Source organism: Trachurus trachurus, assembly GCF_905171665.1.
Source record: "Trachurus trachurus genome assembly, chromosome: 8".
In the NCBI taxonomy this organism is placed as follows: Eukaryota; Metazoa; Chordata; class Actinopteri; order Carangiformes; family Carangidae; genus Trachurus; species Trachurus trachurus.
The window spans coordinates 9,933,029-10,054,924 of NC_139905.1; the positions used below are offsets into that span (position 1 = coordinate 9,933,029).

Consider the following 121,896-nt stretch of genomic DNA (forward strand, 5'->3'; position numbering starts at 1 on the left):
TTTTCTAATCAGCAATAAATCTTATTAATAATTCTAATTAATTAATATTATGCTCAATTCCCTACTGACTTGCTGATTTATTAATTTTATATTGTAGTATATTATGGTATATGTAAGGGATAATGTATAGTTCGGAGGTTGTTATGGAGAAATAAACCCCGACAGGTTGTATGGAACCCCGACGCGAAGCGGAGGGGTTTCATACAAAAAACAAAAACGATTACAAGAAAGTAGCACTGTTGCCTCGGTCCGACTCCTTCTGGTGCCTTTGATGACTGGAAGATTCGCCATTAAGACAAAACCACATTCATAAGGAAAAAAAGCAAACTGATGTTGTTTTATATGGTGATAAATGAGATATTAGCTACTCACGTCAGCCAACAGGAAGAGGGCATCTACTTTTTCTTGGAAGTAGGCAACCATGATGAGTATTGCAGCAAGTCCAAGATCCACCTCTTCCTCCTGTCTCTCAAGGCTGGAGAGGACCATCTTCACATCTTTCTTCCATCTCAAAAGTTGACTTTTGAAGTACATTAATATTCTCTCTTCCTTTCCGCTAAGTGATTCTCGTAGTCTTGGTTCAAGTTCAATTCCAGTCAATGAGCAAAAATGCTTGAGTAGAAACTTTTGCATGAAGAGGAATGGCCACTCCTTCTGTAATTGTGACATACTTGGTGAGGGAGTCCCATTCAGGTCTCGACGCTGTGGCTCATATGTTACCGTCATGAGGTCATCGACTCGTCTCTGGTCTGCAGCTCTTTGTCCCTCCTGGGAATAGATAGTCTGTAGCTCTCTTTTCTTCTCAGAAAGGGATTCTCTGTTTTCACCTTCGGGTAGCTGTGAAGGCTGCCAGTTGACACAGCCATAACTATCTGTTTTGGCACTGTTTGACGGTCCTGGCTGGTCATCTTCTGTGGGAGGAGCCAATCTTTTAGGCTTTCTAAGTCGGGCGAGGGTATTATCTCGGTTTAAAAACTGAATCCTTTCTCTTAACTGTTGTTATGGAGAAATAAACCCCGACAGGTTGTATGGGTTTCATACAACCTGAAGGGGTTTATTTCTCCATAACAACCGACCAACTATACATTATCCCGCTTAGAACACGGCCTACAACTAAATCATTCAATAATGTAACACAAAATAATGATAAAAAAAGATTTTATTCATGTAAAATTAGACCGTTGCTCGGGACGCCGCTCTGACCAGCGCAGCACAGAAAAGAAAGTGCAGGATATTTACTTTGTTTCATTTTTACCGTCATTAAACAGCTTCGGACTAATTGTGATGTTAGATAAACGACTTGTAACCTGTTACAGGGAGAGTGGAGGCTCCTTATTTCCACATCGTGGCTGAAAAGTAAACTTGCATCAGAACCTCTGACCGTGTCACAGCTCCTCTCCTCTCTGTAGCTCCGCGACACAAACGCACCCCATAATCTCTTGTTTATGACAGATACAACTACACAAAACACATCGTAACGTGTGTGGTAATCCATCTGATTGATTATCAAAGGCTTCAAATGCACGAACGGGAGGAGGCTCAGCAAAACAGCGGCCGTGACCGGACATGCAGAGTCGGCCGTTGCTATGGAGTTCCTAGCAACGGCCCGCTCAGCGGTGGTCTATCGAGAAATAAACACCGCAGAATATTGGTGATTGACCAATCAGAATCGAGTATTCAAGAGAGCCGTGTTCTAAGTAAGGGATAATGTATAGTTCGGAGGTTGTTATGGAGAAATAAACCCCGACAGGTTGTATGGATTTCATTCAACATGAAGGGGTTTATTTCTCCATAACAACCGACCAACTGTACATTATCCCGCTTATTACACGGTTTACGAGTGAAATAATTAATTTGAAACATAATGTTGATCAAAATACGACTTTCATCGATTTAAAATTGCATTTAGCGAATCTGCAAGACTGGTCACTTCCGCTGTTTTGCCGAGCCTCCTCCCGTTCGTGCATTTGATAATCAATCAGTGGATCGATAGATTACCATACACGTGTTAAGATGTGTATATTGTGTGTAGTCGTATCTGTCATAAACAAGAGATTAACTTTACTGTTTACGGGGTGCGTTTGTGTCGCGGAGTCGCTGTGCCACCGAGACGAGAGGAGAGCTGTGACACCGGGTCAGAGGCTCTGATGCAGGTTTCCAGCAGCGGTGTGGAAGGAGCCTCCACTCTACTTGTAACAAGTTACCAGTCATTTATCTAACATCGCTATTAGTCCGAAGCTGTTTAATGACGGTAAAAATGAAACACAAGGTAAATATCCTGCATAGTTTCTCTTTTCTGTGCTGCGCTGATCAGAGCGGCTTCCCTAGCAACGGTCTGTTATACATGACGACGGTCTGTTATACAGAAATAACAGACCGCAGAATGCAGCGCTGGACCAATCAGAGAGCAGCATTTATATATTCCATTGATGTCAGTGACATCACCAGAATACATGGGCATTTCAGAAGACCCTGCATGGTATTGCCTGCTGTTATTTCTTAAAATCTGTCTGAAACCTGAGTCCAGTGCAGTGAAATGTTTTAAACTGAACTTTTATTGTGTCAACCTAATTTTCAGGAGACTCCATTCTGAGAGCCAGGAGGTGGATGCTCTCCATTGAGGGTGGTGTCGTCCTCAAACTCAGTGAGACATCCAACTTCACAGCGGCCCTGGCTGTCCTCTTTGCATCGTACTACGTCTTCAATATAGAATATCCAGCCGAGGCAGCCACATCTTTGGAGTTCATCCAGAGGTAAGTTTTTATTGTTCTTCCTGTTTCTCTAAAATCACAGTCAATGTAGCTGTTCTCTGTAGACATGGAGAATATACTACACCTGATTAACCCTCATACCTGATGTGGACATTTCTGTCCACTAGGGTATGTATTTTCTCCACTAATTTGGAAATAGTGATCCTCATCACATTTGGACCAGTTCTGTATTTTTGACTATTTTATACTGTTCTGCATTTTTTCCATTGTGAAGTGAAAAAAAAACCCTTATTTTTGGTAAAGTGGACATTTTTGTCCACTTGTAAAAAAAAAACTTAGAAACAACATACATTAATATTTTTTTCATAAATGTTTTTTCCACTTCAGCTCTGCTCTTAACTACCACGTTTTCAATCACAGTATTTAAAAGATTTAACCCTTTAGATGCCAATCTGAATCTTTTGAGTGCAAATTTAGGTGCCAGTATCTTCAATATATGCTATGTGAGGTGAAATATTTTAGGTTGAGTTATTGCTGGGATGTCATCTGCTGTGGCAGATTAAAGAAACAGCTCAACAGACATCCATTAAAATGAATTTGCATCAGAATGTATGGGAGATTAGCGCACATACACATGCACGCGCACTCTCACACATACACACGCTCACGTTAGTCTATACATCTTCAAAATGGGATGCAATGGGACGGGGTGGAGTGCGGGATAGCCGGAGTATTAGACTGAAGCCTCTACCTACACAGTGGAGTGGGTGGAGTCTGTGGTGTGATCCAGATTAGTGCTGGGATGTAACGACTGGGGTTTGGTATTTGTATTTCTAGATTCCTCGTCAGGATAAATCCAGAACACAGCAAATGTACAGCAAAGATGCAGGTGAGCCGAAGGACAGGAAAGACGGTCCAGAGGAAGAATGAGTCCCTCAACCCACACGTTGCTTCCTTCATAAGGGAGTTCATCGATTATGATTGGAAGAACTGATACCAGGTGAGACAATTCACTTATTTTATGTTAATGTAATGGCATCGCTATTTCTCATTTTTAAAAATATTTTCATGAAATGCACACATTGTACAAACATGTTGTTTATCGGTGACATCCCCTGGTGACAAAATACCATCATTCTTGTCTATAATGAATTTTTATTTTTTCAACCCACTGCCAGGAAGAAGACTTCCACCCTAGCAAGTGAGAGACCAGCCCACTACCCTGATGTGTACAGTACCTGGAGCTCAGAATCAGGCCCCCAGGTTTGATGGCTTTTCTAATGGAAAATTGGAGGGGTCCAACTGCCTTCAAAAAAATCATTATCATTTGTAAAATTAAGCAAAAGAGATGCTGGCTCAGAGCTACCGGAACAGGGATGTTTTTCTTTCTTATTTTGCTCTTATTTACTTGAGATTACAAACAAATATTATTTTACCTGTGTTAATATCCACCTGAAGAGTTGTGCAAGAAGTATGCACAATGCTCCAAATGTTCAGTATACTTTGCTCTTTGGTTCAGGCTGTTTTATGAAATTGTTCTTAAAGCAGATATCAGTGGAATGTTTTTGTTAATATAAGTCCTAAATAGTCCTATTTTCCGTCAGCAATCACTTACATGAAGTATTTCAGCCTAAACACGAGTCTCTCCGTCACTCTGCTCTGCTGTAACCCGAGGAGAAAATTTTCCTTGTGGGATACAAGTGTTATCCAATGAGGAGAGAGAACGGCATGAAGGGCTGTGTGTGCAGCCAAGGGATGCGCGTGAATGTGGTGACGTAGCACGAGGACCAATTGATGCCTGACAAGGGCGGGGGCTGCTAACTCATGGTGCGTTCAAAGAAACTCGTACTTTGTGTTTTTCCTTCCTGTGAAGTCATACCAGTTCGATCTGGTACGAGTTCACGGGTCGGAAGTTACGAGTGGCCGTTATAGGGAACTTTCACAGACAACAGGATGGTAAAAACACGAGCTACGGGTTACCTGGAACGCTACCAAGTCGTAGTTGTGACTTGAAGCTGTAACTTACGGTTTCAAAAGCCTGCCTTGAACGCAGCATTAGCCGAAACGGCCGTGAAGCTGATATCTGCTTTAACTGCTTACAAATGAAAAAAATCTTATTGAATATGTATAATGAGGGTGTGTTCGGATCAGATTCAACCCGTAAAACATATTGTGTTCACATGTTTCATTCATTATATTGTTTCCCTTTTCATGCTGGGAAGTCCCAACCAATGTTTCATGAATTTAAAATGTCTTGTTGACAAATAAACATGTTTTTTAAAAGTTCATGTTTTTGCATCTTGAATTTACAGTAGGCAATTTTTTAAATTATTGATTCACAGTATTCAAAATTAATGCAGTAATCATTATTATGGTAATCTTATATTAGCTGTAATAAATACAGTAACGGGATACAGCACAGCATTGTTACTGTAAGGAGAATTACAGTACTGTTACAACTACTGTGAATAATAATACAGTACTTACTAATATTACTGTATGATTATTTACAGTAAGCATACTGTAGAATATGCTACAGCAACTTACTTGCCATTTGCTGCCAGTAAGTTGCTGTAGATTCTACAGTTAAAATTTAACAGTGTACTGTGAGTTGAATATGTGCAACATATCGCTTCAGGGCCGTTGCTTCACCACCAACAACAACAACAACAACAAGACAGAGTGCAGCAAGATTAAGGGTGTAGGATTCGATTTGGATTGTAAAGCAGATGAAGCAGAATGATCATATTTACTCTGTGGGCTGTGCAGGGAGGAAATGGAGGATTTTAATCAAATGCAATGAAACTGTTTTTATGGCCTCTGGTGAGGAGAGAACAAACCGGCCAACTCAAGGAATGTCAATAGTGTGAACCACTCTGCACCATGGCGGCTCCCTCCATCCAGAAGGAGCGTTTTCTTTAATAAAAACCAACCAGTTCCTCTGTTGAAGTTAATTAAACCCCTGAAAACTCGCGGACTACATGAAATTATCTGAGCTGTTGCTACTTTTCTCAGCTGTTCAATTATCCAACAGACCAGACCTGTTGCTTTAACACACTAAACACACAAGCTGCGTCCAAATTCAGCGGCTGCATCCTTCAGAGGCTGATTACATTACAACGCCGTGACAAGGCCTGTCTCGATTTCCAAGGCTCCTCCAAATGTGGTGGACAAATCCAGCCTTCTCTTGCCTGTTATAGGAGGACACACTGCATCTATCCTTCGTGGCCAAGACTTTTTTATCTCTATCTCTATTGTAATGTTGAGGCGGTGTGTCTGGTGTAACTACGTTGGTGGCGTGGTTGGATATCAGCACTGATTGGATGTTGTGGCACAGCGTCACACGATGTTGCTTGAAAAGCTAAAATTTTTCAACTTCAAACGACACACACGATGATGGACACTTCATTTTGTCGCGTTTATCGCCCACAACGCATTGCTCAAAGCAACACCGTGTGTCATCGCGTCATTTACATTGATTTTGAATGGAAGCTTGTGGCATTCATCGCCTCCATCGCGTTTGGTGTGAACGCACGGTTAAGCTTCCTGAATATTACATGTCTTATTTCTATGATAATGATCTGGACATGTGATCACTGAAATCCATCATCCAGTTGAAAAACAACCGAGTTTAAAACTGGGTTAAAGTCATTTTTGAGCTTCTAGCAGACACATAAAAAGAAGAGATAAAATGTCATTGATGGTTAAATCACAGTTTTTTGAGAATTGATAAAGACATTTGAGGTAATTTAACTGCATAAGTCGTCAAAATATCCAGGGCATGGCAGCGGGAAACCAATGTAGTCATGGTTATAAGTCTCCCTCCTGACAGTAGATTGATTGTTTTATTTCAAAACTGAGGAAAAGTTTTCAGATTCACCCGTTATAAGAAGAAGAGAGGTTGATTTTCAATAAAAACAAGTCTTAAATTGTTGATTTTTTTCTGCCAAAGTGTCAAACACACTGAGAAACTTGTTAACCCGACTACACAAGGCAGTAAAGTGAGGTTTTTTTTTCCTTTTCCCTGGTTATTAATTTTATACATATGGATCTTTTTCAAGGGGGTCAAGACAGAGCGCAGAGTGGCTTTTGGAGTTCGTCATTTGCTCCGGGGCACTTGGAGATACTGCATGCAGGTGTAATAACCAGCCGCCCTGCAGCTATGTACCCGCAGCAGAAACACAGCTGCCAGTCAGTCAGCACTCAGCACCAAAGACCTCTTCACTCTCCCTGTGGACTGCAGCTGGAGGTGGTCCCCGCAGCACCCGGCAGATTAGAGCCAAATCAACCAATTTATACAATCGAGCACCTCTGAAGATCGAGCGAATGTGCACACCTGGTGTAAAGCGTGAGCACTCGTAGGCCATGTGTCGATGCACTCCTCTGATACATGCTGAAAACCCTCTGAGAGAGTAAAGATATAGAAGTAAATAACACCCACCCCAAAAGAACTGCCTCCAGTTACCTGATTATCCACATCCACCTGTTTAACCTGTTTAACATTTGCTAATCAGCCCAACAGCATCTAAACCACGGCTCCACTTTCCCCTCAGTCTTTCCAGAGGTGTCGATCATGCTCTACCTTGCCTTTATACCCAAATCTTTAATTTTTGTACCAGTTGTCAGCTTCAGCTCATCCACAGCCGGCTTCACCCCTCACCCTTCTGCTTATTTCTTTGAATTGAATCCAGAGTTATCCTCAAGCCAAAACACCACTGAGAATGTCAAACCTTTTTTCCATATGAAATGAAAATCCCCTGTGTCTAAAAACTTTATCAACTCCACAGGACACATTGGACACTGCTCTGGGTTGTGTCTGTAGCCCGATCGGAGAGGTCTGAAACACGTTTTTCTCCTCCTGTTTTGTTAACCGTTTTGGGTTTTTTGTTTTGTTTTATCTGACACCTGTGGAAAGGTTTTTGGATGTGCACTCTCAGCATACGTATTATCAGACCCAGCTCTGGGTCTGGCCTGTGTCCTTGTCCCCTTAAAAAAAACTTTGAAGGACATAATCTATGAAATTGTGGCCATTGTAGATGGGAAGGATTGAACCAGAATGAGACATTTGGGTCTATGCTGTAAATTCTTCACTAAAACTTTAAGTTTTGAGCCCGTTGGTTTTAAACAGTTACACCGAAAGGGGAACTATGAAAGTCCCGTTGCTTTTCTAACCCTCCTCTCGGCCATGTGCATTTTTTTTCAACAAAGCCGGTGAGAAATCAATCAATAGAGCAGCACATAACGTTATTTATCATATACAATGTTACCACATGCATGTTTGTGTAGTCTTATCTGTCATAAACAAGAGATTACAGGTTAAGAGCTGGGACACCGGGTTGGAGGCTCTGATCTTACAAGGTTGGTTTTTAGCCAAGAGGCGCTAGGTGGAAGGCAGAGAGCCTCTATTCTCCCTGGAACTAGTTACAAGTCATTTATTTAGTCAGCACTATTACTCTGAAGCTGTTTAATTAATGTAAAAAATTTAGCATAGTTAAGGAAAAAACCCTTTATAGTTCCTCTTTAAAAGAGTAGCTCTCAGACTCACTGTCAGTGTGCTGTCATTACTGGTGTGCGGTGACTTGGTATCCATCCACCTGATGGATCTGTCGTTTCTTTTCTTGGCCACCACTGAAAGAGCCATTTTATACTGAGTGGTTGTTGAGACTAGAAATGCAAGTCCATTTTACTGTCCACTGAAGGCTGCGTCACAATGACTAGACTCTCACTAAGTGCTTTCTTTACACACAGCTAGCCATTTTGGCATTTTCAGTACCTTGCCCAAGGACACTTCAACATGTGGTCTGGAGGAATTAAACCATTGATCTTCTGATTAGGGAACGACCTGCTCTACCTCCTAAGCCATAACCACTCTCCAATTGGGAAAAAGCTACTGTCTTATCAGGATACATCACCATGGTGACTTGTGCTTGCAAACCCAACCTGCTCCAGGAGGAAGGTGTGTTCAAGATGACAGATCGCTTAAAAGCGCTGCCACACTGACCTCCATTCATATGCAGCAAATACTGCCTCTTTTAAGGGAGTGTGCTTTGGGGAAAACCTGGCTTGACTTACCGAGTCCATTGTGTGACTGCTGCTGCTGCTGTGAATCTCAGTGAAGCCACACAACAAAAAGATCCTTGATATGTTCTTGCTTCATCGCTGTGATTGAGTTTTGACTTCAATTGCTTTCTTTTTTCTCTCGGCACAAACTTTCTCGAGCGTCCGTCCACAGCAAAAAAAAAAAAAAAAAAAACTGATTCCCAGTTTCCTATTTTTCAGTTAATGTGGTCTCCTCCCCTCCCTGAGCCGCGACGTGACTATACAATATCTCACATTGTTCTGCAAGGAAATGCTCAGTCACTGAGAAATTATTGGTTATTTTCTAAAGTCCATCTCGTGAATGGAAACAAGCTGAACTGTGCACTCTCTCACCACATGGCTCAGTATAAACGGAAACACAAGAAGAGGAGAAAAAGAAGAAGACAAATCCCCCGGTGGCGGCATTCAGATCACTTTTTCTTTAAGTGAATACAAACAGCGTAGCTTGCTGTTTATGTGTCTGCTGAATGAGAAATGTCAGCTCACAGTGTAAAATGAATGAAACCAGTCAAATGTTTCTGAAAAGACACAACGGATCCACAGGGAAGCCAATTGTTTCTAAGCTGGGGGAAGTTTTCATTTATCATGAGGAAGAATCAGGGCTGGGGTGGGGGGTGGAGGGGCGGCGGGATGTGAGACTGTTTCTATTGAGGAGAAATGAATGGAGACTTTAGCTGAGGTAAGGGTTCCTTGCTGTGGTGATGAATTGGTGGAGGGTTATTATCATCGTACAGTGTGGTGATATAATCTCAGTCTTTCCATAAATTCCCGCCTGTGTCCTTGGTTTAAATTTACTACATGCTACAAAACTTTTTAGTGTGAGTGTGAATGTGTGTGTGTGTGTGTGTGTGTGTGTGTGTGTGTGTGTACTGTACGAAGGGGCGACAAGGGTCAGAGAAGACAAGACGCACCTACAAACAATCAAAGGATACCAGGAGTGTGTAAACTGGGAAAAAAAAAACCAAATAGGTTGCAGTGCGGGCGACAAGAAGAGACTTGAAAATCATTCGACAATGTAAATGAAAATGACGACAAGTGACAAAACATAAGGGATGATGAGAATTAGAAACAAGTACGAGAATGAGTGACACTGAAAACAACGCCCACAGTGAGTGACAGCAATGATGCAAATGTAAGAGAACAGCAAACCCTTTGTTTTCGGTTTTCTTTGGCCAATTTTCTCCTTTACAACAATGACAATGATGACAACAATGTGAACAACAACAACAAAGCAGATGACGTCAGCATCTTTTAGTTTTTTAAAACGTATTTTCTTCATGACAATAAAATTCAGACAAAACAATTATGACGACAGCCATGTTTTAGGTCTCTGAGGCACATTTTCACCTTCAGCTGTGGAGGGAATTCATTTTTTATATATATTTTACCTGTTTTACATTGTATTGGTTATAACTGGGTAACTGAGAACGGGGCTTCTTTGAGTGACAGGTGTGTGTTTGTACAGTATATAAGCTTCAAAACCACTAAAATGAAGCTACACATGTCTTCATTTACTGTACATCTTTATTTATTCTATTATTGATCTGAACAACTAATCGATGGCAAAACCTTTTCCTCATAACTGTATACTGTATTTATAGCATAATAACAAAAGTCCTGTTTTTTTAGATGAGCATTTTCCGTCTCAGTCCCTGACGTTTCCTTCTATGATAAAAGTAAATCATGTCTTACAGTGAATTCATGTTTCAATTCTGCGGAAAAAATGCAACTTCTCGGTCGTAAGATAAAACCTTCCCAAACTTCACTATCTGCACTGTGAAGCGGGACACAATCATTTATCATTATGCTCTTTGGTTGTCTCTAAAGCCCTGTGGTAATCTCTCTTTTTGTCTGACGACGGCACCGGATCGCAGCCTTTTATTTTGAAATGGTGTGTCAGATCACATTTGTAAACACCTTTAAGCACAGTTTGTGTTTGTGTTTGTTTGTGTTTGTTTGTGTGCAGCAGTGGAGAGACTGATCCACGACACGCTGCTCCACATGAAATGGAAATGAAATGTGTTTTGAATTGTGTGAATAGTCAAGGCTTCAGGTATCTCCTCTGTATAATGTCCTGTCAGTGTGAAAGAGGGCTGAGGTCTTAATTATCTCAGGACTTGTTCTTAAATCAACCTTTTTTTTCTTTTTTTTCCACGTATGTTGCTGTTTTAAGAAGATAAAACAAATCTGTCTGTCTCTGCCCACCTTCCCCTGAGGGGGCTGTGTTTATCTCCTCGCAGCATCTCCACACAGAAGCCACTGCAGAGTGTGATTATCCTTTTTTCTTCTCTGCTCAGCAGTAAAGAAATGTTGTCACTTTCTTTCCTCCGGCTTCAACCGGCTGCTCACTTCAACGCTGATTAGCATTTGTGAGATGGAGGAGAAGAAAAAAAAATGGCGGAGGGAAATTCTCCCATTCCTCATCTGGAGAGCTTTATTACTGAAGGACAGCTTTTCATTGTGATTCATTAAAACGGAGGAATTGAAGATCACAACCCTCTTATTTCCAGAAATGGAGCAACTTAGAAACAATAAAGACACAGTATGATGAAGGTTTTTGTTTTTTTGTTTTTTTCCTCCTTCCCCTTATTACAGGTGTGAGGCGACGTAGAGAGTGAGGGAAGCCAGTGTCTGAAGCGTGAATGCGGCAGGACTGCACGCTGGCCTGCAGGGAAATCAAAGCTTGCGGAGGTGGATGAGGAAGCTCGAGGCCAGCAAGCTTGAAAACACTGAGATTTGACACAAGGAGATGTGTGGAGTCGGACCAGCAGGGGTAACTGGAGCTCCTTAACAACATGCTGGAGGAGAGACGGCAACGTTGGCCTGATGGTACCAGCAGGGCCTCGTCTCAGGATTAGTATGATATAATTATTATTTTTTTGAAAAGATGAATCAGATCCCTTGCGGTCTTCACCTCAGCATGTTCAAACAGGAGTGCTCTCTTTCATCAGGCTGCATGTGAGGGGCCCGAAACCCCACCATGAAAAAAATATAAAACAATTTTTTTTATCTGCACAGGTAAAAGAAATGGTCTCTAAACCGGTTTCATCTGTTTCTGGATGAGGTGGTGATATGGGCGAAGGGAGTGGCATAAAACGAGATGAAGAATATGAGGAGTCCATTTTTTTCAGTAGGCTATATGAATCTTTTATCGTCTTATTATAGAAGCTTAAATGTTTCATTTTACTCTTCCCCTGTGTTTCGCTTGATGTATTGATCCATAAGAAGATATATATGATTCTAAGAACCAAAAAGTATTTCAGTGTAGTTTTACATCTCCTCTCTCTGGCTTCTCTCTGGAGCTCTAGTAACAGCAGTTCAGTCAGCCAATCAGAAGAAAGGAAGCTCTGAGCCCCTCTTCTGATTGGTTAACTGTTTTCTGCAAATAAAAAAAATATATAGCACACATTAGGGAAACCCTCAGAGAAACATGGGTGGATGTGGGCGGGACTTGAGAGGATGGCTGAGGGCGGTGACTTGTGACATCACAACGTTACACAATTACTGATGGCTTGTATTAAGGCTCAGTTCCTGCTCCTGTATACAGCCTTACATGTATGTGTGCATTTGGCTTTGATAGTTTTGATATTTACACAGTGTTCATATACAATCTAGACCTGATCCATAATCAAAGAAGACATTTGAAATCTACCTTTTTATACAATACGGGACCTTTAACCTTGAAACAGGTGTAAAAGAAAATGTAATAGGTGTCGTCTTTCCCCTAAAATGAGAAACTGAACTGAGATTTAATAGCAAAGTCACACTTTTCTGACTTTAACTTCATCGTGACAGCAACAGTGAAAGGAGCCAAGTCCTGACTAAACAGGCCACAGTACACTAATACTGTAAATAATACCAGATGGGCTGTGATGGGCTGCACATCCCAGATTCACAAAGAGCAACACAACACACATGGACACAGTCCGTCACCTCTAGTGTTTGAGTTTCTCTACGTATCCACTCACTGGATGTTTATTATGTGTGGTGGTAGATGAATAGACAGAAGCTGCAGGTGATCACTCTGTTTCCCCTGTTTCTGTTTCTGCTTTTCCCTGTTGGTCTGTTCTCTTCACCAGATTAACTCCAACAATAGCTTTACACATTTCATTTATTCAGAGGCATAGAAACAGAGGATTCCTCCCATATGACTCATTATTGTCTGAGCCGACACACAACGTCAGGTGTTTCATAATGAGAACAACAGAAAACCAGCTCAGCTATTTGTCAGGGTAATAACATACAAGGAACCAACAGAGGCTGCTGGGACAAATCTGTCACAAAGCATTCAGTCTGGTTAACGCTGATGGTAAAAAAAAAAGAATGAAAAAAGTTTGTTGTTAAATATTATTTCACATTTCCTCACTTTAAAGCTGCTTAAGTTCCACAGTACAATTTCTAATCTTGTTCTCTTAACTCAAAACAACAGGATAAAATCTACTCCTGTGTCTCAATTTTATATCTCAATTTGTGCACTAACTGAAAATGGGGGGAAAGATGTAAAAAATTAGAAACAATTTCAAGTCAATGCAAAATTAGGAAATGGCCTCAGGTGCAGGATGACTCATTACATGTTTAAAAAGGGGTTACAGTAAGGGAATACTTTCATTTTCACATTGTCATCATCATGAATTTGGAGATAAATAACAATTATCATGGTGTTTACCAGATTAAAGATGGGAAAATCCATTTTTCATTTCATGAAACCTTTAAAATATGTTGCTGGTTGGCGACTGTTGCTACAGAGTCAATGCAAAAAGCTGCAAATGGAGGATGTGACTTGACCCACAGTGTTCGCCAAAGCAGGATGAGTTAAATTGGTTTAATGCACACATTCATGAAGCTGCCTGAGAATATTCACATCTGGAAAATTACCTTATTTTATCAAAAGTAATTTTTTTATTCAATTTTTTAAGAATGTTTCCAGCTGTTTTGTAAAAGTCTTCTCAGTGTATGTAGGACAGACACGATGAGCAGGTGGACGCAGTGACATCAGTGCGAGCAGTCGAGCAGCTTGAAGCTGCAGGTACAGCAGGTATCCACCTGGAGAAGCCGCCACAGCTGAGAGTAGAGAGTAGAAGACGAAGAAGTGACAGTGATTTGGAGCAGCAGCAGCTGGTGGATCTGTGGCGTCAGAACAAGACTTTCAGAGACAGCGGAGGCTCGTTGTCAGCTAAAACAAAAGGCACTTACAAACACGGCTGTGTCTCGTTCATGCTTTTGTATGCAACACTAATGTGACGGTGGTTAGCAGGCCTGTAATTTGAAACTTGTAGAGTCTGGGCTGATGGGATGTGAAGACAGTAATTTGTGTGCAAGAGCTTCCAACAAATCCAAACAGGAGCTCAGTTCCTGCACCACGACCTCCTCCTCTGAATCAAAGTTTAACATCCAACCAGTTATAGCACACATTTTCTGTTTTTATTCATCTATTATAACAAGAAGAAAATGACATTGGCTGTGGTCAGTGTAGGGACACTGACAAATGCCGTATAGTCTACATTAACTACCACAGAAATAATACAGAAACGTTTACCCTGCACATATTTTTGGTCCGGTTGCAGCTTCAGTCGTCTCAGGAAGCCAACGAGCACAATGACACCTTGTAAATGAAATACATGTCATTGTTACACTTCTCACTTACACCTGTGCTTTTCCCACTGAGCCAAGTCAACATGTCGTCCGCTGTGGGAAATAAAGCTCCTTTCTCACATGACGGTGGCTTTCTCCCTGCAGACGTGTTCTGTGCAGTGAAAGGATGGACTGACAGCGTCTCTGTTCACAACACCTGGATCCACTGCAGACTGACTTGACTGTTTTGATGAGCAATTTGCCATTATTCTCCTCCTGTCTGATTTCAGTTCACGGACATACATCCACAATGCTCCCAGTTAATTGCTACAAGCCAGTCAGCAGTCAGGCACCGGCAGCAGCTGCTTTCTTGCAGCAGGCAGCGTCTTCATCACGGCGGACTGTCAGAGTCCCAAAGCAAAAAAGGAAGATTTGCAACAAAACGCAAAATCTTTTTGTGTGTTGCTCGTTTTACATTCACCTTACTGTAAGTTCCCACAGGCAGCGACAAAAGCTCATAGGAATCTTTTTTTTTTCTTCTTTTTTGGAAAGTTAGTGTTTTATTTTTCTACCACCTCTGTCAAATATCGGTACAGCTCAGCTCAAAGCCAACAGGGTGTGAAGAAGTTGTCACACATGATGCTACGACCTTCACACTTACACAAACACACACTTCCTCTGATTCTTCACTGATGCTCCTGCAGTCCCCCTGCAGTGTCATTTAAGTAGTATTTCTACTTTTTATTGCAAATATTTTCTATATTTAAGCTATTTCATTTGATAACTTAAGTTATTTTTAGCAGATTCCAATTAATAACATTATGTATTTTTAGAGATTGTCTGTTTTCTCGACTTTTCCAGCACGACCAATAAGCCACTTCCTGCAGGTTATTTAGAAATCCAATGTCGCACATTATCTGGTTGTATTTACATTGAAATTAGGACTGGTGCAGAACTACCTGGATGTTTATTCAGGGGGATTAAAAATGATTTCATGAGTCACTGTGAAGAGAGTTATAATTGTTTTTTCCCGGATACAGAAGCAGGATTAAACAGGAAAATAATCACAGTTACAAGGTTTTCCTGCAGCAGCAGCAGCAGCAGCAGCAGCAGCCATGATATAGGAGTGAGTCATCGTGGCCTGATTCAGGCTTAAATGACATTTCGCAGCACTTTCTTTATGAGTTACTGTCTGACTGTGGACCAGAGGTCAGAAACGGTTTTTAAACCCATGTCAGTGGTTCAATAACTGGATCATCAGAGTGATTCATGTCCCGTGCGGGAGTTTGTTGTGACTTTAATTGTAAATCAGTTCATGTGCTTTAACAGGATGAAAATGTCAGCACCGTAAGGCCTGCAGTGGATTACACAGGGAGCCGCTAAAATAAAAGTCTGAGTTAATGAGGGGTGTAAAATCAGTTGAAAATGGGGTTTCCAACAGCTCAGTGCCAATAATATAATATAATGTAAAATAATATAACATAATGATCACTTATATCCTGTTAAATTATTCCTGCCCTGTCAGGAGTGGCCTCTTCTCCTCTACCTGCAGGGCAGGAGAGCTCTCAGACAGCTTCATCATTACATTAAAGAAGTTAAAACGCACCTTCAAATTAAATCAGAAACAACGTTATCATGTTGTTTTTGTATCATGTAGAGCTATAAGAGCAGCAGTTATCTCTCTACACTTGAAAAATGAAGCGGTGCTTCACCTTCATGCCACCTCTGGAGATGTGCATGAGGCTGTTACATCCTGTTCTTTGTCATTTTCTCTGATGTTACACGCTTCTTCTTCTTTTTCTTCTCTTTTTTTTCTCCTTCTCCTCCTCCCAAAGCTGAAATTCATCAGTATTCCCCAAAGCATAAGCTACAAACCACATCTGTGTCAGTCACCAGCTCTCAGACACTAAACTGAGTCAGTGAGGAGCAGCAGCTATGATGTTTTCCTACACGAACAAAGCATAAAAAAAAAAAAAAAATGAGAAGCTTGACCCAAAAAAAAAAAAAGCTGCTTCATAATCCTCAGCTTGAGTGATATTTTGAGGAGAATCTCCCTGATCCACACGTTGCACACAAACTCTCATGGCAACTTTATTTCAGAAGTTAGGAATAATGCATGTAAAGCGTTTCTTTGCTGTTTATTTTTTTTCTTTCTTTTTTTTTTTTTTTCACCGCAGGCTCCTCTGTGAGTCTTTATCTGAATCATCAAAAACAATGAAAAATCAATGTTGGTATTTCCAGCTCAACATGTTTTGAAAAACAAGAACTTTTGCAGCAGCTGTGTGGTGGTGGATGGTGGAGGTTGTGGTGGTTTGTGTGGCGACCACTTGTGAATATCAGAGCGTCTGATTTGTTTTCTCTGCTCTGGAGGGTTGGGGGGCGATGGGGGGTGTTGGGATTGGGATGGAGGGTGGGTAGGTGTGGGGTGTGGGAGTGGATCTTCACTTTATTCACATGCAGGGCCAGGTGAGAGCCAGTGCTTTTCCTCCCATGCAGCCTCCTGAGGTTTGTCTCTCTCAGTCTTTTAATGCAGAGCAGCCATGCTGAGGTGAGGTGAGGCAGCGGTGGTGCTGGAGATGCTGGTGGTGGTGGTGGTGGTGGGGCAAGTGTGAGGATTGAGGAGTGGGGTGGTGTGGTGGGCAAACCTAGGAAGACATACATGGAATATTAATGGCCTGTGTCGGTCGGTCGCCCCCTCCTCTCCTTTACCCGCACAAAGGCTGCTTCAAAAAGCCATTTTCGGAGTGTCTGAAAGTTATCAGAGGTGCCTTGGATCTCTTGGTTTCAGGTTTGTCAGTTCTTTTCATGCTGGCGTGCAGGGAAGGGAAGGGAGGGGTAAATCTTTGGATTTGCCCCCCACCCCCGCCCCCCTCTGGCTTTATCCATCAGCTGTAGGCTAACGCACTCTGCAAAGCCCCCCACCCTGCCCTGGAAGAGCGTTATACTGAATGAAGATCCAGATGTGAGGTGACAGCTGACGGACAGTAATGCAGGAGTAGCCGGTCAGATCAGAGGATGGGATGGATCGTCTGCCCACAATTACCGACCTGTCTGTGTGACAGTGCTGCGCCTGACCAGGAGTGTGACCTCCAATCTGTGAGAGGCTCCGGTCCCCCCCCCCCCCCCCCCCCCCCCCCACTCCTACCACCCTCTTTTTTTCCCCCACACACACACAGTCCCCTCAGATTACCTCACACTTTGATTCCTGCCAGAGCAGAACGGTGGGCCCGGCCGCTCTCTGAATCAGCAGCCAGGCAGAAAATGTGAAGAGAGGCGAGCGGGCTGCATAATTGACTTTGGATTGAAGCGGAGGATTCAGGTGGAGGAGGTGTATCTGATTAGTGGTGTCCCGCTCTGTTCAGATCTGTCTCCCTTCATTCCACACCAAACAAACAATGACAAACATGAATAGGGAAGGTGTCTGTTAGTTTGATGATGTTATATTTTAATGACTAACCCCCCCCCCGCCAACTCTCATCCGTGGTTATTTTTGGTCTTCAGTCTGACGGCTGGAGCAGGAAGTTTCTTCTCTATACTTCGTTTAAAAAAAGAATTCCCTCCAGGAATAAAAAAAAACAACAGAGGCGATGGTAGCTACTGTAGTACAGCATCTGATGATGAGTCAGTGTTGATTTCTTTTATTTTTGCTGAAAGTTACGGTGCCTGAGAGGGCTCAGATGAAATACAAGAGAAGTGTAAGATGTGTGTTTAAGTTGCAGTGAGTGGAAGAGTTGATCCATGAGAAGATACTTTATATTTTTGGTTTTAAAACCCAACAACTAGACGCAATTAGGGGAAAAACGGTAACTGCGACTGCTTTGTTGTGACATCACAAACAGCTCATTTTAATGATCCATTTATGAATACAGGTTGCTTCTCTGTGGACTGAGGCCTTAATACTTTCACAGTGATAATATACTGTAACATCAACAACTTTAAAACCAAACAACACATGGACGTTTGCCTTTATACAACATGGGACCTTTAAAAAAAATCCAAGAAAATCAACATGCAGTGCATTGAACCCTTTCAGCCACCGTACCTTTCAGCAGTCTGCTAAACCAAAAAGTCATATCAGAGTTATACTGGGACATTATTTCTGGGATGAAATATCAATGTTGGATTATCTAAAAATGTTTATAAATGAAATTTTATTACTCTGAGTATCAGAAACAAGATCTCATTTGTCTCCATTGTACTGGGGCGGGGACAGATATCTCAAAAAACCTGTGAACAAATGGAAACAAATATTTTCATAATTTACAGTGAACCACGTAATTAACCATCCAGAGCTGCCGTTTAAAAACAACTTTAAACATTCAACCAAATAAACTGTGGATCGCAGCTGGTAGACGAAACAAACTTCTGACCGAGCAACATCATTGATAAACGAACGACTAATGAGCCGGAGAAGCACGAACTGCCGGCACTTTCTCCCAGACTGAGTTCTGGTCTCACACGGCCGCCATTGTAGGGGAAACCTTTCATGCCAAAAGGCTTCATTAGTCACCAACAGACTCGACACTAACAAGAAAAAAAAAAAATAGAAAAAAGAGCCTTGATGATGTGGATCCTCAGCACTGACGATAATGAAGTGAAGTGTTAAAATCTGGGAACATGGTGACCGATGACCAGAAGAGGTTTCAAACAAACCCCCAAGTTAGAGGACAAAATACTAAGGCGGGCGTTCAACTAATGACCCAAACTGCTCTGGTTCATTTGACCCACCAGTAGAAATTATGTCCGAAGCTACAACGAATCCAGCAACAGAGCTTTTACTATGATGCATTTCGACTTGAGGTCTTTGTTAGGGTCAACACAAGGAACATTTAAAACGGATAAGGCCATGTAAACATATCGACCCATGGGTTGGACCTACAGTCCTGTGGCTTTTTCAGGCCATTTTTTGTCCAAAAGTGAACAGTGCACCTGAAGACTGGTGCAACCCTTAAAGGGATAGTTCAATATTTTGGCAAATTGGCCTATTGCCATAATCCCTATAGTGTTGGGAGTAGGTTCGTTACCTTTAATTGTCGGTGCAAGCTATTTTTAGAACAGCAGAGCAGAGCCGCAAGCTGCTCAGACAGAGGCTAATGGGATTTCTTGGTTACCCTCAAATACACAATCCAACAAATCCAAAACGCTCTCGGGGACAAGTTGTGGCCTGCACATTCACCACACTATGAGATAATAACATAACATTACGAGACAGTTGTTTTTGAGGCAAATGCAGAGACTGCTTGCCGAAAAACTGCCCCCGATGGGAACGCACATCAGCGGTTTTGCATGAATTTACCTCGAAAACAACTCTGTCTGGTAACATTCTGTTATTATCTCATAGCGTGGTGAATGTGCAGGTCACAACTTGTCCACAAGAGTGTTTTGGAGTTGTTGGATTGTGTATTTGATGAGTTTGATGAGGGAAACCAAGAAATCCCATGTGCCTTTGTAGCGTAGCTCTGAGCAGCTCTGCTCCGCCGTTCTAAAAATAGCTTGCACCGACAATTAAAGGTAAGAAACTTACTCTTAAACTTACCTCTTTGACTTATTTTGGATTTTGGTTGGTTTTACACATAAGAAGTGGAGGAAGTGGCTCCAAACCTGCAAAAAATATATGGAAATTATGAGGCAATCTTACTCATCAGCCACAAGTCTCATCAACATGTTGATGCCCTGATCAATGAGTCAGACCTGCAGGCTCATTTAAGCGACACCTTTAAAGTTGCATGACTGTATCTTGTTTCATTGCAGCGTTTGACAAAAACAACCGCCCAAATGCTAAAACCTCCTCTGTGGTTGTTCTCTCTACTAGGACCAACACACATACATATCCTCTTGCCTTAAGTCTAAGTATGCTTGACCCCAAAAATAGGCTTCAAAAAAGACCCTCAGGTGGTTTCTCTTAAATGCAGCGTGATAAATACGTTGGAATTGTGCCTTCAATATTCATTTGCAGTGGTCCACCGCTGGTCAAGTGATGATTAGGTCTATCAATCCACCATTCTGACTCTGCAATGCGTATGTCAAAACCCATTTCTGCTCCCTTCCTGCTTATCATCCATGCCTCTTCTGATAGAGGCGGCCTCGGCAGCAGCAGCAGCAGCAGCAGCAAGAAGAAAAAAAAAGACCCCTAAATGGACTTCGGGCTCAGGAGCAATGCATCTTCATCTCACTGCTTCACACTCCAGAAAATAGGCTAATCGCTGGCCCACCGCTCCACCCACCGCTCAGCCCACTAATCTCTGAAAATTCACATTTACTTCAGAGTCCTGGCACCTGTCTTATCTGAAGGGAGAGGGGGATCCTCTCTGTCAGCTCCACATTTGGCCTTGAATTAGAGTTGAACTATCACTGACCGTTGGAACAGATGGCTTAAAAGAAAGAAAGGGAAAAAAAATCCAGATGCAAGTAAGTATAGTGAAGGGCTGGAAAACAAGGCGGTGATAGATCTTTTTCTCTCGGAGCACCACTTCTTCTATAATTGAAAGGTCAAGCATCTGAAATCAAAGTGCATTCATGCCTGCAGACTGTATACTGTATATGCGGATGGCACATAGTGTCACATGTCAAATCAAAACAGGGCTGCAAACACAAAACCAAACCAAACTAAACCGTATCTCAGAAGCTTCTGATCCTGAACACAACAAGCAAAAATCTGGAGTAACTCCTGATGGCTGCAACGACTCACCGAACCCTCTCCCTGTTGCCAGGAGCTGGGGGAGATTCCTGCAGCCACCGCTCCCTCCAGTGGCAGGAGATAATAAGTGATTCCTCATGAGCTTATTACCATGTTGGCAGATGTTTGTTTTTTTTTACCCTCTAGGCTTCAGTCAGTGGTTGGTCTGAGCTCTGATGGCTCACTGAAGCCCCCATGTGGACTGAAGTGGAAGTGTCCGCCGTGTCGCTGTGGTCCCCATGCAGCCTCGATGTGCTGCAGCTCAGAGATTAACTTTTCCATTATGTTGAATTTGTGAGGAGGATCTGATGCTGTGGAGAGCGACACAAAAAGTCTCAAAATCAAATCACAGCAGGAGATTTTGGTCAAGAATAAACCAATTTCCCTCCTTTTTATGAATTTGAAATGTAAGTGATTTAAGTGCCCAAGGGTATATGAGGATATCGTGAAGAAGCTATAACCATGACATAAGCATTTCATTAATGGTTTTATAACATACTGTATTGTGTTTGTAAACAGTGACGCAGTTTTTTTTACCAATGCAAAGTCAACAATTATAACCTTTTATAAAAATGTATTATGTTTGTTTTACTGTGTTATACTGACTCAATGTGTAGATTAGGCCTATACATTATAGCATGCATTAGTCATTACATTTCTTATATATACTTTTATCATTGTGTTGATAAATGATGAACAGAACAGAAGAGGAGCTTAATTTAAAATGTTTACGTTGATGTGAGGCTGATTCCTTATTAGGATCTTAATTGTCAGAATCACCAACAGTGATAGAAGTACACCTGTATAACCTGAACACACCTGAACAAGCCTGCAAGACTGTAGTTATTTAAATTAGCAGGAAGGCTAAAGTGGCTTAGTACTGAAAGAGCAATTGATAACCTAAAGGATGATGGTGGTTCGGTCAGTCTGTTCTGTTGTGGTGGTGCTTAGCGGATCTGTTTACCATGTCCAGCATCTTACAGCTGGGATCATTAGTTTCACAGACACTTTAATGTGTTTAGCTTGAATTCATTTGGTCCAATGCTTAATTTATTAAACCTAAATGTAAAGGTCTAAGCTCAGCTAATGCTTTAAAGACAAATTAACATGTTAGTCCAGATTGATCACCAAAGTTATTAATGAATCATCTGGGGACCATAGCTGCCCATCAAACAGCTTGTTTGGTTTCAGTCTGGGCCACAATTTTGGATGAATCAGTGTTTTTATAGAGCCAGAAGAAGTTAGAGGCAAAACACCTAAATAAAAAAACACACCGTGTCTCACATCCTAAAATATCCTACTGAAATTTGTCTTGATGAAGCCTGGATTACTTTTAACCAAAAGAATAAAGTAGGGAATCAATGATTGAGATCCAACTGCATTACGTCACATCCGGTTCAGCCTCGGCTCCACTGGGTTCACCAACGGTAAAAGTTACTTCTCAATAAATTAGACGCGCTCTTATGATGTTTTTCCAATATCCTGCAACAATTGAGCTTTACAGCCGCTGCTGCTATTAGAAATTTATACTTTTTATGATTCTCATGAAGATAAACAATCACTGTGAGAGGGAAACTTCACAATTTTTTGCTAATTAGGTTTCATCCATAACCATAAAACTCACCGAAGCTTATTTCTCCAATTTTGAGTTTGTAATCTCTGCTGGTTAAAACTTTCTTTAAATCAGTTAGTCCTCTCCATCCAGATGTTATTACAGGCACATCTGGGCTGACAATGGCCCCTTGACTCACTCACGCCCTCCACAGACATATGAACATTGACATATGTTGAGAGGATGGGTTTTTACTAATTAGTGCAGCTACACATTTTGGCTCTATTGCAAAAAAAAAAGATTAGACATAAGTGTTTGAAGCTCCAGATTGAGTGGTATTGCTTTATTCTGTTTAATGAAAAACAAACAAAAAGAAAACTCACTGTAGCTCAGATTTGTTCACGTCAGTGCAGGAAGTAGAAATGTTTCTCAATCAAACCACACAAGCCAAATAAAACTCTCTTCATTTAAATTAAATAAGTCTAGATCGGTTTAAGTCTTTTTCTCTGAGCTCAGTTGCTGAAAGAGGTTTTTTGTCTCTTCGTGTCTACGTTGTGTGTTGCTGCCTCCTCCTGGTCTCGTTTGGCAGCTCGACCCGCTGTCGCCGCCGTCGCCGCCGGCACTCCAGTCGTCTTCTGCTCACTGTTCCCCTCAGAGCTGCTGCCTCTCGGGTGTTTCAGCTCCCTCAGCTCTCTCCTCTCTCTTCTCTCCTCCATCTCTTCAATTTCATCGGCAAATAGGGCTTTCAGTGCTGGAATGAGCCTGGGGATGATTTTAAAGTCTCCACAGCGAATCTGAGAAAAGAGGAAATGGAGAAAATGGTCAAGAGACCGTTCTCGGTCTAAATGTTCACTCTTGAAAGAGTGAGGCTCAGAGATACTGAGGCAGAGGACCGAGGAGTCACATCTGTCAGTCTACTTCTATACAGCCCTAAATCTAAACTAAAGCAACAGAAAAACTTTTAAATGTAGCTGTTCAGGCAAACACACCTGACTCCAGGTCATTTTAGACACAGCAAAGAACAATATGTAGCTTTGTCACAGATTAAATGTTTATTTCTGTACATTTTAACCGTAAATGTCACAACTTGGAAATCGTGAAAAGTCTAAATGTAATGGAACAATTTACACAGGCCTCAATCAGAAGATTCACCGTTAAGTCAAAGGGAGAAAAACTCTACACTTGCTGTAGATAAAATCATATTTTGATGTTAAACTGTCAGCAAATCCATATCTGTGACAACCAACATGATATGACATAACAATAACTTTTTATTATAAGTGGACTTTTAGTTGGAATTACTTATTCTGATAAAGAATTAACGTTAGGGGACATTTGGTTTATTATCTGATATGTCCCATGAATAATTAAACAGTGCGATCCCTTTGAACCATGAGACTGTTAATTCTGCTGTTAAATAGCAAAAATGAAATGGACGTGCTCTAAAACTTTTCAAATTTTCATATTCTAGGTCAGAAAACATCTGATCAAACATTTTATAATAAACAAATCTGTAAGAATCTAACCAAGTATTTGAAGCTCGTTTTAAATACGCAACAGTTTTCAATACTGATTTCAGTCAAAATAGTTGCATTCATGTAATCAGCCAATCACGTGGCAGCAGTGCTGTGCATGTACAGTATATCTGAGGTCTGAGTAGATAAACTGTCTGGACAGAGGATGTTTTGCAGACATCTGAGTGTTTGTGAAACCCTCAGATTGCTGAATCATCTGCAGACACCACACACGTCTGCTGGATGACTGAGCACAGCTACATGAAGTTCCCGAAGCGTCCGCGCTTCTTACTCACTCTCATGTGGTCGAACGATATTCCCACTCTGTCGGTGAAGTCTTCGCTGAAGAGCGGGATCTTGGCGTAGCGCTGGCTGAAGTGGTTCAGCATGATGAAGTCGGCGTTCATCTTCATGCCGATGTCGATGGCCTGGGAGGTCGTGCTTTCAGAAACAACAAGAGGCGTAAAAAAGTCGGAGGTTTACGTTACGCTGCTTTCAGACCGAGGTTGTATTTCAGCGAGGGAACGTTTCAGTGGGAGTATTGTTTTTCTGCAGACATAAAAGACGCTTTTGTGGAGACTGATGCTCATTCTACCACCACAAGAAGCTGCACACAAAAAAAATCAATGGCAATTGTCTATGGAGGGTTAGGAAATTTAACAAGCTACTCAAAAAGATAACTGCAACCTCCAACAGCCAGTAAAGTACCTTTCTTTTATAGGCTGACACGGAGCTGTAACTGCTGCAATCTTCCTTTTTTTTTCAACCACTTTATTCATTTACATAAATTACATTAAAGCCCTGCAGAGCTACTTGGTTAACATTTTTACTCACCTGTGCCTCTTCTCCACAGCTTCCTCCTCCATCCCGTCCTCCAGCGTGGCCTCGTGTATTAGTAAGGTTGCGTTCTTTCCTGCAGGAAGAGAGAGAGAAAGAGAGAGAGAGAGAGAGAGAGAGGCTTGAATCACAATCCAGCACTTACAGTCTCCTTCCGTCCCGCAGGAAATCAATCAGGTGGTCGACGTAATCAAGAACTGGCACGCCCTGTTTGTCTGCTGAGCCGAACCATCTATAATGAACAGGCATGGGATACACTCGCTGCCTGTGCGGAGGCTCTGCTTGGACCGAATCCAGTCAAGCAATTTAAGAGGAGTCAATGAAGTGGGATCCCACAGGAGCCATTAGAAGAGGCTGGCAGCTGCGAGAGTGATCGAAAGCATTAAGAAATATCCGATAAATTATTCAGAACAACCCCGCGTAGTGGAGCTCCGGTAAAGATGACCTTTATATGAATCTCAGAGATATTGAAAGCACATGCTCAATTTGCTATTACCTACAGTGTGTCTGTGTAGATAGATACACCTCAGTGAGAAATGGACTAGTAATCACTCGGAGCGCTACTAACCGATGTGTACCAATCCATCGCATGGCATGGTGTCACCGGAGAAAGCCATTTTCCAGCCCGACTGGTGAGTGAAGCTGCAGGCGAAGGCGTTCTTACAGTGACGCACGGTGCACGTCTGGAACTGATGCACAAACAAACAAAATGATGAGTATCTTTAAAAATAAATCAGTGATATTGACGGACGTCACGCTCAAACAGCTGCAGACCTTCTTCAGATCATTCTTCTCCAGCAGCGCTCTGATGAGGGACATCGTCCACTGTTTGGGCGGCTCGGCGTCATCGGTCAGAGATCGGTTCGGGACGAGACTGAGAAGCAGAACAGACGACATTAAAGATGATGAAGAGATAAAATAAAAGTGTGGGGTCGAGGGCGGAAGAGATTGATGGCAAACTTTAATAAGAGAAGCAGAGGAAAGATCGTGAGGTTAACGACATTTATGGTGGCCACTGTAGGACAAATTTCATCAGTCTAAGCTGGACGTGTCATTGTGCTTTAAAGTTAAAGGTCTCGTATAGTAAAAAAAAAAAAAGTCCAGGTCTGGGTTCTCCTGTATTAATACTGTGAAAGTACCAAAGCCTCAGTCCAGAGAAATAAAAAGAGTTAGAGTCTGTATTCAGAGACTGAGCTTTAAAACCGCCCACCTGGACCTACTATCTCATCTTCAAGGATTTGGTTTCTCTGAGTGTTTAAGTTGAAATCTGCTTTGTTTGTAATAGATAATTCAGAAAACCGTCAGCCAATCAGAAGAGAGGACCAATGTTTCTTTTTATGGACAAGTGGAGTGTTTCTTTCGACATCTGTGTCCACCTACTTGATATGCTTCAGGATCTCCTCACAGTGGTCGTGATACTGGTTGAGCCACATCATGATCTGACCCGGAGCGATCAGGTAGATGGGGCTGAACGTCTTTCCTAAAGTTGCCTAGAGACATAAATACGACACAGTTAGTCAAACTTCACACGTAGGATGTTGTACAACAAATACTTTTAGCTGTTTGATACATTAACTTCCAAACAAACCTGAGCAACATGAGTAAAATAAGTACGATTTCAACCCTAATTTTGATGCAATTTTTAGAAGAATATATTCATTTTTACCAGAGCTCGTTCCCTTTGATACAGTAAATTCAGCAGCCCCTGAGACAAAAGTGGTGAAAGTGAAAGTGGATTAGAAGTTGTGTAGAGCAGATGTGGTTTGTATTGGTCAGTTCAACGTGGTGCACAGCTGCTTACTGTGTGGTGATCAGCGTGCATGTGAGAGATGAAGACGGTCGATATTTTGCAGAGAGCGTCGTCCACATTGTCCCCGTAGTGTCTGCAGAGCTGACCGAAGGTTCCCTCTCCGCAGTCCAACAGCAACGACTGAGTCGGACTACAGACAGGTACAGACACGACCAACAGGCCAGAGAGGAGGGAATCCATTTAGGACACATGCAGATAAAAATGGTGATTTTTAAACTGTATAAACTGATCAAAATGAAACAGATCCATACCTGATGTTGATCAAAGTGCCGCTGACGTTTCTGATCTTCATTGGCAGAGCCGATCCTGTTCCCAGGAAAACCACCTCTGGGTATTTTTCTCCTCGCCCTGCAGCAGAAAACTTGTGCGATTATTAAAAATGCAAAGAAAAAAAAATTTAAAGTTTAATTTAAAAAGGAGTGAAAAATATACTTTTCCCATTTTAGGAGTAGGTTTGTTACCGTTAATTGTCGGTGCAAGCTATTTTTAGAACGGCGGAGCAGAGCCGTGAGCTGCTCAGAGCTACGCTACGGAGGCTCATGGGATTTCTTGGTTTCCCTCATCAAACTCATCAATTACACAATTCAACAACTCCAAAACGCTCAGTTGTGACCTGCACATTCACCACGCTATTAGCCTCCGTAGCGTAGCTCTGAGCAGCTTGCGGCTCTGCTCCACCGTTCTAAAAATAGCTTGCACCGACAATTAAAGGTAACAAACCTACTCCTAAAACTATAGGAATTATGGCAATGGACCAATTTGCCAAATTGTTGAACTATCCCTTTAAAAACTGAGCCCACCACACTCCCTAACCCCTCTCTACATTATTTCCGGAGGAGAACTGACCGGCGAGCGCTGCTGCTGCATCAGTGGAGCAGATCTTCCTGCACTTGTCCACTTCTTCCAGAAAGTTTGGGACCTCTGAAGCTTCTTTCACAAACTCCTCGGCGTTGCAGGAGGGGATGGCGTCTCTAATGAATGAGATACAGAGTCAAGAAGACACACACCGCTGCCCGCAAAAAAAAACACGAGGCGAGGAAAACAAGGATTCGTTTCACATCTGACCTTGATGTGCCTCTACAGTACTTGACAGAAACAGTGCAGAGGGGGGGAAGAAAAAAAAAAAAAGAGAGAAACACTGACACTTGTAAGACGAGTTTTAAAAAAGAAGAAAGAGGCCGAGTGCAATGGTCCATTCCAGATTGTTTTCTGTGACAAGGCAGCGCTCGGAGCTGCAGAGTAATGTCGGCTAAATTGGGGGGATTGAAGGACAAACTAACCTTTGCCACTCCATTACGGGCCTGAGCTGGAACTTGAGCAGACACTCGGCTCTGACGCTGGGGACCTGCAGGGCAGCCGGAGGATCCTGAGGGGGGGAAGGAAACATGTTTTTGATGTTTTCTTTATGTACCGCACCTGATTTATGACTTTGTGAACTCCCGTCGTTAAGGCAGAAGTAGAAATCTACGCTCGCCAGCCAAGGACTTTGTTAAGAACAGGCAGACCAACAGTGGACAGAAACCTCCCTTTGTTCTCAGGGGAAACAACGTGATCTCAGTGACTTTGACCGTGATGTGATTGTCGGTGTCAGACTGGTCTCCTGGGACGTTAACACAAAAAACAACAACAGTCTCTAGGTTTTTTTGTTTTTTTTTTACTCCAAAACATCCAGAGAGCAGCAACAGCAGCAGCTCTGAGGAGGTTTTCAGGACGAAAAACATGTCCACAGCCTTGTTGTGTCCATTAGAGGACAACGCCAGGTTCCTGTCGGCCAGGATCAGAAACCTGAGTGGACACAGACTCACCAACACTGGACATTATATTATAAAGCTGTCGGACGGCTTGGCCAAAGCAATAAAATATATTCTAACTGCTATAATAACTGCAAGGAGATCAGGTAAAGATGCCCACAGCAAGTGCTTGTTAGTACGGTGGCCCTGAGGGCTCAGTGCACTGCTGCAACATAAGAAAAAACTGCTGAAAACATCTTCATTAACTTGACAACACTTGTGTTGCAAATACACATGAATGTATTATAACACATCCAAGTGCATCCTAGTGTTTTTCTGTTTTATTTAGATAGTTAAAATGAAAAAGTGGCAGAAAATCATGCACCCACTAATCATGTGAACCACATTATGCTTCGTCATGTCTGTCACTGTCTTATATACATGTCCTGTTTTCCAATGCTTGTTATTGTTCGTGCTGTTTCCTTATGTTTGCCATTGCATGTCCTGCTTTTTAATGTCTGTTACTGTTTGTGCTAATGTCATAGCTCTATGTGCTATCTACATTTTTTCCCCCCCTTGTCTGCATGTTATGTCTGCATGCCAGTGTTTTGCTATGTGTCACCTGCCATCATGAGCTGTTGTTATGTACATGTTTTATTTGTTATTATGAGCTTTTACTAGCTAAATTGATTGCTCCTTGTCACAAAGTAAAAGTCGCCTCAAACTGGTTTCATCTGCATCCAGAAAAAAAAAACATCTTTAGGATGTGGTCAAACAGTAAATTGGCAGCATGAACACGCAGCCATCATGATGTGATGCAGTCACATCAACATGGAGCTGAAACACTGAATGAGGCTCAAAGGGAGGAACTATCCAGAGTTAATACTGTATGGTGTTCCTAATAAAGTGCTTAGCGGATATGTAGATTTTTTACAAATTAAATATCATGATTCATGTGTGTGTTGGTTGTTACAGGCTCTGTGTGTTACCTTTGCTTTGTAAGACGTGAGCTGTGGAAAGATCTCGGGGTGAATCATGTTGAGCTGAGCTTGAATCTTGTGACTTCTGATGTTGTGAACCGTTCGTGCCTGTTCGTTAAGGATCAGGTGCTGCGTCGTGGATGGAAACCTGAAAAAAAAAACACAGAGAGAAACTTCAGCCTCGCTCTTTCTCTGTCAAACTGAACTGCCAAAGTAAAAAAGAAGCAGCAGCAGAGTCTCTGACTGACGAGTTGAGTTTCAAAGTAGAGAGAAGAAGTCAAACCTCTCCATCCACTGTTTGTATCGATCTGTTTCCAGAACAGACTCTGGAGTCATGTGGACGACCAGAGCTGCAGCGTCCTCCGTCCCGCCCGTCTGGTGACTAGATGGTGACGACACAGGAAAGTCAGACACATGTTTTCACACATACAGCGGGGAAATAAGTATTTTCTTTTGACTCTGTCAGAAATCTTGCGAAGAGAGCACCTGGCCGTGGCCAGTTTATGGTAAAATGTTGTTCTTTTCAGTTCCAGATAACGGCATTAACGGATAAAACGGTGCATTCAGCCACATCTGTATCAGTATCATCAGTATGTTCTACAAAATAAGTTTCTGAAGGTCTTGAGAAGCTCTTTGCTTTTCCCCATCATGAGATGCCTCTTGTGTGACACATTGGTGATGAGAAACCTTTTCATAGGCGTCAACTGGACTAAACCAGCTGATATTACTTTGATAGGGGACAGGATTACTCTCTATATAATGACAGACTCCAGCTGCTTTCTTGATTTTCCAAACCTTTTCATGTGTTCAATACTTATTCCCTGTGTCATCTCACTTTATTACACATTACTTAATTTATGGACATACGGTAAATGTTTGGATTTCTTTGTATATGTGCATTACTTGGTTTGTTGCTGACATCTGGTGAAAATGTCATGTCAATAGCTCCATTAGAAATATATTTTCTGAGAAAAATGTTGACGCGTTCAATACTTATTTTCCCCGCCTTATATATTTAATGAGATCTGAACATATGCAGCTCTGATGATCAACGTCACCTTCCCAGAAGCTGATTGGAGCAGACGGCCTCGACAAACTCCTCAGACGGACACTCGACGATCACAAAGACTGGCCCCGGGTCAGTGGGAGTGCAGACCTGCTCGGGCCGGATCTACGAGGGAAAGGGAGATCTAGGATCAGATACTGATTCAGTCAGGAGCTGCAGTGAGAACCACTGAGAGTCCATCTTCATACTGAACCTCTTTCCCTTCGAATGTGATGCTTTTCCCCGACTTCAGAGCTGCGATGAGCGGCCCGATGGCTGCGGTGCCTCTGAGAGGGGAGGAGGTATGAGAGAGAGAGAGAAGAAACATTTATTTATTTTATCTTGATTGATATCCATCTATATCTTGATTTTATTTAATTAAACAAAGAAGAAAAAATATTGTTTGTAATTTGAACCTATTTGTGTTTTGTGCTGCTGGTTAACCAGAGATTTTCATTTGATTAAAAGTCTGTTAAGTCGTTATCTGTCATTGAATGAGGTAACAATATGATGAATGAGCCAATAACCCACTAATTAATATGTAACAGTATTTGCAGAAATGACATGATTGCTGTTGATACAAATTGAACAACTCCTTCTGCAGCTTCACATTAAAACCATTCAAATAGTGAGACACGACTTGACTTTTATTCTGAAGGAGTGACAGGAAATGCAACGGGTTTGTCAGTCAGTGAGCTCAGCACTGAACTGTTGTCTTCAAAATAAGACAATCATCTTTTACTCAGACTGACAGGCGATCAGTTTGAAATGAAAGGAAGAAATGAAAAATATATATACATCATATATATGGAGAATAGAACAATAAACTGTAATAATTTCATTCCATGATTTCAATGCAATACAACTGAACTGTATATCATTTTCTTTCAGTAAAACCACAACAATGTCCCCTCATGTTAACCAAAATCTTATTACATTGAAAGAAGAAGCACTCACACAGGTAGACCCAGTTCCCGAGCTTCAGCCACTAAGAAATTTCCTTTCTTGGGATGAAGCTGTAAAAGAGTTTAAAGAATAAAAAAAAATAATATAAGAGGAAGAAAGTCAGATACAAAGTTTGTGAGTTTGCACGTCACACACCGAGGATCCACATCATCTTTACTGTGTCCTCCTACCTTACATATAAAGGCGACCACCAAGGACGTGTCTGCAGCTGTTATTCTTCTTTCACCTTCAAAGAAACACACAAGAATAATGAACACACACATTTCTGCACCGGGCTCTTTAGTTTCTACTGTGTCACATCAAGACAGAAACATTAAACATTGAACATTATTACAACTGGATCTAACTGGCTGATTGACAGGTTGAGGATCAGTCAGGTGGTGAGAGTGAATCTATGAACTCCTTGAGGTACTGTACCAGACAGAGTTCGTAAACTGTACATATAAGGAACTTTTAATTTCTCAAGAACTAACATCCAGGTTGTTGCAACAGAAACTAAGGAGGTGAAACTTGGATCAGGATTTCAGATTCAGCTTGTGCACACTGCAAAAACTCAAAATCTTTCCAAGAATATCTGTCCTATTTCTTGTCAAAATGTTTCATTTCTAGTCGAAACAAATCTCTTTCCACTTAAAATAAGACTCATCACCTAAAAATGAACTTGTTTTTAGATAATTTTACTTGTTTCAAACTAATTTCCACTTGAAATAAGTAGAAAAATCTGCCAGTGAAAGCAAGTTTTTTGTGCTTGTAATAAGAAAGAAAAACTTCACTGTCAGATTTTTCTACTTATTTCAAGTGAAAATATGCTTGAAAACAGTATAAAGTGTCTAAAAACAAGCTACTTTTTAATGTGAGGAGTCTTATTTTAGGTATAACTAGATTTGTTTTGACTGGAAATGACATTTTGCCTAGAAATAGGCAAAATATTCTTGGTAAGATTTTGAGTTTTTGCAAATCCTCAAAGTTCCGCGGATGACAGATAAGAGACAGGTCCTGGACTCACCTGGACTTCCAGGATTGTCTCTGCTGCTGCTGTTGTTGTTGTGAACGTTGTCCTTCGTTGGAGAAGCCGGTCTCTGGGATGGGCTGCCTGACGACTGGGCTGCAGAGAGAGAGAGAGAGAGATAAAGATTCAGCTGATGATCAACACACACACTGAGAAGTTGAGTGACTGACTTTGTGACATCTGAACTCACCAAATATTGGCACTTGACAAACCGTCATTGTGTCGTCTGTGTACGTCTCTGAAGTGTACGGTCGAACCGCTGCAGGAACACAACACAGTAAATAACCACACTGATATGATGTAAACAATTCAATTCAGTTCAGAGAAGTCGACTCACACAGCTTGATGTCTTCCAGCGGTCCAGAAAATGACTTGATGGCGTTCACATAGTTCTCCTTTGATTAAAAAGAAAAAAAAGGCAAAGAATAAGAATAAACAGCAGTATTGTTCATGTGTGTTGTCAGTTTGTACTGTGGGATCCAGTTGCTCACCAGCTTTGGAGGTCCAGAGAGGACGCACTCAGGAACACCAGTGTCCTTCAGAGTTAAAATCATCCCTGCAGAAAAACAAAAAACAGAAAACATCTTCATACTTTGCTGCAGCTCTACCTGCATAAATAAACTAATCTGTATAGTATAACGTGCACAAAAGTTTTTATTTGTTACACATCTAAAGTGACGGAATCTACCATTGTCTTGCAAAGCCAAGAGAGCCTCCATTTTACCTCGTAACAAGTAACATGTCATTTGTTAAACCATCACAGTTACTCCAAAGCTGTTTAATTATGGAAAAAATGTAGCATAGTTATTAGTTAAGATAAAAAAAATCTTGCCTCTGCCTCTCTTCTTTAATAAAAACAATTATGATCACATTTCCTTGCACCTGTAGTAACTAATTTTGGCCACTTTGGGGCAGCAAAAAACTGTGACCAACATTGACCTACTGTACTAGTACAGTACCACCTTTAGGGTTCTTCAGATTCAGCTGTTAAATCTCTGTAAATTCACATTGATTGAACACTGGTGATATCTACTTCAATACAGAGTAGGTAGTCAGTGTGTTATTATTGACCACTATAGTCAATAATATGGATTATTTAATCTTGCAGGTGATCAGATGTGACTGACCTGATAAACCTCCCACGTTCTCCCAGCTCAGTCTGGTCAGGAAGATGTTGTCCAGTTGAGAAGCTTTCAGTCTGTCGGAGGAAAGTAAAATAAAATAAACCTTCATATTATTAACCCTCTGGTTCTTTGACATCATCTCTGTTCGTGTTCACACGGTGATGGACGATGGGTCAGCTTACTTGTGCTCTTGCATCAGTCTCTGTGTTCCCTCGCCACAGTTGAACAGGTACCTGCAGCAGAGAGGAGGAAAGTGTTTGTGATGCAGATGGTAAAATGAAGACTACTGGGGAATAAAACATCTGTTACATCTGCGTTAGGCTTTCAGGGATCCTACAGTAGATATCTGTAGGTTTATTTATAATGTGCCTTTGCTGTTGCAGCTCCAAAACTATGCAACGATCTGCCTCAACACATCAGACAGGCCTCGTCTCTGCTTGTTTCTTGTATATCTTCTTAAAACCCACCTCTTAATTTAATTTTTATCTTATTTTATTGTACAGCTATTGTGTTTACCCATGTTGTATGCCTTTACTTTAAAATTTATTTCATTTTATTTTATACGGTATGTAATTGTATGCCTTATGTAAGCAGGTATGTCATTTATTTCTGATGCTTTTTGTTTATTATTCTGTGCAGCACTTTGGTCCACTGTGGATGCTTTAAAGAGCTCAACAAATAAAGTTGGATTAGACTGGATTGGATTGGATGTAATGTCCACTCCTTGTGTAAATCAGTTGTCAGTTTAGTAAAGTAGAGCTACACAGTGGCCTCATATGAAAATTACTACAGTAAAATGTAAGTTGCTCTAATTGTTTCCAGTCAAAGATGTGACACGTGGGTGAAAGGTGGTTTTAGGAGGTGTGCACGTGTGTCTGTAAACAGTAACGTTACCTGTTGTATTCAGAAAAGACGTAAAGTGACGCAGCATTATCTCTGCTCCCGGCACCGACCACCTGCAGGTAAACCGTGGACGGTCCGTGAACGTCCCCTCGTTTGTTCCTGCTCTCCTTGGCTTTCAGCCTCCGCAGCGGCTCCTTCTGTTTGGCCTTCTTCTGCTGTCTCGTTCCCGGGTTATTATCACTGATATTAAAATTATTGTTGTTATTTCTATTAATATTATTATTATTAGTCGCCATTGTTCGGAAAAAGTGGAGAACAGTGCGGGTATCCCAGCGTGCCAGCGGCGGAGCAGCAGCAGCAGCAGGAGGAAGAGCGCTGCCTTTAACCAACAGTAACGTAAAGCACCTCAGCTTTAAATGCACCGTATTCATAATAAAAACGTCAGACGACGTTTAAAACAGTGAGTCACGCGTGATAACACTCAGTAACCGCTCGTACGTTCATCTCTACACTTTGTTTACTGCATTATTTACCTAAAAAAGAAGAAAAAACGCTGTTCGTACTTCCAACAGGAGCTCAGAGGTTGGTTGACACATGTGACACTTTCGTCCGGCTTCTAATGATGACGTTTCCACACGTTGTCGCTGATTGGCCTGTTGGATTGTTAAGCAGGTGAGTGGACCAATCACAGCAGCTCTTGGAGAGAGGAAGGCGGGACTTCTTTTCAACGTAAACAAACCATGGATCATCTACATCGATCTACATCCATGAAACAAACTACTACAAAATAAAATAGTGTATTTTACAAGTTCGGCTGCTCTCATAGAGGATTTTAATTATGAAAAAAAAAAATGTATATACCCTGTCCAGAATAAAATACAAAATACAGCATAAATAGGAATACATTTATTTCTAACACATAACTCATTGGTTAGTGTTTTATTTTTTTTTATCATTACATAATTAACCATACTGTACTAAACATACAATTTATGCACTAAAATAGTAGTTTCTGTAATGTAAACATTAATGATATACTGTATTAAATTATATTGTCAACATATCCTGTTCAGCAGTGAAAAACTACAGTACATACACAAGGTTTTCAGTCTGTCCATTTTCCAGTTTGGGGTTGTATTATAAGCTTACATATAGATTGTATAGTCTTAGCATCAAAGCAGTAGTCAGATATACAAACTCACATTTATGTTTATTATTATCAACCCATTTGAAAGAAAAAAAAAGACACAAGACACAAATCCCTTCTCTTTCTCTCTCTTTATTCATATATCAGCATATAGTCCATTGCACAGTGAGCACTAACTGGACTGCAGGTCTAACATGATTCTGGCCACCAACACTTTAACCTTTTTAACAGCTTTATACCCAGAGAAGCAAAGTTCCATTAACATACCAAACACAATGCTTTCATTTACGTACATGGAAGAGGTGGTACAATTCACAAAGAGCATGATTCCAGTATGTTGAAGAATCTCCAATCAGATACTCCACATTATTTTGGTTCTATAAATACAAGTTCCAGGTTATTTACTTTTTTTTCTTTTTTTTTTTTAATCACTACTAATCACTGAGATGAGTCCTCATAAAGATGAGTCAAGACCATGATTGATTGATTTCAGCTGCTATATACTTACGTGACTGTGCGTCAGTGTGTGTTTGTGAACAAGAGAGAAACAGAAGTGTGTTAACGTTTATATATTATACAGACATGACTGAAATAAACACCAATTTTATTGCAAATGGTGTTAAGTTTTTGTTTTTTGTTTTGTTTTTTTGTGTGTTTTTTTTTTTAGTTTTTGTGTTTTTAGGCTTTACAACTCTCTTTTAACACTGCAATAAGGGGACCAAGCAAAATTTACATGAGGATTTGTTTTCTTTACTTTATTGTTTTTTTTCCCCCCACCATCTTAATTGGTGCAGAGTGGTGAATATCTATTGGTGTATTTTTGTTTTTTGTTTTTGTTCTGCTTTCAGTCCATATACATGGGGGAGCTGGGGGACGCTGGCATCTGATCCATGAGCCTGCAGACGTAACCGGCTACATCGACCGAGCGCTCCTCATACATCTGAATGAACGGGTCTCTCTGCAAAGGCAAAAAAAAAAAAAAAGAAAGAAAGAATTTTCAACAACTTATTCAAACTCCTACAAAATGTCAAATGTCAAGAAACAAACCCTAATGACTGGGTTTGAGTTTGAAGTCTTAATTTTGTATTTATCATGATGACTCAAACTTACCAGCAGCTCTTTGTACTTTGGCCTCTTCGATTCGTCCTTTGTAAGGCTTGAGAAAAGAGAAAAAAAGAAATGGGAGAGGCATTAAAACATTGGAGGATGCATTTCAATGATGTGTCCACCAGGAGGAGACAGGAGCTAAGCTAGCAGCATCACACCACAGAAATGCTCCAGTAGAAATGACTGATTGCAGAAATTTAAAGCAGCTTTTTGTTTGCCCATTATTACTGTACAACTTCACGGTGGTGTTTCCTTACCACACGTTGACAAAGGCGATGAACATGGGGGAGAAGCGCCTCTCCTCCGAGTTGCTGAGCTGGGGAGGGTCTCCTCTCACCACCTGGGTCAACTGGTCAAACACGCTGTTCCACTTTGGGTAGGGAAACCGTCCTGTGGCCAGCTCATACTGAAACACATCATATAAACAAGGTGAATAAATGTTTAGCATTTAATATTTGTGAATGTCAAGGTCAAGGTCAAGGTTTCTTTATTAATACCAGCTGGTAAATTAGTCGTGCAGACAGGCACTCAGCAATCCCAGTATAAAAAACGGCCACACACAGACGTCATGACACACAAATCACAAATAGAAAAAGACAATATAATCAAAATACATGGTCAAAGTCATAGGAATAGAAATAGAAAAGTGCTTCTACATAGAAAAGTGCTTCTACATGTCCCTAGGGTCAGCTAAGTTCAATATGAACAAGATCACCTTGTGGCTTTACTATTCAGCATTACAATTGCTCTGGGTATGGATGTGTCACAAAGGATGTGAGCAGTCATTACGAATAGCGCTGGCTTTATGCTGCAGCTGTGTGTCATAGAGGGCTGCCATGGTGAGTTGAGGCTCACCAATTATCCTACCAGCCCATTTGATAATCTGGTTCAGGGAATTTTTGTCCTGTAGTGACAGATTACCAAACCAGGACACCAGGGCAAAAGATAACACAGACTCAATAAAAGCTCGATAAAATAGCCTGAGCATAGTTTTGGGCTATTTGGGAATGTTGGAGCTATTTGTTATTTTTGTAATATTTAATCACTTATTGTTTAGTTATTTTTTGTTTTTTAATTTGAGGAATACACCTTTAGTTTTCTTATGATATTTAGTATTGTTTGAGTTAATTTAGGTATGTATCAATGCTTTTATTTTGAAGGTACTGGGTAGCTGGGGAAAATAAACGGAAAATAAACCCATGAGAAACTTTATTTTTGCCTGGACAATGGACTCGTGCGTAAATTTACTCCCTATAGGTAGCTCAGTGGTCGTTTGATTTGATTTTGTTTTATTATAGTTTTTGATATTTTTGATCATTGACATTAAGGACAAATAGCCACTACAGTGAATATACATTGACTATACATTGACATGACTGACTCTGATCATTTTAAAATAAGTTGCACTGCATATATGAAGCCATAATACATGTAAATGAGTTCTTCCTGATTTCCTAAATCGGTTTGAACGATCAAAATTTAAATGTCAAATGGCTATTATGTGCAAATAAGTTACTAGGAAACATCTGTGGTGCCAATCAAGGGCTATTAAATTTGCAAAAAGGAAGTAAGGATATTAAGACAATGATACTGTTAACTAATTGCTATTTCCCTCCCATCACCCACAAAGACTCACCAGTGTGATTCCCAAACTCCAAACATCCGAGCGAACGTCGTAGCCTTGCCTGGATGCACTGGGGTCTATTCTCTCAGGCTGAAAATTAGACAGGAAAATCAGATTAAATTTGGATCCATATATATCCTGAATCAAAAATAAAACAGTTCATAAGAAAATTGCAACAAAAGGTGGTTTTGGTATCTTGACAAACCGGTGTGTGCTCTCTGGTTAACTAGGACACAATGACAGCAGGAAACGAGTCCACCCACATCAACAAACAACAAAATATTTACTATTCAAAAATACGTTTTGACTTCTACTAAACGTCTGTCATTACCAGAGTAAATCACTTCCTAGATGAGGTTTTAATAAAAACTGGCAGAAGACACTGAAGCAGTAAGGCGTGTTTCACTTTCTCAAATGAGAAATCATCATCACTGGTGTTTTGGAAAGAGATTCAGTCAGTTTTTCAAGTTTTTTTTTTGTGTAAATCTATTTTTTCTGCATCTAAACAAGAGTATTATACAGTAGATGGAGCTAATAAAGCTTCTTGGGCCTTTTTTTTATAGGACACAATGTTGAAACGATCAGATCAGTTGGAGGCTGTGAATTGTTCAAACCACCAGATGTCACTGTGCTTGTTCAGTTTGAATCCTCAAAAGATTCAAATCTTCTGCAGTGTGCTCGTCACTAAGAAAACGCTACATGTAAACACCATATCTGGAATTTAACTAGAGTTTTATGGTGTCAAAGACTTTAATTCTGCAGCCGGTTAAGGGAGCCTGAGATGTTTTGTTATGACCTTCTTAACTCTGAGCTGCAGCTTAGATCATCAGACAGAAACAGGTGTTCATGCCCAAACTGGGCCAAATAAATATCCGATTGCTAGATGAGCCCTCTCCCCCCCCCCCCCTGAGAACACCGAGCCAGCTCATCACCTCTGGGCATGTTTTCACCTGCACAACAAGATGCCATCAGCTCCGGAGCTCACGCACTATACACAACACAACATGCAGCACGCTCAGTCAGGTCTGCAGTGAGGCTCTGCCCGCCTGCGTTACAAGACTGGCTCGTCGTGCCATTCACATTCACAATCACACAACCTTCCCCTCTTCAAGTTCATCACTATGCACAGTGGCAGACAACGGTAATAATGAGGTGTGTGTGTGCACCAAAGGGGGGCTGCAGATATCTCTCCCGCTGCTGTGCGGAGAGGAAGGGAGCACCTCGCTGGCCCATTTACAGGCCTGAATTAGATGCTGACGTCACCCCGGCGGCGGAGTGGGACAGTCTGTGCTGCAGCACTGATGGGTTTTATAGAAGAGCAGCTGACTACTGCAGAGACAGAGAGAGAGAGAGAGGGAGAGAGAGGCTGCTCACATCTGCCAACACTGGCAGTGTTTAGTCTCTGCAGTCACAGCATGTAAACGCTCTCAAACATAAACAGCATTAGTGGGGAAGTGATTAGACAACAATGTTAACGTCTCTAAGATCCACCTTCTCCTCTCTCGTGTCTCTTTATAAACCGATTCCTATTCGGTTTTTTCAACCTCCTGATGGAAACGACAACCATCACAGATGTGTTGGCCTGTCATCACGCCCAGTAGCTTTTGTCTCAGAAGAGAAAAAAAACACATAATAATAACTGTGACCGCAGAGAGTTGACTAGAAGAGCTACTGCTTCTATAAAATCCACATACCGGTACCCACACAGTAAGTCAGGCCCTCCAGCTGTACTGAGGTCAGTTTTTTTTTTAATTCTTTTTTTTCTTCTTCTTACGTCATTGAGCCTGCAGTAACCAGCAGTGTGGTGATCAAACACCTGGCGAGCAAGCCAGCTGGAAACAAGAAACTGGAGCTGAGATTCCTGAACCCTGAGTTCACGGCCGCGGGAAAGATCCTGAGGCGGCTTCGCTCAGACCGGAGTCATGAATGAAGCGACCCGCCCCGGTGCTCGTGGTGGTGGTGTAAGTTGCGATGCTGCTGCTGTTGCTGCTGCTGTTGCTGCTGCTGCTGCGGTCCTGATAGTGCCGCACCAAATTTAGAATGGAAACTGTTGTGGAGTGACTGGAAGGAGGTGGAGGAGGAGGTAGTGGAGGTGGAGGGGTGTGTAGGGGGGGGGTTGCCCCCCAGCTGACGTAACCCCGGAGACAGAAAATAACCTCAGAGTGGTGACGACACAGTGAGATCACCTCTCTGCACTGCCAGAGATTTGTTGCACACACACACGCTGACACGAGGTGATCACTGAAAACATTTTACACATAACAAGCAGCAGATTTACTGATAACTAACTGATTATTGATCGATTGATCATACGAAGCAGCAATGTTTTAACATGCAGCTTCTAAACAAATGTGAGACTTTGCTGCTTGTTACTATTTTATATACTATTCCTTTAAATTTAGGTAACACTTTATAAAAAGTACACACTATTAAGCATTAGTTAAGCATTAAATACTGAACCATCATTTAATTATAACTCATTAGTATGTAGTCTATAAACAGAGTTAAAAATGCATTGATAAGCACTAACTGTATTTATAAACTACATACTAATGAGTATTAATGCGTTATAAATGAAGAATTCAGTATTTATTAATGCTTAACTAATGCTTAATAGTGTGTACCTATTATAAAGTGTTACCTACATTTTGAGACTTTCGACACAATCAATCTGGAAACATCAACGTAGGCTCCAGGAAATTCCCGATCATTTAATCCATTTATCTATTGATAATCTCTCTCTTTGATACTCTATGCATCTGTGTCTGAGCAGCTTATAAAATGTAAAACAGCAGCTGCACTTCCAGGCAGGTGAACTGCACATCAGGCTGCGCCGCGGGGCACGCGTTACACAACACGCAGCGTACCTGCAACAATGATCCTACACCGTGGGTATAGAAGGTATTTAGAGATTAACGTGTCATTCAACATCAGCTCCGTGACATTTTTTCCTCTCGTCACTGTCAGATTCTCCGTGTGAGTGAGTGAGTGAGTGAGTGAGTGAGTGACCGTGTAGTACGAGTGTTACTGTATCTACAGGATGTTGATTTGTGTGGTTTCTGTTCTGAGACTCACTTTCTGGGTCAGACCTCCAAACCTTCACCGAGAGAGGGGTCGCATTTCAAGATTCCTGCACACAGCAGCGATTCCCATCAGCGAGTCACGGCGACCACCACACCACCACAGACTGAACCTCGCATGACTTGTTGACCTTTCCTCTCACAAGTCAGAACGAGGTCACTCTGTTTCGTTTAGCGTCACGGCTACCGGCTCCGTCAACAGCAGCAGCTGCACTGATTCATCTTGAATCACTTTAACAACAGTAAAAGATGTAACTGCTGCAGATGAGTCAATCACCTGCGCTGATTCATTATCTACGTCGCTTTCTCACTGAATTCTTGGAAACGACAGGTGGAAATGTTTCTCTTTTGTAATCTCTTGACTCTCTGAAGTCATCGTTTATAGTCACAGGATGAAGTTTGAGCAGGAAGGTCTTTTGTTTTGGAGACCCATGATGTTCTTTAAACAGCAGATTTCGATCGACTCTTGTGTTACTCACCGCCATGTACGGTCTGCAGCCTGCATCTCTGGTTTTAGCGATGGAGTCCACCAGCTGACCGCTGATGCCGAAGTCGCACAGCTTTATGTTGCCGTTCCTGTCCAGGAGGATGTTCGACGGCTTAATGTCTGGCGGAGAAAGAAAAGATGACACAATGAGAAATGAAGCTTGAAGTTCGACATATAAGACATTAGCTGTTCCGGTGTTGTCTTACCTCTGTGTATTATTTTCAAGTTTTCTTTTAAGTGGTTAAGTGCTTTCACAGTCTGCAAAATAACAGAATAACAACTCTTTTAAGCAACAGCAGCTGATTATTAGGTTTGTTTATTCATTTATCTATTTATTTTTTTAAATAATCTTCTGAATTACTTACAGCTAATGTTATTTTTCCTAATATTTCTTCTGGAATCACGTCGTCTAATGAGCAATATACAAATTTGTAAAATTTGTCTAAGGAGGTAGCCATAAGTTCCATACAAATCCAACAGTCGCCCTGAAACACAAGAAAAAAGGAGTTATTTCCTGTCAACCAGATTTCAAAATAAAACCATAAGATTTAAAGAGATAGTTTAACATTTTGGCAAATTGGCCCATTGCCATAATCCCTATAGTATTAGGAGTAGGTTTGTTACCTTTAATTGTCGGTGCAAGCTATTTTTATATCGGCGTAGCAGAGCTTTTACTGTGAATCTGCTGCTAACATTCTGTTTTTTTCTTATGTTTTCTTATTTCTTATCTTTTACTGATATAAATGCTGCTAGTACTTTGTCCTCTCTTATATTTATGCAGGTTGCTATCCGTTTTCTTATTGTTGTAACTGCTGCTAATACTATGCTTTTTCATACTTATGCAGGTAGCTTCCTACTGTTATCTTTTTGTATGGTATGTCTGTCCGTCTTTAATGTGAGGACTACGGATGGAAATTAGCTTCGAGCTAAATCCGGCACTTTTACATGACATGATGTGCGTGTCACAAATTGTCCATTAAGGTGCACTGGCCTTGCCAAATACACAATAAATTAAAATGAAAATGAAGCTGCAAGCTGCTCAAAGCTAACCTGCACATTCACCACGCCATGAGATAATAACATAATAATAAAGAGCGTTACAAGTCGGAGTTCTTTTCAAGGGAAATGCAGAGACTGCTTGCCGAAAAACTGACCCTGAAGGCAACGCACATCAGCGGTTTTGCATGAGTTTACCTTGAAAACAACTCTGTCTTGTAACGTTCTGCTATTATCTCATAGTGTGGTGAATGTGCAGGTCACAACTTGTCCATGAGAGCGTTTTGGGGTTGTTGGATTGTGTATTTGATGAGTTTGATGAGGGAAACCAAGAAATCCCATTAGCCTCCGTAGCGTAGCTCTGAGCAGCTCACAGCTCTGCTCCGCCGTTCTAAAAATAGCTTGCACCGACAATTAAAGGTAACAAACCTACTGCTATGACTATAGGGATTATGGCAATGGGCGAATTTGCCAAAATATTAAACTAACCCCTTTAAATATATCAATGGAATAATAAATGTTTCAGATACTGTATAAGATACAGTCTTAATCTCACCTCTCTGAACAGAGCACCATAAAACTGCACGATGTAAGGACAATCACTACTTCTCATGACCACGTCCAAGTCCATCAGCAGCTGCTTCTGCTCCTTCTCATCAACCGTGGACCGGATCCTCTGTTGGGAGACACGAAACAAAACAAAAGACATGTGTAAAACAGTGAGGGTGCAGATACCTGGGTTATGTGGGAGGCAGAAAGAAGTACAGTAGTAGATGGTCACCTTGACGGCCATGATCTGGTTGCTCGGCTTGTGCACCATCTTGTTGACGGAGCCATAAGCCCCTCGGCCGATCTCACCCAAGTCTTTGAGATCCTCGGCCGTGAAATCCCAGTGCTGCTCCGGGGAGATCTTCAGCTTTCCTGACGACTCGATGCTGTGTGTCCTCAGCCTCTCTCTAAAAATAAGAAATAAATAATGCATAAATGTACAGTGTACGTGTGTGTGTGTGTGTGTGTGTGTGTAGGAAGAAAGAAGAAAATTATACTGGTTTTCTTTAAGGCTTCACTCACATGTGCGGGTTTTGAAATGGCGGCGCCGTGTTCAGTGTGAACCTAGTTGTGGGTTTGATTGGAGGGTTGGCAAAGTTCAGCTTCAGGGCTTTGCGTTTACCTGACCAGGAGAACAAACAGGGATGTGATCAGACTTTAAAATGAAGCAACGGAGGCTGAGGATTGAGTAAGGAAACAAAAAAAAACCCACAAGACTCATCCCACATGAGAGGTCAGGAATGATCAGTGAGTGAAAACAGCACAAACCATAAACATGAGGTAAAAGGAAAGATGACGGGACATTTATCCAAATGCACTTAAATCCATGGATCTCATGCTTTCCACACAACTTCTGCATCACCATATATGGACATTTTACAGAGTACAGTCAATCTATGCTGTCACATAATATTTTCGTAGATATACTCTCTGTGATATTTGAATTTTCTTACTGTCAACAAATCCCATGAATAGACCCAAACCAACAATGAGCACCTCCCACTAACAAGTGATGGGTGCGTGTGTGCATCAGAAGCCAAATATGTTTCTCCTCTGAACCACAGAGCTCCACTCTTTCCAAAAATGATTAACAACACATCACTGTTGCAATGGCTACCATACAAACAATGTATTTAGACTCATTTGACCCATACAAACCGTCCTGCTGCACCGGAGCAAAACTGAAAATAGTCCCAAATAAATGCAGTATTTCCTCCAGTATCAGTAAAGATTGACAAAAAAACATACATTTTCACTAAAGAACAGACTTGAAGCTGAAAACTACATAAGCTTTGGAAGTCATGAAGTATTTTTCATGGGCAATGTTGACAGTAAGTAAAAACCCCGTCCTCACCTGCAGCATCATCATAAGTGTATCATATGTTAACTTTCTGTTTGCATTATGACTACAATAAACCCACTGACCACTTAATCTGCTACACCCGTACAATCTGATTTAAATTAATAAAATAAGTTCACAAAGCTGATTATGATTCGTCACATTAAATCTCACTGAAATGTTAACTGAACTATAGTTACTGTTAAATTAACTTTGTAAAGGTCAATATTTACAGCTGAGCTGGTGTATTGGGTTGCAATGCACACCGAGGACACTGTAGCACTAATATACAGTAGATGACACTGGATTGTCTTTGTAAGAGTGGGCGGTTCCCTTTCACTAAATATTTTTTTTAGTATTGATAATTCAATACTAGTTTATATGATAATGTTGTTCATTTTCTGGCATTAAACAAACAGAAAAATTATCTTGTTTCTGTGTCCAGTTAGTAAGTAGCTCCAGCTAGCTTGGATAACAGGGTTAGACAAAACAATAGAAACACCTGTCAATTTAACTCCCATTTTTCATATTTTGGTGCTTTTTATAGTACAAACCTGATATATATCAGAATAAATCTTATTTTAATATCAGAATATTTCTTCATCCTGTTAGTCAGAGGTGTTTCTGTTATTCAGTCTACTAATTTGACATGAATGAGAAAGAAATAAGACATTAAAACCTATATGGAGGTGTTACATGGTCTTGTGATTGGGGAAAACTAATACACTGTAACTGAGTGTAAAATTATGTGGAAAGACCTCTGACAAATTTATATCATCTCACTGAATGTATCATCACATTGCCCAACCCTGAGTTACATCGGTGTCATCTGTTCAACAGCTGCCTGACACATTCATCGATTTATCAGAGGAGCCTATCAACACCCACTTCATTTTCTTACCACTTTCCTTGCAGTGCTGCGTTATTTTACACTTTAAGAAGTCTGGGGTTTGATGCAGAAACGGAAATGGAAGCATGCTGCTAAAAAAAATCCCACCACACTACATTCACAATGCAAACACAAACCCACCACAGGTCAAACAAAAAAACCAAAAACAAACAAAAACCAAAACAGAAAACAGGGTAAGAGGAAAACACTAATGATATACATCTCACACATGCTTCTCAAGGCCAACTGCTTTGATTACACCTTGAATCACAGGACCGTGTTCCCAGCTCACTCCGCCCCAAAATACCACAAGAATGCGTGTTTGAATTCCAGTAAGCAACATCGCTTGAAATGACAACTTCTGAGTGTGTGTGTACCTTGTCTCGACAAGCAAGTGCTATGCTGAGGTGCACCCATGCCAAAAAAAAGACAAACCAGTTGGGTAAAAAAAAAAACAGTAATGTAACAACACTACAGGCACTAACTACTGTTGCTTGTTAGTGACACACTGTAAACCAGTGATTAGAGCTTCCATTACAATATTTAAAAGTAGGAAACTGAGTCTTTCTCAAGCTTAGAGGGCTCCTCCATCACACCGAGGCGTTCAAATCAGTTTGAGCCCAAAATATCAATGGAAGCTCTGAAGGTTAGGCTTGTGCCGATGAGTGCGAAGGAATACACCTCGCCAAAGTGTTTTTGTCAAGAAATAACTGTCTTTCCCTGCAGCACAGATTTCTAACGTCGGTATCGTCTCTGAAGAAAAAAAAAAAAAAACGTTGTGATGTATTAAAAAAGTTGCAGCTTTCTCACTATTCACTATTATCTGAGCTACCGGCACAAGCCTAGTCAAATCCGTCAGAAGTCTTGACTTGGATTAGTTGAGAACAGCAGGACAGACTCCCCCATACCAGACTGTCAGGCGGAAACAAAGGAATGAGAACTGTTGGTGCTGAAGCAAAAGAGGGTTGGCTTACTTGGGGGAGCTCCAGACAGGTTTATCTGAAACCCTAGAGGTGAGAAGACAGCTTTTATTTTCTTCATAGTTCACCCTTCAATTGTTACGTCTCTTCCTCCAGGCACTGCTGTGTTAGTAGACTTCCAAGATTTATTGTGACACCCCCCATTGCATAAATAGACACTAAAACAACCTCTTCCTGGAATTATAAAAAAAAAAAAGGTGTCCGAAATCCTGCGGTTTTAGTGTTGACTAATAATAATAATCACAGAAATTGGCCTTGTTCTGCTGAGTCTATCACAGTTAAATGCATCATCTGGAGGGTAATGCATTAGCATGCACACGCATTTTATGAAACAGCTACAAGCACTTGGGTATGGTGAATTATGTCATGTGTCAGTCAGTGGAAACAGCAAATGAAAAAAGGGCAAAATGACCTGTAGATACAACCACAACAAAATGAAAAGGGTCTGGGAATGAGTATGAGTTACCATCGTGAAATGGTTTTGTAGGGGAAACACATTACAGTTTAATCAACTTTTCTTTTTTTTTTGTCTCGTGGGACAGCTCACCATTATTCAGCACCATGTCAGAGGATTAGGAATCATTAGTTAGCAGCATTAAGATAAAAAGGTGAAATATGGTCAGGTAAAAGGTGAATGAAAACACATTACATAACCGGGAGAAATGTCAGATACCTAATTATTTATAATTATTAGAAAAACAACACTGAATAATTTACTACAGTTAGACTTAATTATGGTAACATCTCATTTACTGTATAAAGCGTGGTGCTATGAATTTAAAGTTACATGCAAATCAGATATAAATCCATGAAAAAAATCAAATCAAATCAACCAAACTGTACATTATAGTAAAAACATCATTATTTAGTGGCTAAACAAAAAAAAACTGTACAAAAATCACTGTGGGTTTGAACAAATCCACTAAAATCTTGCAACTCAAATTGGATTTCTAATTAAAACTGATTGGCCTACTCTACTAAGTCAAATGAAGTGTGTAGCTACCTGTTTCACTCTGACATCTCCAGCAGGTGTTGGACTCTGAAAAGTTAAAACGAGACATTGTTTGTACAAAAGATACAGCATTGTAATGAGCAGTCAGTTGGTTTAGAGCTGGTGTGAATAAAGAGACTGGTGTCAATGTTTGTGTTGTCAAGAAGAAGAGCCTTAATAGAGGCAGCAGGGCGGCCTCAGGTTTCACTGGGCTGAGGATCAAGCTGCAATACTACAAACAAACACTCACTCACTTTAAATGATTAGGCTTTCAAGAATGTATAGATAAGCAAAATGTGGTTTTGCATATAGTCAATACAATGTAAAAAGGGTTCAAACGATTTCTTAATTGTAAAGGTGTTCAGACATATTTTATGTGAACATATTTAGATCCAAAGAGGTGAAATTCATTTTTATCATTGCAAAAGGACGAATGAAGCCTGAATTAGGGAGTAAAGGGAGTAAATACGTCATACATTAAATGAGACAGCTGTAATACAAAATACTGCTGATCCAAAAGCTGAATGTGCATTTTTAATCATTCTCCAAATTAATAAAAAAGAAAATGTTTTCTATCTAGTTTTTAAATTGCCCCATTCATTTTATATTTTTCACCGCATACATGACAAGAAGAGGACAGCATGTAACCTAACGGGGCTGCAGAATATAGCCTAAGGCTACAAAATGGTAACGAGGATTTAAAATACAAATTTTAAAGATATAAGCACATCATTATTTTTGCAATTGTAACGTAAACATATATACTATACATATATAAATATAAATACTAGCCCATTTTCCCTGAGGATCCTTTTTCCCAGCCCAGGGAGTAGCCTCGATCAGCCTCCCCCGGCTAGCAGCAGCTCTGCTAACGTTAACCTTCACTGCAGCAGAAACAGTGCAGCTCGTATTTATCCCCCTCCTTTCCTCTCATCTCCTCTTCTCTCCTCTCCTCCCTTCCTTTCTTTCTTTCTCTCCTTCGCCTCCTCCATCCTTTTCCTCCTGCACTTACCCTGCATGCTGCTCATGGTGGTGATGTGCTGCGTCTGGGACTGGTGGTGGTGTTGTTGGTGGAGGTATTGGTGGTGCGCTGCTGCTGCTGCAGAGCCTGCTGCGTTGTTGCTGCTGCCGCTGCTGCTGCTGCTGCTGCTGTTGTGGCTGCTCGCTGTTGTCGAGTTGTTCGGACTGGGAGTCGCCATTGTTGTGTGTTTGAATTCCATCAGCAGCTCCGCCGGGGCTGCAATGCAGACACACACACACACACACACACGGAGGAGCAACTTCAGCTCTTCACAGACCCGTCTTCTTCCCCCTCCTCCCCGGCCTCGGTAATCTCTCTCCGCCTCGCTAACGGAAACTTAACCGTAGGATGGCCTGCTGCTGCGAAATGCTGTTAATTGTTCGGGGATTTAAGAAAAAGGGGTGAAAAAGAAAACTTCTGGGATATGTTAAAAGCGACCTGTGTGTGGTAACGTTAACAAAAACAAACACCCAGCTAGGCTAAGCTAACTATAAACTGGCTAGTCAAAAGGGGCTTTACGACCCGCAGCAATCAGCTGACCAAGTGACACTGACATGTCAACACCCACAGCTGCTACATGCTATTGGCTACCGCGAGACCGGATGTTCCTTTCAAAATAAAACGACAACATGTCTCAGTGCAAGATATTGCATCAAAGATTCATAGTAAAACAACATGTCTCAGTGCAAGATATTGCATCAAAGATTAACTTAATTTGATTACCGGTATATTTACTGTGAAATAGGTCAAAGTTGGTAGCAGAAACTGAGGCATTCTCGAGGTTGAAATAATAAAAAGCCTTTATCAGGGCTCCAAACTGCCCCTAAATGGGGTCATTTTGCCCCCCAAACACGGGTCCTCAACGTTTTTCAGGCCAAGGACCCCCAAACTGATGAGATGAAGCAGAGACCCCCTACTTTAAATATTTATAAAATTGTTTATTATATAAGATACACAGTAGGCCTAGTAGCCTACTGTGTACCCTGCCTGGATGCACTCAGCTATTTGATTAATACACAGGTTTGTATATTCATGGTCGTGCTCGTGCCACTGCCATTTATAAACAGACCTGATACCAATGCCAATATCAACAATGTTTTTCAACTGAATGATAATCATGCACACAAGGCAAGCTATTCAAATTGACGTTTTTATTCTAAGCATAAATGTGGAAACAAACAAAATTGCATCAACCAAAGGTTTTATGACCCCCCTGCAGGACCTCTGCAGACCCCCTGTTGAAGACCTCTGCCCTAAAATGTAAGACAGTGCAAGTAAATGTTTCATCTACTTCACTGTTTTTTTTGCTTTTGGTTTTTTTTTTATCACTCAACACAATCTGTAATCTGTTATTACAGGGGGCAGGCCAAGGTGTATGAGGATCATGAATAAAAAAAGAAATGTGAATATTTGCTTCGCAAGTTGATTTGTGCCCATAAACTTTCTGTTTGTGCTCCCAAAATTTTAAGTTAGGGGTCTCTGTGCAAAAAAATAAGCCTGGAGATCTGTTTATTTCTTGTTTCATATCTAAAGCCATGCTGAAATAAAGGCTTTTATTATTTCAACCTCAGCTTCTGCTCCCACCTTTTGCAGGTGGGATCCCCACACTGAAGAGCACCAGAAGTAGCACTCCATGCATGTGTTTTTTGACGTAAGTTAAAGTAACGCTAGATAGCCCCTTATAGATTATATCTTACATAGAGGTGATACAGTATGAAGGACCTTGTGGTAAATCTCAAAGTCTATTACACATCTGACAAAAGACATATTATGTGTGTAGACCCATTCGTTATGGAGTCAACCTTGGGATCCATAGGAAGTAATCCACTTTGTCTGCATGGTTGGTTAAAACATTAAGTGTGTGTCCTCCAGAAGATATGGCATTAAATGTTGAATATTTTATAAAATTCATTTGCACTATTTACAGTATATTGTCATTATAGTGTGTATGTTTCAAACTATGGTATTTTTCAAATTTATAGCTAAATATTAAACTTGTGATCACTGATCTGGAGGTCTTTGTAAACTTGTAATCCAGTCTTTATTTCAAAAATTAACATATGATCAAGTTTTTTTTCATGTTGAGGTTATAAAAGTTGTTTTAAACCAAGTGTTGTTATATTTAACAAACATAAGTGTTGATCATGTTGGTTAAAATGTTGTGCATCCTACTCATGTCTCCTACTGTCATTGTCCTTCTTGATGAGACATTAATCAGTTCCCTGCCTTCATTATATATTTTTCTGCTGCCTTGTTTTCCAAGCTGTATTTGTAATTTGTTTGAATTAACATTTAATTTGTGATTTTATTTTGTAAACAGATACCAGAAGTAGTATTTCTTCATTGTTGGTGCGTTGACGTCACTGCGGTCTTAGCGAGTATGTGCTCGTTTTGTTGTACGTGGCAGCCCTGAAAGAAAGAAGTCAGCATTTAATTTGATGTTTTAAAATAAGCATATACCTGTATGCAGTATTTTTTCACACCTTTTGTACATCTTGCGATCTCTAGCTATAGCTCTGTAAAATAAAATGGGTAAAATTATTTTTGCAATTACACGAGGATGGGTGCAGCGCTGACAGTTATGCAACCCTAAATCATAAAAAAAAAAAAAAAATCTTTGTAAATCCGTCTGTAATATTGGTCTGGTATTTTAAATCAAACTGTACAGGATGTTATATGTGATTCACTGGGGGAGAAAAAAATTGTAGTGAATAATTTATACCCGTAGCTCGTGTCCAAACAGTGCACTTTCGTGTTGGCGCAGTTAACATCAAACAAACCCCCACTCTCTTTCACAAGACCAGCCAGGCACCAGCGACACGCAGGTCGGTCGGTGCGTCAGCTTTCTGACGTCGGTACGTCCCGCTGACCCGGGCGGAGACGTCGTGGAAGCAACAATGGGAGAAGTTAGTAAAGCGCAAGGCAACGGCGGGACATGGCTTTTTGTTGTTTGGCAAGTCTGCAACGTTTTCATGTCTCTATTCTTCGCTCTTGCCACATACGTACAGGTGAGGGTCGTACCCGCCCACCCCACACACAAACCTGTCCCCGTGTTTTTTTCCCTGCTGTATCATAGCCTAATCAAATATTCAACTGTTGTCTCCTCCTCGCCTTAGATCAATGATCCAGATGCAGGGTTGTGGATGGTGAGATTACAACCATGACTCATTGTATTGCCATGTCATTTGGTATTTTTTATTATAGCCTATATTCTTTTTTAATATATTAGTTATTCACTCCACGTTTGTGTTGTAGGTTGGCTATGGGGTTCCTGCAGTCCTGTGTGCGTTTATTGGCTTCAAACCTCACGTGACAGGTAGAGACACACAGGTTTCAAGAATCAAGTTGTGATTATTTGTTGTCACTTTGGTAAATAAATCCATTGTCTGTAGAGAATGAAAACCTCATTTAAACTATCACAGATGAAGCTGCTTGCAGAGTTTCCTTCTCTGTGACACTGACCGTGTTGCCTTTTCCTGTTTTCTTTCCACATTTCACCTCAGGCAGTCTATGGTTAAAACTCTTCTTCAGTGCAGCTTTCCAGTGCTGAAAGCTCCACCAAGTGGCTGTATAATGTCTGTGCACCTCAGTGAGGCATTGCATCTACAGTATGATGTCTTCATTTGGATTTTTTTATGCACTGTTGTCATTGCAGAGACCTTACCCTGGAGGCGTGTTGCTGATCTGCATGTGATGATATCCACTGCTGTAACTGCCATGTTAGGATGGACACTGTATAAGGAGCGAGTCACACACATCTTCCACCAGGAGGAGGGCAGGTGTGCATGATACAACACAAGGATTTTATATCTAATAACAAACAATCCAGTTTTAAAATGTTTGAAATATATAGAGTTACCTGAAAGGATATATATTATGCATGGTCAGAAAGTCACATTATCAGAGTATTTTGGGTTCTTGATATAAAACTGGATTAGAATATTTATATATTTTTGCCCTTTAGGGAATTTTCTGGTCTCATGCTGACGCTTGTTTGGCTTCTTCTGTGTCGCCACTCTGGGAGGTAACGTTAACACGTAATCTTCATTTCTAATACAAAAGTATTGCATATTAGTGTTGAAACTTTGATGCCAGTCCACTCTTCTCTGTCAGGGCTCCAGTCGGGATGCTCAGAGTCTCCACAGCTGTTGCCATCACCGTCTTCCCTTTCGTGGCCTGGCTTTACTACTACATCAATAAGGAGCTGAGACTGAACTGGCCTTCACATTGTAAAACTGCAATTTAGACATTGACTTCTTCCTCTATGTCACCTGATTAAATATTAATTTTGTTATATTATGACTGAAAATCCTGGACCAAGTATGCTGCTTAGTTAATAAAGACACCAGCCGAGGTAAAATGAAATGTTATTTTCCAAAAAATATACATATATTTTTTTAATTTAATGTTTACCTAAACAATGTATTGCATCAATATCACAAATATTACAAAATGTCTTTGTCTTTGAGTTAGATTTACTAACATTTCCAAATGAAGTGCACTGTGTACTGTAAATAATATTGAATGTAATAATAATAAAAAAGAATGAATCTTAAGTTGTAAATGGTACGTTTCATTCACACAAACATTAAGACAGGGAGACAGATGACATTAACTTTATTATACTCATTTGAGCACTAGATAGATAGGAAAATACACTTCATGACGGGTGGTACACACTTGACATCTGGCAGTGGAAAATAGATAGTGTTGCAATGATCAAGAGCAGATTGTAGTTGGAAAGTGATGAATTTGTAGCATTGCCTCTTGCCTCTGCTTTTGACAGCAGAGAATAAATTTATTTATCATGCCAGGATTTTAAATGGTGACGATATTCTTACACTGTCATGAAAGTGTATAATTACAGTTGATTTATTTTGTTGTTTTGTACTGTGCTGATGAGTGGAGAACACAGACAATATAATATTTATATATTTGTATGTGAGTAACTGCAAACTGTGAATCAAGTAAGTAATTTACCAATAGAATAAAATAAAACATTTTTTTTCTAATTATTCATTCAGGCATTTCACCCCCTTTGGAAGCTTAGTAAGGATATCTTATGTTGTAGTACAATGTGTGTTTATGTATATAATCAGGTATATATGTGTATCAGTGTGTAAATTATTTATTTATTTATTTATTGTTATTAAAGATGTATGCACTAAGAAGTTCCTCAAACACATAATTAAAAGTGGATGTTTCAGACTCTAGGGGGCAGCAGAGCGCAGAGAGACTGAGAGGACCATAGAGAAAAAGACGTCATGACGTAATTTCCTGTGTTTAATAACACTTTCCTGGATTCTGATCTCAGACCAGCCGTTAAACTTTTGACGCGGGCACTCTGAGCTACCGCGAGTGTTGAGAACTGACCTGAGAGCAGCAGTTTGTATGCGGCCGTGCCTCTTCACGTTTATCACGTTTTGTAAACTAGAAACCGCTTCCTCGTCTGAAGAAGCAGCGGCAGCAGCAGCAGCGGTTCTGTCAAGGTCCGAACATGGCGTTTCAGAGCGTTTTATATCACAGGCTGTTGTTGAACAGTAACGTTAAAGTCGTCTTACACAAATGTCCCGTCAGACTCGCACACAGCGTTTTAAGGAGAGAAACGGGACTGAAAGACAAACTGTCACCGAGGAGAGTCCGGTGCTGCCTGGTAGGTCACAGCCACAGTCACAGCTAGCTAGTTACTGTACCTGCATCAAACTCCATTAGGAAATGTGATGATTTAACGTCCGCATCGTCGCCACTGTTGAAGTCACGAGTTTTCAACTTTAAAATGATTCAGCACATAAACAACCCATTATGTAACACTAATTTCAGTTGGATTAAGCATTTGTCAAGACATGTTTAATGATAAAGTTAACAAGTTATTGTAACTCTGCTGCCTGGCAGGTGTTTTCATAATGTAGTTGTTGTACCATAGTGTAGATGTTTCTCACCAAAATATACCTACGGTACATATTTTTTATTTGATGTACCTACACACTGTATTGCATCATTATCACAAACTTTATGTCTTAAAAATACACATATAAATTTAAACCTTTTGACTTATAGATTTACTAACATTTCCAAATGAAGTACACTGGATAAATAATATTAAATGTAATAATAAAAACAAGTTTTACATAAATGGTACATTTCATTCACACAAACATTAAGACAGGAAGACAGATGACATGAACTTTATTATACTCATTTGAGCACTAGATTGGAAACTATGCTTCATGACTGGTGGAACATACTTGACATCAGGCAGTGGAAAATAGATAGTGTTGCAATGATCAAGAGCAGATTGTAGTTAGAAAGTGATAGAACTGTATAGTCATTCAATCACTTCACTAAAAAAACACACATTTTGAAAAGATCTAGTTAGTTTCTAGTCTGTGTTTCTACCTCTGAGAGGTATTTTTTATAATACAAATCTGTCCGAAATGAATATACAAAAACATAATTAAAATACCAGCAAATGCTCTGAAGGTGTCCAACTTAAAAAAGTGCTAAATAATTAATTAAAGATCTCCAGTTACTCCATCAGTCTTCTCATGAAACAGCACCACCTTATTATTCTCTAACCACATCTCCTTTTCCTCTGTTTACTCACTAACAGGTGAATGCCAGTCAGTGGTACAACAGCAGAACAACACAGTGGCTGAACCTGCACTGCTCAAGAGCACTGTCGTCACTGCCTCCACCTCCCTCGTCTAAGGGTGAGAAGAAATTTGGGGTGAGTGATGAAAGGTTATAAATCCTCAGTTTTGACAAGTCTGTAGTATAAACTGTGTAATTAACTAGCAAGTGGTCAGTTTAGTGTGAAGCTGCTTGATTATTGGATGAGCTGATTGGCCTCCTAATCTACGGCATATAATGACTCTCTTTTCTTATCAAAGCTTTTGTCTGTGACCTCATTATTTCAGCATCTGTTTCAGGTAGTCCAGTAGAAACAAAATAATCATTTAGATTAGTTACTAAATGTAGATTTTCTTCTATTTTTTGTCTCCTCTGTGAAGCCTGTGACGTGGAAGTCTTTGGCCATAACATTTGCTATTGGAGGAGCTCTGCTGGGAGGGATGAAGTATTTCAAAAAAGAAAAGGAAGAGAGTGAGTATTTACCGGTAATGGGCAATATCCTGGACACATTCAGGTCAAGTTCACATGTAATACCAGCTTTAACTCTGTTTGTTTCACTGTTGAATTGTGCAGTGATTGAAAAAGAGAGGAACAAATCAATAGGAAGACCGGCGCTGGGTGGTCCGTTCTCGCTCATTGATCACAACAACAAGCCCGCCAAGAGTGAGGACTTCCTGGGCCAGTGGGTCCTCATCTATTTTGGGTTCACTCACTGCCCGGACATCTGCCCGGATGAAATAGAGAAAATGATCGAAGTAGTGGACGAAATAGGTAATAAACAGTTTTCATCAATGCCTATGAGACACAGGAGGAAATGTAACTCACCAAACATCCTGTTGTGTTCGTGTCCGACTCCCCATAGATAAAATAAAGTCTCTACCGAATCTGACGCCTCTCCTCATCACCATCGATCCTGACAGAGACACAGCAGAGGCCATGGCTGCGTATGTGAAAGGTACAAGAACCATTTAACCTGACCGATTTCTTAACCCTATTCTGGACTTTCAGTACATGTATTTCTGGATATTAAAGTTTTATTTTCTATTTTTTTATCTTGCCCACTTTGTTGTGTCTAATTGACGCATGATTCCCTTTTTCAGAGTTTTCCCCAAAGCTGATCGGCCTGACAGGGGAAACAGCAGAGATTGAGCAGGTATCCAGAGCCTACAGAGTCTATTACAGTCAGGGACCAAAGGACGAAGACAACGACTACATTGTGAGTGATATTGTTTTGCTCTGTCTCATTAATGGAAGGATAATGTACTGTAGGACAAGAGAAAGAAATATCTGTCTGAATTCTTGCATCCTGTTCTTTTAAGGTTGATCACACGATCATCATGTACCTCGTGGGACCAGACGGGGAGTTTGTGGAGTATTTTGGACAGAACAAAAGAAGCTCAGAGATCTCCACATCGATAGCATCACACATGAGGAAGTACAAGAAGGGGAAGTGAGCTGCAGCCTGTTGAAACCCATTATGGACTGACGCACTGCCCTCAGGTGTTTGTTTAACTCGGTTGACTTGAATCATCACTACTATCTTATTTATTTTGGATACATCATCGTATAAAGTTAATCTCTCTGCAGTTACTTTACTTTCCCTGGGTGGTGTGCAGAAGAAAACAGGTTTGCAGCCTGGTGCTGTCGTACAGTTCGCCATCATGATCCATAACACACTTGACACTGCTGCTGCCTTCGCCTGATCTGGAAAACACAAACACTGCAGGTGCCTCCTGCTTAAAAAAAAACACATGTACTCATGAGCTCCAGCTCTTCAATATATCTGATTTCTGATGTCAAATAAGACAGAATTACATGAAGACAAATGTAGGAACTGAAATAAATACTTGATTTTGTGATAAAAATCTAAATTACAACTTTTTCTTTCTTGATTTGCTTTATTTTTTGTGCTTTAATATATATTTTTTGTGAACCACTGCGAGTGAGACGTACAGTAGCATCCATACAATATAATCCCCTCCCAGAAGCATCCCTCTCTCCCCTCCCGCCCGAGTCTCCCCTGCTTTAATATAATTAAGTTTAGTTGTCATTTAGTCAGATGCACATGCAGATGTTGGAAAATGTTGATCAGGTATAACTTAAAGCCTACATGTGTAATGACTTCCCGGAACAAAATGGAAAATAGAGCTAGAATGATATGAGCTTATCACAAATATACTGATATCTTTGTATGTATTGGTAAGCAAGCACATTTTTGACCAAGGAACAATCTCAAGGCCCAGCACTAGAGGTCGCTGTTCACACTGCTGCACCAGAGTCAAGATAAGTGTCGTGAAAACAGGACAATGAAAGCCCACAGGCAGTTGCTCCCCTACATTTACTGCTTTTACCCAAAGAAGCTTTCAAATGAGGATAATCACTAAAGTTTCAACTGTAACTTACAGAGTCAAAGTAAGAGTAGGTAGACATCCTGATGTGATGAGTTCACCAGAGAAGTGAAAAAAAGGCTGAAGGATCAACATGACGTTTAGTGTCATATAATGAATAGTGACGTTGAAGAGTGAGCTATTGTTCTTGTAAGCTCTTTACTCCACTGATTGCATTATCCACTCTGGGTTTCACAGTTTGTTTCATATTTCATCCATCGTCAACAAAACACAAAATAAGATTTGCAAGAACCACTTTGTGTTAGACATCAATAACATATCTTTTAGTTTATTTGCTGTCACTATAAGGAATAATTGCTCTCAGATGACCTCCAGTGACAATCTCATTCAACATCCCTGCCTCTGGACAAATGCTTCAATAGATTAATAATTCATAATCAAAAATAGAAGATCAGTTTATGTTCAGAAAGTGTTATTTCAGACCTGATGTTCCCACCAGACAGCGCGGACATATTAATATCTTCTGCGGCTGCACACCTGTCGTGTTCCTCCTTTAGAAATCGGATTAGAAAAGCAAACACAGCAGTCGTTCGTCTCTCCACAGCCAGACGCTGCACTTATTACTGGAGGAGAGAGGCCGTCCAGCTCAGACCGCCGCCACATGGAGCACTCAGAATGGATTGCATTGATTTTAGGATTGATAAGTTATTTTAAAAACATACTGTACTCAGTGTTTTCTGCCAAGACTTTATCCTGCCCATTTGCCAAGCATCCCACCCAAACCAACACAACAACAACAACAGTCACAAAAAAGTGTTGCTGGAACAATGAAAAGCAACTCTCAACAAAAATATTGTCTGAGAAACATTTTGTTTTCATAACTGAAATAATCATGAAAAAAGAACAACCGAACCGAACCCCGCTCATTAAAACTTGACATTTCACAAAAACGTGTTCCTATAGAAAGTACTGTATGTTCCTATGCAGTACAACTCCTGGGAAGTTTTAAGCAGTTCATAAATGTACCTCCACTCACAAATGGAGACTAAATTTAATGGACTTTTAATGTACTGTTGATGGTTCTGCAATAGATATTTAAAAAAAAATCCAACTGTCTCAATAACTTCAGACAATATTTAGACCTTGTGACACACTTCACTATGTTGTAAGTTTAATTTAAAATGAATAAAATTGTCATTATTGTCATCAGTCTACACTCAATATCCTAATTTTTGCAACTGAATTAAACCTCTAAATCTGAAATCTCACATTTCCAAAGTCTTCAGACCCTTTAATCAGTACTTGAAGTGAACTAATGTAGCCTCTTTGGCTGCAGTTAGCCTAGGACTTCTCCCATTCTTGGTGGCAGATCCTGTCAAACTCAAACATGAGACTGAATGACAACCGCCATCTTCAGACGTTCTGCAGGATTTAAGTCTAAGGATTTAAGTTTATGGACTGCTATAAGGACAGTCAGTGATTTGTCCTGAAGCCAGTTCACTCTTGTCTTGGCTGTTTGGTTCTGGTCATTGTTGAGCTGAAAGATCTCTTGGTGGTGATAGAGATTCAACACCAGAGAAGTCTTTTCCTTATGTTCTCGGAGTCAAACTCAAACCAGGCTTATGTCTTTCAATCAGAGTGGTTCCCATCTATCGTCTCTACCATAAAGTCCTGATTGATGGAGAGCTGTCGAGATGGTCGACCTTCCAGCAGATTCTGTCAGAGTGATCGTTGGGGTTCTTGGTCACCTCGCTGAACAACACCCCCGGTTACTCGCTTTGGCCGGACGCCCAACTCTTAGCGGCGCCCTGGTATTTTGATGCTTCTTCCATTTCAACCTTATTGAGGCCACTGTGCTCCTGGGAAATTCCCAGCTGTAGAAATGGTTTTTATACCTTTCCCCAGATTTATGCCTCGCCACAAAAACTTTATTGCAGAGGTTTACAGAGAGTTCCTTGGGTTTCATGGCCGGGTTTACTGTTTCCACTTCACAAGCCAGGCCATTTAAATGGTGTATGGTGCTGAAATGAAGTCTAAGAAATTTACCAGATGAATAACACAAAATAAATATAGTTTATTTCAATGAGTACCAGTAGTGGACATAATGAATTTGACTACAGTTTTAATTTCCTGGCTCGTAAATGACTATTACAAAGAAAACTGGTTCGTGGTTGAGCCCTATTGTGTGCAGTGTATAGAGATGGGACACAGCTCATCATGTTGTTGTGTCAGAATAAAAAAAAAAACAGACAAAACAACGGAAACTGAACAAAAGAACACAACACCAAAAACCATAAAGTGATCAGCCAACCCTACACAAACAACAGTTCATTTGTAGCACATGTTCAACTTCTCTGATTAAGATGCCATCCAGCAACATTTTGTGTTTGTTTGTGGTCCTGAACTGCACCAACGGTGGAACGCATAGGAGCTAAACTGGATTTGGATTGACAGTGTGATTGATGTGTGAGGGCTCACGGCTCTGCCAACACCTCCCACAATCAGCCCACTTCTGGGTGGATCAGTGGTGCTGTCAGTCCAAGTGCAGTTTACTGCATTGCTTTCATGGTTGCTGCAGCGTAGGCTCACACATGACACAGATCAGTGAAGAAGCTGTGTGTGCTTTGAGTGCTGGGTTTAATCCCTGTCCAGGAAGGCGGTCTGTGAGTGACAAACCGCCTCCGGTGCAACATGTAAATCTTGCTTTTGAAAAAGCTGCTTCTTTCTGAATCAAAGAAAACACTTGTGTTTTTCTACATGTAGTTTGCAGTAGCTTTGCTCTGAAGTAGATCCTTGTCTCTCCCTTTGACCCCCCCTAATCCTGTACAGATGCACCCATCGTCAGATCTATTTTCTACCACCGTCTCTCCCCCCCATCACAACCAGCTGATGGGGATTTTCTCCCGGCTTCTTCTCTGTCTTGTACCGTGACCCCTTGAATTCGCGGCCTCCTCGCAGTCGAACTTCCTCGTACAAACTCCCTGCCGTGTCGAGACATGACACAGGGGTAGGTCGGCGCACCGTTGGTTCCTACTCTGGTCTGCCTGTCCGAGCCATGCTTGTCTACACCGAGCCAATTATAATCGCAGCTGTTGCCAGACCTTCAAATGACATTAAGGGGCTATTAAATCAGCAACCAATTAGGCTGTCTGTGATGCACTGCCAGACAAAATGCCCACATCATACAGCTCTTCTCCCTCTGGAGCAGCACATCATTTCCTTCGCTATGAGGAGGAGAACAAATTGCGAGAGTGGAGTTTTGAGGTTCAGACTGAAATGTCTGTATTTTGCTTGGAAAACAGGAAGGCGAGATGGTGTTTTGTGCCACAAGAAAAGATGAAGCAATTGATCAAACATCAGGCTGTAACTAATGAACGGTTTCATGATGGATTGATCAGATCATTATTGCTTCAGTCGATACATCATATTGCCACAAGTCCAGCATGGCTGAAACATATCCAAACAGGGCAGCAGTCGGATGAATGCACTGCTAAAAGTGAATCAAAAACATACGTAATGACAAATACCAGGAGAAACATTTTTAATAAATGTGGTTAACAGAGGCCGGCCTCTGTCTGGAATGTGCTAAATGTTGCCCGTCAACCCCCGGCTGCTCCAAACACTTGTGTGTGATCAGCTCTGCTCTCCAGACAGCCAATGCCAGAATTTCAGCGATGCCCTAACAGACCTAATCTTCCCTGATCCCATAAAATTAGGCTTTCCGTGTCGGGACCGTAAGCCCCCTAAGCTGTCGTCCTTAGCATTCATTGCTTTTTAATGGACAGTCTGCAGGATCACAATTGAAACCGTTTAAAAGTGACACAATACAGCTATACATAGACAGTTTGAAATACAAAATGGACATACTTGACTTTTCCAAAGTGGCGTTGAAACCATCTCCAAATATAGGAGAAGGAGCAGCGATGAAAAAGGCTCAACCATCGCGTATAAAAAGCTGTCAAAGTCTAGTTAGGGTGAGTGATGTGCGTGGTGCACTGTTGGAACAATTAACAACAGCACAGAGTGGGGAGTCTTACCTAAAGGCTCTGAAACACTTGTTGAACCTTGTTGGGAATCGAACATCTTTTGGTAGTTCTGACGCACTCAGGTACGTACGATGGCACATTACACTGTACTATTTTGTTTTAAACTCTGTCCAACATCTGTTTAGTCTCATTAAGCTCCAGTACATTTGATTGTTCTTATGCAGCTGGACAAAATGAGTGACGCCGAGATGGAAATATTTGGGGTGGCGGCCCCGTACCTCAGGAAATCAGAGCGGGAGAGGATCGCGGCCCAGAATATGCCGTTTGATGCTAAAACTGCCGTCTTTGTGCCCGACCCGAAGCAAGAGTACGTCAAGGGAAAAGTCAAAAGCCAAGACGGCACCAAGGTCACTGTGGAGACTGAGGATGGAAAGGTGGGTGTAGATAGTAACATTTTTACTACAGTGTTAAAGCAGTCAGAGATTTTTTTTTTTTAGCAGAATTAAAGGAAACAACCCCGTATCACATATTTCTGTGAACTTTTGAATCCACATCTCAGGTTGTCTCGGTGCACTTGGACGACATTCGGCCCATGAACCCTCCTAAATTTGACAAGATTGAGGACATGGCCCTGCTGACGCATCTGCACGAACCAGCTGTGCTGTTCAACCTCAAGGAGCGCTACGCTGCTTGGATGATATATGTAAGAACAATGTTATATCAATAAGTAGAAATTCTGTTTCCCTAAGGACAGATTCGTTCTTGTATATAATTATATTTGTTTAATAATTTTTATTCTTTTATCTCCTAGACCTACTCTGGACTCTTCTGTGTGACTGTGAACCCCTACAAGCGGCTTCCAGTCTACAACCCAGAGGTGGTGGCCGGGTACCGGGGGAAGAAACGTCAGGAGTCCCCCCCACATATCTTCTCCATCTCTGACAATGCCTATCAATACATGCTCACAGGTGTGACATGATGAAATAATGTCTTTTTCCCCCATACTACATGCTGACATTTAAGCAAGTTTGTTACAACTTCAACAAATTGTCTAAAAATAGAAAATAGACAAATAACAAAGTGACTAATAATAACATCATATTCACTGACTAAATTTAAACCACGTTTGACTAAAAGGATAAATGGCCTCTAATATAACTGAACTAATTAAAATGTATTAAAATATCAAAGTTAAATGCCGTTATTAATGAAGATTTAAACTTCAAATGGAGATGAATCATAGCGTCCACCTAATTTCTTTCCTCTCCACAGATCGTGAGAACCAGTCAATCCTGATCACGTAAGTACAACATCCCTCTTTTCATGTGCTTTCATTGCTTTATTTACCGTCACGCATTTAAGTATTGTATTTCTGTCAGTGGAGAATCTGGTGCCGGGAAGACGGTCAATACAAAACGGGTCATCCAGTATTTTGCAACAATTGCATCATTTGGAGACTCGAGCAAGAAAGAGCAACCAGCTGGAAAAATGCAGGTTCAGTAACTTTGTCTTCTCATTCAACAACAACAACAACAACTGGTTGTAAGAAAACTTTGCAAATTAGTTTTACTGTATTATTGTTAATTTTCTCCTACAGGGAACTCTGGAGGATCAAATCATCCAGGCTAACCCTCTGCTCGAAGCCTTTGGCAATGCCAAGACTGTGAGAAATGACAACTCCTCTCGATTTGTGAGTTCAAACTTAATCCATGAGGAAGCCAAAAACACATATAATAAAAATTGTTATATTCTTAACCCTGTTATCATCTGTCATTATATGAAAACAAACCTTTGATGATATCAGATAACAAACTTTAGATTTCCAGATAGTATGCAATGTATCTGTTATATATACTGTAACTCAGACGCCAAACTTAAATAACAATCTAGTAACTATTCCAGGGAAAATTCATCCGCATCCACTTTGGAACAAAGGGGAAACTGGCATCAGCCGACATTGAAACTTGTAAGTTTAACTTATATTATCCAGCTGCACAGATGTTTCATTATTTAAATTAAATGCCTGATATTGTTGATGTTGATGTTTATATTTTTTCTCAGACCTTTTGGAGAAATCCAGGGTGACATTTCAGCTGCTGGCAGAGAGGAGCTATCACATCTTCTATCAGATCTTGTCAAACAAGAAGCCTGAAATAATTGGTGAATATACTATTAATTTGATGTGAATTTAATGAGCCCTGAACAATTATGAGAATGCTAACGCTGTAATTAAATCTGCATCGACACATTTACTGCAGCTGCTGATCCTGCACAGAAATTATCAATATTGTCTGTGCGTCTTTTCAGAGATGCTGCTGATAACCACCAATCCATACGACTATCCCTTCATCAGCCACGGTGAAATCACTGTGCTGAGCATCAACGACACAGAGGAGCTGATGGCCACGGATGTGAGTGAATGTTACATACAGAAATATTCAATCAGGACTCTTTATTTTGGGTTGAAGAGACAGCGTATGTTGGTTTAGGATGTTTTTTTTATATTGGTGTGTCTTCTTGACAAAACCTAAAATTGCAACAAATGTTATAAGTTTTAGTTTATTCAAATTTAGTTGGAAGCATTTGAAATATTTAAATTGAGATTTTATTTTTGTCTGTAAATTATCACAACAAAAATATCTGGGAAAATATCACAATAAATGACCACAATAAACCAGAACTGTACATTTGTACATTGTGTAGCACAGTATTATACAAATATGGACTTTTATACATTCACAGTATTGATGTAGACCTGCTTGATAATTATCTACCTTTATACAATATGAGACCTTTCAAAATAACATAAAACAATAACAGGATTGACTTTATATCATCAAAACTTTATTTAACAGAGAGTTGATTAATGACAATATTGCATAGCTGGCAGCAGCAGTCTGACACCGACTGTATTAATGTATTAATCACAATAGTTCAGCATGCTGTACTGTATGTGTCTGTACTGTACCACAGAGTGCCATCGACATCCTGGGCTTCAACATGGAGGAAAAGATTGGTATCTACAAGCTGACTGGAGCTGTGATGCACAACGGGAACATGAAGTTCAAGCAGAAGCAGCGAGAGGAGCAGGCGGAGCCCGACGGCACCGAGGGTGACGCCTCTCAGATGTTTCACTGACTTGAAGAATTCAAAATTAGGCATCAGTGTCATCGTTTTATGTTTGTTGTACTGTATATGCTTTATGATTTGACCTGTACCTCCACAGTGGCAGACAAAGTCGCCTACCTCATGGGTCTGAACTCTGCTGACCTGCTGAAAGCTCTGTGTTACCCTCGGGTTAAGGTGGGGAACGAGTATGTTACCAAAGGGCAGACTCCTCAGCAGGTACTGTGTGTTTCAACGTCTGAAAACATCTTCGCTACGTTCAGTCGGATCAGAAATCCAATGAGAAGATCATGCTTGATTACAGGTGAACAACGCCATGGGTGCTCTGTCTAAGGCCGTGTATGAGAAGCTGTTCCTGTGGATGGTCCAGAGGATCAACCAGCAGCTGGACACCAAACTGCCAAGACAGCATTTTATCGGCGTCCTGGATATCGCAGGGTTTGAGATATTCGAGGTAACCGGGATTCATGCTCATGTGAAATCAAATAAACAATTCTGAAACTGTCTGTATTTTAGTTCTTGTATGATCTTGTGGTTGTTGAATTCAGATGAACAGCCTGGAGCAGCTGTGCATCAACTTCACCAATGAGAAGCTGCAACAGTTTTTCAACCACCACATGTTTGTGCTGGAGCAAGAAGAATACAAGAAGGAAGGGATTGAGTGGGAGTTCATTGACTTTGGCATGGACTTGGCAGCCTGCATCGAGCTCATTGAGAAGGTGCGTTCTCCTAAATATAAACCCAGATACTCATATCAACAGTAGATGCATGTGCTCCAACGCTAAACATCTTTCTGTCCCGCAGCCGATGGGTATTTTCTCCATTCTGGAGGAGGAGTGCATGTTTCCAAAGGCGACAGATGGCTCCTTTAAGAACAAGCTGTATGACCAACACCTGGGGAAGAACAGCATCTTTCAGAAGCCCAAACCCTCCAAAGGAAAGGCCGATGCCCATTTCTCTCTGATGCACTACGCCGGCACCGTGGACTACAACATCAGCGGCTGGCTGGAGAAGAACAAAGACCCGCTGAACGACACCGTGGTGCAGCTTTACCAAAAAGCTTCCCTCAAACTGCTCTCTCATCTTTTCGCCACGTACGCATCAGCTGACGGTCAGTTCGCTTTTAACGGCAGATATACCATAAAGGTTAATGTTACAGTGAGAATCTACTGTGTTGTGTTGGTTACAGTCATTCTCTTCTGCTTCTGTAGCTGATGGAAGTAAAAAAAGTGCCAAGAAGAAAGGATCTTCTTTCCAGACAGTTTCTGCACTTTTCAGGGTAAATCATCAATAATAAGACTTTAACAGAAACAATTACATTGATTACATGCAGTTTTGCTGGTCATGGTATTAATGCATGGACCTAGTGGACACAGACAAAGTAATTTTTTTTGTAATTTGCATTTTCAAACATCCACTATGTGCACCTTTAAATTATTGAATGTAAACTGCACATCATGTCTCCAAATTCCCCCCAAAAATTCATGTACAGACAATTGAGATTTGCTGGGAATGGGGAAAACAGCCAGTCTTCCTCCTGACATAGGATCAGCATTCATTCCCTTTTGTTTTTGTACTGAGAATAGTGGCATAATGTGTTTGGTTTCTTATTTGATAATTCTGTTACCCTCAGATAGAGTCCGGCTAGCTTTAAACGGATAGTTCAACATTTTGGCAAACTGGCCCATTTCCCTAATCCCTGTAGTCATAGCAGTAGGTTCGTTACCTTTAATTGTTGGTGCAAGCTTTTTTTAGAACGGTGGAGCAGAGCCGTGAGCTGCTCAGAGCTACACTACGGAGGCTAATGGGATTTCTTGGTTTCCCTCATCAAACTCATCAAATACACAATCCAACAACTCCAAAACGCTCTGGTGGACAAGTTGTGACCTGCACATTCACCACATTATGAGATAATAACGGAACGTTACGAGACAGAGTTGTTTTAGAGGCAAATTCATGCAAAACCGCTGATGGCAAGCAGTCTCTGCATTTGCCTTGAAAACAACTCTGTCTAGTCTTAATGCTAAAACGAGCTAACCCATACATATTCATCTTATATATCTCATACTAATCTTATATTATCTTCTCATCTGACACTTGGCAAAATGTCACAGATGGTAACCTGTTGTTCTCCTGCAGGAGAACCTGAACAAACTGATGGCCAACCTCCGCTCCACTCATCCACACTTTGTAAGATGCCTCATCCCAAATGAGACCAAGATACCAGGTAAAAACCACAAAGAAACAACAACAACAGAAGACCACGATTAGTCTTCGATGTGATGTTTAACCTGCTCTGTCCGTGAAGGGTCGATGGATCACCACCTGGTCCTGCACCAGCTGCGGTGCAACGGGGTGTTGGAGGGCATCAGGATCTGCAGGAAGGGATTCCCCAGCAGGATCCTGTACGGAGACTTCAGGCAGAGGTAACACAGCTCGGCTTTGTGACCGTTGAACAAACAGAAGAGCTCACTACAGCTGTCTGAAGATGAACCTCCTGATGTCTCTCTTGTGTGTGTGTGTGTGTGACAGGTACAGGATCCTGAACGCCAGTGCGATCCCCGAGGGCCAGTTTATTGACAGCAAGAAGGCTTCAGAGAAACTGCTCTCCTCCATTGATGTGGACCACGCTCAGTATAGATTTGGATACACAAAGGTACTTTACAGAAACATCTGAGGTGATGTTTTACTTTACTGATCCAGTTTTCTCCAGCTGCTTCTTCCCAAGAAACTTTCCTCAAAATGTCCTAAAAGTTTGCTCAAACATTTAGCTGTTAATTACTGTAATATCTCTGAGATAGGAAAAGATGGATATGAACTGAAAAGAGTTTAGTTTTGTCTTTCAAACTGATGACGATCAACAAATAAAACACAATCTATGTGATGAAATACCACAGTCAGCTGTTAGACTTACAAACATCACTCTTCCTAATGTCCACAGACCAAACCTGTGAAATAAAGTCACTTAGTGCGGCAATTTGTCTCTCCAAACCTCAATTAAGAAGTTTTGTTAAGTCTTAGTTGGACACAGACATCTTTCTATGAATGATTCTTATAATAAGGCCCCATTTTCTTAATTTCCACATTCATAATGTGTATCAAATTGAGTCTGTCGTTCTCGGAAATCTCCTTGTAATTAACAGCTAAATGACTGATAATGTTTTTGGAAAGTTTCCAGGAAATTAGCTGGAAAACACACGACCTGTGAAATAAAATGTGGTCATATTCTTAAATGGGGGAACAGTTATTTGAATGATGGGGTCTTCAGAGTTATCACACAGCACCAGCCTTCTCCAACATGGTCCAACTACTTGATGATGATATTACTATAATATTACAAACTGCATTGTTCCATGGTGTGACATTCAGTCATTCATTCATTTAAGAGCCTAATAAAGTCCGGAGATTATCCTCCATAAATCTGCTGCTAAACCACCTGAAAGAACTGCATGGATCAGTCTGACCTTCAGTGCAGCTGAACTTTGGTACAGAGTACACCGCAGTGTCTATGTCAGTCTAAAGGAATCTATAAAATGTAACTATGTAGTGTTCAATATGAAATTCAGTTGCTCTGAAATCTTTACGACATGCAGGTGTTTTTCAAAGCCGGTCTCCTGGGTCTCCTGGAGGAGATGAGGGACGAACGTCTGACTGTGCTGATGACGCGAATCCAGGCGGTGGCGCGAGGTTACGTCACAAGGCTGAGGCTGAAGGAGATGACGAAGAAAAGGTTTCTGAAAGAACTCATTTAACTCTGAATTGAATGTTGATAAATGTATGTGAAAGGAAACGGGGAACTGGAGGAGAAATATTTATGTGAATGAGGCAGCTTTTATTTTCTGTTTTCTTTTGTTTTCTTGATCATGTCAGGAGAGGCAGTGAAAGTTGTAAAGTTATAGGTTTCTGAACAGGTTCTTTGTCGTTTTCCTTCAGAGAGTCCATTTTTGTCATTCAGTACAACATACGCTCCTTCATGAATGTGAAGAACTGGCCTTGGATGAGGCTTTTCTTCAAGATAAAGCCTCTGTTACGAAGCGCAGAGGCCGAGAAAGAGATGCAGACAATGAAGGAGGAATTCGCCCGACTCAAAGAGGAGTTCGCAAAGTCGGAGGCCAGGAGGAAGGAGCTGGAGGAGAAGATGGTGATGCTCGTCCAGGAGAAGAACGACCTTTACCTGCAAATCCAAGCAGTATGTAAACACCCAACCCCCAAACACAACAACAAAGTGCTCTGTGCTTAAATCGATTTGGTTTTCTCAGGTAAAGACATCCGGAGGGAGAGAACCAATTTTTTCTTTTTCTTTTTGCAATTCAGAAACCAGAAGATCAATAATGAGGCAAGATAAGAGTAAATGTCACTGATGCCTGCAGAGAAAATTCATTTAAAATAAAATCCAAAATCTAAACACAAACAGAGCAGACACAACACAGCTTTACCCTCCCTCTTTCTTCAGACTTTCTTCCTTCAGGACATGTAAAAATATATGAAATGGGCATAAATACATAATATTAAAACGTGTATAGATGTGTTCTGTAGCTCAAACAAAACAAGTTGATAAGTTGATTTGAAAAACTAACTTTATACTTTCAAAAATCAAGAAAAATCAGGGGGAAAAAAGTGTAAATGTTTAAAATAATGAATAAATGAATAACAAATACAGAGTGAAGAAGGCCCTGTCATAAAAAAATATATAATGAAATCTGTAATATAGAATAATAATGTTCTTGGAAGATGAAAAAAACAAGTAGAAGAACTATAGTTTAATCCTGAATAACCCACCTTCACTGCTCTGTTGTGTCCCTGCACTTTAGGAGAGGGAGAACTTGTGCGATGCCGAGGAGCGGTGCGAAGGCTTGATAAAGAGCAAGATCCACCTGGAGGCCAAAGTGAAGGAGTTCTCTGAGCGGATGGAGGAGGAGGAGGAGATCAATGCCGAGATCACGGCCAAGAAGAGGAAGCTGGAGGACGAGTGTTCGGAGCTCAAGAGAGACATAGACGACCTGGAGCTCACCATCGCCAAGGTGGAGAAGGAGAAGTACGCCACCGAGAACAAGGTGCAGCGCGTTGCGTCTCTCTTCAACAGGGTTTGGTTTTGAATAAATAAACATAATGCAAACATGAACGTCAACATGCTTCTGTCCTCAGGTTAAGAATCTGGTGGAGGAGCTTACGACTCTGGAGGAAAATCTGCTGAAGTCCTCAAAGGAGATCAAAGCTCTGCAGGAGGTGCACCAGCAGACTCTAGACGACCTGCAGGCTGAGGAGGACAAAGTCAACTCTCTAATGAAGATAAAGATCAAGTTGGAGCAACAGGTTGATGATGTAAGTGCAGAAAGACAAAGTCATTAGTCAAGAATTGATGAAAGATTTGCATGGTTTGGTTTCCTTGGTTTTCCCTGGCTGACGTGAGCGTCTCTCGCAGCTGGAGGGCTCTCTGGAGCAGGAGAAGAAGGTGCGAGCGGACTTGGAACGATGCAGAAGAAAACTGGAGGGCGATCTGAAGCTGTCCCAGGAAACCATCATGGACCTGGAGAATGAACGACAGCAGATGGAAGAAAGACTGAAAAAGTATTTTGTCAATTTTTTTTCATATTTTGGACCATAACATGTGTCAGAAACACAAATGATAATGATGATGAGTTTAATGACTGATTGTTCACTCACTCCAAATCATAGTTTAGATATTACTTCAACATCTGGAACAATTCTAACACACACACACACAGGAGATCACAGCCCAGATGTGCAACTGTGTGGGCCAGACTGTGGTTGAGAACACAGGCGAATTGGGCAAGATGTTTAGTTTTGCTGTCTGGGCATTATCACTGTGAACTGCAATGACTGAAAAGCATAGAAAGAGAAACAAAGAGGAGCAAGTAGTTTAAGTTTAAGTTTAATGTATTTATATAGCACCTTAAAAGCAAAGAGCATTTGCACCAAAGTGCTTCACGGTCAACAAATCACATAGGCATAAACCAACATCAATACAGTGCAACAACATCATACACTTCAGTTAATCAAAAGAAGAGATAGAGAAGAAAAGTTGTGTCGTGTGTTGTATGTTGTGTGTTGTGTGCACTTATACCGATAACTCAACTCTTTACAGAAAAGACTTTGAGTTCAGCAGCCTGCAGTGCAAAATTGATGATGAGCAAGCCCTCGGCACTCAGCTACAAAAGAAGATTAAAGAGCTTCAGGTATAATTTACAACAAGAGAGCTGCAGAGTTTCAACTCCTCTTCTGTTTTGTGTCTTAAGAGCCCAGTAGTGAATATAATTTCCCCGCAGGCTCGCACCGAGGAGCTGGAGGAGGAAATCGAGGCCGAGCGCTCGGCACGGGCCAAAGTGGAGAAGCAGAGGTCGGATCTGTCCAGAGAACTGGAGGAGATCAGCGAGAGGCTGGAGGAGGCCGGAGGAGCCACGGCCGCTCAGGCCGAGCTGAACAAGAAGCGCGATGCCGAGTTCCAGAGGCTGCGTCGGGATCTGGAGGAGTCCACGCTGCAGCACGAGTCCATCGCCGCCACTTTACGCAAGAAGCAGGCGGACAGCGTCGCCGAGCTGAGCGAGCAGATGGAAAATCTCCAGAGAGTGAAACAGAAACTGGAGAAAGAGAAGAGCGAGCTGAAGATGGAGGTCGACGACTTGGCGAGCAGCGTGGAGAGCGTCCTGAAGAGCAAGGTGAAAAAATAAATCTCTGTAGGGAGGGTATTTATGTTTTGTTTTGTTTATTCCACAATCCCCTGATGCTAAACCAGTGCTCCATATCTCAGGCTAATCTGGAGAAACTGTGCAGGAGCCTCGAAGATCAAATTACCGAGTACAAGACCAAAGCAGAAGAAGCCCAGCGGTCTCTGAGCGACTACACCACGCTCAGTGCTCGTCTGCAAACAGAAAATGGTAAGAAAAAAAACAATGCAAAACAACTGTTAAGATGTGTAGAAAAGTCAGCTCACGTCTTCTGTTTCCTGAACAGGTGAACTCACTCGTCTGCTGGAGGAGAGGGAGGTCACTCTGTCCCAGCTGAGCAGAGGCAAATCTGTGGGGAGTCAACAAATCGAAGAACTGAAGAGACTCTTGGATGAAGAAGTCAAGGTCTGTAACATCGTATTGCAAAGTGGCCAATGCATTTAAACATAATGAAATGTTGAAAATATGTAACTATTAGGAAAATGTAAACATTTAGATGATGTTTTAAAACTGTAATGAGCCACCGTGGAGCTTCCTGCTTGGTTTCTCTGGAATAAACCACTTTGTTGTGTTTGCTGTTCTCAGGCTAAAAACGCTCTGGCTCACGGTTTGCAGTCGTCGCGTCACGACTGCGAGCTGCTCCGAGAGCAGTACGAGGAGGAGCAGGAGGCCAAGGCTGAGCTGCAGCGCTGCCTCTCCAAGGCCAACACCGACGTGGCTCAGTGGAGAACCAAGTACGAGACGGACGCCATCCAGCGCACCGAAGAGCTGGAGGAGGCAAAGTACGAGCGGCTTTGTATTTTTCAAATTGGCGATTGATTTGTTTCTTATGCTTCAACAACACAACTGATCTGTGGTTTGAAGGAAGAAGCTGGCCGTGCGGCTGCAGGAGTCGGAGGAGATGACAGAAGCAGCGAATGTCAAATGCGCATCCCTGGAGAAAACCAAGCAGAGGCTGCAGTCTGAGGTGGAGGATCTCATGGTGGAGCTGGAGAGGTCGAACGCAGCCAACGCCTGCCTGGACAAGAAGCAGAGGAACTTCGACAAGGTAATTCCTCTTCCTGTCTTTCCCACAAACAAGCTGCACTGGTTACACATGCTCATATTCTCCTCCTCCTCTGTCAGGTTCTGGCTGAGTGGAAACAGAAACACGAGGAGGGTCAGTCAGATCTGGAAGTCTCCCAGAGAGAGTCCAGACTGCTCAGCACCGAACTTTTCAAGCTGAAGAACTCGTACGAAGAAGCTCTGGATCATCTGGAGAACATGAAGAGAGAGAATAAAAATCTTCAACGTGAGAGCTCTGCTGGACACAAATCATTTTTGTCATGTCACGTATTTACGGTTATGTTTTATTTATTATAAACATCTTTATCTGTATATTCCACAGAGGAGATCACAGATATCACAGAGCAGGTTGGACAGTCTGCTAAAACCATCCATGAGCTGGAGAAAGCTGCAAAGCAAACAGAGCAGGAGAAGAGAGACACCCAGGCAGCTCTGGAGGAAGTGGAGGTTTGTATTATTTTGTCAAACAATAAACTTATAATATCAACAAAGTGACCACAGCCTTAAAGGGATAGTTAGCAAATCGGCCCATTGCCATAATCCCTATAGTCATAGCAGTAGGTTTGTTACTTTTAATTGTTGGTGCAAGCTGTTTTTAGAACAGCGGAGCAGAGCCGCGAGCTGCTCAGAGCTATGCTACGCTACGGAAGCTAATGGGATTTCTTGGTTTCCCTCATCAAACTCATCAAATACACAATCCAACAACTCCAAAACTCTCTGGTGGACAAGTTGTGACCTGGACATTCACCACACTATGAGATAATAACGGAACGTTACAAGACAGAGTTGTTTTCTAGGTAAATTCATGCAAAACCGCTGATACGCGTTCCCGTCGGGGGCAGTTTTTCGGCAAGCAGTCTCTGCATTTGCCTCGAAAACAACAAGTAATGTTCTGTTATTATCTCATAGTGTGGTGAATGTGCAGGTCACAACTTGTCCATCAGAGCGTTTTGGAGTTGTTGGATTGTGTTTTTGATGAGTTTGATGAGGGAAACCAAGAAATCCCATTAGCCTCCGTAGCGTAGCTCTGAGCAGCTCGCGGCTCTGCTCCGCCGTTCTGAAAATAGCTTGCACCAACAATTAAAGGTAACAAACCTACTGCTATGACTATAGGGATTATCTCAATTTTGCCAAAATGTTGAACTATCCCTTTAAGTGGTTATTTCTCTCCCTGTAGTCGTCTCTGGAACACGAGGAAGCCAAAATCCTGCACCTCCAGCTGGAGCTGAACCAGATCAAGTCAGAGGTGGACAGGAAGGTGGCGGAGAAGGACGAGGAGATCGACCACCTGAAGAGGAACCACCAGAGGACGGTGGACACCCTGCAGAGCACGCTGGACGCCGAGACGCGCAGCAGGAACGACGCCATCCGGGTGAAGAAGAAGATGGAGGGCGACCTGAACGAGATGGAGATCCAGCTGGGCCACGCCAACCGGCAGGCGGCCGAGGCCACCAAGCAGCAGAGGAACCTGCAGACTCAGCTGAAGGTTTGTGAAACTGTTGAGGAGAAAGACCGAAGTGATGTTGGTGCTTTTATAAATCCTCACACCTGTTGCTTTCTCTCCCAGGACACGCAGGTCCATCTGGACGAGGCCCTCCACTGCCAGGAGGACCTGAAGGAGCAGCTGGCCATCGTGGAGCGACGCAACAACCTGATGATGGCGGAGAACGAGGAGATCAGAGAGGCACTGGAGCAATCGGAGAGAAGCCGCAAGCTGGCCGAGCAGGAGCTGATCGACGCCAGCGAGAGGATCCAGCTGCTGCACTCTCAGGTCAGGAGACGAGATTTAAAGACGGGGTAGGAAAGGATGGGACGGTAGGAGAGAGTCCGAAAAGTCCGAAAAAAGTGCCAGAAGTTATGATCAGACAGTTTAAGTTTATAAAATCCCTTAAATCTCTCATAACTTGCCTACAAACACTCTAACACCATGAATGTCTTTAATGTCTGAAAATATAAAACATTATCCCCACATACAAACTTCTACACCTCTTCTAAATGACATCTACATCAACTACTGAGCAAACTCAGAAAGAGACACTGCGACTTAATATGGGAGGTGTAAGATCCAGTGTTTTGAAGGACTCAAACTCAGGACATTATTGTCATTCTTTTAATTCTTCAAACTTTCTGAAAGACCCCGTGGAGAAACTTAGGTCTTGATCCCATTCTATCGAACTCAGATACACGGTGAGAAAACACTCTGTCATGTTTATTCATGACATGAGGGATCTGTTTGGTGACCTACTTCTTTCCAGACACACCTGGATATCTTAGATACAGTGCAGAGGAAATGTACTGCGACTCCCTCATCCATTCACTCACTCATGTATTGATAACCATTGACACTTGGACATGTGGGCTGGAGAAGCCTGTGATTGAACCACTGACCTTTTGATCGGTAAATGACCAGTTTTACCTTCTGAACCAAAGTGGACTGTGACTAATAATTAACAACGCTGGTTTACACTCAGAAAGGCTTCGTAGAGTCGACACTTGCCCATCAATTGATTTGGACCAGTGGTTCCCAACCTTTTCTGGCTCCTGACCCCATTTTGACATCACAAATTTCAAGCGACCCCAGCGATCGTGGCCGTCAATCAAGATGCGCCAGCTCAGATATTTTCATATGCTGCGTTTTATTTGACCTTGATTTATATTTTAGTATATTTTAGTGTTTTTAATCATAATTTTAAAAAGAATAGTAATTGGTTATTTTTTATCAGTAATTTTTATCAATTACTAGACATGTCAGGCGACCCCATTTGAATTCCAGGCGACCCCACGTGGGGTCCCGACCCCAAGGTTGAAAAACACTGATATAGACTCACATGCATTTTATTTTACAACACAGTGCAGATTATTGCACAATTTCAATTTAAAAATTGGGTTTTGTTTTCTAATTACCATGTTAAATACACCTGACTACATAGTTTACATGTTATTTGTTCAACTTCTTAAACACTATAATTGGGTCTCTTGGGTACCAGCAGCATGTAACAACGGCTTATGAGATTTGTTCTTTACATTGAATTTTATCTGTAAGAAAATAATCAGAAACATTAATATTTGAGCTTTGTATTAATCTTCTTCAACTTTAAATTAACATGTCATATCTAAATGTTATGTACGGATCAGAACACCAGCCTCCTCAACTCCAAGAAGAAGATGGACTCTGATTTAGCTCAGCTTCAGTCGGAGATGGAGGACACTGTCCAGGAGGCGAGGAACGCAGATGAGAAGGCCAAGAAAGCCATCATGGACGTAAGTTTTAAAAATGAACAAAAGGCAGGGCTGGGAAGTTTATGTAGATCAAATTAACGTTCCCGTTTGTGTGCAGGCTGCGATGATGGCCGAGGAGCTGAAGAAAGAGCAGGACACCAGCGCTCACCTGGAGAGGATGAAGAAGAACCTGGAGGTGACGGTGAAAGACCTGCAGCAGCGCCTGGATGAGGCCGAGCAGATAGCGCTGAAGGGAGGGAAGAAGGAGCTGCAGAAGCTGGAAAACAGGGTACGAATCAAGATTTCTGTTGAGTCAAAGACGAATAAAAAGTGATTTTTCAACTAAATATATATTTTTTTTAGGTTCGAGATCTCGAAAATGAACTTGAGGCTGAGCAGAAACGCAGCGGCGAGGCCATGAAAGGTGTGAGGAAGTATGAAAGAAAAATCAAAGAGCTCACTTATCAGGTAACCGGCGTATGATCCCGTTATATAACTGTGCATTTTGTAAAGTTGTGTTCACTGAATACAAATTATGCAAAGTGAGACGTGAGCGTAAAAATCTTGAACATTTTTATTTTAGGGTGAGGAGGAGAAGAAAAACGTGGCCCGACTCCAGGATCTGGTCAACAAACTGCAGCTGAAAGTGAAAGCATATAAGAGGCAGTGTGAGGAGGCGGTGAGTAAAAATACCTGAATACTGTGTGAACCATTGGCTTGATGTGTGTAGAAAAAAGGAAAAAAAAGTCTTCTATATTGTTTCCTGTGACGTGCAGGAGGAACAAACCAGCATCCACTTGGCTAAATTTCGGAAGGTGCAGCATGAGCTGGAGGAAGCTGAGGAGCGAGCTGATATCGCTGAGTCCCAGCTGAATAAATTACGGGCCAAGAGCCGAGATGTTGTTGGAAAAGGGGAATAGAAAAAAACACACACACTCCATTAGATTCTGTTGTAGCTGTCTGATGAAAACCATGTATCTCCTAAATGTCACTTTCATCCAGCAGGGAGGAAATTATGTTTACAGGTTGAGCATCTGTTCATACTTTGGTCCCATTGTCAGCTAGTCTTGATGAATTTTACTCAAGGATTAGATTTTGATGGAAAAAAAGGGTCAAGGTCACAAAACATGGTTTCTTGAATGTGATATCTCATGAACGCCTTAAGGGCATTTCTTCAAATTTGGTACAAACATCCACTTGGAAGGTCACGTTATTTTATGTATAACATGTTTTTAAAAGAATTAAAACACTGGTAGGCAGAGGTGGTGATTCTATTCTAGAGGTTTTTGTCATTTAATTCTGTTAATTTGTAAAAATCGGAATCACCAAATATGGAAATACATGGTTTTCTTTGGACAGCATTAAGGATTTGAACAAAAGAGTTTCATATTAATATATTATCACATTATGTTGTGTGATTATGGGATGGCAATGAAATAAAACATAGTAAAGAGAAGTAATAAACAAGACAAACACAAAGGTAAAGTATCAATTAAATGAAGTCACAGTATCATGTTGTGACACTGAATTTATAAATGTGGTGTCCTGTAGAGTTCAGCTCAGCCTGTGAAGAGAGTTGTTTTATTGTCTGTGGACATGTTCAGAGATCCTGGTTATAAACTGGGAGGGAAGAGTCAGTAAAGGTCTGAGGAAAAGGTGACTAAGTTACAGGAAATGCAGGAAGTTGTGTTTTTCAGAACCACCTCCTTCATAAAGTCATTAATTTAGCTGTCTCTCATATAATATACAAAAAGGAAAAACAAAAAAAAGCTCATTAGTGGGGAGGAATTTGGGCCGATCTCAAGTTTTCTAACTAATTTATATAATAAATAATTCATGATTGTGTTGAACGATCGCAGTAGGAGTTTTAATCCCTCCATTTCTAAAATCTTGTTTTATGTCTGAATTAAAGAGGAAACCTGCTTTACAGAGGTTTTATACTCTCTGACCTAACACTGATCTGTTATAAAGACACACAAACCAACACGTGAAAGCAGCTTGCAAACCATGATAAATGATAAAAACCAATCATGCAATCAATCATGTAACAGGGTTTATTTATTAAGCAGGAGCTGCACATATATGACAAGATAGATTTAGATTTGGTGTCATTTATTCGTCATTGGAAATGCTCATTTCTTGCTTAAATATTATTTTTCTAATGAGTTTGGCCTTTTCTTTATAGTAGAGGCAGGATTTTATAATCAATGGACATTTATTTCACATTTGATGAGTTTACTAAAGATTTTAAAATGAAATCAGAGGAATATCTCACATATAAACGGGGTCTGGTCGCCGTTCTGTGCGGTTAATCCTGGGATCAGTGTGGACCGAGCTAAGTAAACACTGATGGCTCAACATGTTCCAGGAATAGTGTCAACGCTGCAGTTCCTCATCCACTGACCTGAACTAAAATTGCATTCTCACGAGCACAAAGAAAAATTGCATTTGGTGAAAGTCTGTAACTGAAGCACGGTGAAATCTGACTGAACTCCGTATTTAATGATTAATCTCTCACTGATTCTCCCTGCAGTGCAAAAACACTTAATCCTAAACAGGACCCAGACTTCAATTAGTGGTAACGAAAAGAAAAAAAAAGGACTCAAGAAACAAAAAAAACCCCTCAATTTCTTCCTTGTTAGTCTGATACAAATCCTTCAGAGGCTGAGATGGATAAGAAATGACTCACCACTCTTATTACCTGCAGTAGAAATTGATCGCCAAAAGATGGAGACACTCTATTCACATTCAACATTATTCATTGGCTGTTGTTTACTCCTTGCTACCAATAAAGACCATAACAACTGATGTTATTTCCCACAGGAGGCTGTTTTTATTCGCTCACCCACATTCACATCCTGAATCTGTCAAGTTTATTTATTTTGTCTTCTAAGAACAAGGATACCTGCACAAAATGTGTCTGAGGTAATGCTACTCCAGCTGTGAGACATGCATTTTTTATATAAAAGTTGAAATGCCAAAGTGGGAGTATAAGAAATACATATAGTAAGTGTTGTGCAACAAAAGTGTGTTTTTATCACTTACAAGTTGATATAAGAGATTTTTTATAATCTAGTTCTGAATATGAAGCCAGATTTCAATATTTATTATGCTGGTTTTAACTAGCATTTATGCTCCATCATGAAATAAAAGCATAATATTATCTCTTGAAGACAGTTTGTAAGTACAGTATTTGAATAAATGTTCCCAGATGTGCAATCTAATAATAAAAAAGACCAGAAAAAGAAAAAAAGAAAAAGCACAGTATAAAAAGGAAGCCCCAAAAGATAAAATGAGGAAAAATTAATGCATTAAAACAAGCATCGTTACATTGCTGCTGCTGCTTTAACTATAATCTGCAGGACACAGCTGATAATGAAAATCTGCTCGTTAACAGTGCAGTCACTCACCAGTTCATCTGTAAAAATCACATTATCATCGGTTCACAGCCACAGCTGAAAACCAAGGACATGAGATAATGACCTGAAAAAAACAACAGCAAAAAAAAACACAGGAGTAACATTTGGCTGCAGCTGAAGAGCCTGCAGGTTAAAATGGACCTCATGAAAATCCACTTTTTCCCCGTCCTGTCAGCAATGCAGTGATCAGCAGCAGCTGGTATGTTCATGACATTTGTAGAAAATCCCCATGAAGCAGGGTTAGAGTTACTGTGGTGCTTGTTTGACTTTGAACAAGTTGGGGTTATGCAAGCACTGAAGGTAACCTCCAAGAAGGGAGTCAGTGCAGAGAGGAGAAAGAGGAGGAGGAGGACCTGAGGAGCGACAGGTCGTTGTTTGCACAAACAGAAACAAGACACTAAGTGGACAGACACAGGGCCCAACACTGTCCACCAGCTCAGCTCGTCAGTGCTTTCAGTCAGGTTGTAGGGTTTGGCACATAACACCTCACTGAGCAAATAAGACTTGATACAGATACTGAAAAAAAGAGCCTACAGGTGTAAACCAAAAAAAAAAAAGCTAAATCTGACATTTGGAAAATGAGAAACAAGAAAAAAAGAACACAGTGACATATTTGGACAAAACTGAGTTTGGAAAGTTTATTTAAAACTATTTGACATCTGTTTTTTATCATGTTTATAATATATAGAGAAATATAGTATAGTAGAAAAAGGAAAACAAAGGTATAGCCAGCCTCCAATCAAGCTAGTTAAGTGAATTAGCTGAACCTAATTAAACTGTTTCTTATAAATGTAAAAGTAAATTTAAATGCTCCAACATCTTAGTAAAGGGGTTTTCATATATTTTAACATCAGCTAAATCAATTGATGATTAAAATCAATGAAAAAACTAATAGGCTGCCAGACATGTACCCTGGCTAAATGCTAGAGCCAAGTTAGCAGTATAGCCTGTTGCCTCTGCAGTTTCTAATGCAGCCGGTGATTAGCATGTGTTTAATTTACAGTAGCCTACCTTTAAATCACTGAATATTTATGAATAAAAAAGCTCAGGAAAAAGTATGCTCTCTAATTTGGCATCAAATTCTCCTCTGTATCCTCAATGCATCTGCCACACAGTGTTTCATTTCATAATTTACACTTATAGACATAGGCCTATTTCATGTTTTGTGAACTTATTGTGTGGGATAGAGTCTAGACCATTCAAAAGTCATTGGACTACATGGAAAAAGCCCAAAACAAGCTGTTTTACTTCAGTTAATAGAAAACTGAACTTGTGGAAATATAGTTTTCCATGACTATTATAAATGGTCCAGTTTTAATCAACTCATACATTAATATAAAAGAGCATGTCCATCATGTCCTCCTTGTCACAGAGCCTATAAACACACAGTCTGCCTTACGACTGGACTGGATATCAAGAGTTGATGGGATGTATTTTCACGATGACAACCTGCCGTTCACACTTGCTTCCGTGTGCTGCTCCTCCTAATATGATGAGAGCTCAGGTTACAGACAGACACTTGTATGCTTATTCTAAATGTGGCACCAAGTGGTCACTGGTCACCATGTGTTTCCACATCCTTGTGATGTTCACACTGCCGCAAGTTTAGCGCATATAGGACACTGCTGTGTGTTAACTTGTCAACTGACAAGACAAACCAGAAAATTTATCTTCAAGGTGGCTGTCTATCACTGTCAACGTGACAAAATATGGAATAGGCTATGTCTCAGAAAAATCACGTGGAGTTTGAATTGAAAAGCAGCAGAAATATGTCTGAGCCTACTTTTGATATCCATGTTAACAATGTCTGTTTTTGTTTTTCTACAAAAAAAAAGAAAGTTTGATGTTCTTTTTCCACATTTATTAGGCCTACATGTACGGTGTAGTAGCTACAGCATGAAATGATAGTAATGCTTGAGATGACTTTGGGGATATAATACACATGTCAAATCAAACAATGACAACAAAAAAATCATTTAATTATTTTGAGAGATGTTGTGATTAAAATATGAATCATGATTAAATTGGGACAATTTTTGCATTTTACTTTGGTTTTTAAAAAAAATAGGCCTATGTATAATGTGATTTTTCTACTGTTGTCTGTATCAAACAAGCATTTCTCTTACATATGGAGAATATGATCTGTTTGCTGAGGCATTTTTGCAACACAACAATGCTTATTTATAACATATTGTGACACATTTTAACTATCAAAACATTGCAGCTCAAGCAATTGGGGCATAGCTTTGATTATTTACAGTATATGATGTGCACTGTCGTACCTGTAGGACGTCAAGCATCTTCTCAGATTCAGAGAGAACTTGGACAATGATGTAACTTGCATTTTATATCAGTCATATATCAGTTTTATAATAATACAATGGCTCTTTATATGCAGAGATTGTATTTGACCTTGTGAATGAAATTCTTCATTTTTAGTCTTAATCAGAAGAGCTGCATAGTTACCATAAGTGCATTTTGCAATATAAAAACCAACAGATGATTTACAGCAGTCTGACTGGTGCATTGACCGTGAAGTAGAAATAATTTCACTTTCTCACGACACAACACATTCTAAAAAAGTAATGTTGACATTGTCCTGACATTGGTCTTATAGGTTTTAACCAGTTAATCCAGGCAAGGAGCCTTAGAGGTGACTGAGCAGGTGGTTCTCAAGTCCAAGATGAAAACGGAGGTCGTGCGACATCATTAAGACACACTTACACCCCTAAACACATGCAATAACACTTTCTAAGTCTAAATCAGCATTACTGCACTTAATGCACCGATTAAACTGTCCATTGTGCATTAGACAGGAGCTGCAGTCCTGCTGTATAACAGTATAAACATTAAGTAGTTAATGACAGCTCTCAACAGCACACAAAAATAGTGCTTGGGGATCATCGCCTGCTGCTGCCGCTGACATGTTCCTATTACCACCAGAGGATCCTGTGCCATATTTAAGTGCTGGGCAGAGATCGATAATGCGACTTGATTGACATTTGAATAGTGACATTGCCAAGTTTGGAGCATCCGGTTCACTTCAGCAGCGCATTCGTCTTGATAAAAGGAGCCTCAGCCCCCCTGCTGGTCTTCACTTAGAGGCCTGTTACTCACCGATCGTTGGTCAGGTCTGTCGTCTACAGGAATCTGTCTGAACAGAAGTCTTCAAAATTACTTGTGATTGACCTGCAGCACTGTCTTTTCATTCATTTGGACTGGGTTGTGCAAACCTGGTAAGATGCACACAATATATTTGACTGAATTTCATTAAAAAAACAAAAAATATTTGAATATTTCAATCAAAATCTCCACAATGTGCCTAATTTCCCCCCCCCTTTTTCCTCTGTAAAGGTATCAACATGAGCAGTGATGCTGAGATGGCCCAGTTCGGGCCGGCGGCCATCTTTCTCCGCAAACCTGAGAAGGAGCGAGTCGAGGCCCAGAACCGGCCGTTCGATGCCAGGACAGCCTGCTTTGTGCCCAATGCCAAGGAGCTGTACATCAAAGGAGTCATACAGAAGAAGGAAGGAGGCCAAGTCACCGTGAAGACTGAGGCGGATGAGGTGAATATTTCTGTGCTCAGCATCAGTGATGACAAACCATGCATATTTTAAATTATTGATGTATTTACACTGAAAACTGCAAGAAATAATATTAGTTTTAAAATCATTTTTGAAGACCTACCTCTTCAGACATTTTGACTATTATCTTGTTATTAGTATAGCATTCATTTGTATTTGACCTTATTTTAATGATGTTTTATTGTCTGAACTACAGTATATTTGTTGATATATGTAGGTCATTTATGTTATTTTCTTACTGTTATTTATATTGCTGGCAACACTTTGGGCAACTGAGGTTGTTTTAAATGTGCTATATTAATAAAATGTGAGTTGAATTTACTGCACATAAAGTGGCTGCCCAAGGAAATCTAACACATGACAGCATGCTTTATAAACTTGTATGGGAACCTGCAAAAAAAAAAAATACTCACGTGGGACTTCAAGTTGATACTTTACATTTTTCCATATCTATTTTATTTTCCAGACTGTAACAGTCAAGGAGGAGGACTGCCATCCGATGAATCCCCCTAAGTACGACAAGATTGAGGACATGGCCATGATGACCCACCTCAACGAGCCCTCTGTGCTGTTTAACCTCAAAGATCGTTACGCAGCGTGGATGATTTATGTACGCACCGACAGAGGGGTTTTCAACGACTTTATCTGTCATGAGTGATTGTCTCGTTCTGCCTCCTCACATTCTGTACATCGTCCTCTCTGCAGACCTACTCGGGGCTCTTCTGTGTCACCGTTAACCCCTACAAGTGTCTGCCCGTGTACGACCCAAAGGTTGTGTCGGCCTACAGAGGCAAGAAGCGTATGGAGGCCCCACCACATATTTTCTCCGTCTCTGATAATGCATATCAAAATATGCTTACAGGTAAGAAACAACCACAAAATACCAAAAACAAAGAAAAAGTCAGAGGTGCACACAGCATTCATCACACAGACATATTTGTTATTACCTGTGTGTGGCTCCATTGTTAATTCAGTCATGTCACGTAATGATTTAAAGCAACCGCCTGACTGGATATTCAATATACCATTAGCTTGAAATTGCCACTTGAGGCCACAGTGGCTGCCTGCTGCTGTTATATAATCGGAATTTAAAGCCCCCAAACTTGAGTTAAGCTTAAATATTTTACGCTGTCTAACTTTAAATATCCATGAATACTGTATATGAGGAACAAAGGCTTGTTCATCTTCTTCACTGACAGATCGGGAGAACCAGTCTGTCCTGATTACGTAAGTCTGTAACATACAAAATAAAAATGTGTCACATATTTCAGTGAGTATGTTATTTCAGTTGCCCTCAGTCAGGTCTGTGTTATTCTGTTGACAGTGGAGAATCTGGTGCAGGAAAGACTGTCAACACCAAGCGTGTCATCCAGTACTTTGCGACAATCGCAGTGTCTGGTGGAGGTGACAAGAAAGACCACTCATCTGGAAAAATACAGGTAGTAGTCGAAAGATAAGAAGAAGAAGAAGAAGAAAAACAGCCTTGTAATCCCTGAAAAAGATTAGGAAGACATAATTCTGATGAAGCTGGTTGTGTTGTTTTTAGGGAACGCTGGAAGATCAAATCATTTCAGCGAATCCTTTGCTGGAGGCTTTTGGAAACGCCAAGACTGTGAGGAACGACAACTCCTCAAGATTTGTAAGTGTGATCTTTACAAGATGGAAATACTGAACTATTAATGACCCATTACAAAAATAGTAACCTTCCTTATATATTATATATATTTTATTTGTTAAAGCTTAGTTTATTTTATATGAATGAATGACTTTTATTATTGTGTCATGCATACTTCTGTATGCCCAGCTCGCATGGGCTTATAAGACACCAAGAAAACAAACTGGGATCACATCAACACATCAAAGAAATAAGAAAACAAACAGGGGTTCAAAATCATTATCCAAAAAAAGAAAAGGAAAACAATTAAGGGAAATCATGAATTAATTAAACAAATTCTTTTCCAGGCTTTAGAAATAAAACTAGCAGTCTTAAACACACTGAAATTAAGCAACCACACCAGCTTCTGCTCATCAGAGCACTAAAATATTTCAGGGTTTTGTCCACAGATTTCATGAAATAATACCTCTCTCAAATCATCATACTTTATACAATATAAAAGGAAATGAGACTCACTCTCTACTTCATCTAACTCACACATCTCACATATTCTGCTCTCCTGGGGAATATTTTTTAAAACGACCACATTATATTTCACAGGGCAAATTCATCAGAATTCACTTTGGGACATCAGGGAAACTGTCTTCTGCTGATATTGAAACCTGTAAGTTGCTCCTTCAAGTTAATAGTCATTAACATATATAAACATATATTTCCTTCAAATTGTTAATCGTGAACTTGTTGGTAATTTCTGTCAGACTTGCTGGAAAAATCAAGAGTGACATTCCAGTTGTCTGAGGAGAGGAGCTACCACATCTTCTATCAGATTCAGACTGGACACAAAGCAGAGCTTATAGGTATGATGAGGCCATTATATCTTGTATTATAAGATATTTTTTGACTGTTTTCCAGTAATTTTACTTCTCTCTCTCTCTTCCTCTGTGCAGAATCGCTGCTCATATCAACAAACCCATACGACTTCCCCATGATAAGTCAGGGGCAGATCACTGTGGCCAGCATCGACGATAAAGAGGAGCTGGTGGCTACAGACGTGAGCTGCCTCTCATGAGTCACTGTTAATGACATTTACATGCTTTATATTGGATTATACTAACACTGTTAATTGAATCGAACAGACTGCCATTGATGTCCTGGGCTTCACCAATGAAGAGAAAGCCTCCATCTACAAGCTGACTGGTGCTGTGATGCATTATGGGAACCTGAAGTTCAAGCAGAAGCAGCGTGAAGAGCAGGCAGAGCCCGACGGCACCGAGGGTGAGAGACTGCTCCCTTATTTACTCAGTCAATTTTTATTTTCATTGACACACACATGCAAGTAACGTTAGTGTTCGTGTTTGTCTCTCAGTCGCAGACAAAGTCGCTTTCCTCATGGGCCTGAACTCTGCTGACTTGTTGAAAGCCCTCTGCTACCCAAGAGTGAAAGTGGGGAATGAGTACGTCACCAAGGGCCAGACGGTCCCTCAGGTACACAAACAGCTCAACATTTTACCAGTTTTATAACACACAACACAATCAAAGAAATAACCAACATGGTGGGAACAGCTTTCACCATGATGCAAAGTGGAATACCCAAGAAAAACATCCGCACAACTCTAAAAGATTAATTAATATAAACAGGTCCAGGTGCACGGTGAAAAGCGTAACACAAAAAATAATAGACACCGGCCAGTTCACCTGTGTGTAACCAATGATGAGCTACCACTCCGAAAGGAGGAGAGATGCACAATGTGGAAAATTCAAGAGGCACCATTTACATCTGTAGGTCTCATAACCAACTGTCAAAATAGGACCTACAGTATATACTGTACATCACAATAAGAATAGAATAGAAACACTTTATTCTGTTTATTACAGAAAAGCATTCAAAACACATATAAATACAAGTGACAAGACAAGACACGTTAGAGGGGTATGAATAAGCCCCAATAAACAAAATTGTGTAGAAAAGCTCTTTGGGAAAAAAAAAATTGTATCATAGAAAAAATAAATATGGACATGAATATGTATACATTAAACAACCTAATATTAATTCCTCATTTAAACCTCTTGGGCTCTTCGTTTGTAGCACATGAATCCAAGTGGTTTCTCTCTGTGTCCTCCCCTTCTGGGAGAGTGAACCATCTCAATGCCCTGAAACTCAAGGGAGCAGGTGTCATGTGTCTGGCCACTAAGTGGGATACCCCCAACTCAACCATGTCCACTGTGGACAAATGTCCAAACTTATGTTATGCAGTTTACCTAGGAATCTACATTTCCTTTCAGTGATTCATGTGCACCATCTTTTGTTTGTTTTGTTTTGATGTTACTTATTGTTTTCGGTTTGCAATCTTTTCACAATTTTGTTTTGTTTGTGCAATTTTTCCTTCCTGTAAATAGGGTAGGCATAAATAAGCTTTGCTTCCGCCTACGCCTTTTCACCCATATTGAACATGGAAAACTGATTTGTGTTTATGTTTTATGTTTTGTTGAATGGACGAATAAAATTACTACTACTTTTGAACAGGTCACCAATTCAGTTAGTGCTCTGGCCAAGTCCGTCTATGAGAAGATGTTCCTGTGGATGGTCATACGAATCAATGAGATGCTGGACACGAAGCAGCCCAGACAGTTCTTCATTGGGGTTTTGGACATCGCTGGATTTGAAATATTTGATGTGAGTCCAGACTCTGTAGTTTCACTGTGGTTGATTGTGTTTTGTTTTTTTTATGTGGATTTATCCTAAGTTAATGGTTATTTATTGTCTCAGTACAACAGCATGGAGCAACTCTGCATTAATTTCACCAATGAGAAGCTGCAACAGTTTTTCAACCACCACATGTTTGTGCTGGAGCAAGAAGAATACAAGAAGGAGGGAATAGACTGGGAGTTCATTGACTTCGGTATGGACCTGGCCGCCTGCATCGAGCTCATTGAAAAGGTGGGACTACCGTACAGTGCTGCTTTAATATTTCACTTCACTTTAAACACAGTATCTTATCTGCACCTTTGATACTTTTTAACAGCCAATGGGCATCTTCTCCATCCTTGAAGAGGAGTGTATGTTCCCCAAGGCTTCAGACACTTCCTTTAAGAACAAACTCTACGACCAGCATCTCGGGAAGAACAACGCTTTCCAAAAGCCGAAGGTTGTCAAAGGCAAACCTGAGGCTCACTTCACACTGGTGCACTACGCCGGCACCGTGGACTACAACATCACAGGCTGGCTGGAGAAGAACAAAGACCCGCTCAACGAGTCTGTGGTGCAGCTTTACCAGAAGTCGTCGACGAAACTCTTGTCCTACTTGTACGCCTCATTTTCTGGTACTGAAGCAGGTACAGCATTTGAAAAGTGTTTGAGGTGCTGGTATCAGTGTCAATAATAGAAATCTTTATTATTGGCGCAGTGGGAATGAGCTCCTCGCAAATACTGGGCTTCTGCAGAGGATAACTAATATTTGTGCTTGCTTTGTAGAATCCGGTGGCGATGGGGGGAAAGCTGGAAAGAAAGCTGGAAAAAAGAAGGGTGGCTCCTTTCAGACGGTGTCTGCTGTTTTCAGGGTACAGTTCATATGACTGTGTTGCTTTGCAGTGATACTACAAGGTTTTGTATTCATATATATATTGTATCTCCACTGAGTTTTACTTGTCAAATATTGATGGTTGTATTGTTGAGTTTTATTAATGTGCTGAAAATCAGGACATGAATCACCAGTGTCAACTTTTATTCCTCATGTTTGATAAACTGAAAATAAGATACAACAGCAAATGTTGGTAACACTTTATAATAAGTACACACTATTAAGCATTAGTTAAGCGTTAATAAATACTGAATTCTTCATTTATAACGCATGAATACTCATTAGTACAGTATGTAGTTTAAAAATACAGTTAGTGCTTATCAATGATAAGTAAAACATTTTTAACTGTGTTTATAAACTACATACTAATGAGTATTCATGTGTTATAAATGATGAATTCAGTATTTAATACTTAACTAATGCTTAATAGTGTGTACTTATTATAAAGTGTTACCCAAATGTTTACTTGTAGGAAAATCTGGGAAAACTGATGACAAACTTGAGGAGCACCCATCCTCACTTTGTGCGCTGCCTCATTCCAAATGAGGTTAAAACACCAGGTATGACAAGTTTATGTGCAAATACTGTACTGTATGTCTCCACATGTAAAAGCTGTTGTTTTTGCAATTAAAGATGAAAACATTACATTTCCCTGTCTGCAGGAATTATGGACAATCACTTGGTCATCCACCAGCTGCGCTGTAACGGTGTGCTGGAGGGCATCAGGATTTGCAGGAAGGGATTCCCCAGCAGGATCCTTTATGCTGACTTCAAGCAGAGGTTGGGATGAAACCACTATGTAATTATAAAAAAAAATGCTTGTGCTTTTGTCCACATCGTTCCAGATTGTGATGATATTGAGTGTTTTTATCTAAATGTGAACAGATACAGAATCCTGAATGCCAGTGCCATCCCTGAGGGGCAGTTCATCGATGGAAAGAAGGCCTCCGAGAAGCTTCTTGGTTCAATAGATGTTGATCACACACAGTACCGATTTGGATCCACAAAGGTATGTGTGTGTGTCCGAACGCCTCACAGTCATAAAGGCTTTTGGTAACACTGATTATACTCTTAACCAAGGAACTGATTGATTTATCTTGATGGATGTTGCCATAGGTCTTCTTCAAAGCTGGTTTACTCGGCACTCTGGAGGAGTTGCGAGATGAAAAACTTGCTTCTCTGGTGACGCAGACTCAAGCTCTGTGTCGAGGTTATCTGATGAGAAAGGAGTTCTCCAACCTAATTGCACAAAAGTAATACTTACACTAAAATGTTCTTTATATAAAAACCTTTGCGCATCTTTTTAACAAGTTCCCAATAAGACAAAAATGTTCCACTTTGACTGATATCTTTCTGTCTGACAGAGATTGCGTCTGGATTCTGCAATATAACCTGCGCTCATTCATGAGTGTGAAACACTGGCCGTGGATGAAGCTGTTCTTCAAAATCAAGCCACTCCTGAAGAGTGCAGAGACCGAGAAGGAGATGGCCACCATGAAAGAGGACTTTGTCAAATCTAAGGATGATCTGGTAAAGTCAGAGTCCAAGAGGAAGGAGCTTGAAGAGAAGATGGTTTCTCTGCTGCAGGAGAAAAACAACCTCCTGCTGCAAGTTCAATCTGTGAGTATTATAACAAATTAAAGCAGCCGACATTGGTCAAATCAACGTCCACCTGATCATATATTAGTGTTTTTTTTTCTTCTTCTTAGGACTCAGAAAATCTTTGTGATGCAGAGGAACGATGTGAAGGATTGATCAAGAGCAAAATCCAGCTTGAGGCCAAACTCAAAGAGGTGACCGAGAGGCTGGAGGACGAGGAGGAGATGAACGCTGAGCTGACGGCCAAGAAGAGGAAGCTGGAGGACGAATGCTCTGAGCTTAAAAAAGATATCGACGACCTGGAGATTACCCTGGCTAAAGTGGAGAAGGAGAAACATGCAACAGAAAACAAGGTTTGTGATTGTACTTGGCTTCTACCTCTGTGTTCATACTGCTTTACAGTGTTGGTGTGGACAGAAAACAAGTTCTTGCTCATATTAAAATAATTTTCCTTTCTGACAGATTATTCCAGTGTTTTTGAGTCAAACATTTGTTTTCTTGGGTGCCAGATTGATGATTTTACATTAAATTCAATCATTTTTGAGCAGATGCTACATTTGCAGCCAGATGTTATGAATTGGAGTGAAGAAAGATCTGAAAAATGCAAAATCTTCAGTAATTTTTGTGGTTGTGTGAGGTTCTGTTTAAGCACTACTGTATGGTGCTTTGAGCTAAATGCACAAAGTCGTTTGAGGCTAAAGAGATGGACAGACCAACACTGATGCTACCATGACTTGCATCTTTTGAGTTTCAGCTTTCATGTTGCAGGTCAAAAAACCTGATGGAGGAGCTGGCTGGTCAGGATGAAAACATCGGTAAACTGACCAAGGAGAAGAAAGCTCTTCAAGAGGCTCATCAACAAGGACTGGATGATCTGCAGGCAGAGGAGGACAAAGTCAACTCTCTGACCAAAGCCAAGTCTAAGCTTGAACAGCAAGTGGATGACGTGAGTTTCCAGCAAAGACACCTTTTCCTTTTCATCATGATGCTATACTGAACATTTTCCGATTTACTTTGTGCAACTTGTTTTCAAGCTTGAAGGTTCGTTGGAGCAAGAAAAGAAGATCCGTATGGACCTGGAAAGAGCCAAGAGGAAGATGGAGGGAGATCTGAAGCTCACACAGGAATCTCTCATGGATCTGGAAAATGACAAGCAGCAGTCTGAGGAGAGGATTAAGAAGTAAGATGGGAAATATGATGGAGGGAAATAAGTTTTGAGTTTAAATTAACAACGTTTTGTTTTTTATTTTCCCACAGAAAAGAATTTGAAAACAACCAGCTGCTCAGCAAAATTGCAGATGAGCAAGCGATCAATAATCAGCTGCAAAAGAAGATGAAGGAGCTCCATGTAATAAAGCTCAGGTTTAATTGATCCGGTTCATTTTAATCAATGTTCCCCTTCTTTGGTCTAAGTTGCATTTTCTGTCTTAAGGCCCGTATCGAAGAACTGGAGGAGGAGGTCGAGGCCGAGCGAGCCGTCCGGGCCAAGATCGAGAAGCAGAGGTCGGATCTGTCCAGGGAGCTGGAGGAGATCAGCGAGAGGCTGGACGAGGCCGGAGGAGCCACGGCCGCTCAGATCGAGATGAACAAGAAGCGCGAGGCCGAGTTCCTCAAACTGCGGCGTGACCTGGAGGAGTCCACGCTGCACCACGAGGCCACGGGCGCCGCACTGCGCAAGAAGCAGGCGGACAGCATGGCCGAGCTGGGAGAGCAGATCGACAACCTCCAGAGAGTCAAACAGAAACTGGAGAAGGAGAAGAGCGAGCTGAAGATGGAGATCGATGATCTGTCCAGCAACATGGAAACGGTTGCAAAAGCTAAGGTGGGATTTCTGAACCAGGAAATACTGAGTTTATGCATTAGCTGCTTGAATATCTACATTGTGTTAATCTTCTGTACTCGTATAGGTGAACCTGGAGAAGATGTGTCGCTCACTTGAAGACCAGTTAATGGAGCTAAAGACCAAGAATGATGAACACATGCGGCAAATTTCCGATCTCTCCAATCAGAGAGCGCGTTTTCAAACTGAGAACGGTAGATCTGTCCCTCCACTTACTGTTAGTCCAGCTCATTATGTTAAAGACTCTTAGTTAATTTGTTATATCTTGTTTTGTTTGTCTTAGCTGAACTTTCGCGCCAAATGGAAGAGAGAGAGAGTCTCATTTCCCAACTGACAAGAGGAAAGCAGGGATTCACGACACAGGTTGACGAGCTGAGGAGGCTGATTGAAGAAGAAATGAAGGTAATCGAAGCTTTCACTTGATTTACTCAAATTTTCTTCTCATGATCTTTCAATACCTAATCTCTTCCTCATAGGCTAAGAACGCTCTGGCTCACAGCTTACAGTCGGCTCGCCATGACTGCGATCTCCTTCGTGAGCAGTACGAGGAGGAGCAGGAAGCCAAAGCTGAGTTGCAGCGGAGTTTGTCAAAGGCGAACACCGAGGTGGCTCTGTGGAGGAACAAGTATGAGACCGACGCCATCCAACGCACCGAGGAGCTGGAGGAGGCAAAGTAATTGCACTTTTTGTTGTGACATCATAAAGTTGCAGAAATCCTGATGACTCATGTTGAGGTTTCTGAACGCAGGCTGTGTGCTTATTAATATGGAACCACAGACTCCACATGGACATTTACCCATAGTGCGGACCCCCCCCCCCCCCCCCCCCCCCCCGATTAACCCCTTGAGACCCCCTGAAAGACTCAAAAGCAAAATCTGAGGGGGGTCTCAATCTTGTCAAAAAATAAATAATATAATATAATATAATATAATAATTTTATTGTGGTCAATTAAATGTGTTTAAGATCACCAAACATTTATTCGTTTAACATTAAGCTGAACCGTGTCACCTGCGCATTATGCAAATTAGCCATGTGGCCAGCCCAGCGCAAGAGTCGAGCCCACTCCTCGCTATCAGAACAGAGGATCCCGTTCCTCTCCACCCTCTGCCGAAGAAAGTGAAGTTGAGGCCGAGTGCTCTGAAGACGTAGCCGCAGCCCCTGCTGCTAGCACTGGTGATTGGCCGCTTTTTTTTCTTTCTTTTTTTTTTTTTTTTTTACACCTAAGCAGGTGGGGTACCGCAACCCTTGGCTTGACATTAAGGCAGGAAAATAACTTGAGGTAAGAGAGGCTAGCCTGCTTCAGCATACTATGGCCTGAACCCCCAGTGGTGTTGTTTGGCCAGGCGCCTGTTGTGAGCTATTTGTCTGTGCTTTTTCAATTTTCATGATGGCCCTTTATACGAATGTGATTTGTGGATGTGTTCAATGCTGTGTTTAAACGTATTTGCCAGATGGATGGTTAGATAAGGTTACATGATCGGTCATAGTTGCAGGCTGAGGATCTCGTGCACATAATTGCACGTCAGTCTCCGATCTCCAGATTTATACAGTTGTTATTTGAGTGCACGAGTTTGGTGTCTTTCATTCATTTTAATTATTGTATTTTATTTATTGTCTATTCGTTTCTGCATTGCCCTGATCGCGCCAGTCTCCTATACCTGGCATTTATTCATTGTTCAAGTGCGCCAGTGTGGTGCCAATTATTGTCTTTTATTTATTGAATTATCGTCTATTTATTATCAATTACTTTCTGCATTGTAATGCACAACTTTGCCTCTCCTTTTTAGGCTATAGGCTAATTTTCTTGGCTTATTGTAATGTTATAGTCCTACTTTATAAAAAGAAAAAAAAAAACGGTATTGCGCAACAATCGCGAGTTAGGGACCCCCCGAATATTGATGGGTATTTCGCACACTGCATTTACCTTTATACAACATGGGACCTTTAAGGACTTTCCTCCCCTTCAAAGGAGACATATTATGCCCCTTTTCCACAAATTAAAATAGTTCCCAGGTGTCTTAAAGACATATTTGTGACATACTTTGGTCAAAATACCCCAAAGATCAAACATCACAGGTCTTTTCATACTCCCAAAACAGCCCTGTTCAGAACGGCTGGTTTCAGTGCCTGTCCCTTTAAATGCAAATGAACCACTGCTTGCCTCGCCCCTTCTACCGGTCCCAGGTAGGGGTGGGGTTATGCAAATTTAGAAACTGTAAAACAGCTTGTAAAACCACATGGATTTTAACCTAGGGAGCCTGCAAATTACAGATTTCTTTGTCAATTCTCACATTTTGGGTGCGGGAAGGCAAGACAAACACCCAAATACATGTAAATAGAGCCTTCAAAAAGTGATATTTCCATAATATGTCCCCTTTAATGTATCTGTGTTTGCCTGGTTTTCCGACTACCTCTTTGCTCATTTAAGGAAAAAGCTCGCCCAGCGCCTCCAAGAGGCTGAAGAACAGATTGAAGCAGTGAATTCAAAGTGCGCCTCCCTGGAGAAAACTAAACAGCGTCTCCAGAACGAAATGGAGGATCTCATGGTGGATGTGGAAAGGTCCAACAACATCGCTGCTACCCTCGACAAGAAGCAGAGAAACTTTGACAAGGTATTTCCTTTCACAGTTATGCTTAAAGCCACACTCAGATGTTTCTGTTGCATTATGATGTTTTTTTTTTTACTGGATAATGTTTCACTGAATTCAGATTCTGGCCGAGTGGAAGCAGAAGCATGATGAGGCTCAAGCCGAGCTCGAAGGCGCTCAGAAAGAGTCTCGGTCTCTGAGCACTGAGCTCTTCAAGCTGAAGAACTCGTATGAAGAAGCTCTGGATCATCTGGAGACACTGAAAAGGGAAAATAAAAACCTGCAACGTGAGTGAAATCCAACTCAAAAAATAGTTTGTTGACAGTATTTTACATTTTTTCAAAACCTCTATGATCCATGTGCTGTCTCCTTTGAAACACAGAGGAGATCTCAGACCTGACAGAGCAGCTTGGAGAGACTGGGAAGTCGTTTCATGAGCTGGAGAAATTCAAGAAGCATGTGGAGACGGAGAAATGTGACATGCAGATGGCGCTGGAAGAAGCTGAGGTGCTGATTACTGAAAAATAACAGAGATAATCAGTCAGTGTATAAAGGAGAGCTATGTAAACTTATACAAACTAAACTGTTTTTAAGGCCTCGCTGGAACAAGAGGAGTCAAAGATCCTGCGCGTGCAAATGGATCTCAACCAGATCAAGGCTGAAGTCGACAGAAAAGTGGCGGAGAAAGACGAAGAGATCGACCAGATGAAGAGGAACAGCCAGAGGGTGATGGAGTCCATGCAGGCCACTCTGGACGCAGAGGTCCGGAGCAGGAACGACGCCCTGAGAGTGAAGAAGAAGATGGAAGGAGACCTGAACGAGATGGAGATCCAGCTGAGCCACGCTAACAGGCAGTCGACCGAGGCCCAGAAACAGCTGAGGACCATTCAGGGGCAACTCAAGGTACAAACACGTCATTGTTGTTCCCCTCCCAATCTACTAACAAAGAAAACATAGACCTCTAGAGATGAAATGTGTTGAAAAACCTAAAAATAGATCCAATTTAGCAGTAGATTTAGATGTTTTATGCATCAAAATGTGTCCAAAAGTGAAGATCAGGTGGTCTCCATGATTGTTAGGAGTCATTCCGTGGAGATGGAGAAGTTTCTGAGATACTAATCATTGACCAGACTGTTGGTCAAGTATACATTTTAATTTGGTGGTTGTAGTGAATGTGTGAAAGTTTGGACAAACCACCATAATCCACCTGAGGACAGGAAACAGTGTCTGCTTAACTGAAACACAATGCGTTTTCTTCAGGATGCCCAGATCCACCTGGATGACTCCCTCAGAGGACAGGATGATATGAAGGAGCAGGTCGCCATGATGGAGCGCAGAACGGCTTTGATGCAGGCCGAGATCGAAGAGCTCCGAGCGGTCACTGAGCAGACGGAGAGAGGCCGCAAGATGGCCGAACAGGAGCTGGTCGATGTCAGTGAACGTGCAGGACTTCTTCATTCTCAGGTAAGTTGTTTAGCTTTAACTGACACACTGAACAAACAACTGAGATTTGCATTAGTTATACACTGTATTTAACACCTGCTTTATTTTATCTTTGGCAGAACACCAGTCTTCTGAACACCAAGAAGAAACTTGATGTAGATGTAACTCAGCTCCACGGTGAGATAGAAGAAGCCGTTCAGGAGGCCAGGAACGCTGAGGAGAAGGCCAAGAAAGCCATCACTGATGTAAGGAGCTCTGAAGGGGTTCTTGTTTTGCTTACTGTAACACATAAACTAAAAATAAATAATAATCTGCACCATGATGGTGTCATATCCAGGCGGCCATGATGGCTGAGGAGCTGAGGAAGGAGCAGGACACCAGCGCTCACCTGGAGAGGATGAAGAAGAACCTGGAGGTGACGGTGAAGGACCTGCAGCACCGACTGGACGAGGCTGAGAACTTAGCCATGAAGGGAGGGAAGAAACAGCTGCAGAAGCTGGAGGCTCGAGTACGTACAGTTTCTCTACTAATTAGAAAACAGTTCAAACTGAAGGCTGCAAGTAGTGTTACATGGGCCATCGCCAACTTGCCATTGTGCCAAAGGAAGATTGTCCAACAAAAGACTCAGAAGCATCACAATTTAGCATCACAAAGGTCTTAAGACTGGACCAACCAATCTGATTAATTCTCCAAGAGTTTCTTAAAGTCAAATGCCCAATGCACCCAAACTACACTAACTCAATTCACCAAATTCATAGAAACCAGACTGAACTCTGCTCTTGACTACAGGTCCGTGAGCTGGAAAATGAGCTGGACGCCGAACAAAAACGTTCCATTGAGGCCATCAAAGGAGTCCGCAAATATGAGAGGAAGGTCAAAGAGCTGACCTATCAGGTAAATCAAAGTTTTTTTTAATGTTTTTTTTAATCAATAGATGTCAAGAGTCTTGAAAGACAAAATCCTTTGGTTCTTTGCTTTGTTCAGTCTGAGGAAGACAAGAAAAACAATGTTCGACTCCAGGACCTGGTGGACAAGCTCCAGAATAAAATGAAGGCCTACAAACGACAAGCTGAGGAAACTGTGAGTCAATCACTATCGATCAGTAAAAAATAATCTGATTGTGTTCTAGTTTCAAATCACCAATACACTGAACGTGATTGACTTCCAGGAGGAGCAGTCCAACATGCACATGGCCAGATTCAGGAAGGCTCAGCACGAGCTGGAGGAGGCAGAGGAGAGAGCCGACGTGGCCGAGTCTCTGGCCAATAAGATGCGAGCGAAGAGCCGTGAGATCGGGACAAAGGTACCGAGCTTGAGTTTGATATAAACAGCAAATACTGGTCTTAAGCTGATATAAAATCACAATAACACAGTTTTCATGTGTGTCTTTGTTTTCCAGGTACAAGAGGGACAGGGAGAGTAACCCATAGCCTTCACCTGCAGTTTGAAGACCAGTGGATGAACAGTAAATGTGCCTGACAGTCATGTCTGAGAGGAAATATATATTTCATTGTTAACATATTGATGTCACAGGGTGTTCAGTCATATTAATAAATTTCAATAAATTAGGCATTCATTCAGCAAATAAGTGGACACTGTAACTTATACATTTAGTGTTTAATAAAAAATATATCCTTTAGAAATGTAGATGACTGAAAACTGAAAACTGTGTTTGACAAATTCTAGAAAGTCATGAACTACCCAACTTGTGATGTGTAGCTACAAAAGACATTAAATTCCCCTGTGAAACACCTGTGATATCAACGATAACATAAGAATAAAAATAACAACTGTCTGTTGTTCAAGACATCTGGACTGATTTTGAGTCTTTCTCCACTTCTGTATTTAACGAGGGTTGGCGAGTTTGTGGTTCATCATTGTGTCACTGTTGGTGAGTAGTGTGTTTGTAGCATTTAAAAATCAAATTGTTGTGTGTTTTCTTGCTCTTATCATGGTATCTGGGAAAGATCTGCATTACACTGCCATGTGCTACAACAACAAGAATACTACTAATCATACTTGGTGATACATCTCCACAATAAAAGATATCACACCATAGGCTTTTCTTTAATATTTTATTGCGATTAAAGCAACATACATCCACTACCACAAAATAATATAATGCAATCAATGCATACATTTTAGGTGTTTGTCATCATTGTGCACTATTTTGTGTTTCAAGGCCACTGTGTGTAGAATTTGTCATTTTCCTGCTTTGGCGCCCTCCATTGGTACAAAGTGACACTGTGGTGCACACATGATTCACCTGGATGGTTTTACCTCTGAATAATTCAAAAGACGCCATGATAAAAAATAAACTATACACATAGTGGCTTTTAATGACATAATAATTATTGATTAAGAGTATGTTGCGTACTAGCTTCAGAGACACAGCAGACTTCTAATCCTCCTAATGGCAGCCAGTCAAACTACTCCCTGCTGTCTTTGGCCTGGTGAAGATGAGAAAATGAGAGAGACATTAAAAGTCAGTGTTGTTATGAATATTTATGTGGTGGGGAGTCTTTTCCCAGAAGCCGACTGACTCACCTTGCCCATGTCACGACTCTTGACTTTCATCTTATTGATCTGGGACTCGGCGATGTCGGCGCGCTCTTCAGCCTCCTCCAGCTCGTGCTGCACCTTCCTCAGCTTAGTGAGATGAGTGTTGGCCAGCTCTTCCTGTTGGATGCCAAATGAGTGATTCATAAAAAAATATATATATATATTTATATCCAAATCTTGTAGTAAACAATGATTCAGAAAAAAAAAAGAAAAACTCACAGCTTCTTCAGCCTGCCTCTTGTAGGCTTTGACCTTCAGTTGGAGTTTGTCCACCAGCTCCTGCAGCCTCGCCATGTTTTTCTTTTCCTCATCCGACTGATGTTTGGTAACAAGACAAACACTTTACATCCGACTCACTCCTGAAGCATCCACAACGCTTTTATATGAACAGGTACAAGTTTACCTGGTAGGTGACCTCCTTGATCTTGCGCTCCAGTTTGCGAACTCCCTTCACAGCATCCGACCCCTGTCTCTGCTCCGCTTCAAGCTCGTTCTCAAGTTCACGCACCTGCAAAGGAGTTAATTGTATAAATAAACAAAACATTCTCAGTTTTGCTGCATAACAAATATTAGAACAGTTTTCCCAAAACCACAAAAAGCTTTTGATGATTAAAGTCTGATACGTCACCCTTGCTTCCAGTTTTTGGAGTTGCTTCTTCCCTCCCTTCATGGCCAGGCTCTCGGCCTCATCCAGACGCTGCTGCAGGTCCTTCACCGTCACCTCCAGGTTCTTCTTCATCCTCTCCAGGTGAGCGCTGGTGTCCTGCTCCTTCTTCAACTCCTCCGCCATCATGGCCGCCTGGAAAACGTGGAGTTGGATGGTCGGTTAGAGCTCCTTCTTTTGTCAAATTGACATAGATTTAAAAAAAAAAAAAAAAAACTCTTACATCAGTGATGGCCTTCTTGGCTTTCTCCTCAGCGTTCCTGGCCGCTTGGAGACTGTCGTCCACCTCAACCTGAATCTGAGACAGATCGGCCTCCAGCTTCTTCCGACTGTTGAGCAGGCTGGTGTTCTGCCAGAGTTCATTTCATTTCACATGATTAGACCAAGAAAATATGATGATTCCTGTATTTTGATCAGATCAGATGCCCTGATACTGTATTATAGATTAATATACGGTGAAATTAGTTGGAGACAGGAGACAGGCGTAATTAGGGGCCTGTAAACTTTAATTTACAGGCTGCTCATTACGTGATAATGTCAAGAAATAGCCAAAAAAACAATTAATTGCACAGTAATGCCAAGAAATTGCCTAGAAATAACAGTCAATCTCATGGAAATATAGCCAAAAAATGATTGATTGCGTAGAAATAGCCCAGAAATAACGGTCAATTGCAAGGACTTGGTGGAGAAAAATTCTGGCCTTTCCCAAAAAATTCATAACATGAAAAGCATGTGTAATCTTTTGCCTTTATGAAAAACATGACATTACTATGAAATTGACCCTTTTTTCTTGGCATGACTACGCAATGAATTGTTATTTCTTGGCTATGTCTTGACATTATCACGTAATTAACGGCCGGTTAATTAAAGGGTTGCCTAAAACAGGTGATATTTGACTTTTTCTTTCTCTCACTCTTGCACAAAAATGGAGAGGAAATGCTGCACTTTGTTGCTTGTCCATGTGCCCTGACATCTCTTTGTCTCTCTCTGTTTCTGACCATTGTTGTGAAGTCAGACACCTGGATTAATCAGTTTGTCCAATAATGTAAAACAGGAAATAAAGGAGCTGGCTTAAGTTCAGGAAGTAGTGGAGCTGTGCATAAAGCCCATTGTTGCAGGTTTCAAACATGTACTACAGCACCACTGAACCTTCAGGAAGTCCTACCCTGATGCAGGGACTTTTTGGGGGCAATAAACTGTCTCTACAGAACTAAATTCATCAAATGGTTCCTGTTCCCTTAAAGCCCAAAGATGCAAGTACAGTAAATGAAAGTGAAGGTGGATGTGAACCTGTGAGTGAAGCAGCTGGACTCTCTCGCTGGCGTCCAGCAGCTCCTGCTCTGCTAGCTTGCGGCTCCTCTCGGTTTGCTCCAGATTCGCCCTGAGTTCCTCCATCTCGGCCTGCACCAGGTTGCTCCGGCGCTCAGACATGGCAACCTGCTCTTTCACGTCATCGCTGCTTCTCAAGACATCGTCCAGTTGGATCTGAACTTCCTGCGTGGTCATATAAACACTGTGTCTTTTTTACTGTATATGTCTTCAAAAAGGAAACATTGCTGAGTCTTATCTGCGTCTGGTCAGTACCTTGAGCTGAACTTGTAGGTTCCTCAGCTGTTTCTGGGCCTCGGCCGCCTGCCTGTTAGCGTGGCTCAGCTGGATCTCCATCTCGTTCAGGTCTCCTTCCATCTTCTTCTTCACCCTCAGAGCGTCGTTCCTGCTCCGGACCTCGGCGTCCAGGCTGCTCTGCATGGTGTCGATGATGCGTTGGCTGTTTCTCTTCAGCTGCTCCATCTCCTCCTCCCTCTCCGCCACCTTCTTGTCCACCTCAGACTTCACCTGGTTCAGCTCCAGCTGGACTCGGAGGATCTTGGATTCCTGGTGCTCCACAGAGGCCTGATTACAAAACAATCATGCAGCCATGTTGAATAGAAATGGGTGAAATATGTTAAAATATGTATGAGTCTTCCTACCTCTGCTTCCTCCAAGGCCGTCTGAGCCTCTACCTTCTCCTGCTCGGCCTGTTTCTTTGATTTCTCCAGCTCATGGATGGTTTTACCTGTTTCTCCCAGCTGTTCTGTGAGATCCATTATTTCCTCTGCAACACAAACAGATATGATAATGTTCTACCAATTGCTGCCAAAAAACAAAACAAAATACTGGCTACATCCTTATTTTTAGTTTTTTTTTAATAGGGTGTTGATTTACGTTGCAGATTTTTATTTTCCCGTTTAAGGGTCTCCACTTGTTCCAGGCACTCCTCAAAGGCGTTCTTCATCTTGAAGTTCTCCGTGCCCAAAGAGCGCACCTCCTTCAGAGCCGACTCCAACTCCGACTGACCTTCCTCATATTTCTGTTTCCACTCAGCCACAACCTATGGGACGCCATTTGACACGTGGAAATGAAAGAAACACAACTTAAGATCTGGTTAAACACATATGTGTAAAACAGAAAAGACTTCCCCACCTCTAATGAAGCTAAGCAAAAAAAAATTTTTTTCTTTTATATCAGTCCCAAAAGAAATCACATTATTTACCACAATTGAAACTTTAACATGGTAACCACTCCTATATGTCTGCCAAGGCTCAAGGTGTCTGATGATCCTTTTCTGGATATGACACTTTCATTGTATCTCATCTAGCTTGTACACAACATCTTATGAAGTCTAAAGTTTAAAACCTTATCAAAGTTTCTCTGCTTCTTGTCCAGGGCAGCAGCTGCAGCGTTGGACCTCTCGACGTCCATCATCAGGTCCTCCACCTCTCCCTGCAGACGCTGTTTTGTCTTTTCGAGGGAGGAACACTTGGAGTTGACGGCCTCCACAGCTTCTTCTGCATCCTGGAGACGCAGAACGATCTTCTTCCTGTGGGAAAGATTGGTGGTTTATTCTAAGATCCTACGAGGTATATTGTGTTTTGACCTAATGCGGAGATTCTTCCTACTTTGCCTCCTCCAGCTCTTCAGTGCGTTGGATGGCGTCAGTCTCGTACTTGGTTCTCCACTGAGCCACGTCGCTGTTGGCCTTGGAGAGGCAGCGGTGCAGCTCAGCCTTGGCCTCCTGCTCCTCCTCGTACTGCTCTCGGAGCAGCTCACAGTCGTGTCGGGCTGATTGATAACCGTGAGCCAGGGCGTTTTTAGCCTGAACAGAAATGATATAACCAGCTGACAATGCAAGTTGACATAGTTTAAATAGGCACAGGTGAGTAATTGCCAAAGTGGGTGTATCCACATGTTTCTGGGAGGTCTATCAAACACTCCCTTCAGTGCAAGAGGGGAGTGGTAAAAGGTATAAACCAAACTCCTCAAAAAATGCACAGAAAAGGAATAAATATACAAAGTTTAAATACATTGATAACATTAATACTCTGGTCAGGATGCAATGACATGAATATAGATCATAACAAGATAAATCAATCATACGAAAACCCACGTGGGGAGAGATATGTACAATAAATGAATAAGAGTAGCTACAGCCAAAACAATACATATAGCCAAAAGAAAAAAAATTATAAGAAGACCCAACAGTCTAAAGGACTGATTAACCACAACAATCTAAATTATTTAAGAAGTGGAGGTAGGTACCTTACCTTCACCTCCTCTTCATGAAGTCTTTTCAGCTCCTCAATCTGCTGAATAAAAGCTTGCTTCCCCCGAGTTAGCTGGGACATCAGCGATTCCTTTTCTTCAAGCTGGCGAGACATTTCCACTGGAGGAAAAGTGTGAGAAACATTAGACCAAGCCTTTTACTGAGTGTTTGTTTGTTTGTTGCTCGGATCTAATAAAATATTCCTCACAATTTTCTGTCTGCAGCCGAGCTTTCTGACTTGAAAGATCATTCATGAGCCTCTGATGTTCGTCCTCTTTGGTTTTCATCTCATTCACTTGATCTTCAAGCGAACGGCACATTTTCTCTAAATTAATCTTTAAATTGGAAAAAGAAAACATTCACTTATTGCCTCTTTAAATGGAGGAAAACTTAATAATAACAGTGAGTGCAATAACCAACCTTTGCTTTAGCCACGGTTTCCATGTTGCTGGATAAGTCATCAATCTCCAGCCTTTGCTCGCTCTTCTCCTTCTCCAGTTTCTGCCTGACCCTCTGGATGTTGTCCAGCTGCTCTCCGAGCTCGGCCACGCTGTCCGCATGCTTCTTGCGTAGGGCTGCAGACGTGGCCTCGTGCTGCAGCGAACACTCCTCCAGGTCACGTCGCAGTTTGAGGAACTCCGCCTCGCGCTTCTTGTTCATCTCAACCTGAGCGGCCGTGGCTCCTCCGGCCTCCTCCAGCCTCTCGCTGATCTCCTCCAGCTCCCGGGACAGATCCGACCTCTGCTTCTCCACTCTGGCCCGAGCCGAGCGCTCAGACTCCATTTCTTCCTCCAGCTCCTCGATTCGAGCCTGAAGATAAAAGATTAGAGCGATGAGATCCTTAAAATGTATTTAACTCTGCACTATCATCTCAAAACCCAAGTCAGGGACTGATTCTTCACCTGCAGCTCTTTGATTTTCTTTTGTAGCTGCGTCCCAAGAGCTTGTTCATCCTCCATCTTTGACTGCAGCTGTGACAACTCAAAGTCTTTCCTGTCAAAGAAATTGAACCATGTGGTCATTAGGAGTCTTAAGTCTAAATCCATTAAAATCCATAAGAAATAGTCATAATAAGTCCATAATTAGCTAACAATATGAATATCTACTGTAGCACCTACAAACCATTGTAAATCTGGCAAACATACCGTATAGATGAAAGTCCTCATAAATCATTACATAAAACTGTTAAGAGTACACCTACTTCTTCAGCTTCTCATCCAGCTGCTGTTTTGCATTTTCCAGATCCATAATGGATTCCTGAGCCAGTTTCAGATCGGCCTCCAGTTTCCTCCTGGCCCGCTCCAGGTCCATCCGGACCTTCTTCTCTTGTTCCAGTGAACTCTCAAGCTAAAGACACAAACCTGGTCATCACACGAATCTTAACTTTAACTAATGACATATTATGAGCCTTTTCGGTATAACTCACCTCGTCCACCTGTTGTTCTAGTTTGGTCTTTGCTTTGGTCAGAGCGTTGGTTTTGTCCTCCTCTGACTGCAGGTCGTCCAGTGTTTGCTGATGAGACTCCTGCAGGGCTTTCTTCTCCTTGGACAGTTTGGCGATGTTCTCGTCTTGGGTCATGATTTCCTCCGTCAGGTTTTTCACCTACAGCCGTCATTAAAAAACCGATGTGACCTTCGTACGACATGTTGATACAGCAGCGTTAAAGCAACATGAGGTATGTATTATTTGTTACCTTGTTCTCTACAGCGTGTTTCTCCTTCTCCACTTTGGCCAAGGTGAGCTCTAAGTCGTCGATGTCTCTCTTCAGCTCTGAGGACTCGTCCTCCAGTTTCCTCTTCTTGGCGGTCAGCTCAGCGTTCACCTCCTCCTCGTCCTCCAGTCTCTCCATCACCTCCTTCAGTTTGGCCTCCAGCTGCAACTTGCTCTTGATGAGTCCCTCACATCTCTCCTCTGCATCCAGCAGGTTGTCAGCCTCCTGAGGTTGAGTTTAGACATCTGAATTGAAGCTAAACACAAAGTATGACCACATGAACTTGCACTAACTCCAGCTGTGGAATGACTTACTGCTTGGACTTGGAGTAGAAGATCATTCTTCTCCTGTACGATGGAAACCATTTTCTCTTCTAGCTCCTTCCTGCGGTATTCTGACTTGGCCAGATCTTCTTTGAGCTTCGTGAAGTCCACCTTCATTTGGGCCATCTCCTTCTCGGCCTCGGCGCTCTTCAGAAGAGGTTTGAGCTTGAAATACAGCTTCATCCACGGCCAGTGCTTCACGTTCATAAAGGAACGGAAGTTATACTGAATCGTGTAGATCGACTCCCTGACAAAAGAAGACTCAGGTTAGTTTACTAAGCTGCTATACTTCTATTTTACATACATCTTGTCATTATCAACCACTTATTTTAGGCACAGTGCCTACTATCCAACTAACTATGTGGGCATTAAGAAAAAATAAATTGTGAGTATTATATCTGAAGATATCTGAAGATCTCTGTTGTCCACCATTTCTGGGTTTTATTCTAGGATCCACATGTATTACACTAACATTTTTAGATTAAAAGCTGCATTTCTAGCAATTTCTTAAACCAGAGAAATGTGAGATATTAATCATGGCACTGGTAGTGTATATCTTTGCCTTCTGGCGATCATCTTCTGGTACTCCAGCCGGACCAGGTATCCACGACACAGAGCCTGAGTCGACATCACGACCTGGGCTAACCGCTCGTCCCTCATCTCCTCCAAAGCTCCCAGCAGACCAGCTTTAAAAAACACCTGCAATTAAAGGTTATTATTAATCTGTGCAGCTAATTTGTTCCTGACATTTCTACCTTTTATCCAGTGCGCTCTAACAAAAGCAAACCTTGGTGTGTCCCAGCTTGTACTGTGTGTGATCTATGTCGATGGAGCCCAGCAGTTTCTCCGCAGCTTTCTTGTTGTCTATAAACTGTCCCTCAGGAACAGCACTGGCATTAAGGATCCTGTATCTGTAGCAGAAAAAGGCCCAAATTGAGTATGAGACTGAACAGTATGAAATATTTAAACGTGAAGCTTTGTTTACCTCTGTTTGAAATCCCCGTAGGCGATTCTGCTTGGAAAGCCTTTCCTACAGATCCGGATGCCCTCCAGCACGCCGTTACAGCGAAGCTGGTGGATAACCAAGGGGTTCTCCATCGCACCTATGATGAGAACAGTGGTCACTGGTCATGTTTATTAATGTTTCTCTGAAGGATATATTGGATATGTAGAAATTGATTAATCTATCTAAACTACCTGGAGTTTTTGTCTCATTTGGTATCAAGCATCGCACAAAGTGAGGATGAGTTGTTCTCAGATTGGTCATGAGCTTCCCAAGGTTTTCCTGCAAGAACATTCACCGGTGAACTGAGTACTCAAGGATGATATAAATATGACATGAAATGGATTCAGAAAATATGAAATCTGCTACTATGTTTTTAGTAATTTCACTCTCGTCTCACCCTAAACAGAGCTGACACAGTTTGGAAAGACGCTCCCTTCTTCTTGGCTCCTTTCTTCGCTCCTCCTGCAGCTGCATCTGCATCACGGTTTGTTAACTTTGATTGATCATGCTCATTTCAAGTGCTCAAGTACAATAATTTATATGCAATGCAACCATAATCAAAACCAATAATTTCCCCATATTACTTTGTATTTCTGCAATGGTGGACGCCATTAAACCAGCCTGTGATTTTATCCTCAGTAAGACAGTATGTAGCCAAAATTAAATTATAATATTGAAGCTTTGTTACCATCTGTCCCAGAGAAACTTGCGTAGAACATGGACAGCGTTTTGACCGATGACTTCTGGTAAAGCTGCACCACAGACTCGTTCAGCGGGTCTTTGTTCTTCTCCAGCCAGCCTGTGATGTTGTAGTCCACGGTGCCGGCGTAGTGCATCAGAGAGAAGTGAGCCTCGGGTTTGCCTTTGACTGGTTTGGGCTTCAAGAAGCAGTTGTTCTTCCCCAGGTGTTGGTCGTACAGTTTGTTCTTGAATGAGGTGTCTGTTGATTTGGGGAACATGCACTCCTCTTCAAGGATGGAAAAGATTCCCATTGGCTAGGAAACAAAACAATCTTTGTCAATTATATAACGTATTTTGGACTATGTTCAATTGTGTGTTATATTCCACAGTATACAGTACCTTTTCAATGAGCTCAATGCAGGCTGCAAGGTCCATACCAAAATCAATGAACTCCCACTCAATCCCTTCCTTCTTGTATTCTTCTTGCTCCAGCACAAACATGTGGTGGTTGAAAAACTGTTGCAGCTTCTCATTAGTGAAATTAATGCAGAGTTGCTCCATGCTGTTGTACTAAAGGAAAAAACATAAAGATCATATGAAGATATACACACATTATGCAGGGGTGCTAAAGATGTTATTAGACACCTACATCAAAGATCTCAAAGCCGGCGATGTCGAGAACACCAATGAAATGTTGTCGGGATTGTTTTGTGTCCAGCTGCTGGTTGATTCGTATGACCATCCAAAAAAACATCTTCTCGTAGACGGACTTCGCCAGGGCACCGATGGCATTGTACACCTGAAAGGAGGCAAAGTACCTACAGTCACATATGACATTTTGTAAAGCACTAGGATACATAAAAGAGTTTCCAGTCTTACCTGCTGCACACTTTGTCCTTTAGTAACATACTCGTTTCCAACCTTGACTCTGGGATAACAGAGGTTCTTCAGCAGGTCGGCAGAGTTCAGGCCCATCAGATATGCAGCTTTATCAGCGACTGCATGGCAAGAAAAATATAACAAAAATGCTGTATACCTGACTCTTTCAGCTGTGAAACTTCCTTAAGTAACTGGGTCCATCCATGATGAGTATGACCAAACGGTTTAGAAACCAGAGTATCTTTGGCAATAGTAGCCTAATTATGACAGAGGCAAAGAGCAAAGTGTGGTGGTGTAGTAAAACATTACCAAAATCTGAGAGCAGAGATAAAAGTGCCATCAATTTTATGTGATCAATTTGCTAAAAAAAAAAAAAAGAAGAAGAAAAAGAAAAGAAAAAAAAGAAAAGCCCATCCAAATCCTTCAGCAAAAAGCAAAATTTTCCAGAGTATTTTCAATATCCGTAGGTACAAACAAACAAACAAAAAATCCGTGAAAACACATGAACTTCTACATTTTTCTTATTTGTTCTTGTCAATAATATCAAAGTCCTTCTAGGCAACTACTCACGTCGACAGGCCTACCTGTTAGCCTATTTTACACTTGTGTCAATAAAGTTGATTTGAAACTGGGAGAGAAAAAAAAAACAGAAAATGGCGACACAGCAGAGTCGGTTTCCACGTTGTTTCTACTACTTGTTGGTTCTAGCGGTTAATTTGCTAGTTTTATCCATGAATCTTCAACAAAGGTAACCACAAAGACCGTCGAAAAGTATTCTTCACGTTCTTCAATATCAAATTTATCCGACCGTGACTATTAGTAACTATGGCAACCGACACACAGCGTGACAACTGTCTGTGTGGGTCGTGGCCATGAGGTTAACCGCGCGAGTTAAAGCAAAGTCAAGCGCCCAGTATGTTTACAGGTAAAGTACTAATGTTTGTTTTTATTTTTTATTTTTATCAACAAAGGAATACTCGGGGGCACACCGCAGTGAAGCAAGCCACTCCAAACACTACAGTAAATACACGGAGAAGACGGCTATAGAGATTGCCAGCGTGTCGTCATCATGACGTATTCCGCAAAGCATTGTGGGAATCTTTGGCACAAACAAACGCGCCAGACTTTGAATTTGTGGAGGCAAGAACGCTAGTTTCAAATATCTACTGTTCTGGTTTGAAGATGCCGTCAACCTGCTGTGTTGTGAATTGCAACAGTCGTTCGCACGATAGACAGGGCAAAAAGTTACATTTAGTACCATATAATTATACCGTAAAACTTCAAATAATGGCCGAGTCAAAATTGCCGCCGGTCCCAATTAACCGCCGGGTGTAGCAAAATATTTTTATATTAAACGCCCATCCCAAATAAACGCCGGGTCAAACATTGTTTTTCTGGTTGCCAAAAAATATTCTATGCAAATATAGCGGGTGTCTCTAGACATTAAAGTCGGCCGAGGACCGACGAGACGCCTCTGGGCTGGTTGCTCCTGCCCGGTCTGTCCTCTCCTCTCATCCGCACTTCAGCACCTGTCCCGGGCTGCACAGTGTCGGCTCGGCTCGGCTCGCTCCTCGTTTTAAATGACTTTTAAAAGTAGCGTAAACAGCCTACTGTTCTCTGATTACTCATACGCGTATTTAGTTAGGCTATACGTTGCATTATTATTAGTTATAGACCTACTTCATTCAATCAACAACAAAAAAAGGACGGTGGTGCGAGCCAACACAGGTGCTGAAGTGAGGGAGAGGAGTAGACTGGGCATCCGCAGGGTTTTTGCAACTTGCGGCGGATCAAGGAGGGCGGAGGACCGACATGACGGGGGGTCTCAGTCTCCTGGTACCTGTGCGGGCCAGGACCGCGGAGGTCAGCGAGACAGAGAACGAGTCCGCCCTGGCCGTATAGTAATGCCTTGAGAAACGCACGTATCATTCCACCGCCGCCTCCCGCCACAGAGTGAAGCCTCTTTCCCCAGAAAGAGGTCCAGGTTGAACACTATTAATAAACGCAGGTCCCTAATAAACGCCTGTTGATTTGAGCGATTTAAGCAAATAAACGCCCGGGCCCTTGTTTGGTGTTTTACGGTATATGGGTGCTGGAAGTTGGGCAGCAGGTTAATGTCAGCGGACCACACCTTATGCTTATAGGGATCCAGCCCTTTGATTGTCTTTATTTTGTCCTCGTATCGTTTCTTTGCGGCTGGATTTAGTTTTAGGCGGTTTGGTTCTTTGTTGTTTTCCTTTGCCCGCTGCATTGTGCCAGTTAATTCTGTTTTTTATTGTACTTTTGTTATTATTTACATTGTCCATGTCTAGCGCGCTATGTAGATCTGGGGAAATTGGCCAAAGATACCCACAATCCTTTGCGTTTCTGATGACGTTGCCGCCCAGTTGGTCACGTGTCTTGGCAATCTCTATAGCTTACCCACTTCCTGTTTTCAAAATAAAAATGTGGGAGCAGAGATACCAGCTAAAATGCTAATATTTACAGATAAAAATTAATAAAAAATTATGGACAGATTTAAAATGTAAAAACAAGAGGTGTAGGCTATTTCATACAGCCAGTGTACATGACCCAACACTGATTTTGAGTCACCTGGAAGCTATTGAGCTAAAATGCTAATATTTACATAGGAAAAATTAATAAAAAATTATAAACAGATTTAAAATGTAAAAACAAGAGGTGTATCCAGTGCAGCCAGTGGAGTAATGTTAACATATGTCCCCACACTGATTTTGAGTCAATTGATCACATGACCTGGAAACTATTGAGCTAAAATGCTAATAGCCTATTTATTTACACATAAAAATTATAAACAGATTTTCTCTGTTCTCTCTCACTCTCTTTTTTGGTCCTGACCCATTTGCATCCTTACGCTGCTGTGGAGGGCAGAAAGGCAGAACTACTGCAGAACAGGAGCAATTAAAAATAAAATCATCAGATTAATTCTTTTAGATCTAAAATGTTAGTAAACGATCACCCCAGGTTGAATTTCTGTTGTATGAAAGTAGGTCGTGCAGATGCGATATTTACGTAAACACTCCAGTGGGTCCCGTTAGAAGATTGAAGAAAAAAAAAAACTACCTGTAACTTGTTGAAGTTGGAGAAGTTGTTATAATCTTTGATGAACTCACCCTCTGTACCGTCGGGCTCCGCTTGCTCCTCCCGCTGCTTCTGTTTGAACTTCATGTTCCCATAATGCATCACGGCGCCTGTGAGCTTATAGATGGACGCCTTCTCCTCAGCAGTGAAACCCAAAACATCAAAGGCTTCCTGCGTTTAAAAAAAGAAAGAAGAAAGGAGTCATTTGCTGAAAAAGACAAAAACAAGCTGTTTTTGTTCTCTCAGTTCACTTACATCTGTGGCCATTAACTCCTCTGCATCATTTATGCTTTTGACACTGATTTCCCCTTGGCTGATGAAGGCAAAGTCGAAGGGGTTGGTGGTGATGAGGAGCATATCTTTAGTGAAAGAAATCAGGTTAGGAACGTCTGCATCCTACGCGTGAGAAAGAGGATAATAAGCCAAGGCAAAAAGGATTCATATTACCAATAAGTTCAGGCTTCTTGTTGCAAGTAAGCTGATAAAAGATGTGATAACTCCTCTCGGCCGATAACTGAAACGTCACTCTCGATTTCTCTAGCAGATCTTTAAAAAAGAAAAAGACAAAATTAACTTCATCTTGCATCAATCTCAGACAATATTTCTGTAAATACATTTGGATAAACTTACATGTTTCAATATCTGCGGATGCCAGTTTACCGGTTGTGCCAAAGTGTATTCGTATGAATTTACCCTGTACAACAAAGAAAGTGGCATCCTTACTCTCTGCATTGGACCGGTTCCTGTCTGTTTAATCAAATTACAGCGAATTCCCTCAGGCTCACTCACAAAGCGAGAGGAGTTGTCATTCCTCACAGTCTTGGCATTCCCAAAAGCCTCCAGCAGCGGGTTGGCTTGGATGATTTGATCCTCCAGAGTCCCCTATAGGAGACAAGAGTAAACCTGGACATGTGACACCCACCAGCAGCTTCCCACACCCACAGACAGATGATGACTGACTCTACCAGCTGCAACCGCCTGCTACAAACCTGCTGCACGAGCTCACCTTTATCTTACTGGTGGCCTCCTTTTTCTTGTCTGGAGACACTGCGATTGTCGCAAAGTACTGAATCACGCGTTTGGTGTTGACCGTCTTTCCTGCACCGGATTCTCCACTGAGCAAAATCCAGAAAATACACATTTCAGTTTTTTTTTTTTTTTATTGTCTGATCTGAAATGAGATTTTTCAAAAATCGCTGCTGTACTTACGTGATGAGTATAGACTGATTTTCACGATCTGTTGGGACAGAAAGGTGACAGTTACACAGTGATGTAAGATTTAAATGACTGTTGACATCAGGTTGTAAATAGGGAGGATGTCACGATAATAGATTTTTTTTGGTACGATTATTGTCAGAGAAATAATCACGGTATTACGATTATCACGATTATTATGCATTAATTAACTTCACAACACTATTAATGTGTAAAATCAAATATAGTTAAAATATACTTTACTAATTATAAAATATTTTAAAAATCTATTAAAATAATAATTGTCATCGATACCAAATGTTTAAGTAAATTTTAATATTTTTTTTTTATTACAAATGACACTCAGCATTTAAATTCCTACCAATTCAATGCTACATTAGGTAAATGGGCCAGTATCTGTGCATTTACCTTTACTTTGGCGCACATCTGCCGACACGGTTCATACATAATCTTTTTTTGGAAAGTGATGGTGTTTAGGAATCTTTGCGATCAATTAATTGTGGCGTTTAATACCGCGATTAATTGTGAAAACAAGTAATTGTGACATCCCTAGTTGTAAACGAACCTGTCAGCATGAACTGGTAGGCGTTGTCAGACAGAGCGAAGATGTGAGGAGGAACCTCCATCCTCTTCTTCCCTCTGTAGGCCTGGACCACCTCGGGGTTGTAGACCGGCAGCCATTTGTACGGGTTCACGGTCACACAGAAAAGTCCAGAATAAGTCTGCATGGAAAACACAATAAATAAATACACAAGCAAAGACTTGAATATAGTGAAACACAATGAGCAACACTAAAAATAAATGACAGTAACATTGCTGAACAGTTTACTTTACTTCAGTGTGGCAAAAAGGAGAATAATAGATAAGTAAACCAATAAAATTCAAAGAATTAACAATAAAATTGACACACAAGCACTCAGTTATTCACTGTCTGCTGCATAATAACGTCATTTTTTTGTATTTTTGTTTGTTGAAGGTTAAGGACAACTGGAAGAAGCAGCGTTGCCATGGTTCTCCTCTCAGCAGGCTGAGATGTGGACGTAATGACACCAGTCTTCTCTCAAGCAAAGTGAGTCACTCTGCTTTGTATTTTCATCTTTTCTCTTTGTTCTCTAGTTTCAAACCTGCTTTGGATGATGGCAGCAGAAATCAGTGTTATGATAGTATGAAAGTAAAAAAAAAACTAACCTGTTCTGGATGACTCTGACTTACTAAGGTCAGGAACACACTGCTTGCACTGTGAGTGAACGCTAAGGTTGGATTATTTTTAATTTTTACTTTTATTTCTGATTCATTTTTGGCAGAAAACCTCACTGCTCACATTTTGCATAGAAATTATTATAGTTTTTTAGTCTGTATCATATTCAGATTCAGCCAAGACAGAGACAACTATTGTGGAAGGTGTCCGTTTAATGTAAAATTGCTGCTATGGTGCAGACATGACATTAACAAGTATTTTCGGTAACACTTTATAATACGGTAAGTACAGACTATTAAGCATTAGTTAAGCATTAAATACTGAATTCATCATTTATAACACATCTACTCATTAGTATGTAGTTTATAAACACAGTTGAATATGTTTTACTCATCATTGATAAGCACTAACTGTATTTATTAACTACATACTTCATGCGTTATAAATTAATTCTGTATTTTATTTTTTTAGTATTATTATAAAGTGTTACTGTATTTTGTCTGTCTATTAAAACTGGCACCGTTATTCTCTATCCTACTAAACACAACAGTCACACACACAAAACACACCTGTCATGCAGGAGTTTATTTAGATATCATGGCCACTGTACTAGAAAGCAATGTTAAAATTAGTCAGATTTTCAAGGACAAAAATTAATTTCCCAGAAGTGTCATAGTTTCAACAGTACACTCATAACTGAGATTACATTTAGCTCCGAAACACTCCAAGCAAACAGCTACAGTCATTATTAGGGCTGAGCAGAGAAGCTATAGAGGCTGTTTCATCTGATCAATGACTGATGAGTCTGAGAGATCTGACACTGATAATGAAAACCCCGACCTGCTTTTACTGCATTTACAAAAGCTAAAAGACTCGATCCTCATGACATTTATAAATGACCAGATGTCAAACATTCAGCTGTTAATAGTTCAATCACTGTCCAGTGAATCAGCACATGAGCGTCCAGCTGTGTTGACACTGTCTCTGTGTCAGATCAGCAGCAGCTTTATCATCGTCTTTCTTATTTGACTTACATAGATCATCCATGCGGCGTAGCGCTCCTTGAGGTTAAACAGCACCGCAGGCTCGTGGAGGTGCGTCATCATCACCATGTCCTCAATCTTATCAAACTTCGGGGGGTTCATGGGAAACACTTGATCCTCCCTGACGGTTAAAGTCTGTGTAACAGAGGCAGAAATGGCAACAAATTAAAGGTTATACCAATTTCAAACTAAGCCCAAAGGTCACAGGATATATACACACACACACAAAAAAAGTCCAATCAGTCCACCCACTCTCTCGTCCAGGGTTTTGACGGTCGCTTTTCCGTCCACCCTGTCCTGGATCTCGGCCTTGACGTACAGCTCTTTGTCGTCACTGACGAAGCACGCCGTCTTGCCGTCAAACGGACGAGCCTGGGCCTCCGTCCTCTCCTTCTCAGACTTGCGGAGGAACTGGGCAGCCGGCCCGAAAATCGACATTTCCCCATCTGTGCTCATTTTCTCCTCCTGAATCGAAGTCGAAAACACCTTCAGCGTCATTTATGAGTGGCTCATGTTTGAAATTGAATCAAGAATCCAGTTGTACTCACCCACTTATTGCAGTAATGTGTTGCACGACTCAAATTTGAAACAGGAGAATAATAATCCTGCACAGTGGAGGAGTTAGCTCTGTGGCACCTTCTTGATTATGTGGCAAAAACAAACTTAAGTAGTTGCATTGTCCCTTTTTATATCCCACCATTGTCCTTGGTGTGAAGCCTCCCTCCTCTACATGGACATGCACCGGTAGAGTTACACAGACCTGCTGCTTGTCGTCCTGGATCAAGCATAAGGTGCAGCTCAGTTATATATAGATCCTGACACAGCCGAATGTCACATGTAGAGAATGTTCAAAGCTAACACAGGTTTTTAGTTTGTTTGTATAAAATACATTAAAACATGAAAATACATATGTGAGTCATAAATGAGAAATAGCTGCAAATAATTATAATCCAAAGTTTTATTTTATACCTACAGTATGTTATCAAGACACAATATAATACGGTTATATTTTGTTTGTCTAGCATCTTTGGAAAACAAGGCAATTTAAGTCGCTGTTTATGAGGCATAAAGATGTAAAAGGCACAATACAATGTGTAAAAGACATTTAAAGATTATATTAAAACGGAAGGTAGAAAATAAGGATGCAGCAGACACATTTATTGAAATTGGATTATTAGAAAAGGGCCACCATAGAAATATATTTGTGGAAGCAAAGGATATTACAGTGCAATAAGCAGACAATCAGTAAGCATTGATTTTAACATCTGGGCTAATGTTTGACTGGTATGACTAACTTAGACTTGATTAGATGAATTTTATTTACAGAATAAAAAATCTCTAAAATTTAAATATTTTTCCTCTATATTTTCCATATTTATCTTATTTGTTTTGGTTCAACATGTGATTTGTATGTGAACTCTGCAAAGTGAATTCTGTTCATATTCTCTCATGTTGTTGTATCTCAACAAATGAACAAATCTCAAAGCTCATTCCCACCAAAGTCTTACAAATTAAAAGGGATTATCAGAGCTGAGTGCTGACATGATGCTTCAGGTTATCGCTGCCCTCTTTCACCTTCATACAGAAATTCAGCTGAATAAATCCAGTGTTTACTCAGTGAGGCTCTTACATCTTCTATTCTGGTGGAGAGTGGTGATTAGTGGCCGGACACAAACAGGCAGACAACCTTTTAAAGTGGATTTGAAGAGGATTGATTATCTTCCTTTTCGAGGATTATTGCAGGCAGCTGGTACGGAAAGAAAGGCCATCAAAGCCTGAGTGGGATACAGTTGTTTTAACAATGAGACAGCGGCAGCCGCCCAAAGTAAACACTCCAGTGTGAGAGAAGTCCATTGTCGGTTGCGTTCGAGGACACTCGGTGATCTTCAGTGCCGACCAATCACAAATTAGAAAGCATACTTCTGTCAGATGTTCCCGGCTTGTTGGAGGTTATTAAGGCTCGGAGCTGTAATGTCACAGCAAGGTGAGGGAAGGGACGCCGTCTGACTGAGTGGCTTTGCCGGCAGGTTTAGGTTTCACAGTTGGTATCAGCTGGGCAGCAAACATTTCTTCCATCAGACTGAGTCTCTTTGAACTTTTTTTTCCCCCCCTCTCCAAAGTGCTTCTCAAGCCGCGACACAGAACCAGAAATAAACCTTTTAAACCATAAAAATCAAGAAGCGGTTTTTTGAAGTGCTCTCCAAATGATTGAATTTCGTTTTAATTAATTTTTTACACTTTAAAGTTGCATTTTTGATGTTTGTCATCTCATGGCATGTTATGAATATTATGTTAAATCAGTTAGTTGTTGTTTTACATATTTCCCTCTTCTGAGATGCTAAAACAAATCCTCAGTCGTGATGAAAAGGCCCAAAGTAATAATTAATTAGTTAATTAATCCTCTGAACTGGGGGGTTACTGTGAATGAGAGGCTGCTGGTTAGAGAGAGAGAGTGTGTGTCTGTTGTACAGTTCAGCTGGGCAAACTGATGGTGTCATGAACCCCAAGCTATCACATACACTGTGAGTGGAGGGGCTCGGTCTGTGTGTCAGCAAAAAAGACCTGCGCTTCACTGTCGGTGCAGTAATGTAGAAAATAACAGCAGGTTGGTCAAGAGCCGGGCCCAGAGCCAGAGCTGGAGATGAGATGATGATGCACGGCCTTCTGGCTCACTGCCGCATTGTAGTTGTTGCAGGTTTTGTGTTACTCACACTCTTTCTTTTGCAAGTTTTTTTGTTATGTGTAAAAAACAAACAATTTATTCTAGACTTAATGTACAGATGAAACAAGTCTTCAACGCTCTGAGTTTGTGAAATCACGCAGAGGGAATGTCATATGAAAGATGCTTTATCAATTAATTTTCTGCCTCTTTTTTGTATTTTACTAATTAAAGCAGAAGTGAGTGATCCGGTCGTTTTCGCTAATGCTGCGTTCCAGGCAGGCTTTTGAAATCATAAATTACAGCTTCAAGTCACAACTTACGACTTTGTAGCGTTCCAGGCAACCCACTCGTGTTTTTCCGACCTGTTTTACCGGTGAAAGTCACTATAACGGCCACTCGTAACTTCCGACCCGTGAAATCGTACCAGTACGTCTTTTTGTACAGTCTATGTACCAGATCGAACTGGTACGACTTCACAGGTCGGAAAAAAACGAGTTTCCTTGAACGCACCATAACAGTCCTCGTCCCTACGTCGCCACATTCACGGCGTTCCTTGGCTGCACACACAGCCCTACATGCCGTTCTCTCTCCTCATTGGATAAAAACTGTAGGATACGATAAATGTTTTCTCCTCGACTCAGAGCAGAGCAGAGGGACTGACAGACCCGTGTTTCGGTCCAAACACTCTATGTAAGTGATTGCTGTCGGAAGATATAACTATTTAAGACTTATATTAACACAAATATATCACTTACTTCTGCTTTAAGATGAACTGTCTACATGATACAGGAAATGATTTTAATCAAACCTTGAATAATAGCAAAATGAACTTGAAGACAACATGACCTAATATTTAAAAACAAAACAAAACGTCACTTATGATCTTATTGTGAAACTTTTTATTTTTCAAGATCAGCAACATCAACGCATTCTTCAATGTTTTTGTCAACATGAGAGAAGACATTTTACCCGTCAAAATACAAGAAAAAAAGAGACTGAGGTATGATTTTTTTTTTTTTTATTGATTTTTTTTTTTAATTGCTAACTTACTAACTAACTTACTACCTAACTTACTAACTAACTAACTAACTTACTAACTAATGGAAACTAAGAGAAAGAGAAAGAGAAAATAAAAGAGATAGAGAGAGAGAGAAAGAAAGAAAGACAAAGAGAGAAAGTAAAAGCGATGGAGAGAGAGAGAAAGAAAGAAAGACGGAGAGAGAAAATAAAAGCGATGGAGAGAGAGAGAAAGAAAGAAAGAAAGACAAAGAGAGAAAATAAAAGCGATGGCGGGAGAGAGAGAGAAAGAAAGAAAAAGAGAAAATAAAAGCGATAGAGAGAGAGAGAAAGAAAGAAAAAAAGAAAGACAGAGAGAAAATACAAGCGATGGAGAGAGAGAGAAAGAAAGAAAGAAAGAAAAAAAGAAAGACAAAGAGACAAAATAAATGCGATGGAGAGAGAGAGAGAAAGAAAGAAAGACAAAGGGAGAAAATAAAAGAGATGGGGAGAGAGAAAGAAAGACAAAGAGAGAAAATAAAAGCGATGGAGAGAGAGAGAAAGACAAAGAGAGAAAATAAAAGAGATGGAGAGAGAGAGAAAGAAAGAAGGAAAAAGAGAGAAAGAATAAAAGAGAGAAAGAAAGAAAGAAGAAAAGAAAGGAAAAGAAAAGAAAGACAAAGCCTAGTTGTGTGCAGTGGATCGAGCCTGACTCTGCTCTACAGATCTATATCAGCAGCGGTTCCTGACCCAGACCGAGCTCTCTAAGAAGACGAGGAACAACTCCCCAACGTCCTGAGGCTACGAGGAAGTTGGGAAGAAACCTCGGGAAAGGCAATTCAGAGAGAGATCCCCTCTCCACGGACGACTGGGTGGTCTTACAGGAAGAGCAGGTGTTTGCGAAAACCTGTTGTTGCGTGAGATGTCTGATATAGGTCTGCTTACCAAAGCCATGGAGTCCGGGGGTGGTGTTGAGTCCGCCGGCCTTCCTGTAAAGACAGGAAAGCGGTTTGATCCAAGAGTTACACGCTGAAGTGTTTGGATGCGGGCGTGTTTGTGGGTGTGGTCTGTCTTAGCCAAGGATGAAGCTGGAGATCCTCCAAGGTCGGGCGTGTTCCAGGAGTCTTGGTCAAGCACATCTTCAAGAAATCCTGGCAATCTGGAGACGAGAGAGAAGAGGAAAGATAAAGATGGCGGCTCCAGTTGTCTAACAGAACGTGATCTTTTTTTTTTTTAATTGTATCTTTATTTGGAATGGACAGAGAAATACATTCACATGGCATCAACAGTAAAGCAGAAATAAATGCCATTCCAGTTTTTGTTTTATATACAGAAATTGTGCGACATCAGTCAAACAGGGCTTATAAGTCCAAAGAGTGTACAAGCGCAAATCAGGGGTCTGCAGGTCCCACTCTCCAGTAGTAACATAAACTATGTGAGATTGGTGTTATAGTACAGAACGTGATCTTAAATGCACAGGTGTGTGTGTGTTTGTTTGAGAGTGTTTTTCTTACTCTTGGAGAGGCTGTTGTCGATTGGCTGCTGCCGTCGGAGGAACCTAGAGGTCTCGAAGCGCGCGTGGCAGTGGAGCATTTCATACAGGACCACGCCGAGCTGCCACACGGTGGTGGGGCCGGGTCTGTACGCGTTACGGCTGAAATACTCTGGGGGGACGTGATCGGGGGTTCCTACAGTTCACACACACGAGATAACAAGATAACGAGTCAGTGAGGAGGATGAATGGGAGGAGAAGCTTTGATGAAATGTCCCAGAGCAGTAAAAACAAGAAGAAAAGGAACCAGATATCTTACCATAAAAAGTGCGATAAACTGATCGGTTCTTAAAGAAGCAGCTGAGGCCAAAGTCGATGAGGCGAGCGCACGGGACGTCTGAGCCAGTCTCGATCAGGATGTTTTCGATCTTAATGTCGCGATGAAAGATCTGGTTGTTGTGCAGTTCAGTAAGTCCTTGAAGGAGCTGGGTCAGTATGATCTAAGAGAGAGATAGACACACAAACATGTTAACTACTGTGATTCAGCTCCGACTTCAACTCCTGTCTCACACTTTGCTACAAAGCTAGAAAAGAAGAAACCCAACCCCAGCTGCTTACTTTGGCCTCCTCTTCCGGTAGAGGGCCGTCGTTGTTCACGATGTACATGAAGAGGTCTTCGCAGGGGACTGGTCTCTCCAGGACCAATACGAGCTCGCGGCCAAGGTCGTACCAGTCCAGGAGGTTCACGGACGCGGACCGACTGATGGTGTTGTCAGAGAGCTTCAACATGACTGCCACCTCCACAGACAGCCTTTTCCCACTCCCGTCCTGAAACAACAGCAACGGAGTAGATAGAGGATGATGAGGGAGAGTCGCTCCACAGATGAGTGTCAGACATTCATGGTACATTCAGTTGGTGTTTGTTTTACTCACCGTCTCTTTGCAAAACACCTTGTCCTTTGGTATGTGTTTGATGGCCACCTACAAGACACAGACAAAGCTTTGGTTAGCATTTCTTGATCATGTTGTGTGTGCATGTGTGTCTTTTATGTGCATGTGTTGATACAGCATATATGAGAATGTGTGTATTACTTACTGGGAACTCATCAGCTATGCGGTAGCCAGCATACACACATCCACATCCTCCCTCTCCAAGGTGCATGTCCTGTCTGTATTTGGCCTCAAATAGATCTGAATGGAAACGCACACATTTTTGTGTTAGTACAATTGTGATCGGTTAAGCTCTTGAAGGTATATGTTTTTACACCTCTCCTCCAAACTTCCAGAAACAGTGACTTCCTGCTTACCTCTCTGAACTTCCGCAGGTTTTTTCTCGCGCGGCTTCGGGCTTTTCCTACTCCTCTTGCTCGGTGGTTCTGTTTCAGCGGCGGCTTTTCTTTTAACCCGTAGTCTAGGCAATTCCGGCATGAATACACTGCAATCCTCTAACGAGTCGGTGCTGGTCTCTGTAAAGGAGAGGAAACGCAGAGCGACGTCAGCTTGTTGACAATGACAGTCAGTGGTTTTAACAGTTCAATTCAGTTTCAATACTTGAGTTAACTTCACATGATAATAAGTCAAGGTTTAGTTTGAAAAGACTACTAAAAAAAACACTTGAACATGTGATCTAAGTATTTAAGTAGACCAACTTCTACAGTATGCATGACTTAATATGGCATCCACAGTTACCACAGTAAAATGTTATTGTGTTTGAACAATAACAGTCCAATAGTAAAACATTTTACTGCATAATTGGCACTTCAGTTTAGCTCTTGTATGTTTTTACACCTCTACTCCAAACTCCACATCAGTGACTTTCTGCTTACGTGTCTGAACTTCTGCAGATGTTTTCTCTAGCAGGTCCGGGCTTCTCCTAATTTTCTTGTTCGGTCGTTTTGTTTCATCGTCGGATTTTCTTTTAACGCCTGGTTTCCTCGCGTCCTCCACGAGTGCACTGCTTCCCTCTAACGGGTCGGAGCTGGTGTCTGTAGAGAAGAGAAACCCAGAGAAACGTTAGTTTGTTGACAGTGGCATTTAATTGTTTTAACAGTGCAGTTCAGTTTCTATACTGTGCAATAGGTAACTTCACATGATAATAAGTCAAAGTTATATGTGAAGTTGTATTTTGATTTTGGCCTCAAATATGTAAACATTGAATCACTGTTTGGTGGCCAACACAAAAGTGACGAAAGTATACAGTTATGTGATGTAAGCATTACTGTAAGTTACCTGTCTGAACTTCTGCAGATCTTTTCTCATGCAGGTCCAGGCTTCTCCTAGGTCTCTTGACCGGTCGTTCGGTTTCATTGTCGGATTTTCTTTTAACGCCTGATTGACTCGTGGCCGCCACAAATGCACTGCTTCCCTCTAACGGGTTGGTGCTGGTCTCTGTAGAGGAGAGAAACCCAGAGAAATGTTAGTTTGTTGACAGTGGTAGTCAATGGTTGTGCAGTTCAGTTTCTATACTGGAAGATACTTAGGTCAGATATTTATTTACCATTGTCTACAGAGGAGGAGGTGGCTGATTCCTCCTGGCTGAGAGGGTCAAGTTTTCGAACCTTCGCCCTCTGTTGTGATGGCCCCTCGCCGCTGTCCATCTCTTTCCTTTTACTTCGTGTCATGACACCTACGGTATCACTGTCATGAGGTTCGGCCATTTCTGAGACCCTTCGTCTTTTTCTACAGGTCCTATCGGGGTTTCTTTTAGGTGATGCGCTTTGCTCACTAGAGTCGCTGCTGCTCCCTGTAAATGATGAAAACACATTGGAACATGAGTTATTTCTGAATTATTGTAACTTACTTTATGAAATTATCTTTTTTATAACAAATATTATGAAATTACATGAGAAAAAGAGCTCAACAACAGGAGTTTCTCACTTACCTTCATCTGTCCTAAGTTCTACACAGCGACGATTCCTAAGTTTCCTCGCTGGTTTTTTGTCCATCTTGGATTTCTTGAAGGTTCTTAGTGAAGCTACCTTCGCTAAACCGACAACTAGCTACTAAAACAACACACGAATTCACCAAAGTCACAACCACAAGTTTATCCAACCTGTGCTGGATGCTGGACTGTGTCTTCTAGTGAGTTCTAAATCCTTTGCATGGAACACTGAATATCTTCATGTGTGTGATGTCACAGTGAAGAGTTCTAAATTATGTAAATGTTGAAAATGGAATTGTGCATGTCAGAGATCACAGCCACTGATGACTCAGCCACTGAAAATCATGATGACATCATCTCCAATGGGTTTTACAACACAAGCACATTGTACAGTTGTGATATATATAATATCAGTTCTCAGTCACCTGGCTGCAGCTTCCTGCCTGTTAAAATGTCCTCATATCATTAATGCAACATACATCCCCTCACATTAAGT

General features: G+C 41.2%; 7 protein-coding genes across 9 annotated transcripts; 4 read left to right on the plus strand and 3 right to left on the minus strand.

Moving 5' to 3' along the window:
• Window positions 1-22,954: 22,954 nt before the first annotated feature.
• Window positions 22,955-35,066, minus strand: elac2 (elaC ribonuclease Z 2). The gene is made up of 24 exons (XM_083976599.1): window positions 34,519-35,066; window positions 33,807-33,857; window positions 33,628-33,698; window positions 32,992-33,056; window positions 32,838-32,895; window positions 32,691-32,759; window positions 32,498-32,596; window positions 31,662-31,717; window positions 31,483-31,541; window positions 30,740-30,812; window positions 30,539-30,651; window positions 29,764-29,862; window positions 29,490-29,628; window positions 28,051-28,136; window positions 27,617-27,741; window positions 27,022-27,118; window positions 26,762-26,900; window positions 26,627-26,665; window positions 26,341-26,450; window positions 25,735-25,834; window positions 25,529-25,649; window positions 24,958-25,036; window positions 24,420-24,564; window positions 22,955-23,403 (listed from the first exon to the last, which is right to left on the minus strand). The coding sequence occupies exons 1-24, from the start codon at window positions 34,896-34,898 to the stop codon at window positions 23,122-23,124; spliced, it is 2,655 nt and encodes an 884-aa protein (XP_083832725.1). The 5' UTR covers window positions 34,899-35,066; the 3' UTR covers window positions 22,955-23,121.
• A 1,071-nt stretch (window positions 35,067-36,137) lies between these two features.
• map2k4a (mitogen-activated protein kinase kinase 4a) lies at window positions 36,138-49,215 on the minus strand. 2 transcript variants are annotated; one of them, XM_083977405.1, is made up of 13 exons: window positions 48,669-49,215; window positions 47,669-47,704; window positions 46,660-46,692; window positions 43,980-44,079; window positions 43,690-43,864; window positions 43,465-43,584; window positions 42,278-42,397; window positions 42,119-42,170; window positions 41,905-42,032; window positions 38,358-38,435; window positions 36,979-37,127; window positions 36,725-36,770; window positions 36,138-36,572 (listed from the first exon to the last, which is right to left on the minus strand). In XM_083977405.1, exons 1-13 carry the CDS (start codon window positions 48,874-48,876, stop codon window positions 36,459-36,461), a joined length of 1,359 nt encoding a protein of 452 aa, XP_083833531.1. In that variant the 5' UTR covers window positions 48,877-49,215; the 3' UTR covers window positions 36,138-36,458. The 2 variants fall into 2 exon arrangements, with proteins under 2 accessions (XP_083833531.1, XP_083833532.1); XM_083977406.1 differs by lacking the exon at window positions 46,660-46,692.
• A 2,280-nt stretch (window positions 49,216-51,495) lies between these two features.
• tmem220 (transmembrane protein 220) lies at window positions 51,496-53,234 on the plus strand. Its single transcript, XM_083976402.1, has 6 exons — window positions 51,496-51,685; window positions 51,794-51,823; window positions 51,933-51,993; window positions 52,333-52,456; window positions 52,642-52,701; window positions 52,791-53,234. Exons 1-6 carry the CDS (start codon window positions 51,575-51,577, stop codon window positions 52,921-52,923), a joined length of 519 nt encoding a protein of 172 aa, XP_083832528.1. The 5' UTR covers window positions 51,496-51,574; the 3' UTR covers window positions 52,924-53,234.
• Window positions 53,235-54,122: 888 nt separating this feature from the next.
• sco1 (synthesis of cytochrome C oxidase 1) lies at window positions 54,123-57,152 on the plus strand. Of its 2 annotated transcripts, XM_083978035.1 has the most exons (8): window positions 54,123-54,330; window positions 55,288-55,404; window positions 55,688-55,778; window positions 55,881-56,078; window positions 56,170-56,262; window positions 56,408-56,523; window positions 56,627-56,807; window positions 56,924-57,152. In XM_083978035.1, the coding sequence occupies exons 1-7, from the start codon at window positions 54,175-54,177 to the stop codon at window positions 56,759-56,761; spliced, it is 906 nt and encodes a 301-aa protein (XP_083834161.1). In that variant the 5' UTR covers window positions 54,123-54,174; the 3' UTR covers window positions 56,762-56,807; window positions 56,924-57,152. The 2 variants fall into 2 exon arrangements, with proteins under 2 accessions (XP_083834161.1, XP_083834160.1); XM_083978034.1 differs by having other exon boundaries at window positions 56,627-57,152.
• Window positions 57,153-61,874: 4,722 nt separating this feature from the next.
• Window positions 61,875-76,657, plus strand: LOC310989612 (myosin heavy chain, skeletal muscle, adult-like; the record flags this gene model as incomplete). Its single annotated transcript, XM_083976721.1, has 38 exons — window positions 61,875-62,075; window positions 62,201-62,344; window positions 62,453-62,609; window positions 62,914-62,941; window positions 63,021-63,135; window positions 63,239-63,331; window positions 63,544-63,607; window positions 63,703-63,801; window positions 63,949-64,052; window positions 64,615-64,753; window positions 64,868-64,986; window positions 65,072-65,221; window positions 65,316-65,486; window positions 65,572-65,878; window positions 65,979-66,046; window positions 66,907-66,994; window positions 67,076-67,193; window positions 67,300-67,423; window positions 68,361-68,497; window positions 68,701-68,956; window positions 69,579-69,821; window positions 69,913-70,089; window positions 70,190-70,335; window positions 70,874-70,964; window positions 71,055-71,444; window positions 71,537-71,663; window positions 71,740-71,858; window positions 72,039-72,235; window positions 72,318-72,501; window positions 72,579-72,744; window positions 72,841-72,965; window positions 73,696-74,004; window positions 74,086-74,289; window positions 75,654-75,779; window positions 75,856-76,026; window positions 76,101-76,205; window positions 76,321-76,416; window positions 76,514-76,657. The coding sequence occupies 38 exons, from the start codon at window positions 61,875-61,877 to the stop codon at window positions 76,655-76,657; spliced, it is 5,802 nt and encodes a 1,933-aa protein (XP_083832847.1).
• Window positions 76,658-82,518: 5,861 nt separating this feature from the next.
• LOC310989611 (myosin-1B-like) lies at window positions 82,519-96,827 on the plus strand (the record flags this gene model as incomplete). Its single annotated transcript, XM_083976720.1, has 39 exons — window positions 82,519-82,722; window positions 83,207-83,350; window positions 83,446-83,602; window positions 83,940-83,967; window positions 84,065-84,179; window positions 84,287-84,379; window positions 84,956-85,019; window positions 85,114-85,212; window positions 85,303-85,406; window positions 85,492-85,630; window positions 85,722-85,840; window positions 86,880-87,029; window positions 87,123-87,293; window positions 87,379-87,688; window positions 87,828-87,913; window positions 88,406-88,493; window positions 88,596-88,713; window positions 88,819-88,942; window positions 89,050-89,186; window positions 89,298-89,553; window positions 89,643-89,885; window positions 90,287-90,478; window positions 90,567-90,712; window positions 90,790-90,880; window positions 90,965-91,354; window positions 91,440-91,566; window positions 91,656-91,774; window positions 91,849-92,045; window positions 93,802-93,985; window positions 94,083-94,248; window positions 94,344-94,468; window positions 94,556-94,864; window positions 95,222-95,425; window positions 95,524-95,649; window positions 95,742-95,912; window positions 96,194-96,298; window positions 96,389-96,484; window positions 96,573-96,707; window positions 96,804-96,827. The coding sequence occupies 39 exons, from the start codon at window positions 82,519-82,521 to the stop codon at window positions 96,825-96,827; spliced, it is 5,856 nt and encodes a 1,951-aa protein (XP_083832846.1).
• Window positions 96,828-97,909: 1,082 nt separating this feature from the next.
• Window positions 97,910-113,825, minus strand: LOC310989828 (myosin-3-like; the record flags this gene model as incomplete). The annotated part of the gene is made up of 38 exons (XM_083976981.1): window positions 97,910-98,083; window positions 98,186-98,281; window positions 98,370-98,474; window positions 98,595-98,765; window positions 98,854-98,979; window positions 99,921-100,124; window positions 100,215-100,523; window positions 100,601-100,725; window positions 100,836-101,001; window positions 101,307-101,490; window positions 101,570-101,766; window positions 102,215-102,333; window positions 102,422-102,548; window positions 102,634-103,023; window positions 103,116-103,206; window positions 103,415-103,560; window positions 103,640-103,816; window positions 103,908-104,150; window positions 104,240-104,495; window positions 104,811-104,947; window positions 105,036-105,159; window positions 105,234-105,351; window positions 105,446-105,533; window positions 105,652-105,728; window positions 105,943-106,249; window positions 106,335-106,505; window positions 106,585-106,734; window positions 106,815-106,933; window positions 109,946-110,084; window positions 110,169-110,272; window positions 110,361-110,459; window positions 110,544-110,607; window positions 110,703-110,795; window positions 110,920-111,028; window positions 111,123-111,150; window positions 111,694-111,850; window positions 113,361-113,504; window positions 113,622-113,825. 38 exons carry the CDS (start codon window positions 113,823-113,825, stop codon window positions 97,910-97,912), a joined length of 5,838 nt encoding a protein of 1,945 aa, XP_083833107.1.
• Between the last annotated feature and the right edge of the window lie 8,071 nt (window positions 113,826-121,896).

Coding starts and splice junctions, on each gene's coding strand:
- tmem220 (XM_083976402.1), top strand. CDS start 51,575: ATGGGAGAAGTTAGTAAAGCGCAAGGCAACGGCGGGACATGGCTTTTT. Junction 51,686..51,793: donor CTCTTGCCACATACGTACAG/GTGAGGGTCGTA, acceptor TCCTCGCCTTAG/ATCAATGATCCAGATGCAGG. Junction 51,994..52,332: donor CTTCAAACCTCACGTGACAG/GTAGAGACACAC, acceptor TTGTCATTGCAG/AGACCTTACCCTGGAGGCGT.
- elac2 (XM_083976599.1), bottom strand. CDS start 34,898: ATGAATACGGTGCATTTAAAGCTGAGGTGCTTTACGTTACTGTTGGTT. Junction 32,896..32,991: donor TCTCTGGACCTCCAAAGCTG/GTGAGCAACTGG, acceptor TTTTAATCAAAG/GAGAACTATGTGAACGCCAT. Junction 32,597..32,690: donor TTGTCAAGTGCCAATATTTG/GTGAGTTCAGAT, acceptor CTCTCTCTGCAG/CCCAGTCGTCAGGCAGCCCA.
- sco1 (XM_083978034.1), top strand. CDS start 54,175: ATGGCGTTTCAGAGCGTTTTATATCACAGGCTGTTGTTGAACAGTAAC. Junction 55,405..55,687: donor AGGGTGAGAAGAAATTTGGG/GTGAGTGATGAA, acceptor TCCTCTGTGAAG/CCTGTGACGTGGAAGTCTTT. Junction 55,779..55,880: donor CAAAAAAGAAAAGGAAGAGA/GTGAGTATTTAC, acceptor TGAATTGTGCAG/TGATTGAAAAAGAGAGGAAC.
- map2k4a (XM_083977405.1), bottom strand. CDS start 48,876: ATGGAATTCAAACACACAACAATGGCGACTCCCAGTCCGAACAACTCG. Junction 38,436..41,904: donor GCTGCAGACCGTACATGGCG/GTGAGTAACACA, acceptor TCTAATTTTCAG/CCTGAGAGAATAGACCCCAG. Junction 36,573..36,724: donor CAAAGTACAAAGAGCTGCTG/GTAAGTTTGAGT, acceptor TTGCCTTTGCAG/AGAGACCCGTTCATTCAGAT.